General features: G+C 40.3%; 2 pseudogenes; both read left to right on the plus strand.

Annotated features, from left to right (window-relative positions):
• Positions 1-85,416: 85,416 nt before the first annotated feature.
• LOC111911560 (5S ribosomal RNA) lies at positions 85,417-85,534 on the plus strand (annotated as a pseudogene).
• A 195-nt stretch (positions 85,535-85,729) lies between these two features.
• On the plus strand, positions 85,730-85,847 carry LOC128131211 (5S ribosomal RNA; annotated as a pseudogene).
• The last annotated feature ends 58,332 nt before the right edge of the window (positions 85,848-144,179 follow it).

Below are 144,179 nucleotides of genomic sequence, written 5' to 3' on the forward strand. Positions count from 1 at the left end.
TTATGAAGTTCCATCTCTGGGGTTGGGGACCGAGGTGGTGTGTTGCCTCGTTGAGGAGATTCGTCTCCTTGAGAGCCATCAGAACCCGAACTCTCACCCTCAGAGTCACTGGAAGAAGAGGGAATTACAAGCTTTCGCTTCTGTTGAGTCTTCCTCCTCTTCGGCTGTGGGGACTGTGCAGCCTTCGGTTGTTTCCTCTTTTTGGGAGAAGGTCCCTTTGGAGCTTTGGACGCTTGCTTCCCTTTTTCAGCCTTTTTGCCCCTGCTCACCGGTTTGTCTGCATCGTGAATCGACCTGAGCATATCCGGTGTCAGTTCCCTAAGACCAGTTGGCCTAAACTCGTTGATCGTCCGAATCAATCTGCTGTCAAAGGGCACGTCTGCATACATTGTTTCCGGGATGGAGCCAATGAAAGAAAATTTCGATGCATCTGAGACGATGATCTTCTTGGTTAGAAACGTACCAACAGAAGACATCGATGCACCAGCAGCAGTTGGGATTTCAAACTTGTCCATCTCCCATTTTGTAATCAATATCCAGAACCGGGCCAACGACACCTCAGAGTGTCGGGATGATGAAGAGAGGCTCTGGATGAGCTGTTGCCATAGGACCAACCCATAGTCCAGGTTAATCCCGTTGTAGACCACGTACATTATTGACAGGAAGAGGCGACTAGCACCGTCGTATCCTGAGCTCCGTTTTGACAGGCCTTTGAAAAGAACTGTAAATAAGCTGTTCCACTATGGCGGCAGGCAAGACTTTTTGAACTTAGCTACGGAGGTAAGAACCTCCGTGTACCCCATGTTGTAAAACATGTTATACAGAAACCCAACCGGAATCGTCTCCGGGTTTATTCTTGAAGGGTCAACAGCCAACCCTAGCATTGTGCAGAACCGTTGTCGAGAAACGGATGTTTTGTGTTCAGCAATTTCAAAGAACACCCGTTCGACTGCCTTGTCGTAATAAGCAATCGCGTAAACCTGCGATAGGGCTACCATAGGCACTGATTCAATTCTTGAGAGTGCTGGAGCAAGTTGGGAGTACTTCAAACATTCTATGACCGGCGACATGTAGGAGTCGTACGCCAGTGGGTTGAGATCAATCACCAGACATTGCTGAGGACGGATGGGGAGGATCTGTGAAGTAGCATGAACGGAAGAGGATTCAGCCATTTTAGCAGGTATGAAGAAGATGATGAACAGGAAACGGTTTGGGAGTATTTGCTCTTTGGAAATTTTGGAGGCAGTAAAGAGGTAAAAGGTGGTGTAGACGGCCTTTTATAGTGGGTGATAGGAGAGAGAAAAATCGTTTCAAATCTCTTATGGAAATATGAAACGGGTTCTTGAGTGACAGATGGATGACAGTTGAGGCGTGCGATGATCACGTAGGAGAGAGAGTGTCAGTTTGCTAGGATCACGCCGCCCAACAAGCGCCGTTTCAGAGAGAAAATCGTTTCCATTTCCACACGCGCCTTTTGTGCCAGAGTGATGACGCTTGGATTTCGCACACGCGTCCACAAGTGTCAGTAAAAGCACGGCCATTTCAAATTCACACGCGCCCATTTTTTTACCGTCGTTTGAATTTCAATCCTTTTAACTCCTGCCGAGTCAGCAACCTTTCGTCTTATCCCTTTTAAACGGCATTTTTGAATTAATGACCCACGTGGATTGTTTTTGACCACAGCTCCATAATGAACCACCAAGTAATAATACAGCCTGTAAATAATTAGTAACGGAATTTTGGAAAATCAAGGATTTTCGTGCAAAGAGTGTAAAAGAAAAAGAAATAAAGCAACTCTTTTAGGGATTTTCTGTGATGTCAATAATGACACGAAACTGATGATCCCGGGCACGAATCTCTTCCTTCAAGGTCAAGAGAGACCTTAAACTGTTAATGTGGATTCCCGTTGAATTACGATCAAACACTTATTAATAAATGTTGAAAGGCTTCTTTTAATTAGGCTAAATAAGGGTGACTTTCGCTTTGATTCAGCTATTCTAATCTTGAAATAAGAAAGAAAGTGAACAAAGTACTTGTGAGACCGGTGTAGTCTTTTGAACAAGTAGGTAGGAATTTTTATTTTAAATTGGCTTGGAAAAATATAAAATCTCAGAAAAAAATTTAAAACTGGATCCCAACGGAAGAAATGTTATGGTGTTTAACAATTTCATAGGAATCACGCAAAAGAGAATTGAGATGTCATGAAGGTACATTCGTTAATTCTTTGGTGAAAGCTTGAGCAAATTAATTGTTCACCGTCAATTCTTTGGTGTTGAATTTTGGGTTTCACTCAGCTCGTAGTGACACGAAACTAAGATCATAAACACAGATGTTTTGTAACCATAAACCTCAGTGGTAATTTCTGAGAGTCTCAAGGGGTACAATGATGAACCGAATGTAATGGAGAAGTGTAATGGGGATGGTGTAAGAAAACATAGTACCTCTGCTGCGAAAATAAGGACCAAGTAGGAAACTCTTAACTCATGTGAGACGAGAGTTAGGAAGCTCACAATTAGAATAAATGTGTTAGCCTTATTGGGAAGACAAGGTTTGTGTATACCAGGTCATGAAGGCTATTATTCAAGATCTTATGAGGCTAGGGATGCATACAGCAGCATGCTTCTAGGGACACTTAAGTAATTCATCAATTATATCCCCATAAACAAACAAACACACAAGAAAAAGTAAAAGAGAAAAATATTTTTGGGGTTTTTGATATTTATAAAAGAAATTAAAAAAAAATAAAAGAAGCTAAAAAAAATAAGTAGAAAGAAAATAAGACTTAAAAAAAACTTTGGAAAGAATATGAAGAACCGAACCCGAACGTTCGGTTGGTTTCGCTTCTTACGTTTGAGGTGGAGAGGTAGTGTGAGGTACTGACTCTGATTCCATCATACCTAGCCCTTGCAATATTTTATTGAATGATGCTTCAGGAAGAGCTTTGGTAAAGACGTCAGCCAGTTGATCAGTGGTTCTTACGAAGTGAACTTCGACGTTTCCATCTTCCACGTGATCTTTGATGAAGTGATACCTCAGTGCTATGTGTTTGGTTTTAGAGTGTTGCATTGGGTTATGACAGATCCTAATTGCACTTTCAGAGTCACAATATAGTGGGATCTTCTTCATATTGAGTCCATAGTCTCGAAGTTGACTCTGGATCCAAATCACTTGTGATGTGCAGGATGCAGCGGCAATGTATTCCGCTTCGGCAGTAGACAACGACACACACATTTGTTTCTTGGATTGCCAGCTAACCAACTTCCCGTCAAGGAATTGACAGCCACCAGTTGTGCTTTTACGGTCGAGTCCACATCCTCCAAGGTCAGCATCAGAATAGGCTTGAACGAAGAAGCCTGAGTTGGATGCATACCATAGACCTAAGGAGGTGGTTCGCTTGAGATAGCGTAAGATGTTCTTCACTGCAAGCATGTGAGGTTCGCGTGGGTTTGCCTGAAATCGAGCACAATAACACACAGAAAACATGATATCAGGTCTGCTAGCAGTTAGATACATCAGTGAACCTATCATTTGACGATAGAGCGTGATATCGACAGCCGGTTTGTCTAGAGAAGGGGTAAGCTTGGTGCCGAATGCCATTGGGACTTTGACTTTTGAGTCTCCCATCATGCCAAACTTTGCTAGGAGAGTCTTTGTGTAAGCTTCCTGATTAATAAAGATGCCTTTGGGTCCCTGTCTTATGTTTAAACCAAGGAAAAAGTTAATAGGACCCATTGAGCTCATTTCAAACTTAGTCTCCATCAACTTTCTGAATTCAGCTGTTAAGCTGGGATTCGTGGAGCCAAAGATGATGTCATCGACATAAATTTGAACTATCATAAGGTGGTTACCTTCCTTTTTGCGAAAGAAGGTTGGGTCAACCGAACCTTGTTTAAATTTAGACATCTTTAAAAATTTTGTAAGCGTTTCATACCAGGCTCTCGGAGCTTGTTTGAGGCCGTACACAGCTTTATCCAGAATATAGCAATGATTTGGATACTTTTCGTTCACGAACCCAGGAGGTTGCTCCACATACACAGTTTCTTCGAGTTCTCCATTGAGAAATGCACACTTGACGTCCATTTGGAAAACCTCAAAGTTTTTGTGAGCAGCATAAGCCATAAATATTCTAACAGATTCTAGCCTAGCTACTGGAGCGAAAGTCTCTTCATAGTCTATCCCTTCCTCCTGACAGTATCCCTTTACCACTAGACGAGCCTTGTTCCTTATAACATTACCTTCCTTGTCCATTTTGTTCCTAAAAACCCATTTGAGACCAACAACCGAAGCATCTAGAGGAGTTGGAATGAGGCGCCAGACTTTGTTCCTTTCAAATTCGTTCAGTTCGTCTTGCATTGCTTGAACCCAATCAGAGTGATCGAGGGCAGTGTTAACTGTCTTCGGTTCAACTTTTGATACGAATGAGTTAAACATGCAAAACTCAACCTTTGAAAATAGGGATGTCTGTTTTGGCTTCAGTTATGATCGGGTCAGAACCTTTTCAGATACATCACCAACTACTTGAGAGATAGGATGATCTCTGGTCCATTTGGTAAGAGGAGGGTAATTCGGATCAAAGGTTGGGTCTAGTTCAGCATTGATCATTTCTTCTGGCTCAGATTGGCTATCGTAATCAAGCGTCATATCATCATGCTCCCCCTCAATTGATGAGCTTTGAGAAACATGAGGTTCAGGGGTTTCTTGTGGTGCTGAGCTTCCAGGCGTTGAAGCACCTTCGGTTGGAGAGGTATCTTCGGTTGGAGAAGCACCTTCGGTTGGTGAAGGACCTTCGGTTGAAGTTGTGGAACTTGGCTCCCCCTGGACCTGTGAGCTTGACTCCCCCTCGTCATGAGAACTTGGCTCCCCCTCGACTGAAGCATTGTTGGATGGAGAGTCATCAGTGGGCGATTCTCCTTCATGCATTCTTCTTGCAGCATCTTCGACAATCCGCTTCATATGATCAACTTTGTTGTCAGCTGCACCTGCTTCTGAGAGAGAAGCTTTTTACGGTTCATCAAAGAGTTCCAGAAATTTTTCGTATAAATTGGCGATAGAGACTGTGACTTGGCCAGTTTGAGGAAAGATTTCCCCAGCGGTGTCTTCTTTGGCCTGTAGCTTTTTGACATAGCTATCGTCAAAGGTCACGTAGTATGTCTCTTCAATCCTTCTCGAACGCTTGTTTAGGACTCTGTATGCCTTGGATGTGAGTGAGTATCCCAGAAAAATTCCCTCGTCGGATTTGACGTCGAACTTGTTGCGGTGTTCTTTAGAATTAAAGATGAAACACCTTGAGCCGAACACGTGGAAAAATTTCACATTAGGCTTTCTGTTATTGAGAATCTCGTATGGTGTGAGCGTGAATCGTTTGTTGAGATAAGACCTGTTCTGTGTAAAGCAAGCAGCAGAAATAGCATCAGCCCAAAAATAAAGAGGTAAGGAAGCGAAACTTAGCATAGTTCGGGCAGCTTCCCACAGAGATCGGTTTCGTCTTTCGACAATTCCGTTCTGCTGTGGTGTGTAAGGAGCTGAGAAGTTGTGACTAATTCCCTTTTCTGCAAGAAACTCTTCAAACTCCCTGTTCTTGAATTCGAGACCATTGTCGCTCCTGATATTGCGAACAACCTTCTTGAGCTGTACTTCAATTTGCTTGATAAACACTTTCAGCTTTTGAGTCGCTTCGGATTTGAGCTTTAGAAAGAACACCCATGTAAATCGTGAAAAGTCATCAATAATAACAAGAATATACTTGCTACCACCGATGCTTTCGATAGATGAAGGACCACACAAATCGATATGAAGTAATTCGAGTGGTTCAACAACTTTTGTGTTGATTACAGATGGTGACTTTGACGACTCTGCTTCCCCATTTCGCATGCAGCACACAAATGCTCTCTGTCGAACTTGAGCAATGGAAGACCCCTAACATGACCTCCAGTGACAAGTCGGTTGATATCTTTAAAGTTGAGATGAGAGAGTCTTCGGTGCCACAACCAGCTTTCGTCGGATTGAGCTTTTGATAACAGGCATATGGCTGGGTTTCCTTTGATGGGTTTCATGTTTAGAGGAAACATTTCACCCTTTCGCTCTGACTTGAGAATCACTTTCTTTGTCTTTTTCTCTATGATTTCTGAACCTTCATCATCGAATGAGACTTTGAGACCTGTACCTCCAACAAGCTGAGATACACTGATGAGGTTGTGTTGGAGTCCTTCCACATAAGCCACCTTCCTTATAGTAAAGTCCCCATTTGTTATCATTCCGTATCCCTTTATGGTGCCGAAAGAGTTATTTCCAAACTTGACGTTGCCACCATTTGCAAGAGATCTGTATTCCCTAAGCTCATCTTTCCTTCCTGTCATGTGACGCGAGCAGCCACTATCGATGTACCATTCTTCGTCAAACTGCTCGTCACTTATAACCTGCAAAAATTAAGCAGATTTAGGAACCCAAAGTTTCTTGGGTTGTTGGGCTGTAGATAGTTTTGATGTTGCGTCTTTTGGGCTCGTTAGTTTAGCCTTGTATTCTCCGGTTTGGGCCTGTCCAACCGTGAGCCTTTTATGTATTGTATATAAGTTAAATGCTTGCATGCATATTAGGTTAAGATTGCTGAGATTATTGATATAGCGATTCATCCAGAGTACAATATTTTTCTTTAATCGTTCTTGTAATCTTCTAATCCTCTACAGTTGATGTTCTTAATCGAGCTCTTCTGAGGATTTTATTTAATCATTCGACACGTTTGATTCAAGTTGTTTTGTTCTTATCATTGCGTTCTTGTTGTTTTTATATTCATATACTTGTTCAAGATCTAATCGATCTTCATAGATTAAAAGTTGTTTTAATTCCATCAATTGGTATCAGAGCAGGAGGCTGTGTAATCGATACACATCTTTTCTGTGAAAAAGATTTCCATTAGGGTTTTCCGCAATCATCGATATTTATTGAGCCGTCATCTTAATTGACGTATCTTAATATTTATTGTTTTGCCCTAATCTGCTTTATTACAAGTCTGATCTTTGAACAGGTCTTTACGATCATAATGGACGCGACGCAATCAAACCCAATTAATATTTCCAACAGCATCGGTTCGACGACAAAGATTCCAATCTTATACACCCATGACTATGAAGTATGGGCGCATCATTTTGAAGATTACGTGATTGGATCGGAGGACAATGGTTATCTCATATGGGAAGCCATCATCAATGGACCGTTTTCTCATTCTGCTACATCCAGAATCATCAAGAAACAAAAAGAGTACAGCGATCTGCTTAAGGACGTGAAGGATATTGCACAAGACGAGAAAGACAAATTCCAGTGTAACATTAAGGCGTTAAGGTTGATCAGATTCGCCCTTCAGTCAGACACATTCAGACTGGTCAGCTCATGTACTATGGCGAAGGAAGTATGGGATAGACTTCATGAACTGTATTCCACAGACGAAGATCTTGAACATTCTATCCAAACCTTGCTTCTATCTGAGTTTGGAGAATTCAGGCAAGGGGCCGAAGAAACGGTGACCCAGACGTTTGATCACTTCAATCATCTTCTCAGCAAGATGATCAAACACGACATTGAAAGAAAGCTTATCGAACAGAAGGTTACTTTCTTGAATGGACTAAGGTCTGAGTGGAGAGCAGTGGTTTCCACAGTCAAAGCCCATGAGCAGTTTAAATCATACTCTTTGGCGAAACTGGTGGGTATTCTAAAGTCCCAAGAAAAGATTGTGGTTCAAGAGAAGAACGTTGTTTCTAGTCTTGGTTCGTTGGCCCTCCTATCTAAAAGTAAAGCTGTGATGGAGGATGAAGAGCTTAACTTGGAGGAATATGACCTCACGTCTGAGGATTATGCCATGATGGTGTCCAATCCTAAGAGGTTTATAAAGAAGAGATTCCCCAGCAACAAAAACCGAAACTGGCAGGGGAGTTACAGCTCTGAAAAGGTGAACAACGAACCGAAGGCTGAGGAGCCCAAGAAGGAACCGAAGGCAGATGGCGATTCTGGAGTAAGTTGTTTCTACTGTGGTGGCAAGAACCACTATGCTAAGGACTGTGTTCTTAAGAAGATGGCTGAAAAGGAAGATGGAAATGATGAGGAAGCCGTACTGCAGAAGAGATTGGATGAGTTGAGAAAGAAGAAGTCTACAGCTAACCCTTCTATTAATGCTCTTATTGTGCAGGGTTCGGTTAATGACGATGAGTTCGGTAGCACAGAAGTTTGGTCTACTGACTCAGAAGACGAAGAAGTGAGGAAGCCTACCCATGGAAAGGCTTATGTGGCTAAGGAGGAAAGCAGTGGTGGAAAATGCCTCATGGTGACTGACGTATCTCAAATGAGGGGATACAATACCGATGGAGGAAGCGATGGACCGAAGGTTCAGGAGGATATGTGCTTTACGGCCAAACCACTCAGCCAGCAGTTCAATGAGCTCGATGAACTGATAAAGAAGGTACAATCTGTTTTTATTTCATCTAAAGTACCACCATCCTCATATGAGGAAGAACTAAAAAATGTTAATACAAGAATTTCTCATTTAGATAATAGCTTAACTCAAACTCGAGTCACCAATTCTAACCTGACTGATCAATTAAGCAGGGTGGCATCGAAGAGTGAGGAGCGGCGAATGTGGATTGAGTTAAAAGAGTCGGAATTAGATAAAGTTAAAGACGAAAACATTTATTTGCAAAGAGACAATTTGAAATTGTTAAAACAACGAAATGTTTTTTGTTTAATAGTTAAAGGTTTATATTCCAATATTACTCAACTTCACTTGGATTGTGAGATAGGCCAAAAGATCCATCGCATGATTTTGCCCTTCCTAGAATTTAAGGAGGATGAAATCGATGCCGAAGCCTACAATTGTGAGAGTGTGATATCGTCTAATGATGTCAATCCGACCTACATGTATGGACTGGACAAAACTGAGTCCTTCATTAAATCCAAAGACCACAAGGACATGCTCAAAAATCTTTTGGATGAAAATGACAGACTTAAACTGAGAACCGAAACCATGCAAAAATTTGACTCTCTAAACGCCAACGTAAGATCAGAAAACAAAATCGATGTTGAAAATGCATCTGAGCTTAACGAGGACGAAAACATGAGTGAAATTTCTGTAGAGGATACGGTTGACTGCTCAGAATTTGTTAAAAGCGAAACTGAAAACCACAAAAATCTAATTTCTGAAAATTTTGTGGAGTTCGCTAGATTGTCCAAACAAAAGTCCCCGAAATTGGTAGAAAAAGTTGTTGTGTATCAAAAGGTCAGGACCACTCCGAATCAAGTATATAAAGTGACTGGAGTAACCGAACATCAAACAGCTGAGCTCACAGATATTGTAAACGAAGACAATGCAGATGGCTGTGATGAGTACTTCTGGGAAGCTCCAATAGATAATGGAAACGAAACCGTTGGCCTATCTGAAAGAACCTCCTGGATGAGAAAAGGTAGATACATACCTGAACCATTGAATAAGCCCGATAATTTCAGTGAGCCAAGCACCAGTGGTACGAAAGATATTTCTCAGGAGGATGGGAGATCAGCAAAAGAAGACATTCCTTCCACTCCCTCAACTCAAAGTGAAACCTCTTCAGATATTCCTTCCACTTCCTCAATGCAAACTGATTCTTCTTCGGATATTCCCTCTGCTCCCTCGGCTCAAAGTAAATCTTCTGAAGTTCAAAAGGAACCAGCCAAGGAGACCACAAAAATGAAAGCGAACGTTCATCATCAACCTAAGCAGATGAGGGATAAGAAGATAGAAAGGAACCAAAGATACAGGAAAAACCTTTCTGAAAGGAAACAATTCTGGCACTCCCAGAATGCATACTACTCACACCAAGACAAGAATCTGAAGTATGAAAACAATCCTGTAAGAAAGCCTGAAAGTTCTAACAACCGAAAGCCAAGGTTCGGTTCGCAAGAAAATACCAACCGAAAGCAAAGGTTCGGTTCTGAAAAGGATTCCAGCCGAAACCAAAGGTTCGGTTCCAAGAACAACTCCAACCGAACACAGAGGTTCGTCTCTGAAGTCAAAAGAGAACAAGACTCGAAGGTCAGCCCCTCCAATGATCAAAAGCAAAAGGGTCACCTAGAGTCACTAGCCAGGAAGTCCTCTCCATCCAAAACCTCTCATTCTAACTCTTCTCGTTCGTCTAATTCTTCTACTTCCACCAATTCATCTCCATCTTGCTCTAAAGCTAATTCCATTTGCTCTCAAAAACCTCATTCATCAGCTGAACAGAAGGGAAAGCAGAAGGTCGATGAATCCAAACCAGAGTTCAAAGCGAACACACCCAATCCTAACAAAATAAAAGTCTTTACCATTAAAAAGAAAGATGAAACAACTCTAATAAAACGAACATATCTAGTTGACATCTCTCTTACTATTCCCGTTCCCATGAAAAGCTCACATGGACCCAAGAAACTTTGGGTTCCTAAATCTGTTTAATTTTTGCAGGTTATAAGTGACGAGCAGTTTGACGAAGAATGGTACATCGATAGTGGCTGCTCGCGTCACATGACAGGGAGGAAAGAGGAGCTCAGGGAATACAGATCTCTTGCAAATGGTGGCAACGTTAAGTTTGGAAATAACTCTTTCGGCACCATAAAGGGATACGGGATGATAACGAATGGTGACTTTACAATAAGGAAGGTGGCTTATGTGGAAGGACTCCAACACAACCTCATCAGTGTATCTCAGCTTGTTGGAGGTACAGGTCTCAAAGTCTCGTTCGATGATGAAGGTTCTGAAATCATAGAGAAAAAGACAAAGAAAGTGACTCTAAAGTCAGAGCGAAAGGGTGAAATGTTTCCTCTAAACATGAAACCCATCAAAGGAAACCCAACCATATGCTTGCTATCAAAAGCTCAATCCGACGAAAGCTGGTTGTGGCACCGAAGACTCTCTCATCTCAATTTCAAAGATATCAACCGACTTGTCACTGGAGGTCATGTTAGGGGTCTTCCATTGCTCAAGTTCGACAGAGAACATTTGTGTGCTGCATGCGAAATGGGAAAGCAGAGTCGTCAAAGTCACTCATCCGTAATCAACACAAAAGTTGTTGAACCACTCGAATTGCTTCATATCGATTTGTGTGGTCCTTCATCTATCGAAAGCATCGGTGGTAGCAAGTATATTCTTGTTATCGTTGATGACTTTTCAAGATTTACATGGGTGTTCTTTCTAAAGCTCAAATCTGAAGCGACTCAAAAGCTGAAAGTGTTTATCAAGCAAATTGAAGTCCAGCTCAAGAAGGTCATTCGCAACATCAGGAGCGACAATGGTCTCGAATTCAAGAACAGGGAGTTTGAAGAGTTTCTTGCAGAAAAGGGAATTAGTCACAATTTCTTAGCTCCCTACACACCACAACAGAACGGAATAGTCGAAAGACGAAACCGATCCTTGTGTGAAGCTGCCCGAACTATGCTAAGTTTCGCTTCCTTACCTCTTTATTTTTGGACTGACGCTATTTCTGCTGCTTGTTTTACACAGAACAGGTCCTATCTCAACAAGTGATTCACGCTCACACCATATGAGATAATAAATAACAGAAAACCCAATGTGAAATTTTTCCTTGTGTTTGGCTCAAGGTGTTTCATCTTTAACTCTAAAGAACACCGCAACAAGTTTGATGTCAAAGCCGACGAGGGAATCTTTTTGGGTTACTCACTCACATCCAAGGCGTACAGGGTCCTAAACAAACGTTCAAGAAGAATTGAAGAGACATACTATGTGACCTTTGACGATAGCTATGTCAAGAAGCTACAGGCCATAGAAGACACTGCCGGGGAAATCTTTCCTCAAACTGGCCAAGTCATAGTCTCGATCGCCAATTTATACGAGAAATTTATGGAACTCTTTGACAAACCGGAAAAAGCTTCTCTCTCAGAAGCAGGTGCAGCTGACAACAAAGTTGATCATATGAAGCAGATTGTCAAAGATGCTGCAAGAAGAATGCATGAAGGAGAATCGCCCACTGATGAATCTCCATCCAACAATGCTTCAGTCGAGGGGGAGCCAAGTTCTCATGTCGAGGAGGAGCCAAGCTCACAAGTCCAGGGGGAGCCAAACTCTACATCTTCAACCGAAGGTCCTTCACCAACCGAAGGTGCCTCTCCAACCGAAGATGCCCCTCCAAACGAAGGTGCTTCAACGTCTGAATGTCCAGCACCACAAGAAACCCCTGAAGCTCATGTTTCTCAAGACTCATCAATTGAGGGGGAGCATGATGATATGACGCTTGATTACGATAGCCAATCTGAGCCAGAAGAGATGATCAACGCTGAACTAGATCCAACCTTCGATCCGAATTACCCTCCTCTTACCAAATGGACCAGAGATCATCCTATCTCTCAAGTAGTTGGTGATGTATCTGAAAAAGTTCTAACCCGATCTCAACTGAAGGCAAAACAGACATCCTTATTTTCAAAGGTTGAGTTTTGCATGTTTAACTCATTCGTATCAAAAGTTGAACCGAAGACAGTGAACACTGCCCTCGATCACTCTGATTGGGTTCAAGCAATGCAAGACGAACTGAACGAGTTTGAAAGGAACAAAGTCTGGCGCCTCATTCCAACTCCTCCAGATGCTTCGGTTGTTGGTCTCAAATGGGTTTTTAGGATCAAAATGGACAAGGAAGGTAATGTCATAAGGAACAAGGCTCATCTGGTGGTCAAGGGATACTGTCAGGAGGAAGGGATAGATTACGAAGAGACGTTCGCTCCAGTAGCTAGGCTAGAATATGTTAGAATATTTCTGGCCTATGCTGCTCACAAAAACATTGAGGTTTTCCAAATGGACGTCAAGTGTGCATTTCTCAATGGAGAACTCGAAGAAACTGTGTATGTGGAGCAACCTCCTGGGTTCGTGAACGAAAAGTATCCAAATCATTGCTATATTCTGGATAAAGCTGTGTACGGCCTCAAACAAGCTCCGAGAGCCTGGTATGAAACGCTTACAAAATTTTTAAAGATGTCTAAATTTAAACAAGGTTCGGTTGACCCAACCTTCTTTCGCAAAAAGGAAGTTAACCACCTTATGATAGTTCAAATTTATGTCGATGACATCATCTTTGGCTCCACGAATCCCAGCTTAACAGCTGAATTCAGAAAGTTGATGGAGACTAAGTTTGAAATGAGCTCAATGGGTCCTATTAATTTTTTCCTTGGTTTAAATATAAGACAGGGACCCGAAGGCATCTTTATCAATCAGGAAGCTTACACGAAGACTCTCCTAGCGAAGTTTGGAATGATGGGCAAATCAAAAGTCAAAGTCCCAATGGCATTCGGCACCAAGCTTACCCTTTCACTAGATAAGCCGGATGTCGATATCACGCTCTATCGTCAAATGATTGGCTCACTGATGTATCTAACCGCTAGCAGGCCTGATATCATGTTCTCTGTGTGTTATTATGCTCGATTTCAGGCTAACCCACGCGAACCTCACATGCTGGCAATAAAGAACATCTTACGCTATCTCAAGCGAACCACCTCCTTAGGTCTATGGTATCCATCCAATTCAGGCTTCTGCGTTCAAGCCTATTCTGATGCTGACCTTGGAGGATGTGGACTCGACCGTAAAAGCACAACTGGTGGCTGTCAATTCCTTGACGGGAAGTTGGTCAGCTGGCAATCCAAGAAACAAATGTGTGTGTCGTTGTCTACTGCCGAAGCGGAATACATTGCCGCTGCATCCTGCACATCACAAGTGATTTGGATCCAGAGTCAACTTCGAGACTATGGACTCAATATGAAGAAGATCCCACTATATTGTGACTCTGAAAGTGCAATTAGGATTTGTCATAACCTAGTGCAACATTCTAAAACCAAACACATAGCACTGAGGTATCACTTCATCAAAGATCATGTGGAAGATGGAAATGTCGAAGTTCACTTCGTAAGAACCACTGATCAACTGGCTGACGTCTTTACCAAAGCTCTTCCAGAAGCATCATTCAATAAAATATTGCAAGGGCTAGGAATGATGGAATCAGAGTCAGTACCTCACACTACCTCTCAACCTCAAACGTAAGAAGTGAAACCAACCGAACGTTCGGGTTCGGTTCAACCATCTGACTTGCTCATTTCTTCAAAGGTAGTTTTTCTGTGTTGTATATTTCTTGTACAATTTTGTTTTTCTTTCTGTTAACAGTATTTATTTCTTGTATATCTAAATTCCTTCGTTTCTCAAAATTTTCCAAAACCAAAACCTACCGAAGGTTCGGGTTCGGTTTTTCAAAATTCTGTGGAACCGAAACCAACCGAAGGTTCGGGTTCGGTTTTCCAAAATTTTCTAGAACCGAAACCAACTGAACGCTCGGGTTCGGTTTTTCAACTTTTTCTCAACCGAAACCAACTGAACGTTCGGGTTCGGTTTTTCAATTTTCAATTTTTTCCAAAGTTTTTTTCTTTTAACTCTTTTATAATTTTTTAAGTCTTATTTTTTTAATTTTATTTTTAGTTTTATTTTTTTTATATATATCAAAACTCCAAAAATAATTTTTTTTTTTTGTGTATGCTCATTTGTTTATGGGGATATATTTGATGACTTACTTAAGTGTCCCTAGAAGCATGCTGCTGTATGTGTCCCAAGCCTCATAAGATTTTGAATAATAGCCTTCATGACCTGGTATACACAAACCTTGTCTTCCCAATAAGGCTAACATATTTATTCTAATCGTGAGCTACCTCACTCTTTTCTCACATGAGTTAAGAGTTTCCTGCTTGGTCCTTATGTTCGCAGCAGAGGTACTATGTTTTCTTACACCATCCCCATTACCCTTCTCCATTACATTCGTTTCATCAACGTAACCCTTGAGACTCTCAGAAACTACCACTGAGGTTTATGGTTACACAACATCTGTGTTTATGATCTTAGTTTCGTGCCACTACGAGCTGAGTGAAACCCAAAATTCAACACCAACGATTTGACGGTGACCAATTAATTTGATCAAGATTTCACCAATGAATTAACGAATGTACCCTCATGAAATCTCAATTTTTTCTTTTGAGTGATTCCCATGAAATTGTTACACACCATAACATTTCTTCCCAAGGGATCCAGTTTTAAATATTCATATGAGATTTCATATTAATCAAAGCCAAAACAAAATCAACTCCAACCTACTTGTTCAACAGACTACACCGGTCTCACAATTACTTTGTTCACTTTCTTTCTTATATCAAGAATAGAATTGATGAATCAAAGCGAAACCACCTTTAATTAGCCTTATTAAAAGAAGCCTTTCAACATTTATTAATAAATGTTTGATCGTAATTCAACGGGATTCCAAACTAACACTTTGAGGTCTCTCTTGACCTTGAAGGAAGAGATTCGTGCCCGGGATCATCACTTTCGTGTCATTATTGACATCACAGATTATCCTAAAAAGAGTTGCTTTACTTCTTTTTCTTTTACACTCTTTGCACGAAAATCCTAGATTTTCAAAAATTCCGTTACTAATTATTTTATAGGCTGGATTATTACTGGATGGTTACTAATGAAGTTGTGGTCAAAAACTAGCCACGTGGGTCATTAATTCAAAACAGCCGTTTAAAAGGGGAAAAGACAAAAAGTTGCTGACGCGGCGGGAGTTAAAAGGATAGAAATTCAAACGACGGTAAAAAGGAGGGCGTGTGAATTTGAAACGGCCGCGCTTTTTCTGACACTTAAAGGACGCGTGTGCGATATTGAAGCATCATCAATCTGGCATTAGAGGCGCGTGTGGAAATGGAAACGGTTCCTCTCTCTAAACCGGCGCTTATTGGGCGGCGTAATCCTAGGAATCTGACAATCTCTCTCCTACGTGATCATCGCACGCCCCAACTGTTACCAATCAGTCACTCAAAAAAACCCGCTTCGTATTTCCATAAGAGATTTGAAACGATTTTTCTCTCTCCTATCACCCACTATAAAAAGCCATCAACACCACCTTTTACCTCTTTACTGCCTCCATAATTTCCAAAGCAAAAACACTCCCAAACACTCTCCCGTTCAACTTCTTCTCCAAACCTGCAACAATGGCCGAATCTTCTTCTGTTCATGCAACTTCTCAGATTCTTCCCATCCGACCTCAACAATGCCTAGTCATTGATCTGAACCCACTGGCGTATGATTCCTATATGTCGCCGGTCATAGAATGCCTCAAGTACTCTCAGCTTGCTCCTGCACTGTCACGGATCGAAACGGTGCCAATGGTGGCCTTATCTCAGGTCTATGCGACGGCTTACTACGACAAGGCCGTCGACAGGGTATTCTTTGAAGTGGCAGAACACAAGACCTCGATTTCTCGCCCCCGTTTCAGCCCTATGTTAGGGTTTGCTGCTGACCCATCGCGAGTTCACCCGGAGACGATTCCGGTTGGGATGTTGTACAGCATGTTTTACAACATGGGCTACACAGAGGTTCTCACCTCCGTCGCCAAGTTTAAGAAGTCCTGCCTACCGCCCCAGTGGAATGGGTTATTTACAGTTCTCTTCAAGGGACTGTCAGAGAGGAGCTCAGGATCTGACGGTGCAAGTCGTCTTTTCCTTTCGATAATGTATGGGGTGTACAATGGGATAAACCTGGACTGTGGGTTTGTCCTTTGGTACCAGCTGATTCAGAGCCTCTCTTCCTCTTCCCAACACTCTGAGGTGTCGTTGGCCCAGTTCTGGATCTTGATCACAAGATGGGCCATGGACAAGTTCAATGTTCCAACAGCCGATGGTGCATCGATGTCTTCTATTGGTACGTTTCATACCAAGAAGATCATCGTATCCGATGCATCAAAATTCTCATTCATTGGCTCTATCCCGGAGTCGATGTATGCCGATGTGCCCGCCGATAGCAGACTGATCAGGACGATCAAGGAGTTTAGGCCAACTGGTCTGAGGGAACTGACACCAGACATGCTGCGATCGATTCATGATGCCGATAAACCGGTGGCCAGGGGCAAAAAGGCAGAGAAGGGGAAGCAAGTGTCTAAAGCTCCAAAGGGACCTTCTCCCAAGAAGTGAAAACAACCGAAGGCTGCTTCATCCCCACAGCCGAAAAGGAGGAAGACCCAACAGAAGCGAAAGCTCGTTATTCCCTCCTCTTCCAGCGAATCCGAAGGTGGGAGTTCGGACTCTGAAGGATCACAAGGAGACAAATCTCCTCAACGAGGCAACACACCACCTCGGTCCCCAACCCCAGAGATGGAACTTCATCAATCCCCAGTTCCTTCACCTCCACCCACAATTCCTATTTCCATTCCCACCATAAACCCCACTATTCCCCCAACCTCATTCCCTATACCTCCACCCATATTCACCACATCAACCAAAACACCACCAGTTACCGAAACCCCTCCTGTAACCGAACCACCACAAACTCAAACACATACAACCGACCCTACCCATACACAACCACCACCCGAAACTAACCCCCCACCCACTCAACCTGAACCTACCAAACCAATAACACCCCCAGCTTCACCACCACCTCAATCTCCAGAAGACGCCTCCGATGGCGGTGATCAATACCTTGGTGGTGATCACATGAACTTCGATTCGGTCTACTATAGTCCGTTTCAAGTCCAGAGTGATGAGGAGGATGATGCTCCAGTGACACGGAAGCATCTTCGCGAGCTTAACGAGAAGGTTGATCAACTTCTCGCCTCCTCTTCAAACCAGCAGTCATCTTTGTCTGAAGCTGCCCTTCAGAAGATCGTTGACGCCTTCTCCAGGGCTCAACATGATTCTGTGGCCTCAGCAACTGCTGCTATCGACGCCTCCACCCGAGCCTGTGAGGCAGCGACCGAAAAAGTCGATAAACTATTCAATGACGCTTCTGTCCTGCTGCAGTCCTTGCAGGGGAGCGTCGAAGCCACTAAGACAACTCTGGAACCAGTTGTTCAACAATTGGCCAAGTTTGTCTCGACGGAGCTGTCTTCGTTCGCTACTCTCAGACAACATATTAGCGACGACAACTCGGCACTTCGTGCCTCCATCGATGCCCGCCTGGCAAAGCTACAAGAGGATCTTGCAGCTGAAAATTCTCTGATGGACGTCTTGGCGAGTAAGACTACCGCCCTTAAGGTCAACAGCACGCAGCTTTCCAACTCCCAGCAACAATTGGAAGCTCTTCGATCCGAGAGGGAGGTAATAAAGACGTGTGTTTCGGATGTCCATGCAGCATTATCAAACATCCTGGAAGCACACGACCCCATCCTTAACCATTCGGTTAGGCGCACCCTCGCTGAAAAACTCTCTCCGGCCATGGACCTTTTAAGCAAACTTGAAGGCCTACCGAGTTTCGTGTCCATTCCGAAACAAGGGGGAGATGAGAAGAAAGGATCGAAACCACCTCCTTCCTCCAAAGCGACTCACACAACCGAACCACCCCCAACTGGTCATGCCTCGGGTTCGGGTGTGAAGAACAAAGGCAAAAACATAGCAGAGGGAGGAGATGAAGATGAAGATGAAGACAAGGAGACCATTGCGGACATGTTAAAAAGAAAGAACAGTCACAATGCTGAAGACGATGCCAGTCGTGTGGCGCGTGAGGCTGAAGAAGCCGAGCGAAAGCAAAAAGAAGCCCACCATCTCCTTGAGAGCCGAAAATTGCTCTTCCTTGCCTGGACCAGGGATCGTTTGATAAAAGAGGCCATAGAAACTCCAAGCATACTATGGCTCGAGCCGGTGATATCATTCGACTGCAACAACTCTATCGATTCGCAGTTTGATATGCCGCTGACTCGAAAGGCGTTCATCTTCCACGCCTTCTCTAACATTTTTGAAGTTCCGCATCTGAACGATGAGCTTGACAGGGAGCGCCCAGAAGATTGTTAATGTTCGGGTGCTGAAGCCTTATGCCGTGGGGAGATTCACAAACGTTAAGTTCAAGCTCATCCGAGGATCTGCAAGAACTGCCCACATCATCTCCCTGGCGGATCTGCCGAATCTGAATCCTCATGACTGGATAGTCTTGTAAAATATCCTGCTGACAGATGAATCTGAATATGGTCCCATCATAGACCATGTCAAAAGGATGTTGGCTTGCTACATCATGGAGGTTGCCCTAATGGATCAGGAGGTCGCCACAGTTTTTAAGAAGAAACCGAAAGTCGCACCTGTGGGATCGGCCAGTGATCTAAATCAAATGCAAATGGGTAAGATTGATCCGAGGCGAAACTCAGTGATGCTCACTAGAGCCGAAGGACAGAAATGTCTCTTCGCTTTAGCTGACAAACACCTTTACACCACAGCTTGCTTGGAGCACGTCTTATCAATTATCAAGCGGTGTAAAGACAATTCCGCTGATGACATCAAGTACTTCAATGATATGATCAATTGGTACATCCGGTTTAGATAGACCATCCTCTCCATAACCAAGTGTCTGTTTAGCACCGTGAAGAAGAAGGTACCAGCTTCAGCTGCCGGCCCAAGTAAGAAGTGAAGGTCTCACTCCAAATTGACGCAAAGGGGGAGATTGTTGGGGTGTAGATAGTTTTGATGTTGCGTCTTTTGGGCTCGTTAGTTTAGCCTTGTATTCTCCGGTTTGGGCCTGTCCAACCGTGAGCCTTTTATGTATTGTATATAAGTTAAATGCTTGCATGCATATTAGGTTAAGATTGCTGAGATTATCGATATAGCGATTCATCCAGAGTACAATATTTTTCTTTAATCGTTCTTGTAATCTTCTAATCCTCTACAATTGATGTTCTTAATCGAGCTCTTCTGAGGATTTTATTTCATCATTCAACACGTTTGATTCAAGCTGCTTTGTTCTTATTATTGCGTTCTTGTTGTTTTATATTCATATACTTGTTCAAGATCTAATCGATCTTCATAGATTAAAAGTTGTTTTAATCCCATCATGGGTCCACGTGAGCTTTTCATGGGAACGGGAACAGTAAGAGAGATATCAACTAGATATGTTCGTTTTATAAGAGTTGTTTCATCCTTCTTTTTAATGGTAAAAACTTTTATTTTGTTAGGATTGGGTGTTTTCGGTTTGGACTCTGGTTTGGATTCATTGACCTTCTACTTTCCCTTTTGTTCAGCTGACGAATGAGATTTTTGAGAACAAACAGAATTATCTTTAGAGCAAGATGGAAATGAATTGGTGGAAGTAGAAGAATTAGAAGAAGTAGAAGAAGTTGGTTCAGTAGAAGAATTGGAAGTAGTGGAAGAAGTGGGTTTAGATGGAGAGAAGTTCTTGGCTGCAGACTCTAGGTGATCCTTTTGCTTTTGATCATTTGAAGGACAGACCTTAGAGTTTTGATCTCTTTTAACTTTAGAACCGAACCTTTGCTTTCGGTTGAACTTGTCTTGTGAACCGAACCTTGGCTTTTGGTTGAAGTCTTTCTCACAACCGAACGTTCGCTTTCGGTTGATGTTTTCTTGTGAACCGAACCTTGGCTTTCGGTTATTGTGACTCTCAGGCTTTCCAACAGGACTGTTTTCATACTTCAGATTCTTATCTTGATGTGAGAAGTATGCATTCTGGGATTGCCAGAATTGTCTCCTTTCAGAGAGATTCTTCCTGTATCTTTGGTTCCTTTCTCTCTTCTTATTCCTCATCTGCTTTGGTTGATGATGAACATTAGCTTTCGTTTTCGGTGTCTCCTTGGTTGGTTCCTTTTGAACTGTAGGAGTTTTACTTTGAGCTGAGGGACCGTCTTCTTTTGCTGATCTTTCATCCTCCCGAGGAATATCTTTCGTACCACTGGTGCTTGGCTCATTGAAATTATCCGGCTTGTTCAAGGGTTCAGGTATGTATCTTCCTTTACTCATCCAGGAGGTTCTTTCAGATAAGCCAACGGTTTCGTTTGCATTATCTATTGGAGCTTCCCAGAAGTACTCATCGCAGCCATCAGCATTGTCTTCGTTTACAATAGCTGTGAGTTCAGCTGTTTGATGTTCGGTTACTCCAGTCACCTTGTATACATGATTCGGAGTGGTCCTGACCTTTTGATACACAACAACTTTTTCTACCAATTTCGGGGACTTTTGTTTGGACAATCTAGCGAACTCCACAGAATTTTCAGAAATAAGATTCTTGTGGTTTTCAGGTTCGCTTTTAATAAATTCTGAGCAGTGAACCGTGTCCTCTACAGAAATTTCACTCATGTTTTCGTCCTCGTTAAGCTCAGATGCATTTTCAACATCAATTTTGTTTTCTGAGCTTACGTTGGCGTTTAAAGAGTCAAATTTTTGCATGGTTTTGGTTCACAGTTTAAGTCTGTCATTTTCATCCAAAAGATTTTTAAGCATGTCCTTGTGGTCCTTGGATTTAATGAAGGACTCAATTTTGTCCAGTCCATACATGTAGGTCGGATTGACATCATCATACGATATCACACTCTCACAATTGTAGACTTCGGCATCGATTTCATCCTCCTTAAACTCTAGGAAGGGCAAAATCATGCAATGGATCTTTTGGCCTATTTCACAATCCAAGTGAAGCTGAGTAATATTAGAATATAAACGTTTAGCAATTAAACAAAAAACATTCCGCTGTTTTAACAATTTTAAATTGTCTCTTTGCAAATAAATGTTTTTGTCTTTAACTTTAACTAATTCCGACTCCTTTAACTCGATCCACATTCTCCGCTCCTCACTCTTCGACGCCACCCTGCTTAATTAATCAGTTAGGTTAGAATTGGTGACTCGAGTTTGAGTTAAGCTACTATCTAGATGAGAAATTCTTGTATTAACGTTTTTTAGTTCTTTCTCATATGAGGATGGTGGTACTTTAGATGAAATAAAAACATATTGTACCTTCTTTATCAGTTCATCGAGCTCATTGAACTGTTGGCTGAGTGGTTTGGCCGTAAAGCACATGTCCTCCTGCACCTTCGGTCCATCGCTTCCACCATCGGTGTTGTATCCCCTCATTTGAGATACGTCAGTCACCATGAAGCATCTTCCTCCACTGCTTTCCTCCTTAGCCACATAAGCCTTTCCATGGGTAGGCTTCCTCACTTCATCGTCTTCTGAGTCGGTAGACCAAACTTCCGTGCTACCGAACTCGTCATCATTAACCGAACCCTGCACAATAAGAGCATTAATAGAAGGGTTAGCGGTAGACTTCTTCTTTCTCAACTCATCCAGTCTCTTCTGCAACACAGCTTCCTCATCATTTCCATCATCCTTTTGAGCCATCTTCTTAAGAACACAGTCCTTAGCATAGTGGTTTTTCCCACCATAGTAGAAACAGCTTACTCCGGAATCACCATCCACCTTCGGTTCCTTCTTGGGCTCCTCATGGGCTTTGACTGTGGAAACCACTGCTCTCCATTCAGACCTTAGTCCATTCAAGAAAGTAACCTTCTGTTCGATAAGCTTCCTTTCAATATCATGTTTGATCATCTTGCTGAGAAGATGATTGAAGCGATCAAACTTCTGGGTCACTGTTTCTTCGGCCCCTTGCCGGAATTCTCCAAACTCAGATAAAAGCAAAGTTTGGATAGAATGTTCAAGATCCTCATCTGTAGAATACAGTTCACGAAGTCTATCCCAAACTTCCTTTGCCGTCGTGCATGAGCTGACCAACCTAAAGGTGTCGGATTGAAGGGCGAATCTGATCAACCTTAACGCCTTGATATTGCACTGGAATTTGTCCTTCTCGTCTTGTGCAATATCCTTAACATCCTTCAGCAGATCATTGTACTCCTTTTGTGTCTTAATAATCCTGGACGTTGCAGAATGTGAAAACGGTCCATTAATGATGGCTTCCCATATGAGGTATCCATTATCCTCAGATCCGATCACGTAGTCTTCGAAGTGATGCGCCCATACTTCATAGTCATGGGTGTATAAGATTGGAATCTTTGTCGTCGAACCGATGCTGTTGGAAATATTAATAGGGTTTGATTGCGTCGCGTCCATTATGATAGTAAAAACCTGTTCAAAGATCAGACTTGTAATAAAGCAGATTAGGGCAAAACAATAAATATCAAGATACATCAATAAAGAGATGACGGCTCAATAAATATCGATAGTTGCGGAAAAACCCTAAGGGAAATCTTTTTCACAGAAAAGATGTGTATCGATTACACAGCCTCCTGCTCTGATACCAATTGATGAGATTAAAACAACCTTTAATCTATGAAGATCGATTAGATCTTGAACAAGTATGTAAATATAAAACTGTAAGAACGCAATAATAAGAACAAGACAAGATAGAATCAAACGAGTCGAATGATTAAACAAAATCCTCAGAAGAGCTCGATTAAGAACATCAACTGTAGAGGATTGGTAGTTTACAAGAACGATTAAAGAAACCTCTTATGCTCTAGATGAATCGCTATTTTGTTAATCTCTAAATCGTTTACCTAATATGCATGCAAGCATCAACTTATATACAAAACATAAAAGGCTCTCGGTTGGACAGGCCCAAACCGGAATACAAAATAACTTATACTATCGAGCCCAAAAGACGCAACATCAAAATAATCTTCAGCCCAACATTCTCTTTCCTTGAAGGTTTTATAATCAACTTTCGATTATAAAAAGGAGGAGAAATTTATATGGAAATTTGAACTTGAATTTTTCATATTATGCAGATTTGAAGACCGAAGTCACCTTGAATTTTTGAAGCTTACAAAATGATGCAATTGGAAGTTCGGAAGTGATTTATTTTCAAATTGGGTTTGGTTTTATTGAAGATTTTCGGGGTGTGTTTTGATGCTCAACTTTTGGTGATCAATTTGGAGTTTGAGAAGCTCGTGATCATTCGTTGATGTTCGGTTTGTATGGTTTCACATCCTAGAGTCCAAATTGAAGAATCGTGGAATAATCGAAGATTAAAGTTTGTTTCGACATGTGTCACCCTTGAGGCTGGGATCGTGTAGTTGCTCGATTTTGGAAGATTTAAAGTGGGTCATCCATTCCTAACTTTGAGGGGGAGAATGTAGGGGTGCAAAGTTATTCATGTTAGACTTTGTAACGTGTTCACGTTTGTAAAACCCACTTCCATTTCGTGTATTAGCCTTATGACTCATGAGATAGAGAGTGAGAGAGAGACATCTAAACACCTCTATATAAGGTGGGTGTAGTCCACTTGTAGAGGTGTGCTTTAGAGATGTAAAAGTTGAGTGTATCAGTGTGTGTTATTTATGTAGATGTAGATCTATGTCCCTTTTTTGTAACACAATACATATTCAATACATCTATTAAACACCGAAATCACCGTGTTCATTGTGCAATCTTTAATTTCGCATGGGAAACCATGTTCTTAAGTCACTACAATTAACAGAATAAAATAACAACTTCCTTAGCAACTTCCTTCGTCATCTCAGAAATTACCTGTTTGACCAGTGTAGTCAGGGACAAGTATGCTTTGAATGATCAATAAAATAACATCCTTATTCAAGAAAATAACATCCTTAATAAAGAGAGTACAATGCTAAGGTTGTAACATAAATGACCTGTTTGACCAGTGTAGTCAGGGACATGTATGCTTTGAATGATTTTTCATGTGACTTAGAAAGAAAATGAAACTGACACAAAAATCATATTGAAGAAAATAAAATTTGTGTGCTGGATCTTGTTGGGTAACAAATACCGTGGGTTTCGAATATTCTGAATAGAGCACGTTCTCTTTCCTTGAAGGTTTTATAATCAACTTTCGATTATAAATCGGGGAGAAATATATATGGAAATTTGAATTTGAATTTGTCATATTATGCAGATTTGAAGACCTAAGTCACCTTGAATTTTTGAAGCTTACGAAATGATGCAATTGGAAGTTCGGAAGTGATTTATTTTCGAAATGGGTTTGGTTTTATTGAAGATTTTCGGGGTGTGTTTTTATGCTCAACTTTTGGTGATCAATTTGGAGTTTGAGAAGCTCATTATCATTCGTTGATGCTAGGTTTGTATGGTTTCACATCCTAGAGCCCAAATTAAAGAATCGTGGAAGAATCGAAGTTTAAAGTTTGTTTCGACATGTGTCACCCTTGAGGATGGGATCGTGTAGTTGCTCGATTTTGGAAAATTTAAAGTGGGTCATCCATTCCTAACTTTCTGGGGGAGAATGTAGGGGTGCAAAGTTATTCATGTTAGACTTTGTAACGTGTTCACTTTTGTAAAACCCAGTTGCATTTGGTGTATTAGCCTTATGACTCATGAGATAGAGAGTGAGAGAGAGACATCTACACACCTCTATATAAGGTGGGTTTCGTCCCCTTGTAGAGGTGTGCTTTAGAGATGTAAAAGTTGAGTGTATGAGTGTGTGTTGTTTTTGTAGATGTAGATCTATGTCTCTTTTTGTAACACAATACATATTCAATGCATCTCTTAAACACCGAAATCACCGTGTTCATTGTGCAATCTTTAATTCTGCATGCCAAACCATGTTCTTAAGTCACTACAATTAACAAAATAAAATAACAACTTCCTTAGCAACTTCCTTCGTCATCTCAGAAATTACCTGTTTGACCAGTCTAGTAAGGGACAAGTATGCTTTGAATGATCAACAAAATAACATCCTTATTCAAGAAAATAACATCCTTAATAAAGAGAGTACAATGCTAAGGTTGTAACATAAATGACCTGTTTGACCAGTGTAGTCAGGGACATGTATGCTTTGAATGATTTTTCATGTGACTTAGAAAGCAAATGAAGCTCACACGAAAATCATATTGAAGAAAATAAAATTTGTGTGCTGGATCTTGTTGGGTAACAGATATCGTGGGTTTCGAATATTCTGAATAGAGCACGTTCTCTTTCCTTGAAGGTTTTATAATCAACTTTCGATTATAAATAGGGGGAGAAATTTATATGGAAATTTGAACTTGAATTTGTCATATTATGCAGATTTGAAGACCTAAGTCAGCTTGAATTTTTGAAGCTTACGAAATGATGCAATTGGAATTTCGGAGGTGATTTATTTTTGAAATGGATTGGTTTTATTGAAGATTTTCGGGGGGTGTTATTATGCTCAACTTTTGGTGATCAATTTGAAGTTTGAGAAGCTCGTGATCATTCGTTGATGCTCGGTTTGGGTGACAAAGTAAATGGTCGATGATTTTGGAAGAAATGTGTTGATGTACGAAGATTTGGAATCGAGTTGCTTGGGTTAACAATCTAATGGTTCGCTATTGGAGAATTAGTCGTTTGGGTTGATGTACGGAAGGTTCCTGAATGATTATTGATTTGGGATCGATGGTCGATAGATGGGTTTAAGGAAATCGATTTTGGAGTCAGATTGTTTGGAATTGATAATAGTCGATGTTTTTGGAGACGATAGTTTGGACTGGAGAACGAAGGAGTGATATTGGAGAACGAAGGTTAATCAAAGATTAATCGAAGGCCCTGTTGATTGAAATCAATAATCGATGACTTGATTTTGGAATCCTTTTGGTAATGTTGATGATGCAAAGTCATTGATTTTTGATTTTGAATGATTGAAGAGTTGGTAATGGAGTTTTTTTTGGGGTCAATGTAACAAAACGTGAAGTTACAAATCATGGGTAGTCATCTGGGTTTTAATTGGATGAATGACAAACGAAGAATGAAGGCTATATTAACGAAATGTCAATTCAGTGGATAAATGCGAATGATTCAGACGAGATTCAGAGGCTTTGAATGCCATTGTTTTCGTTAAAAATGGACTGAAATTTTTCATTAATTTGGTGCTTTGATTGAATCTAACGAAGGGGAGAGAGAAAATTTTTGTGCTGTGAAATCGTACGAAGGGTGTTACAGATTTCTAACGAAGGGAAGTGAGAAAATGGGCAAATGAAATTTCGTATGAAGGATGCTCAAAAGTTTCGTTCAAATGTGCCCTGTGAAATCTTCTTTATCAGATGAATTGGAAAGAAGAAACTCAGATTTTTCGAAAATGACCCCTGAACTTACGAAAGTTTGTGATCTTTTACAAAACTCTTCGTATGATTTGGTACAACTTCGTTAGTTTTGTAAAGAAAAAGGATAAAGTTTCAAAAACAGCCCCTAACCTTTCGAATGTTTAGCAAGTTTGACAATTTGGGCTATTCTTCGAATGTTCCGAAGACAATAGGCATAACTTTCGAAATCAGCCCCTGAAGTTTCAAAAATTTGGCGGTTCATACGAAAATTCGAAAAAGGACTGTTTTTGCTGAGAATTTGAAGAAAATGCTTTTCAGGCCCCAATAATTTAAGCAAATTGACAGTTTCTACCCAGTTTCGGAAAAGGGGGATAGTTTTGCATTTTTGGTTGTTTTGGGCACACCGGGTCACTGCAGAATTTTAAAATTGACAATTTCTAACCATTTTTGAGAAATTTTGTCGAAGGCGGTCCGTGAACGAAGCTAAAATTTGAAGATTTTTTGGATTTTCCGGATTGAAGCAAAATATTTCTGCCACATGCTAAGGGGGAGTTTTGACACGAAAAATTCTTAATAGAGCGCGTTCTCTTTCCTTGAAGGTTTTATAATCAACTTTCGATTATAAAAAGGGGGAGAAATTTATATGGAAATTTGAACTTGAATTTTTCATATTATGCAGATTTGAAGACCGAAGTCACCTTGAATTTTTGAAGCTTACGAAATGATGCAATTGGAAGGTGGAAGAATCGAAGATTAAAGTTTGTGTCACACCCCGAAAACCAAAGGCGGAAACATTTCCGGGGTTGACTCCATGTTGAGTATCAAATCCAATGCACATAGTAAGTAAAGTAGAACAACCATTACATTACATATAGAAAAGCTTACATTTGTTTCAAAAGTAAGTTGTACAGTTGTGATACATAGTATATATAAACAAAACGAGACAAGTCTTCTGCGTACTCCGACCTGGAACAAAATGATCTTCGGGTACCTGTTCTAACGCTGACCTGAGAACACAAGCGGTTTGAAAATCAGCATAACGCTGGTGAGTTCATAAGCGGTTTTTGTTTTGTGAAAGTGTTCAAGTTTCCTTTCTGTTTCTGAAAATGTTACACACACCAAGAAAATCCCATATTTTCTTAAAAAGATTGGTTTTTGTTCTCAACATGTAAAGTATAGTTGTACACTGAAAATACGTTTACTCTTGTGAAAATGTACAGTTATGTTATCTGGTTTGTTATACTGTTCTGGTTATGTACCAATGTATCCCCAGGAAAGTCCCATACTTTCCTGATTATGTTTTTACCAATTGTAACAGATGTAAAGTTATCCGTTTTGTTACACTTTTCTAGTTATGTAAACGTTTCCCAGGAAAGCCCCATACTTTCCTGAATGTTGGTTATCAATGTAAAAGATGTATTCTGAAACCTGGTTATCTTGTAAAATGTATTAAGTTATTCATTATTACTATGAAGTAAATCACTGTTATCCTAATTGCGAGTTCCATAACCATACGATAGACTAGATATGGCAATAAGTAGTTCACATCACCTTATCACTTTCGTCACCCTTGAACCATTTCGGTTCGGCTATAGCTAGCAATCAGGTGTGGGGTAGTCAGCCCCGTATAGATCTATACACTCAAGTCATGCTCTCTAAACCCAGAGATTCTGGTTACGGGTGTAGTCCTCCACTCGCGTATCTCTGTGGAGTGTTCACCGAGGACGTGTCTCCAATCATATAGGACTAACAAATTTACTAGTAATAATATGCTAATCCTCCACTCGCGTATCTCTGTGGAGTGTTACCGAGGACAAAACAATATACAAGTTCTATGCTCAAAGGTTCAATGTCATGCTTTTAACTGATAAAATGTGGAAAATAATTTGTGAAATATATGTAAAACATCACAGTTTAAATTCCATTTCACAAACATATGCTTACTTGATCTGCATGTTCAAACAGTTATCAGTTGTATCAATTAGTGTTAAAAGCATATAATATGTGAAACACACACACGAAAACAAGTTTTAAGTACAAGTAAGCCCTTATACTTTGCTTGTGTTCCCCCCCCCCTAAAAACAGTGAAAAACAGTGAAAAAGGGTAGGGGTATGAACTCACCGCTCAATGTAGAGATCGAGTGTCAACGGATGCCCTGAACCCCTATGGCCCCTATTTTTTCATGTGATGACACATAAATGAGTTAGAACTAAGGTTTTCCATGACTAAACATGATAGGAAAACATCCTTAGGGCTTGGAATTACTAAGAATAAGTGTCAAATGATCCAAACATAATGATTTATGCAAGTTTAGGGCCAAAAATGGGTATTAGAGAGGGTGTATGGTCTTGAAAATGAGTGTGCGGCTAGGGAGTGCGGCCAGGAGTGTGTGTGAGGCAGCACATAAGAGTGTGCGGCCGTACAGAGGGTGTGTGCGGCTGTACACAGGAGTGTGCGGCCGTACACTCCTCATTTGAGTCCATATGTTAATTTTTGAAGTGTATGCTCTTCATACTTGGGAGTTTTGAATGTGTGCTGCCCCCATATGAAGGTGTGCGGCCATACACCTTCATGGGATGATGAATATGATGAACATAATGAGTTTTAAGCTTGGGATTCAAGTGTTTACCACTATACTTAGCTTGAAGATGAAGTAGATCACGATTATGAAGCCTTCTAAGTGTTCTTGATTGATGATTTAGAGAGAGAAAGTAGAGAGAGGGAAGAGAACATCTAAATGATTGAATGAAGTGGTATTCATCCATAAATTGAATTGGGTGTGAGGCTGAGGGTGTTTGCGGTTGGGTGTGTGGCCGTACACACAGGTGTGTGGCCGCACACACCTTATTTGGTGAGTTTTGGCCCGATTTTGTGATACTAAACACTCTCCAACCCTTCCTAAGACTCATATCTAAATTATACTAAGTCTAAAGCACCCATATGGAATCACAAGATTTAATAAAAGACAATGAACTCGAGTTTTAGTGCTGAAACACAGATCAATTTCATGGGTTAGAAGTTTCGGGTTGTCTCATTATCCCCTTGTTAGAGGGAATTTCGTCCCGAAATTCAAAATTAAGATACAAGTCGAGATACAAATCATGGATTTGGAAAGAGATGTGGATATTTCTGTTTCATCGAGTCTTCACGCTCCCAAGTGAATTCCGGTCCCCGCTTGGCATTCCAGCGGACCTTCACTAACGGAATGCGGCTTTGCTTTGTACGTTTGACTTCTCGATCCATGATTTCAATCGGTTCCTCCACGAAGTTGAGGTTTTCATTGATCTCGATCTCGTCTAAAGGAATTACTAAGGTTTCATCGGATAAACACTTCTTGAGATTTGAAACATGGAAGACGGGATGGATGTTACTGAGCTCATGGGGTAAACGAAGTTTATAGGCTACCGGACCGATTCTGGCGAGGATCTTGAAGGGTCCAATGTACCTAGGGTTAAGTTTCCCACGCTTTCCAAAGCGTATCGTACCTTTCCAGGGCGAGACCTTCAACAGGACACAGTCTCCAACCTGGAAATCCAGAGGTTTCCGGCGGTTATCAGCGTAACTCTTTTGGCGATCTCGTGAAGCTTTCAATCGTTCTCGGATTTGGATGATCTTCTCAGTGGTTTCGCGGACGATTTCAGGACCAGTGAGAGCACTGTCGGGGATTCGACTCTTGGCTAGTTGTGTGTCCCCCAACTTGGCCCAGCACAGAGGGGATCTGCACTTCTAACCGTAGAGGGCCTCAAATGGAGCAGCCTTGATGCTGGTGTGGTAACTGTTGTTGTACGAGAACTTGATCAAAGGTAGATGTGTGTCCCATGACTTTTCAAAATCAATGACACATGCTCTAAGCATGTCCTCTAGGGTTTGGATAGTTCTCTCACTTTGTCCATCGGTCTGAGGATGATACGCTGTGCTCATGTCTAGTTTGGTACCAAGAGCCTTTTGGAGTGACTGCCAAAATCTAGAGGTAAACCTACTATCTCGATCAGAGATAATGGACGTAGGTACACCGTGTAGTCGGACTACCTCTTGGATATAAATTCTTGCGAGTCTTTCCATCTTGAATGATTCTTTGTTCGGAATGAAGTGAGCGGACTTTGTCAGACGATCGACAATTACCCAAATGGTATCGTACCCACTCGGAAACTTGGGTAACTTGGTGATAAAATCCATGGTAATCATTTCCCATTTCCATTCAGGTATCTCAGGCTGCTGGAGCAGACCCGAGGGTTTCTGATATTCAACTTTCACCTTGGCGCAAGTCAAGCACTTGCCCACGAATATAGCTATCTCAGCTTTCATGTTTGGCCACCAGTATTGTTTCTTGAGATCTAGGTACATCTTGTCCAAACACGGGTGAACAGAGTATCTGGTCTTGTGTGCTTCCTCCATAACAATCTCCCTGAATCCTCCGGACTTTGGAATCCAGATCCGATCCATGAAGCAGTAGACTCCGTCGCCCCTGATCTCAAGTTTCTTTTCCATTCCTCTTAAGGCTTCGATCGACACATTCTCAGGTTTCAGGGCTTCTAACTAGGCTTCTCGGATTTGCATGGGTAAGTTGGAATGGATGGTCATCGTCTGGCTCTTCACTTTGCGGACCGAAGCTTCCTTTCGGCTAAGGGAATCTGCTACCACATTGGCCTTACCGGGATGGTAACGGATTTCACACTCATAGTCACTTAGTAGTTCTACCCATCGTCGTTGTCTCATGTTCAAGTCTTTCTGATCAAAGATGTGCTCTTGTGGTCAGTGAAGATCGTGCACTTGGTTCCGTAGAGGTAATGGCTCCAAATCTTCAATGCGAAGACTACGGCTCCTAGTTCCAAGTCATGCGTGGTATAGTTGGCCTCGTGTGCTTTCAGTTGTCTAGAGGCATAAGCAATTACTTTTCCTCTTTGCATAAGCACACAGCCTAAGCCTTGATTGGACGCATCGCAGAAGACAATGAAGTCCTCTGTCCCTTCGGGTAGGGACAGAACAGGCGCGCTGCACAAGGCTTTCTTCAAATTCTGGAACGCGGTTTCTTGCTTATCACTCCAACAAAAGGGTACACCTTTCTGTGTTAGAGTGGTTAATGGTTTGGCGATTCTGGAAAAGTTCTGGATAAATCGCTGATAATAGCCGGCGAGACCCAAGAATTGTCGAATTTCTGTGGGTGTCTTCGTTGCCAACCAATTCTCTATTGCTTTAATCTTGGAAGGATCTACATGAATACCCTCCTCGCTTACCACGTGACCGAGGAAAGTTACCTTCCGAATCCAGAACTCACACTTGGAAAATTTTGCGTACAACTTCTCGGGTCTAAGGGTTTCCAACACTAGCCTCAAGTACTGTTTGTGATCTTCTTTGCTTCTGGAGTAGACAAGTATGCATCAATGAATACAATGACGAACTTGTCCAGATAGGGACGACACACCCGGTTCATCAGGTCCATGAACACTGCTGGTGCGTTAGTTAGACCGAAGGGCATCACTACGAACTCGTAGTGTCCATATCGAGTTCTAAAAGCTGTTTTGGACACATCACTCTCATGAACTCGTAGCTGATGGTACCCTGACCGAAGGTCTATCTTGGAGAAGTAACTGGCTCCCGAGAGTTGATCGAAGAGGTCATCTATTCGCGGAAGAGGATATCGGTTTTTGACGGTCAACTTGTTCAGCTCGCGATAATCAATACACATCCGAAAGGATCCATCTTTCTTCTTGACAAACAATACCGGAGCTCCCCAAGGTGAGGAACTCGGTCTAATGAACCCTTTACTGAGCAACTCATTGAGTTGGCTGGATAACTCCTGCATTTCTGCTGGAGCTAAGCGATACGGAGACTTCGCTACGGGAGTAGCTCCAGGAACTAGGTCAATACGGAACTCAACCTGATGCTCGGGAGGAATTCCTGGAAGCTCTTCGGGAAACACATCAGGAAAGTTACAGACTTTGGGGATGCTCGCGAGGTCTTTAACTTCCTGTTTCTCGTTGATTACATGGGCCAAGAATGCAATGCACTCCTTTCGTAGGAGCTTTTGAGCTTTGATGCAGGAGATGATACGAAGATTGGAACTGAGTTTATCACCATAGATTATGAGAGTTTGATCCAAAGGAAGGTTGAGATGGATGGCTTTTTCGAAGCAGAAGATATCAGCATGATTGGGACTCAACCAATCCATGCCAATGATGACATCAAAGCTCTTTATGGAAACCGGCATGAGATCGATAGGAAATGAATGGTCGTTTAGGGTAAGGGTACAACCTACGAATATCTCGTTAGCGCTTTCTTTCTCACCATTAGCCATCTCGATGGTAAACGTTTCGGTTAAAGGTTGGGGATTATGTTTTAGGTTATGTTTGAACGAATGACTAACAAAGCTTCTTTCAGCACCCGAATCGAAAAGAATACTAGCATATGAGTTGTCGAGAAGGAACGTACCCGAGACAACAGTGGGATCGGCGACCCCTTCCTCCCGTCCTATGGCTAGGACTCTCCCGGTGTTATCAGTTGTAGACTTCTTGGGGCAGTCCCTTTTAAAGTGCCCAACCTCTCCACAGTGATAGCAGGCTTGACCAACGCCTGCTCCAAATGATTGATTGGCCGATTGGGCCAGAGCTTTACAGAATTGGACCGTGTGCCCCTTCTTACCACAATTGGTACATGATAATTCTCGGCAGGGGCCGGAGTTGTGATGGTATTTGCACTTGTCACAGAGGGGAAGATTACCAGCATACCGGCCGGTAGGAGTTGGACCTGTGGATCCCACAACAGAAACAACAGCAACGGGGGTAGTAGCAGCATGGACTGCTGCTGTTTGCTGTCTTTTGGAGGACCCTTGGGAAGATTGACCCTTCTTCTTCTTCTAGAATTTTCTTTTCTCACCACTACTCTTGGTCGGCTCAGGAGTGGTAGTGGTTTCTTCGACATCATCACCGTGATCAATTAGGGTTTGGGCTAAAGTCTTGGCACTATCATAGGTATCCGTACGAGCAGCTAAGACATGACCCTTTGTTGGTTGAGTTAACCCCCAAATGAACCTCTCGATCTTTTTACTTTCAGGAGTGACTAGTCCCGGGCAGAGAAGTGTGAGATCATCGAATCGGGAAGTGTATGCAGCAATGTCGGAACCTTTCATCTTCAGGTTCCAGAGTTTGTGCTCTAGTTTCTGCATTTCACCACGGGGGAAGTATTCGGTTATCAAGAGTTCTTTCATGGCTTCCCAGACCATGCCGTTGGCTACGGGTAGGGTCAGAGATTTGACTCGGCCATTCCACCAAGTCAAGGCTTTGTTGAGAAAGGTACAGGCTGCGAATTTGACCTTATCAGATTCGCACAGGCACTGATTTCGAAAATGGATTCGATTTTCTCGAACCATCGGGATAAGGAAATGACACCTCCAGTGCCATCGAAGGATGTTGGCTTCGCATTCATGAAGTCCTTATAGGAACCCTCCTTTCGGTGTCCCTGATTGCTTTCTTGGTCCTGAGTTTGAGTACCACCTCCTGAACCACCAGAACCACGGGTGTTTAATTGAGACATACCAGCTGCCACCGCGGCGGTAACAGCTGCCTGAAATACTACGGGGTCAATTTCAGGAGGAGGTGGTGGCGGAGGGTTGTTGGTCTTGGAGCTGGATCTCTTTCTGGGAGGCTTCTTGATCTAATAAGATCAAGAAAGAGAGGATGATAAGTCCTCTGAATCGAATCGAGTGATATGCCAGATATATATTTTGAATAAGCGATAAAGCAGGAAAGAGTTATTAAAGCAGGTAAACTATCGCTAATGGAATGATCAAGGATCTATACGTGAACGAGGATTTCTACGAAGGATTGGCTCGAGAAATACTCCCATAGTATTTCATGATTTGTTACGACACTGGCTCAATGTTTGTGGTATTAGGGTAAGCTTTAGGCATGCCGCATACCACAGTCACTCCCAAGCACATGTTGGCCGTGCCTCGAATGAATATAGTTGGCCAGGCTATATTGATCCTAGACACGACTACATAACTGCCCAGGTTTAACCGTAGTACACAACACCCATTTAGTTATATTTTGTTCTACTTGTAGTTACGGATCTCAACGGTTCGGTATACTTGTATACTTTTGAAAATACTTATAGTTTGAAGATACTTTTATTTCAGAGCTCTTAGGCCCTTTAGTGTTTATAGTTTTATAACATGTAAGGTTTGGTATACTTTATTCACTATAAACAAGGGCTCTGATACCAATCTGTCACACCCCGAAAACCGAAGGCGGAAACATTTACGGGGTTGACTCCATGTTGAGTATCAAATCCAATGCACATAGTAAGTAAAGTAGAACAACCATTACATTACATATAGAAAAGCTTACATTTGTTTCAAAAGTAAGTTGTACAATTGTGATACATAGTATATATAAACAAAACGAGACAAGTCTTCTGCGTACTCCGACCTGGAACAAAATTATCTGGTTTGTTATACAGTTCTGGTTACGTACCAATGTATCCCCAGGAAGGTCCCATACTTTCCTGATTGTGTTTCTACCAATTGTAACAGATGTAAAGTTATCCGTTTTGTTACACTTTTCTAGTTATGTAAACGCTTCCCAGGAAAGCCCCATACTTTCCTGAATGTTGGTTATCAATGTAAAAGATGTATTCTGAAACCTGGTTATCTTGTAAAATGTATTAAGTTATTCATTATTACTATGAAGTAAATCACTGTTATCCTAATTGCGAGTTCCATAACCATACGATAGACTAGATATGGCAATAAGTAGTTCACATCACCTTATCACTTTCGTCACCCTTGAACCATTTCGGTTCGGCTATAGCTAGCAATCAGGTGTGGGGTAGTCAGCCCCGTATAGATCTATACACTCAAGTCATGCTCTCTAAACCCAGAGATTCTGGTTACGGGTGTAGTCCTCCACTCGCGTATCTCTGTGGAGTGTTCACCGAGGACGTGTCTCCAATCATATAGGACTAACAAATTTACTAGTAATAATATGCTAATCCTCCACTCGCGTATCTCTGTGGAGTGTTACCGAGGACAAAACAGTATACAAGTTCTATGCTCAAAGGTTCAATGTCATGCTTTTAACTGATAAAATGTGGAAAATAATTTGTGAAATATATGTAAAACATCACAGTTTAAATTCCATTTCACAAACATATGCTTACTTGATCTGCATGTTCAAACAGTTATCAGTTGTATCAATTAGTGTTAAAAGCATATAATATGTGAAACACACACACGAAAACAAGTTTTAAGTACAAGTAAGCCCTTATACTTTGCTTGTGTTTCCCCCCCCCCCCCCCCTAAAAACAGTGAAAAACAGTGAAAAAGGGTAGGGGTATGAACTCACCGCTCAATGTAGAGATCGAGTGTCAACGGATGCCCTGAACCCCTATGGCCCCTATTTTTCATGTGATGACACATAAATGAGTTAGAACTAAGGTTTTCCATGACTAAACATGATAGAAAAACATCCTTAGGGCTTGGAATTACTAGAATAAGTGTCCTATGATCCAAACTTAATGATTTATGTAAGTTTAGGGGCCAAAAATGGGTATTAGAGTGGGTGTATGGTCTTGAAAATGAGTGTGCGGCTAGGGAGTGCGGCCAGGAGTGTGTATGAGGCAGCACACAAGAGTGTGCGGCAGTACAGAGGGTGTGTGCGGCCGTACACTCCTCATTTGAGTCCATATGTTGATTTTTGAAGTGTATGCTCTTCATACTTGGGAGTTTTGAATGTGTGCTGCCCCCATATGAAGGTGTGCGGCCGTACACCTTCATGGGATGATGAATATGATGAACATAATGAGTTTTAAGCTTGGGATTCAAGTGTTTACCACTATACTTAATTTGAAGATGAAGTAGATCACGATTATGAAGCCTTCCAAGTGTTCTTGATTGATGATTAAGAGACAGAAAGTAGAGAGAGGGAAGAGAACATCTAAATGATTGAATGAAGAGGTATCCATCCATAAATTGAATTGGGTGTGAGGCTGAGGGTGTTTGCGGTTGGGTGTGTGGCCGTACACACAGGTGTGTGGCCGCACACACCTTATTTGGTGAGTTTTGGCCCGATTTTGTGATACTAAACACTCTCCAACCCTTCCTAAGACTCATATCTAAATTATATTAAGTCTAAAGCACGCATATGGAATTTACAAGATTTAATAAAAGACAATGAAATCAAGTTTTAGTGCTGAAACACAGATCAATTTCATGGGTTAGAAGTTTCGGGTTGTCACAGTTTGTTTCGACATGTGTCACCCTTGAGGCTAGGATCGTGTAGTTGCTCGATTTTGGAAGATTTAAAGTGGGTCATCCATTCCTAACTTTGAGGGGGAGAATGTAGGGGTGCAAAGTTATTCATGTTAGACTTTGTAACGTGTTCACTTTTGTGAAACCCACTTGCATTTGGTGTATTAGCCTTATGACTCATGAGATAGAGAGTGAGAGAGAGACATCTAAACACCTCTATATAAGGTGGGTTTCGTCCCTTTGTAAAGGTGTGCTTTAGAGATGTAAAAGTTGAGTGTATGAGTGTGTGTTATTTTTGTAGAAGTAGATCTATGTCCCTTTTTTGTAACACAATGCATATTCAATACATCTCTTAAACACCGAAATCACCGTGTTCATTGTGCAATCTTTAATTCTGCATGCCAAACCATGTTCTTAAGTCACTACAATTAACAGAATAAAATAACAACTTCCTTAGCAACTTCCTTCGTCATCTCAGAAATTACCTGTTTGACCAGTGTAGTCAGGGACAAGTATGCTTTGAATGATCAACAAAATAACATCCTTATTCAAGAAAATAACATCCTTAATAAAGAGAGTACAATGCTAAGGTTGTAACATAATTGACCTGTTTGACCAGTGTAGTCAGGGACATGTATGCTTTGAATGATTTTTCATGTGACTTAGAAAGCAAATGAAGCTCAGACGAAAATCATATTGAAGAAAATAAAATTTGTGTGATGGATCTTGTTGGGTAACAAATACCGTAGGTTTCGAATATTCTGAATAGAGCACGTTCTCTTTCCTTGAAGGTTTTATAATCAACTTTCGATTATAAATAGGGGGAGAAATTTATATGGAAATTTGAACTTGAATTTGTCATATTATGTAGATTTGAAGACCTAAGTCACCTTGAATTTTTGTAGCTTACGAAATGATGCAATTGGAAGTTCGGAAGTGATTTATTTTTTAAATGGGTTGGTTTTATTGAAGATTTTCGGGGTGTGTTTTTATGCTCAACTTTTGGTGATCAATTTGGAGTTTGAGAAGCTCATGATCATTCGTTGATGCTCAGTTTGGGTTACAAAATAAATGGTCGATGATTTTGGAAGAAATGTGTTGATGTACGAAGATTTGGAATCGAGTTGCTTGGGTTAACAATCTAATGGTTCGCTATTGGAGAATTAGTCGATTGGGTTGATGTACGGAAGGTTCCAGAATGATTATTGATTTGGGATCGATGGTCGATATATGGGTTTAAGGAAATCGATTTTGGAGTCGGATTGTTTGGAATTGATAATAGTCGATGTTTTTGGAGACGGTAGTTTGGACTGGAGAACGAAGGAGTGATATTGGAGAACGAAAGTTAATCAAAGATTAATCGAAGGCCCTGTTGATTGAAATCAATAATCGATGACTTGATTTTGGAATCCTTTTGGTAATGTTGATGATGCAAAGTCATTGATTTTCAATTTTGAATGATTGAAGAGTTGGTAATGGAGTTTTTTTTGGGGTCAATGTAACAAAACGTGAAGTTACAAATCTTGGGTAGTCATCTGGGTTTTATTTGAATGAATGACAAACGAAGAAAGAAGGCTATATTAACGAAATGTCGATTCAGTGGATAAATGCGAATGATTCAGACGAGATTCAGAGGCTTCGAATGTCATCGTTTTCGTTAAAAATGGACAGAAAATTTTCGTTAATTTGGTGCTTTGATTGAATCTAACGAAGGGGAGAGAGAAAATTTTTGTGCTGTGAATGCGTACGAAGGGTGTTACAGATTTCTAACGAAGGGAAGTTAGATAACGGGCAAATAAAATTTCGTATGAAGGATGCTCAAAAGTTTCGTTCAAATGTGCCCTGTGAAATCTTCTTTATCAGATGAATTGGAAAGAAGAAACTCAGATTTTTCGAAAATGAACCCCAAACTTACGAAAGTTTGTGATCTTTTACAAAACTCTTCGTATGATTTGGTACAACTTCGTTAGTTTTGTAAAGAAATAGGATAAATTTCAAAAACAACCCCTAACCTTTCGAATGTTTAGCAAGTTTGACAATTTGGGTTATTCTTCGAATGTTCCCAAGACAAAAGGCATAACTCTCGAAATCAGCCCCTGAAGTTTCAAAAATTTGGCGGTTCATACAAAAATTCGGAAAAGGACTGTTTTTGCTGAGAATTTGAAGAAAATGCATTTCAGGCCCCTGTAATTTAAGCAAATTGACAGTTTCTACCCAATTTCTGAAAAGGGGGATAATTTTGCATTTTTGGCTGTTTTGGGCACACCGGGTCACTTCAAAATATTGAAATTGACAATTTCTAACCATTTTTGAGAAATTTTGTCAAAGGCGGTCCGTGAACGATGCTAAAATTTGAAGATTTTTTGGATTTTGCGGATTGAAGCACAAATTTTATGCCACATGTCAAGGGGGAGTTTTGACACGAAAAATTCTGAATAGAGCACGTTCTCTTTCCTTGAAGGTTTTATAATCAACTTTCGATTATAAAAAGGGGGAGAAATTTATATGGAAATTTGAACTTGAATTTTTCATATTATGCAGATTTGAAGACCCAAGTCACCTTGAATTTTTGAAGCTTACGAAATGATGCAATTGGAAGTTCGAAAGTGATTTATTTTTGAAATGGGTTTGGTTTTATTGAAGATTTACGGGGTGTGTTTTTATGCTCAACTTTTGGTGATAAATTTGGAGTTTGAGAAGCTCGTGATCATTCGTTGATGCTCGGTTTGTATGGTTTCTCATCCTAGAGCCCAAATTGAAGAATCGTGGAAGAATCGAAGATTAAAGTTTGTTTCGACATGTGTCACCCTTGAGGCTCGGATCGTGTAGTTGCTCAATTTTGGCAGATTTATAGTGGGTCATCCATTCCTAACTTTGAGGGGGAGAATGTTGGGGTGCAAAGTTATTCATGTTAGACTTTGTAACGTGTTGACTTTTGTAAAACCCACTTGCATGTGGTGTATTAGCCTTATGATTCATGAGATAGAGAGTGAGAGAGAGACATGTAAACACCTCTATATAAGGTGGGTTTAGTCCACTTGTAGAGGTGTGCTTTAGAGATGAAAAAGTTGAGTGTTTGAGTGTGTGTTATTTATGTAGATGTAGATCTATGTCCCTTGTTTGTAACACAATACATATTCAATACATCTCTTAAACACCGAAATCACCGTGTTCATTGTGCAATCTTTAATTCCGCATGCCAAACCATGTTCTTAAGTCACTACAATTAACATAATAAAATAAGAACTTCCTTAGCAACTTCCTTCGTCATCTCAGAAATTACCTGTTTGACCAGTGTAGTCCGGGACAAGTATGCTTTGAATGATCAACAAAATAACATCCTTATTCAAGAAAATAACATCCTTAATAAAGAGAGTACAATGCTAAGGTTGTAACAGAAATTACCTGTTTGACCAGTCTAGTCAGGGACACGTATGCTTTGAATGATTTTTCATGTGACTTAGAAAGCAAATGAAACTCACACGAAAATCATATTCAAGAAAATAAAATTTGTGTGTTGGATCTTGTTGGGTAACAAATACCGTGGGTTTTGAATATTCTGAATAGAGCACGTTATGTTTCCTTGAAGGTTTTATAATCAACTTTTGATTACAAATAGGGGGACAAATTTATATGGAAATTTGAACTTGAATTTTTCATATTATGCAGATTTGAAGACCGAAGTTACCTTGAATTTTTGAAGCTTACGAAATGATGCAATTGGAAGTTCGGAAGTGATTTATTTTTGAAATGGGTTTGGTTTTATTGAAGATTTTCGGGGTGTGTTTTATGCTCAACTTTTGGTGATCAATTTGGAGTTTGAGAAGCTCGTGGTCATTCGTTGATTCTCGGTTTGGGTTACAAAGTAAATTGTCAATGATTTTGGAAGAGCTGTGTTGATGTACGAAGATTTGGAATTGAGGTGCTTGGGTTAACAATCTAACGGTTCGCTATTGGAGAATTAGTCGATTGGGCTGATGTACGAAGGGTTCCTGATTGATTATTGCTTTAGGATCGATGGACGATCGATAGGTTTAAGGAAATCAATTTTTGAGTCGGATTGTTTGGAAATGAGAATTGTCGATGTTTTTGGAGACGATAGTTTGGACTGGAGAACGGAGTGATATTGAGGAACGAAGGTTAATCAAAGATTTGAAATCGATGGCCTTGTTGATTGAAATCAATAATCGGTGACTTGATTTTGGAATCGTTTTCGTAATGTTTATGATGCGAAGTCATTGATTTTTGATTTTGAATGATTGAAGAGTGGGTAATGGAGGTTTTTTTTCGGTCAATGTAACAAAACGTGAAGTTACAAATCTTGGGTGGTGATCTGGGTTTTATTTGGATGAATGACAAACGAAGAATGAAGGCTATATTAACGAAATGTCGATTCAGTGGATAAATGCGAATGATTCAGACGAGATTCAGAGGCTTCGAATGCCATCGTTTTCGTTAAACATGGACTGAAAATTTTCGTTAAATTGGTGCTTTGATTGAATCTAACGAAGGGGAGAGAGAAAATTTTGGTGCTGTGAATTCGTACAAAGGGTGTTACAGATTTCTAACGAAGGGAAGTGAGAAAACGGGCAAATGAAATTTTGTATGAAGTATGCTCAGAAGTTTCGTTCAAATGTGCCCTGTGAAATCTTCATTATCAGATGAATTGGAAAGAAGAAACTCAGATTTTTTGAAAATGACCCCTGAACTTACGAAAGTTTGCGATCTTTTACAAAACTCTTCGTATGATTTGGTACAACTTCGTTAGTTTTGTAAAGAAAAAGGATAAATTTCAAAAACAGCCCCTAACCTTTTGAATGTTTAGCAAGTTTGACAAATTCGGTTATTCTTCGAATGTTTCGAAGACAAAAGGCATAACTCTCGAAATCTGCCCTTGAAGTTTTGAATGTTTGGCGGTTCAGACCAAAATTCGAAAAAGGACTGTTTTTGCTGAGAATATGCATTTCAGGCCCCTGTAATTTAAGCAAATTGACAGTTTCTACCTTGCTTCGGAAAAGGGGGAGAGTTTTTCGTTTTTGGCTGTTTTGGGCACACTGGTTCACTGCAGAATTTTGAAATTGACAATTTCTACCCATTTTTGAGAAATTTTGTCAAAGGCGGTCCGTGAACGAAGCTAAAAATTGAAGATTTATTGGATTTTCCGGATTGAAACACAAATTTTATGCCACATGTTAAGGGGGAGTTTTGACACAAAAAATTCTAAATAGAGCACGTTCTCTTTCCTTGAAGGTTTTATAATCAACTTTCGATTATAAAAAGGGGGAGAAATTTATATGGAAATTTGAACTTGAATTTTTCATATTATGCAGATTTGAAGACCAAGTCACCTTGAATTTTTGAAGCTTACGAAATGATCCAATTGGAAGTTCGGAAGTAATTTATTTTCGAAATGGGTTTTGGTTTTATTGGAGATTTTTTCGGGATGTGTTTTTATGCGCAACTTTTGGTGATCAATTTGGAGTTTGAGAAGCTTCTGATCATTCGTTGATGCTCGGTTTGTATGGTTTCACAGCTTAGAGCCCAAATTAAAGAATCGTGGAAGAATCAAAGATTAAAGTTTGTTTCGACATGTGTCACCCTTGAGGCTCGGATCGTGTAGTTGCTCCATTTTGGAAGATTTAAAGTGGGTCATCCATTCCAAACTTTGAGGGGGAGAAAGTTGGGGTGCGATGTTATTCATGTTAGACTTTGTAACGTGTTGACTTTTGTAAAACCCACTTGCATGTGGTGTATTAGCCTTATGATTCATGAGATAGAGAGTGAGAGAGAGACATGTAAACACCTCTATATAAGGTGGGTTTAGTCCACTTGTAGAGGTGTGCTTTAGAGATGAAAAAGTTGAGTGTTTGAGTGTGTGTTATTTATGTAGATGTAGATCTATGTCCCTTGTTTGTAACACAATACATATTCAATGCATCTCTTAAACACCGAAATCACCGTGTTCATTGTGCAATCTTTAATTCCGCATGCCAAACCATGTTCTTAAGTCACTACAATTAACAGAATAAAATAAGAACTTCCTTAGCAACTTCCTTCGTCATCTTAGAAATTACCTGTTTGACCAGTGTAGTCAGGGACAAGTATGCTTTGAATGATCAACAAAATAACATCCTTATTCAAGAAAATAACATCCTTAATAAAGAGAGTACAATGCTAAGGTTGTAACAGAAATGACCTGTTTGACCAGTGTAGTCAGGGACATGTATGCTTTGAATGATTTTTCATGTGACTTAGAAAGCAAATGAAACTCACACGAAAATCATATTGAAGAAAAAAAAATTTGTGTGATGGATCTCGTTGGGTAACAAATACCGTGGGTTTCGAATATTCTGAATAGAGCACGTTCTCTTTCCTTGAAGGTTTTATAATCAACTTTTCATTTTAAATAGGGGGAGAAATTTATATGGAAATTTGAACTTGAATTTGTCATATTATGCAGATTTGAAGACCTAAGTCACCTTGAATTTTTGAAGCTTACGAAATGATGCAATTGGAAGTTCGGAAGTGATTTATTTTTGAAATAGGTTGGTTTTATTGTAGATTTTCGAGGGGTGTTTTTATGCTCAACTTTTGGTGATCAATTTGGAGTTTGAGAAGCTCGTGATCATTCATTGATGCTCGGTTCGGGTTTTAAACTAAATGGTCGATGATTTTGGAAGAAATGTGTTGATGTACGAAGATTTGGAATCGAGTTGGTCGGGTTAACAATCTAATGGTTCGCTATTGGATAATTAGTCGATTGGGTTGATGTACGAAAGGTTCCTGAATGATTATTGATTTGGGATCGATGGTCGATAGATGGGTTTAAGGAAATTGATTTTGGAGTCGGATTGTTTGTAATTGATAATAGTCGATGTTTTTGGAGATGATAGTTTGGACTGGAGAACGAAGGAGTGATATTGGAGAACGAAGGTTAATCAAAGATTTGAAATCGAAGGACCTGTTGATTGAAATCAATAATCGGTGACTTGATTTTCGAATCGTTTTGGTAATGTTGATGATGCGAAGTCATTGATTTTCGATTTTGAAAGATTGAAGAATTGGTAATGGAGTTTTTTTTTGGAGTCAATGTAACAAAACGTGATGTTACAAATATTGGGTAGTCATCTGGGTTTTGTTTGGATGAACGATAAATAAAGAATGAAGGCTATATTAACGAAATGTCGATTCAGTGGATAAATGCGAATGATTCAGACGAGATTCAGAAGCTTCGAATGCCATCATTTTCGTTAAAAATGGACTGAAAAATTTCGTTAATTTGGTGCTTTGATTGAATCTAACGAAGGGGAGAGAGAAAATTTTGGTGCTGTGAATTCGTACAAAGGATGTTACAAATTTCTAACGAAGGGAAGTGAGAAAATGGGCAAATGAAATTTCGTACGAAGGATGCTCAAAAGTTTCGTTCACATGTGCCCTGTGAAATCTTCGTTATCAGATGAATTGGAAAGAAGAAAATCAGATTTTTCGAAAATGACCCCTGAACTTACGAAAGTTTGCGATCTTTTACAAAACTCTTCGTATGATTTGGTACAAATTCAATAGTTTTGTAAAGAAAAAGGATAAAATTTCGAAAGCAGCCCCTAACCTTTCGAATGTTTGGCATGTTTGACAATTCGGGTTATTCTTCGAATGTTCCGAAGACAAAAGGCATAACTTTCGAAATCAGCCCCTGAAGTTACGAAAATTTTATGGTTTATACCAATATTCGAAAAAGGACTGTTTTTGCTGAGAATTTGAAGAAAATGCATTTCAGGCCCCTGTAATTTAAGCAAATTGACAATTTCCACCCAGCTTCGGAAAAGGGGGAAAGTTTAGCATTTTTGGCTGTTTTGGGCGCACCGGGTCACTGTAGAATTTTTGAAATTGACAATTTCTACCCATTTTTGAGAAATTTTGTCAAAGGGAGTCCGTCAACGAAGCTAAAAATTGAAGATTTATTGGATTTTCGTGATTGAAGCACAAACTTTATGCCACATGTTAAGGGGGAGTTTTGACACGAAAAATTCTGAATAGAGCACATTCTCTTTCCTTGAAGATTTTATAATCAACTTTCGATTATAAAAAGGGGGAGAAATTTATATGGAAATTTGAACTTGAATTTTTCATATTATGCAGATTTGAAGACCCAAGTCACCTTGAATTTTTGAAGCTTACAAAATGATGCAATTGGAAGTTCGGAAGTGATTTATTTTCGAAATGGGTTTGGTTTTATAGAAGATTTTCGGGGTGTCTTCTTATGCGCAACTTTTGGTGATCAATTTGGAGTTTGAGAAGCTCGTGATCATTCGTTGATGCTCGGTTTGTATGGTTTCACATCCTAGAGCCCAAATTGAAGAATCATGGAAGAATCGAAGATTAAAGTTTGTTTCGACATGCGTCACCCTTGAGGCTCGGATCGTGTAGTTGCTCGATTTTGGAAGATTTAAAGTGGGTCAACCATTCCTAGCTTTTAGGGGGAGAATGTTGGGGTGCAAAGTTATTCATGTTAGACTTTGTAACATGTTGACCTTTGTAAAACCCGCTTGCATGTGGTGTATTAGCCTTATGACTCATGAGATAGAGAGATTGAGAGAGACATGTAAACACCTCTATATAAGGTGGGTTTAGTCCACTTGTAGAGGTGTGCTTTAGAGATGTAAAAGTTGAGTGTATGAGTGTGTTTTATTTATGTAGATGTAGATCTATGTTCCTTTTTTGTAACACAATACATATTTAATACATCTCTTGAACACCGAAATCACCGTGTTCATTGTGCAATCTTTAATTCCGCATGCCAAACCATGTTCTAAAGTCACTACAATTAACAGAATAAAATTACAACTTCCTTAGCAAATTCCTTCTTCATCTCATAAATTACGTGTTTGACCGGTGTAGTCAGGGACAAGTATGCTTTGAATGATCAACAAAATAACATCCTTATTCAAGAAAATAACATCCTTAATAAAGAGAGTATGATGCTAAGGTTGTAACAAAAATGACCTGTTTGACCAGTGTAGTCACAGACACGTATGCTTTGAATGATTTTTCATGTGACTTAGAAAGCAAATGAAACTCACACAAAAATCATATTCAAGAAAATAAAATTTGTGTGCTAGATCTTGTTGGGTAACAAATACTGTGGGTTTCGAATATGATGAATAGAGCATATGCTCTTTCCTTTAAGGTTTTCTAATCAACTTTCGATTATAAATAGGGGAGAAATTTATATGTAAAATTTGAACTTGAATTTGTAATATTATGCAGATTTGAAGACCGAAGTCACCTTGAATTTTTGAAGATTACAAAATGATGCAATTCGAAGTTCGGAAGTGATTTATTTTTGAAATGGGGTTTTTTTTTAAGATTATCGGGGTGTGTTTTTTTGCACAACTTTTGGTGATCAATTTGGAGTTTGAGAAGCTCGTGATCATTCATTGATGCTCGGTTTGGGTTACAAAGTAAATGGTCGATGATTTTGGAAGAACTGTGTTGATGTACGAAGATTTGGAATCTAGGTGCTTAGGTTAACAATCTAATGGTTCGCTATTGGAGAATTAGTCGATTGGGTTGCTGTACGAAGGGTTCCTGAATGATTATTGATTTGGGATCGATGGTCGATAGATGGGTTTAAGGAAATCGATTTTGGAGTCGGATTTTTTGGAATTGATGATAGTCAATGTTTTTGGAGATGATAGTTTGGACTGGAGAACGAAGGTTAATCAAAGATTTGAAATCGAAGGTCCTGTTGATTGAAATCAATAATCGATGACTTGATTTTGGAATCGTTTTCGTAATGTTGATGATGTGAAGTCTGAAGAGAATTGTTATCAAGATTAAGAAAGTAATTATGATTGAATGATTGAAAAGTAAGAACACAACGAGTAAATATTAATCAGATCTTATATTGATTAAAGACTGATTATAAAGCTTTTAAGCAGAAAGAATACTCGAGAGAAAAGTCCTTTCTACTTCTATCCTCAGTCCCTATTTATAGGAAACCTGAGTGTACAAAAAATATACTAAGTCTATTAGAATACGCTTCGCATAAAACTGTGACTTACTAAAATAACTAAAAATGTGAAACTAAAGAAACAAACATTTCGACTTTTAGAATTCATAACCTTACAATCTCTCATTTGTAAACAGTGGAAGCTATTCAGTCCATAAGCCTCTGAACAGTTGAGTGAATTCTCTTTCGCACTTCTCCATACCAAGAAATCACTTTCTTAAGATCCCTATTGTCTCCTTCATTATTCTTCTTGCAGTTGTTCATACGAACAATAAAGTTCGTATATTGCGAAGAAGTATATCTTTCAACCTCCAAGACCTTGAAGAAAAATTTATTGGCCTTCCCCTTCGTATCCCTTCCTGAAAATATTTCCCCAACAACATACATAGATAATGCTGACTGGGTCAAGGTATCTTCCCAAGGAACATTCACTTCTCTTCCCAAAGTAGTTGCAAGTTCTTCATCAGTTAATGCCAAACAATCGAAGTAATTATCGATAAAAGTCTTGACATGTGCAAACCTGATTCTAAACACTTCAGTTTCAGATCCTTTGAGCTTATTTTCTTCCATATGTTTCAAAATAAGAGCCACATGAATAAAATCATTGCAATTCATCAGAGGGAAGTCATCTATTGTGAAATCATACTGCTTGTTATCAGCTCGAATAACAAAATAATGAAAATTCTGAAGCATGTCTTCAAACATCGTATCCTTCTTGATCGTCAATACCTTTTTGATCTTCATTAAAGACCATACTTCATCTGGATTCTTTCCCAATACAACATGAAATCTGATTTTCATGTGTATGTAGTCATCAGTATTATCAAACTTCTCACTAATCTTGTACTGGGCTGTTATGAAAAGCATTTCATTTATTGGAAAATCCAACTGACATTTGTCCGAATTCGCAATAGCATAGCTTCTCTTTGGCTTTTTCTCAAATTCATACATCTCCCTTCCCACTAATTTCGACTCTATAGTTTCATAAGAGTATAACTTCACAGGATCTCCTTTATTCATTGTGGGAGTATCACTTGCCCTTTGCCTCATTATGCTTTGAACTTGCCTCATCCTTTCCAACTCAGCCTCTTCTTCAGCTTTCTTCTCCTCCTTCGACTTCATGTATCGTATCAACACTTTGTGAGTGGATGATACTTTGCAAAGCATCACATCTGGAATGCGAGCAACATGAGTAAAAATGTTTTCATCATCCTCCACCTCCTTCGGAAATTGATAAAATGAAAATTCCACAACCTCAACACCCTCTGGAACTTGAATTCCCTCTTTTTCATACACCTTTTCCAGAATAAGGCTCCAATACCTTGCACATGAAATACCTTTCTCAGGATTAGTGTTTTCCAAACTTTTTACGAACTCCTTCCACAACTAAGTTCCATAATCAACACTAATATCATAATATAAGCCCATCACCATCACGTAGACTTCCATACGCCCCCTGTCAAGACCTACTGTTCTTCCTGTCAAAAATCTGAGGAAAATTCCAAATAGAAAATTCCACATATATGGTAATCCAGACTTTTTGAAATCACTAATCTTCTCAAGTGTTGGCTGATGACCCATCTCATTGAACATAAAGATTATTTGGGAATTGAGAGGTTTGAAAAAAGGAGGGTTGTTGGGAATGTTCAAGAATTCGATGAACAGTTTCTTGGTGAGTTTAACCCTTTTGTTGTTCATCAGATTGAAGGTAATAACATCAGTGGCATAGTTGTATGAAGCTGATGATGCTGCCAATGACAACCAAGTCATCGGAATTGAGAAATAATTGAACATGGCACTAGACAGAGGAGATCTTTTCAAGGCAACTATTAACATCTTCAATCCTTCTGGGTATGATGAGACATTTGGATCAACCAGATAGTTGGTGCTTTGGATCTTCATGAGTGATTGTGAGAGAACTTCATCAGCGTTTGATTGAGTACCGGCCATTGTTAGGGTTTGAACAAGATGAAGTTGAAGAAGTTTGAAGAACTTTAGGATTGTGAGAGTTTTGTTCGCGTAACCGTATACAATTATCTTGAACCCCCTTTTATAGGTAACCCAAATCGATTTGAAATTAAAGAGGGATATATTTAATGTTATCTGATGTGGCACCTTGATAATCGGACCATGACAGTAAAAGGTAACCATGTTGTAAAAAGTAACTGTCACATCTCCTAAAAAACCGGACAGAATACCAACCATCTTGAGTACACAGCCTGTCAATTTTCCCGTTATAGAATTTGAACTGTTAAAACCCTTTGCATAGAGGCAAGGCTCTTTCACTTTTGGGATATAAAGTGAAGTCATATGCCAGATTTGCGAAATCATCTGCCTGAGTTGGTATTACTCAGAACCTCAAGGATTTCGTGAGTGTAGTGTTCCAAAGAAATAAGATGAGAAACAACAACAACAAAAAATTTGGAATTCTGTGATGTCAAAAATTCAAGTTGACACGAAGGTAGTTAAACCCCAGGTAAAGGTTGTTTCATTATTCATCAAGAGAGATGATCAACAGCTTGTGTATGTTTCCGTGAATTACAATGGAATACTTTTTGATAAGTATCAAAGGGCTTCTTTTGAAAGATACTTTTGGTTTGGTTTCAAATTTCATTACATATCAACCTTAACATAAGGTGAGAAATTGTAACTGAAATTACTTGTATGACCAGTGTAGTCAGTGACAAGTTGGCTTTTGAAAATATTTATCATGGCTAGGATTTGCGAATGAAATTCACACAGAAATCATATTCATAAATTTTTTTTTATACTGGATCATGTTGGGTAACAAACATCGAGGGGTTGCGAATGTTTGATCAAGACCACTCATGCGAATTCAATATGATTTGGAGTTTCGAAATTTTGGTACTGAAACGAAAATTTCGTTAATATCTGGAACAAAGTTCCCCGTCAATTCCTCAAAGTTTATGATGTTTGGGTTTCACTTTCATCACGGACTCATGATGTCAGATCATAAACACATAATTTTTGTATATCTAAGTCTCGATGGGTTTGATCAGAGACCTCTTGGACATACGTCTTTGTGTGTGATTTGTGTGAAGAATTTTGATATGAAAAAGATTGGTTATAAGATCGAATGTACCTCTGTTATTTGTGGACCAAACAGAAAACTCTTAACTCATATGAGAAGAGTAAGGTAGCTCTTTTGACTTATGCGAATACAAGCCTTTTTGGGATAAAATTTTCATGTGATAATTTCATTAAGGCTTTCTTTTCTCACACATAGAGTCATATGAGGCTTGAGTCAACATGCTGCAGCATGCTTCTTGGAACATCCTAACTAGTAAAAAAAAAGTTATACCTTCCCATAGAAACATATAAGCATGACCTCTTCGCATTAAGCCCTGGACTAAACTCAAAACACACTAAAAAAATATTTTTGTGATTTTTAAATTTTTCAAAAATAAAAACATAACAAAATAAAATCATTTTGGATTTTTGATTTTTCAATAACAAAAATGAATAAAAAGAAAATCTTTTTGGATTTTTCAAGTTTTTCAAAAATTTTAAAAAAAATACAAAATGAATCTTAAACCTAACCTTAGTTGTCATGTGTACAAATGCGAATAAATGTGAACGCGATGCCATGCGAATCCTCTAGATAAACAGTAACTTCTGAACGATTCTGACTCATAACTGCTGAATGGACTTTTCATTCTTGATATTTTGAAATTGAAATCGCATCAATCATCCCCAAACCTACCAAAATTCTAACAAATGATTTTTCATCAAGAGGTTTAGTAAAAATATCAGCAAGTTGTTCAATGGTTTTAACAAAATGAATTTCAATACTCCCATCTTCCACATGATCTTTGATAAAATAATATCTAAGAGCAATGTGTTTTGTCTTTGAATGTTGTACTGGATTATGACACATGAAAATTGCACTTTGTGAATCACAATACAAGGGAATCTTTTTCATGTTAATTGCATAGTCACGAAGTTCACTCTGAATCCAAATAATTTGCAAAGTGCAAGCAACAGCTGCAATGTATTCAGCCTCAGCAGTTGATATAGCAACACAAGTTTGCTTCTTCGATTGCCAACTTACCAACTTCGCATCCAATAGTTGACATCCACCACTTGTACTTTTCCTATCCAAAGTACATCCTCCTAGATCAGAATCTGAAAAAGCTTGAATGAAAAATCCCGATTTCGAAGGATACCAAAGTCCTAACGAAACTGTTCCCTTAAGATAGCGAAAAATATTTTTCACTGCAGCCAAATGAGGTTCTCTGGAATTAGCTTGATATCTAGCACAATTACATACCGAAAACATAATATCAGGTCTACTTGTAGTTAAGTACAATAAAGACCCTATCATGCTTCAATAATGTGTTAAGTCAACAGCAGGAGCATCTAACGAAGGAATTAGTCTTGTTCCTACTGCCATTGGTACTCTCAATTTCGTGCTGTTGGTCATTCCAAACTTTTCAAGCATGTTCTTCGTGTATTTTTCTTGATTGATTAAAATACCATCCATGTTCTATCTTATGTTCAATCCAAGAAAATTATTAATTTTTCCCATCATACTCATTTCAAATTGACTCTTCATTAGATTTTCAAATTCAATTGACAATGTTGGGTCAGTTGAGCCAAAAATAATATCATCAACATAAATTTGAACAAGCATAAGATGATTCCCAACTTTCTTGAGAAATAATGTGGGGTCAACTGATCCTTGTTTAAATTTAGATTGTTTCAAAAAATTTGTAAGTGTTGCGTACCAGGCTCTTGGTGCTTGTTTTAATCCATACACTGCCTTGTCTAGAATGTAGACATGATGAGGATGTTCATCATTTATAAATCCTGGTGGTTGTTCAACATAGACTGTTTCTTCAAGTTCTCCATTTAAGAATGCACATTTAACATCCATTTGAAAAACATCAAAGTCTTTGTGAGCTGCATAAGCTAAAAATATGCGAACTGCTTCGAGCCTTGCAACAGGAGCAAATGTTTCTTCATAGTCTATTCCTTCTTGTTGCGAATATCCTTTAACAACTAGTCTAGCTTTATTGCGAATAATATTGTCATCTTTGTCGGTTTTATTTTTAAAAATCCATTTTAGTATGACAATTGAAACATCAGAAGGTTTAGGAATTAATCTCCAAACCTTGTTTCGTTCAAATTCAGCCGGTTCAGATTGCATAGCAACAACCCAATCTGAGTGTTCCATAGCATCCTTTACTATCTTTGGCTCTATTTTCGAAATAAAGACATTAAACATACATAGTTCTTGGTTCGCATTCAGTACCTCATTTTTCGCACGAATTTGAGCTCTTGTCAACACACCATCTTGTGGATTGCCAATTACCTGTTCTTTGGGATGATTTCTTGTCCATTTCTCAAGTGGTGGAAAATCAGGATTAAATTCCAATGATGCATCTTCATACATATCTTCATTCTCAGATCCTGCAACAGAAAAATTATCATTTAGTTCATGAAACTCATCATTTTCATCATGATTAATTGTCTCAGTTTCATCATGCTCCCCCTCAACATGATGTTCATCTTGATGCTCCCCCTCAAAATGATGATCTTGTTGAATTTGCGAATGCTCCCCCTCAACTTGATGATTCAAATTTTCATTCTCCCCCTCGAAAGTTTGCTTTCTGTGTTCATTGTTAATTGTATGCTCCCCTCCATACGAACTTCATACACACTTTCGCAAGTTATTGAACTTGTAGTGATTGTTGAATCATCAGTATGTTTTGAGGATTCTGATGATTGATTATCAGGAGCATTGTTTTCCGCATTAATTGCCCTGTCAGGAATTCCAAAAATTAAGTCATAATCAAAATCATTTATTTCAGAATTATCAATTTGTGTATCTGAATTAACAAGAATTGATTTATTTTCAAATTTACTATCCGTTTGTTTAAGATAGTAATCATCAAAAGTTAAGTTGAAAGTTTCTTCAACTTTTCTTGTTCGCTTGTTTAGCACCCTGTATGCTACTGAATTTTGCGAATATCCTAAGAATATGCCTTCATCATCTTTAGCTTGGAACTTTGTCAAATTATCTTTGAGATTCATTAAGAAACACCTACAACCAAAAACATGAAAAAATTTGACATTAGGTTTTCGATTGTTGAGTATTTCATATAGAGTGATATTGAATCTACGATGAATGAATGATTGATTCTGAGTAGAGCACGCAGTTAAAACTGCTTCAGCCCAAGGATATTGAGGTAGATTCACATATGTTAACATGGTTCTGGCTGCTTCGCATAGAGATCGATTTCTTCTTTCAACAACACCATTTTGTTGTGGAGTATATGGTGATGAGAAATTATGCGAAATTCCTTTGCCTATGAGAAATGAATCAAGAGTTTGGTTTTTAAACTCAGAACCATTATCACTTTTAATTTTGCGAACATTCTTTTTAAGGCTAATCTCAATCATTTTGATAAAATCAATCATCGTCTGAGAAACTTCAGATTTTAACTTGAGAAAAAATACCCATGTGAATCAAGAAAAATCATCAACAATAACTAAAATGTACCGCTTTTTATTGATTGTAGCAACAGTCGACGATCCACGTAAGTCAATGTGAAGAAGTTCCAATGGTTCTACGATTTTTGAATCTATCACAATCGGATGACCTTTTCTATGTTGTTTTCCTTGTTCGCAAGCTGCACACAGAGAATCATTGTCAAATTTTAGTACAGGTAAACCTCGAACTAAATCTTCAATGACAAGTTTGTTAATATTGCGAAAGTTCAAATGTGACAATCATCTATGCCAAAGCCAACTAACATTATTAGATGCCTTTGATAGTAAACACACAGCAGGTTTGCCCATGATTGGTTTGATGTCCAGTGTAAACATATCACCATATCTTTTGGATTTGAGAAGTACTTCATTTGTCTTCGTATTTGAAATGATACTTCCTTCTTCATTAAACACAACCTGGTTTCCAGTACCCATAACAAGTTGCGAAACACTAATCAAGTTATGTTGAAGACCTTCAACATAAGCAACCCTGTTAACAATGAATTGTCCATTTGTTACTTTCCCATAGCCTTTCACTTGACATTTGTGATTATTTCTGAATTTGACTACTCCTACGTTTTCCAAGCTTCGATAATCTCGCAAGTTTTCCTTTCTTCCAATCATGTGACGAGAGCAACCACTATCAATATACCATTTCACATCATATTGCTCGTCACACATCACCTGCATTTATTGAAAAATTTTATGAACCCAAGACTTATTGGGTCCTCCATTAGTATTTTTGAACAAATGCTTTGAATTTAAAAACCATGTTTTCACTTTGTCTGTAACACTATCAATTATATCAACATCATCAGATCGAGATATTGAAATATAGTTGTTCAACATTTTTGGATTTTCATTGAGTTTCATCTCATCTTTCACAACATTCGCAACTTTGATAACTGGTTTCCATTTTTGTACTGGAACTTGTGAATTATAAGATGATGAACTACCAGTGGAAGAGTTATTTGCAAACTTATCAAATGCATTTTTTATTTGTTGCTCTGAAAACTTCCCATTTTGATATTGTCTTCCTTTCCCTTCAAGCCAACGATTGATCATACCTACATAAGATTTTCCTTTTGTATACGAAACTTTGGTCGGTTTTGAGACTGAAGGATTTGGAAAATTTGGTTGTTTAGCAGAAAACTTCATTTGTAACACCGTAAATTTCAAGACAAAATTTTCATTTTAAATAATCATTTTATTCTTAGAACACTTGTTTAAAATCTCATTCATAATCGAATTACAAAACATAGCTCCATTTTCACTTGCATAGAAAACCAGGATCCTCCAAAATATGACTCTTGCTCTGGTGTGTACAATCAAGCCGGTGCTGTACCGTGATACTGAAAGAAACCTGAAAACAACATAACACAAAACACTGTAAGCACGAAGCTTAGTGAGTTCCCCAAAATACCACACACATAACACATATAAGCCACTCGAGGCTATAACTCTATGGGTCCGTGCACCCAAACTCTGTGAACCCTCAGGTTCTAACTCTGTGAACCTTCCGGTTCTAACTCTAGGAACCCTTCGGTTCCAACTCTGCAAACATGCACAACATAAATCACATAGAAATAATGCAGTACAACACATAACATACATAGCATACAAATACTCTGTCACATAACTCTGGTTACCTACTCAAGGTAAAGTATAGTGAGAAGACTCACCTGGCAAGCAGAAAGCAGATATCTCCATACTCGGATCTCGAACTCGCCACCGCCTAACACGTAAGGCAAAACTCTCATGACTATAACTCTCGAGACTAGAATCAATCCTCTCAATGCACCCTCTTAAGGGTAAAAGACTATTTTACCCCTCTCTTGGCCCAAAGGCCACATCGCTGACCAAACCCTAAAAGTCAACGGTCAACCCTTGGTCAAAATCAAAGTCCTCAGTCAAAGTCAACCCCTGACTGACCCTACTCGCCGAGTTTCTATAATCAAAACTTCACTCAATCCGCGATCTAACTCGCCGAGTCACTCCGAGACTCGCCGAGTCCAACAACTCTGAGTCCACTCGCACACAACTCACCGAGTCATCCCTTGACTCACCGATTCTCGACTCAACCAGGGAATATCGGGACTCTTCGACAAGACTCGCCGAGTCCAAGAACAGACTCGCCGAGTCCAAGACTATCATCAACCTACTCGCCGAGTTGTTCATACAACTCGCCGAGTTCCAGGCCATCTTCATCCAACTCGTCGAGTACACCCATGTGACTCGCCGAGTACCACCGGTGTGAATCCATTCAGAAGCATTCCAGGCCATGCAATTGCTCCAAAACATAGATCTAGCCTCCTACCACTCATCCATCACGTAAAGTGGCAAACTTTACGTGAATCCAAAGAGATCTAGGCCATTTGCACATTGGGCTAGGGTTTGGGACATGAAAGCTTCACTAAACACTCCAACACAGGGACTTTCATGCTCTCGGATTCTTCTCCCTTCCAGATCTGAGGTAGCAACCTCAGATCTAACCTCTAGACTTCCCATTACATCCATAGACAAGTTCCCACAAACCCCAAAATGAAGAAACACATAATAACAGCCCAAGAACGAGATATTACCTCCAAGAGATGCCCCAACTGCAATGTAATTCGAATCCAAGCAAAGCCCCTTGCTCCAAGCCTTCAATCTCCCAAAATTCCTTCAACAATTACTTCTCCAAGCTCCAATCCACTCAACAATGGTGCTTCTCCGCGATTTAGGGTTTTCTGGGGCTCAAGGGGTGATAAGGAGACTGGGAGGAAAACATAATGTTCTTTATATAGGGCTCAACCCCGAGAATTAGGGTTTTCTCCAATAGCGCCTACTCGCCGAGTCCTCCTCACTGACTCGCCGAGTCGGCTACTTAGCACGCGACCCAGTCGCAACTCTGCTCGCCGAGTCACTCTTTCACAACTTACTCTTTTAGCCCTTCGACTCTACTCTTGATATTTCGGGATGTTACAATTCTCCCCCACTTAAATTTGGCTTCGTCCTCGAAGCCTATGGCAACTCAATTCCAAAATACTCCCACGACGCGCCACCTGGCCCTAACTGGACCAGGTTCCTCAAAGCATAACCATCGAACTCAAACTCACTTCCTCTTTCCTTGCGGTGTCCTGACCACCGTCTCAAACCGGGCACCGGCTGTACCCTCTGATAATCACACTCAACAATCGAGAATTACCCGAGATGCATCACTGCTCCAAATCTCAACAATCGCTTCACCCATAAGGGCTAGAAAGCCATGAACCATCGGATCCCCGATCCGAATCCCACTTTATCCATTCTGTGCTGACAGAAAGACCCACTCTTCAATCTCAGAGCAACTCCCACGAGTTCTCCTCTTGTATTCATATACGCATGCTGAACTTGCCCAGTACCCTCGGGTTGGGAAAAACCCGATGCACTGATGATATCCTCCAACATCTCCCCAGGATGAACCACTAGTACATATCCAATACCCTGATCAGAATCAAGCAGGGAGTCCCCGACTCCCTCCCTGCATTCATCCTGAGACTCTTAGCCCTACTCCCGCTGAACCCCTTCCGCGTCCTCAGCAGACATCCCAACATGATGTCATTCCATACCACTGTCACAGACACAATGTTCAACCACCATACTCCAAATCATCCACTCTCACTACTACTTTCACTTCCGTGAACCAACACTCCCCCCGGGGGGGTTACATACCTTTCTCTTCCCTTGCCCAGGGAAACCACTAGCCAACCTTGCCACTACTCCATGTATCACACATGCTCTGGATCTGCTCGCAAGGGCCCTCGGGTCCATGCGCTACCTCTCCCCAACAAATGAGGGTTTGACACCTCCTCCCATACAACAGCTCAAAGGGTGGCATACAAATGCACTAATGATGGTTGTTGATATAGGATAACTCAACCAAAGATAAATACGTGCCGCAACTCCCTCCAAGATCTAATACACATGCCCGAAGCATGTCTTCGAGCGTCTGAATCGCTCGTTCGCTCAGAAGTGTCCTCAGACATCATCATGATCCAAATAACCCACTAACTTCCTCCCCGTGACCACTATCCCGGCCCAGGGACGCGCAAGTCACAAAATTCTCTTTTCCTCATGCGAGAAAATACAATCCAACCGAGGATCGCCTCAACTCTGATCTCTAGTTTCTGCTACGCATATCCCTTGCGCATCTCACCGCATCTCCTGACAGAGACGGTGACCCCAGTCTCGCCCCCAGTTCAACACCCAGGCTCCAGAACTCAATACTAGGGATACTCAAGCCCAAAACTTTTCCACATCATACACTGATCGGAGATCATTCCATCATCACATTCTCTTGCCATCTAGTGAGTACTACAGCTCCCCACAGTATCACAACATCCTCTGACTAGTGAGTACTACGGCTCCCCACAGTATCACAACACTCTCTGACTAGTGAGTACTACGGCTCCCCGCGGTATCACAACACACTCTGACTAGTGAGTACTACGGCTCCCCGCAGTATCACAACACACTCTGACTAGTGAGTACTACGGCTCCCCGCAGTATCACAACACCCTCTGACTCCACTAGCTCATGCTCTGCAGACTATCACAGGCAGCTACCCATACTCGACTTGAATACACATTCTAGACTCTGGAAGCAATCAACATATCAAAATGCCCACCCTTGCGAAGTTCCATTCTCTTAATAATCTCCCTGGATGCCCATACTCGAAGGGCTCCCACTAGATCCGTAGATACCTGATACACCACAAATCGATTCAACTCAAGATTTACGAGTAACTCCGAAATAAAGGTATCATACCCGGATACCTTGGAATATCCCAACAGAACATCACAAGATCCTGCCACAACCACTGATTCCCTTACTCCCAATACCATACACTCACGACAATACATTTCCTCTGAATCCCATAATAATTTCTGATATCACACGATGCGCAACTTCAGTGCATCCAAACACTCAATTGGAATACAAGGAAGGCACTAACCCTTCAGAACACACCGATGATCCTCCGAAACCCTTTCCACTACCGCTCAAAATTCAAGAAAGAATACACATCCTAGCCCAGGAATTGGCTACTCGATAATCGGCTACCCATATCTCAACCCAGAAGTTCTCAATTGCCCATACCATCATTACGAGCCTTCCACTCGAGACGACTCTGACCACCATCAGATTCCTGATCATTGACCACCCGCCGTGGAGACACCCATCCTTCTCTTAGACATATATCACATGCATTATATCGCCCTGCACCTTCCTTAATCACCCATGACCCTGATCTCATGAATTCAAGCCGCAGGCTCTGCATCCAACCCCTAACCGCTCTTGCACCAATCTCTGGTTCTCTCAATAAACCACCCGGTTCTCCCCCACTTAGGGTTCGAACCATCACTATCTTACACATCAACAACCTCACGAACTATTTCCACCAGCAATAACGCACCTGCCGCTGGAAAGTGCTACGCAACACCCGATAATCCCCTTTAAGGAAATTAATCGATCTCATAACTCTGATCCTCAGATGAACTCCTCAAGAACTTCTCGCCACGACTGCCTCTAGTCGTTCCAAATCTCGTACCAATCAAGTACCAAACAACTCAACTGCTCAATGACATCCCTGGCTCATAGACCGAACCACAAAATCATCGTACCCCTCACCTCAACTCATCAAACATCGCTCCAACACCGAGATCATCCCAAGAACAAGGACCCACTCCCATATTCAACACCCAACATAGATAGAAAACTCTCTGCACTGCTAAAATCGACTGAACTCCCCACTGATACCACTATAATACATCCTACTATACTCAAATAGGTGTAGTGTGGTCCTCGACTATCTCAGTCCCAACTGACTATCTGCTCATGACAAATCACTGCCTCACGGCACACATGCTACCTGATACTCTGGAAGAAATCATCATCAATAACGACCTACAGGGTTTACCCCCAAACCCAAAACTAAAACATCAGGCCTTTCATGTTCCGCATACGAACATAAATAGCACCACTCACATAGAAGGTGACCTCTCCTCTATCGACTGATTGCTCAACTCAGACCGAAATTCTCCTCTCCCTCTAACTCCTTACCAAAATACTCTGATAGGCTCTCGACTTCCCTCTCGAGGGACAGCTCTCCAAACTCAATCATGGCCTACAAGCCTAAAACCCATAGCGTCCAATCTCTACCTCATCAATCGTGACCGGATAACCAAAGAATCACAAGCATCATTCACTACGAACCATGGTACTCATCCCATGACATCTCTTCTCAATATGCTTCGGTGTATGGTACCCGAACTATAGCACCACTCCTCCATCTGCTCCGATGTATGATACCCGAACCATAACATCACTCCTCAATCTGCTCCGATGTATGGTACTCAACCATATCATCACTCCTCAATCTGCTTCGATGTATGGTACTCAACCATAACATCACTCCTCAATCTGCTCCGATGTATGGTACTCAACCATAACATCACTCCTCAATCCGCTCCAATGTATGGTACTCGAACCATAACATCACTCCTCAATCTGCTCTGATGTATGCTACTCGAACCATACATTACTCCTTAATACGCTCATTAGAATCTTCAGAATACTCCCTGTATCAAGTATGGGTCCTCTGCTTTCAGTAGTACGGGCCCATACTACCTGCCACATCTACCCATACTTTCCACACGGACTATCTCGGAGCTCCTAAGTAGCTGCTCGACCTTCTCGTTCAGCAATTCCATCACGCGCTCACTCCCCAGCGAAATTCTCTACCCTGCCAGTGCACTCATCTGGCTAAGGTTACTCCCTAGGCTCTTCTCAGATTCCCACACTTCTCTGCCATCAGCTGCTGAAGAGCTCCTAATGATGCCAGCCATCTACCTCCTGAATATCGTCATATTCGCTTGGTAGCTGACACCCATCATCGAGAGTTCCACAAAGCACGAAGCAAGCAGCATTCGAGCATCGAAGAATATATATGACTCACTCTGGGTGATAACTCCGCTTGCTCTGCTCATCCTCGGAAGTACCACCGAACTCTGCAACTCTTCCCCTCGCGGGCTCTAACTATTTTTTCTCCAAGAACCACAGTACTCATCTAGGTATCTTCCCTAGATTACTCCTCTACTCAAATCCCCTAAAGGATTCCAATCAAATATTCTCACTCATCACATACTCAAAAGCACAACGCATATCACAGCAATTCCTAGGCTAAGGCATCACAAATCAGGCCACTCTAGTCCTAATATATGGAATACCTAGCCTGTCTCTAGCATGCAATAATATCTCATAAAGTGCATCATAAATATCTCATAACACAAAAGTAAGGCTATTTTGGGAAATCACCGTTCGGGCTCTGGCTGATTGTACACACTACTCTTTCTCGTTTTCTCTTTGAACTCTTATTCGCTTTAGAAAATTATTCCTTTGAAAACTTTTCTTACTTCCTCAGTTTGAGTCCAGAATTACCCGAAGGCGCATCCGAATCCATCAAACCAAGGTTCTGATACCAACTTGAAACACCGTAAATTTCAAGACAAAATTTTCATTTTAAATAATCATTTTATTCTTAGAACACTTGTTTAAAATCTCATTCATAATTGAATTACAAAACATAGCTCCATTTTCACTTGCATAGAAAACCAGGATCCTCCAAAATATGACTCTTGCTCTAGTGTGTACAATCAAGCCGGTGCTGTACCGTGATACTGAAAGAAACCTGAAAACAACATAACACAAAACACTGTAAGCACGAAGCTTAGTGAGTTCCCCAAAATACCACACACATAACACATATAATCCACTTGAGGCTATAACTCTATGGGTCCGTGCACCCAAACTCTGTGAACCCTCAGGTTCTAACTCTGTGAACCTTCCAGTTCTAACTCTAGGAACCCTTCGGTTCCAACTCTGCAAACATGCACAGCATAAATCACATAGAAATAATGCAGTACAACACATAACATACATAGCATACAAATACTCTGTCACATAACTCTGGTTACCTACTCAAGGTAAAGTATAGTGAGAAGACTCACCTGGCAAGCAGAAAGCAGATATCTCCATACTCGGATCTCGAACTCGCCACCGCCTAACACGTAAGGCAAAACTCTCATGACTATAACTCTCGAGACTAGAATCAATCCTCTCAATGCACCTTCTTAAGGGTAAAAGACTATTTTACCCCTCTCTTGGCCCAAAGGCCACATCGCTGACCAAACCCTAAAAGTCAACGGTCAACCCTTGGTCAAAATCAAAGTCCTCAGTCAAAGTCAACCCCTGACTGACCCTACTCGCCGAGTTTCTATAATCAGAACTTCACTCAATCCGCGACCTAACTCGCCGAGTCACTCCGAGACTCGCCGAGTCCAACAACTCTGAGTCCACTCGCACACAACTCACCGAGTCATCCCTTGACTCACCGATTCTCGACTCAACCAGGGAATATCGGGACTCTTCGACAAGACTCGCCGAGTCCAAGAACAGACTCGCCGAGTCCAAGACTATCATCAACCTACTCGCCGAGTTGTTCATACAACTCGCCGAGTTCCAGGCCATCTTCATCCAACTCGTCGACTACACCCATGTGACTCGCCGAGTACCACCGGTCTGAATCCATTCAGAAGCATTCCAGGCCATGCAATTGCTCCAAAACATAGATCTAGCCTCCTACCACTCTTCCATCACGTAAAGTGGCAAACTTTACGTGAATCCAAAGAGATCTAGGCCATTTGCACATTGGGCTAGGGTTTGGGACATGAAAGCTTCACTAAACACTCCAACACAGGGACTTTCATGCTCTCGGATTCTTCTCCCTTCCAGATCTGAGGTAGCAACCTCAGATCTAACCTCTAGACTTCCCATTACATCCATAGACAAGTTCCCACAAACCCCAAAATGAAGAAAAACATAATAACATCCCAAGAACGAGATATTACCTCCAAGAGATGCCCCAACTGCAATGTAATTCGAATCCAAGCAAAGCCCCTTGCTCCAAGCCTTCAATCTCCCAAAATTCCTTCAACAATTACTTCTCCAAGCTCCAATCCACTCAACAATGGTGCTTCTCTGCGATTTAGGGTTTTCTGGGGCTCAAGGGGTGATAAGGAGACTGGGAGGAAAACATAATGTTCTTTATATAGGGCTCAACCCCGAGAATTAGGGTTTTCTCCAATCAGCGCCTACTCGCCGAGTCCTCCTCACTGACTCGCCGAGTCGGCTACTTAGCACGCGACCCAGTCGCGACTCTACTCGCCGAGTCCATCCATGGACTCGCCGAGTCACTCTTTCACAACTTACTCTTTTAGCCCTTCAACTCTACTCTTGATATTTCGGGATGTTACATCATTTTTGTTTGAGTTGTGAGATTCAAAGATGATGAATCATTCGTGAATTTGCCAACTTTTTGAAACTTTGGATTTTTCACAAATTTTTGCGAATTCTCAAATTTTCGATTATTGTCATATTTGCGAACAAGTTTATCATTGTCAACAGAATATATTGGTTTATGAAAGCTTGTATCCTTTTGTTTATTTATGCTTTGAAATTTTGACGATTTTGACTTTGAAATTTGTTCTTTTTCAACTTTTGATTTATCATTGGACACAACTTGCCAAAAAATTGCTTTTCTTGCTTTTCTTTTTGAAACATTATTTTCTGTTGAATAATTTCCAACCATCAATTTAAATTCGTGAGAATTTAATTTCACTTCAACCTTTGGTTTTTCAACTTTTTCAAAAACTTTGTTTGCTTTTTCACCTTTAACCACCCATTTTTGTGATGATTTTTGTTTTTGAAAAAAAATAAGGATTTTGAGTTAAATTGTTTTCTTCTGTGTTTTGATTTGCGAAAAAACCTTCAGTAGCTGACCTTTGATTATCTTTTTCAACCATTTTATTGAATTCAGGGTGATTTTTCTCAGCATTCCTAGTAGTGACGAAAATTTGATTTGGAAAAATGGTGTTATCAGTGCATACAAAATTTGGATATACCACAGTGTTGGTTTCAAATAACGTGCACCTTTGTCATTTAAAATTTTGTCAAATTCTTTTGTATTTTCAAACACTTGATCAACCACAACTCATGGAGGTATTTCATATAAATCCTTCACATCTTCTTTGTTTTCATCAGTTTCATCAGATTTCCAGCTTTCAACTTCCACATTATCAAAATTACAATGTTGTGAAGTAGAGGGTTTTTGAATGTCATCTTTGACTATCGAATCAACTATAATTTCTTTACCTTTGATATTAGATGTGATATTAATGATTGACAATTGAGAACAATCAAACTCTTCTTCCTCTTCAATCTCACTGATTTCACTCACATTATCTGAATTGTCATCAATATCAGCATAATTGAGTTGGGAATCAAGATTTGAGGTTTCAGTTTTCTTTAAGATTTTCACTTGTTCATTCTTTGTCAAACTTTCATTGACAATACTAACCAACTCATCAGAATTCAAAAATTCATCAATTTTGACAATACCATATGCAAATCTATCATCAGGTATTTTGTCAAATTGAGCAATTGTATTTTCGCAATCATAAGACACAACATCAACTTTTTCACGATCATATTCAAGAAAAGGTAAAAGTTTCCTATGTTGTTCTTTGCTAATATCAGATGAATGATGTAAAGTAGTTAATTTTGCATCCAAACGCTTAGCAGAGTTACAGTATATATTTCTTTGTGCTAGCAACAACCTAACTTCATTTCCAAGATTGTCCCTATCACAATTTACATTTTTGATTTGCAATTCAAGTTTGTCTACTCTGCTTCGTTTTATTTCTAACTCTCTTCGTGTCTCAACTAGTTGCATATTTAAATTTTGAGCTTCAATACTAGCAGACACAATAACATAATCAAAATAAGCAACAGTATCATCAAAAGAAGTAATTTCAGTATCATAAGCAGATAAAGGAATATTGAAAGATTCAAGAATAGCACGTACCTTGGTGGACATTGGTGATTTGTCTGTGGATTTGGATATGAAGCACCTACCTGAAACATTCTCTTCTTAATTTTCTTCAAAGCTTGCGAACATTGCTCCATGAGTTAGATGCCTTATTTCTTCGTCATCGGATCCTGAAGACCATATCTGATATGTTCCACTTTCTTCCTCATCAGACTCACCCTTCGCAACAAGTGACATTCCTTTTGTCTTTGCATGCAACTCTTCAATCTTTTCCGAATAGTAAGCTTAATCTTTCACTTTGTTCTTTTTCTCCTCTTTCTTTCGTAACATGCAATCAGTTGCGAAGTGATTCGCACCATTGCAGTAGTAACAATAGATTCCAGAATCACCTTTTAGTTTCTTCACATCTTTATCATCTTTTTTCTTTTCATCAACTTTTTTCATTTTCTTCTTCTCCTCTCCTCCAGCTTTTGAGACTCCACTCTTCGTATCATTTGCCTTTCCTTTTGGATTAAAAGGCTTTTTGAAAAATTTCTTAACTCTGTTGTTTGTGTAGAATGCTACAACTTCATCATCTGAGTTCATTAAGAAGCCTTCATTTTCTGAACCATCTGTTTCATTAATTTCGACTTCTGATACCTTTGAAAACAGAGCCAATGGTCCTCCTATACTTTGTTTTGATTCTTCATACATTTCTGAAACTTCACTTTCGTGTGTTTTCAGCTGATTGTAGAGATCATTCAAGCTGGTTGTTAAGGGGGAGTTTTGACACGAAAAATTCTGAATAGAGCACATACTCTTTCCTTGAAGGTTTTATAATCAACTTTCGATTTTAAAAAGGGGGAGAAATTTATATGGAAATTTGAACTTGATTTTTTTATATTATGAAGATTTGAAGACCGAAGTGACCTTGAATTTTTGAAGCTTACGAAATGATGCAGTTGGAAGTTCGGTAGTGATTTATTTTTGAAATGGGTTTGGTTTTATTGAATATTTTCGGGGTGTGTTTTTATGCTCAACTTTTGGTGATCAATTTAGAGTTTGAGAAGCTCGTGATCATTCGTTGATGCTCGGTTTTTATGGTTTCACATCCTAGAGCCCAAATTGAACAATCATGGAAGAATCAAAGATTAAGGTTTGTTTCGACATGTGTCACCCTTGAGGCTCAGATCGTGTAGTTGCTCGATTTTGGATGATTTAAAGTGGGTCATCCATTCCTAAAAATGAGCGGGAGAATGTTGGTGTGCAAAGTTATTAATGTTAGACTTTGTAACGTGTTGACTTTTGTAAAACCCACTTACAGGTGGTGTATTAGCCTTATGACTCATCAGATAGAGAGTGAGAGAGAGACATGTAAACACCTCTATATAAGGTGAGTTTAGTCCACTTGTAGAGGTGTGCTTTAGAGATGTAAAAGTTGAGTGTATGAGTGTGTGTTATTTATGTGGATGTAGATCTATGTCCCTTTTTCGTAACACAATACATATTCATTACATCTCTTAAACACCGAAATCACCGTGTTCATTGTGCAATCTTTAATTCCGCATGCCAAACCATGTTCTTAAGTCACTACAATTAACAGAATAAAATAACAACTTCCTTAGCAACTTCCTTTGTCATCTCAGAAATTACCTGTTTGACCAGTGTAGTCAGGGACAAGTATGCTTTGAATGATCAACAAAATAACATCCTTATTCAAGAAAATAACATCTTTAATAAAGAGAGTACAATGCTAAGGTTGTAACAGAAATGACATGTTTGACCAGTGTAGTTAGGGACACGTATGCTTTGAATGATTTTTCATGTGACTTAGAAAGCAAATGAAACTCACACGAAAATCATATTCAAGAAAATAAAATTTGTGTGCTGGATCTTGTTGGGTAACAAATACCGTGGGTTTCGAATATTCTAAATAGAGCACGTTCTCTTTCCTTTAAGGTTTTATAAACAACTTTTAATTATTAATAGGGGAGAAATTTATATGGAAATTTGAACTTGAATTTGTCATATTATGCAGATTTGAAGACCGAAGTCACCTTGAATTTTTGAAGCTTAAGAAATGATGCAATTGGAAGTTCGGAAGTGATTTATTTTCGAAATGGGTTTGGTTTTATTGAAGATTTTCGGGGTGTCTTTTTAAGCTCAACTTTTGGTGATCAATTTGGAGTTTGAGAAGCTCGTGATCATTTGTTGATGCTCGGTTTGGGTTACAAAGTACATGGTCAATGATTTTGGAAGAACTATGCTGACGTGTGAAGATTTGGAATCGAGGTGCTTGGGTTAAAAATCTAATGGTTCGCTATTGGAGAATTAGTCGATTGGGTTGATGTACTAAGGGTTCCTGAATGATTATTGATTTGGGATCGATCGTCGATAGATGGGTTTAAGGAAATCGATTTTGGAGTCGGATTGTTTGGAACTTAGAATAGTTGATGTTTTGGAGACGATAGTTTGGACTGGAGAACGAAGGAGTGATACTAGAGAACGAAGGTTAATCAAAGATTTTAAATCGAAGGCCCTGTTGATTGAAATCAATAATCGATGACTTGATTTTGGAATCGTTTTGGTAATGTTGATGATGCGAAGTCATTGATTTTCGATTTAGAATGATTGTAGAGTTGGTAATGGAGTTTTTTTGGGGTCAACGTAACAAAACGTGAAGTTACAAATCTTGGGTAGTCATCTGGGTTTTATTTGGATGAATGACAAACGAAGAATGAAGGCTATATTAACGAAATGTCGATTCAGTGGATAAATGCGAATGATTCAGACGAGATTCAGAGGCTTCGATTGCCATCATTTTCGTTAAAAATGGACTGAAAAATTTCGTTAATTTGGTGCTTTGATTGAATCTAACGAAGGGGAGAGAGAAAATTTGGTCCTGTGAATTCGTACAAAGGGTGTTACAGATTTCTAACGAAGGGAAGTGAGAAAATGGGCAAATGAAATTTTGTACGAAGGATGCTCAAAAGTTTCGTTCACATGTGCCCTGTGAAATCTTTGTTATCAGATGAATTGGAAAGAAGAAGCTTAGATTTTTCGAAAATGACCCCTGAACTTACAAAAGTTTGCAATCTTTTACAAAACTCTTCGTATGATTTGGTACAACTTCTTTAGTTTTGTAAAGGAAAGGGATAAAGTTTTGAAAACAGCCCCTAACCTTTTGAATGTTTGGCAAGTTTGACAATTTGGGTTATCCTTTGAATGTTCCGAAGACAAAAGGCATAGCTTTCGAAATCAGCCCCTGAAGTTTCGAAAATTTGGTGGTTCATACCAAAATTCAAAAAAGGACTGTTTTTGCTGAGAATTTGAAGAAAATGCATTTCAGGCCCCTGTAATTTAAGCAAATTGACAGTTTCTACCCAGCTTCGGAAAAGGGAGAGAGTTTTGCATTTTTGGTTGTTTTGGGCGCACTGGGTCACTGCAGTATTTTGAAATTGACAATTTCTACCCATTTTTGAGAAATGTTGTCAAAGGCGATTCGTGAACGAAGCTAAAAATTGAAGATTTATTGGATTTTTTGGATTGAAGCACAAATTTTATGCCACATGTTAAGGGGAGTTTTGACACGAAAAATTATGAATAGAGCACGTTCTCTTTCCTTGAAGATTTTATTATCAACTTTCGATTATAAAAAGGGGGAGAAATTTATATGGAAATTTGAACTTGAATTTTTCATATTATGCAGATTTGAAGAGCCAAGTCACCTTGAATTTTTGAAGCTTACGAAATGATGCAATTGGATGTTCGGAAGTAATTTATTTTCGAAATGGGTTTGGTTTTATTGGAGATTTTCGGGATGTGTTTTTATGCGCAACTTTTGGTGATCAATTTGGAGTTTGAGAAGCTCGTGATCATTCGTTAATGCTCGGTTTGTATGGTTTCACAACTTAGAGCCCAAATTGAAGAATCTTGGAAGAATCGAAGATTAAAGTTTGTTTCGACATGTGTCACCCTTGAGGCTCGGATCGTGTAGTTGCACTATTTTGGAAGATTTAAAGTGGGTCATCCATTAAAGTTTGTTTCGACATGTGTCACCCTTGCGAAGTTATTCATGTTAGACTTTGTAACGTGTGGACTATTGTAAAACCCACTTGCATGTGGTGTATTAGCCTTATGACTCATGAGATAGAGAGTGAGAGAGAGACATGTAAACACCTCTATATAAGGTGGGTTTAGTCCACTTGTAGAGGTGTGCTTTAGAGATGTAAAAGTTGAGTGTATGAGTGTGTGTTATTTATGTAGATGTAGATCTATGTCCCTTGTTTGTAACACAATACATATTCAATACATCTCTTAAACACCGAAATCACCGTGTTCATTGTGCAATCTTTAATTCCGCATGCCAAACCATGTTCTTAAGTTACTACAATTAACAGAATAAAATAACAACTTCCTTAGCAACTTCCTTCATCATCTCAGAAATTACCTGTTTGACCAGTGTAGTCAGGGACAAGTATGCTTTGAATGATCAACAAAATAACATCCTTATTCAAAAAAATTACATCTTTAATAAAAGAGAGTACATTTCTAAGGTTGTAACAGAAATGACCTGTTTGACCAGTGTAGTCAGGGACACGTATAATGATTTTTCATGTGACTTAGAAGGCAAATGAAACTCACATGAAAATCATATTCAAGAAAATAAAATTTGTGTGCTGGATCTTATTGGGTAACAAATACCGTGGGTTTCGAATATTCTGAATAGAGCACATTCTCTTTCCTTGGAGGTTTTATAATCAACTTTCGATTATAAATAGGGGAGAAATTTATATGGAAATTTGAACATGAATTTTTCATATTATGCAGATTTGAAGACTGAAGTCACCTTGAATTTTTGAAGCTTACGAAATAATACCTTTGGAAGTTCGAAACTGATTTATTTCCGAAAAGGGTTTGGCTTTATTAAAGATTTTCGGGGTGTGTTTTTATGCTCAACTTTTGGTGATCAATTTGGAGTTTGAGAAGCTCGTGTTCATTCCTTGATGCTCGGTTTGGGTTACAAAGTAAACGGTCGATGATTTTGGAAGAACTGTGTTGATGTACGAAGATTTAGAATCGAGGTGCTTGGTTTAACAATCTAATGGTTCGCTATTGGAGAATTAGTCGATTTGGTTGATGTACTAAGGGTTCCTGAATGATTATTGATTTGGGATCGATGGTCGATAGATGGGTTTAAGGAAATCGATTTTGGAGTCGGATTGTTTGGAACTGAGAATAGTTGATGTTTTTGGACTGGAGAACGAAGGAGTGATACTGGAGAACGAAGGTTAATCAAAGATTTGAAATAGAAGGCCCTATTGATTGAAATCAATAATCGATGACTTGATTTTGGAATCGTTTTGGTAGTGTTGACGATGCGAAGTCATTGATTTTCGATTTTGAATGATTGAAGAGTTGGTAATGGAGTTTTTTTTGGGGTCAATGTAACAAAACGTGAAGTTACAAATCTTGGGTACTCATCTAGGTTTTATTTGGATGAATGACAAACGAAGAATGAAGGCTATATTAACGAAATGTCGATTCAGTGGATAAATGCGAATGATTCAGACGAGATTCAGAGGCTTCGAATGCCATCGTTTTCGTTAAAAATGGACTGAAAATTTTCGTTAATTTGGTGCTTTGATTGAATCTAACGAAGGGGAGAGAGAAAATTTTGGTGCTTTGAATTCGTACAAAGGGTGTTACAGATTTCTAACGAAGGGAAGTGAGAAAATGGGAAAATGAAATTTCGTACGAAGGATGCTCAAAAGTTTTGTTCAAATGTGCCCTGTGAAATCTTCGTTATCAGATGAATTGGAAAGAAGAAACTCAGATTTTTCGAAGATGACCCCTGAACTTACGAAAGTTAGCGATCTTTTACAAAACTCTTCGTATGATTTGGTACAACTTCGTACAAAGGGTGTTACAGATTTCTAACGAAGGGAAGTGAGAAAATGGGCAAATGAAATTTCGTACGAAGGATGCTCAAAAGTTTCGTTCAAATGTGCCCTGTTAAATCTTCGTTATCAGATGAATTGGAAAGAAGAAACTCAGATTTTTCGAAAATGACCCCTGTACTTAGGAATTTACGATCTTTTAAAAAACTCTTTGTATGATTTGGTACAACTTCGTTAGTTTTGTAAAGGAAAAGGATAAACTTTCGAAAACAACCCCTAACCTTTCGAATGTTTGGCAAGTTTGACAATTTGGGTTATTCTTTGAATGTTCCGAAGACAAAAGGCATAACTTTCAAAATCAGCCCCTGAAGTTTTGAAAATTTGGCAATTCATACCAAAATTCGAAAAAGGACTGTTTTTGCTGAGAATTTGAAGAAAATGCATTTCAGGCCCCTGTAATTTAAGTAAATTGACAGTTTCTACCCAGCTTCGGAAAAGGGGGAGAGTTTTCCATTTTTGGCTGTTTTGGGCGCACCGGGTCACTGCAGAATTTTGAAATTGACAATTTCTACCCATTTTTGAGAAATTTTGTCAAAGGCGGTCCGTGAACGAAGCTAAAAATTGAAGATTTATTGGATTTTACAGATTGAAGCACAAATTTTATGCCACATGTTAAGGGGGAGATTTGACACAAAAAATTCTATATAGAGCACGTTCTCTTTCCTTGAAGGTTTTATAATCAACTTTCGATTATAAAAAGGGGAGAAATTTATATGGAAATTTGAACTTGAATTTTTCATATTGTGCATATTTGAAGACCGAAGTCACCTTGAATTTTTGAAGCTTACGAAATGATGCAATTGGAAGTTCGGAAGTGATTTATTTTCGAAATGGGTTTGGTTTTATTGAAGTTTTTCAAGGTGTGTTGTTATGCGCAACTTTTGGTGTTCAATTTGGAGTTTGAGAAGCTCATGATCATTTGTTGGTGCTCGGTTTGTACGGTTTCACATCCTAGAGCCCAAATTGAAGAGTCATGGAAGAATCGTAGAATAAAGTTTGTTTAAACATGTGTCACCCTTGAGGCTCGGATCGTGTAATTTCTCGATTTTGGAGGATTTAAAGTGGGTCATCCACTCCTAACTTTGAGGGGGAGAATGTTGGGGTGCAAAGTTATTCATGTTAGACTTTGTAACGTGTTGACTTTTGTAAAACCCACTTGCATGTGGTGTATTAGCCTTATGACTCATGAGATAGAGAGTGTGAGAGAGAAATGAAAACACCTCTATATAAGGTGGGTTTAGTCCACTTGTAGATGTGTGCTTTAGAGACGTAAAAGTTGAGTGTATGAGTGTGTGTTATTTATGTAGATGTAGATCTATATCCCTTTTTTGTAACACAAAACATATTCAATACATCTCTTAAATACCGAAATCACCGTGTTCATTGTGCAATCTTTAATTCTGCATGCCAAACCATGTTCTAAAGTCACTACAATTAACAGAATTAAATAACAACTTCCTTAGCAACTTCCTTCGTCATCTCAAAAATTACCTGTTTGACCGGTGTTGTCAGGGACATGTATGCTATGAATGATCAACAAAATAACATCCTTATTCAGGAAAATAACATCCTTAATAAAGAGACTACAATGCTAGGGTTGTAACATAAATGACCTGTTTGACCAGTGTAGTCAGGGACACGTATGCTTTGAATGATTTTTCATGTGACTTAGAAAGCAAATGAAACTCACAAGAAAATCTTATTCAAGAAAATAAAATTTGTGTGCTGGATCTTGTTGCGTAACAAATACCATGGGTTTCGAATATTCTGAATAGAGCACGTTCTCTTTCCTTGAAGGTTTTATAATCAACTTTCGATTATAAATAGGGGGAGAAATTTATATGGAAATTTGAACTTGAATTTATCATATTATGCAGATTTGAAGACCGAAGTCACCTTGAATTTTTGAAGCTTACGAAATGATGCCATTGGAAGTTCGAAAGTGATTTATTTTTGAAATGGGTTTGGCTTTATTGAAGATTTTCGGGGTGTGTTTTTATGCTCAACTTTTGGTGATCAATTTGGAGTTTGAGAGGCTCGTGTTCATTCCTTGATGCTCGGTTTGGGTTACAAAGTAAATGGTCGATGATTTTGGAAGAATTATGTTGATGTACGAAGATTTGGAATTGAGGTGCTTGGGCTAACAATCTAATGGTTCGCTATTGGAGAATTAGTCGATTGGGTTGATGTACTAAGGGTTCCTAAATGATTATTGATTTGGGATCGATGGTCGATAGATGGGTCTAAGGAAATCGATTTTGGAGTCGGATTGTTTGGAACTTAGAATAGTCGATGTTTTGGAGACGATAGTTTGGACTGGAGAACGAAGGAGTGATACTGGAGAACGAAGGTTAATCAAAGATTTTAAATCGAAGGCCCTGTTGATTGAAATCAATATTCGATGACTTGATTTTGGAATCATTTTGGTAATGTTGATGATGCGAAGTCATTGATTTTCGATTTTGAATGATTGTAGAGTTGGTAATGGAGTTTTTTTTGGGGTCAATGTAACAAAACATGAAGTTACAAATCTTGGGTAGTCATCTGGGTTTTATTTGGATGAATGATAAACGAAGACTGAAGGCTATATTAATGAAATGTCGATTCAGTGGATAAATGCGAATGATTCAGACGAGATTCAGAGGCTTCGATTGCCATCATTTTTGTGACAACCCTATATTTTTTCAAAAGCAATGTAACACTCAAAAGTCAAATACAACGAAAACTATTTGGAATCAACAAAATAAACCTAAAAAATAAAGTGTTCAAATATCTAAATTGGGATGCATCAAATGTCAGATATCGTGCCAAGGTTTCCAAAAACATAAGGAACATTCATAACCGGGTTATATTGAAGAAACTATAACCACTCATGTATTGCGACACACCCGGCAAAACACTATTTAACGTAAAAAGTGAAATTACAATAAAATGCATTTTAGCCTTAAGTATCTAAACAAAAGTTGTAGAGTTCGTTAAACTGTAAAAGTAGATAAAAAGATCGCCCAAATTGGACCTCGTATGAAGAAGTTACGAATTTTCTAAGTTTCGTAACAGTAGTAGAGGGCTAAAAACTCGAATTGAAGATCGAGTGCTATTTAGGTATCGCAACCTAAACGAAAGTTGAAGGTCTCCACAATAGGAGTAAAATGATAAAAAGCCAAACGAAAACCGATGTCGAATAAAGAAACTATGGATTTTTGACGGACTTTAGCAGTCCCGGCCTATTAAAAACATATCATTGATAATAAAGTCAAAATTAGCCGACGAAGTCTAAATCAAAGTCGTAGAGCATAATCTCACCTACGCGTGGATATAAAGAACGCGAAAAACGGAGTCCGTACGCGAACGTTACGGAATTTAGAAGACGGAAGCCAGGATTACGCCCAGCATACTCAGGTGCAGGGTCGAGTCCCATCAGCTGCAGCTCTAGGCCTAGCTACACTCGAGTCATAAGCCATGACGCAAAGTGACGCCCAACGTAACCGAAGTACGCCCCGTGTAACGCGTACGCCCAGCATACTCCGGTGGTACGCCCAGCATACTCGCATTTCCAGCACTATAAATAGAAGGCATAAGCTACGGGTTTTTGGCACACATTCTCAAACTTCCACTCACTCTCACACACTTGCAAGCACCAGAAGCAGTCCCGACACCCTCGATTTCCGCACCCCAGCCCTGACGAAGGTTCTACGCTACCGAGATCCCCGAAGAGCTCGAAGACGCAGCTTTCCGCGGTTGAAGTTCTGCTCGACCCTAGTCCCACTCTCTTCAAACCAAACAAGTGAGTTCATACCCCTACTTTTCAAGTCTTCTCATGTTTTAGGGGGGGGGGGGGGGAATACAAGTACAATACAAGTAAACGTATCGTTTTATAAACATGAATGCAACATCTATCTTATTATTCATCGATACCAACATCTTACTTTACATATAAAGTTTAGTATATCATCAAGTTATTTTCACCAACTGGAAAATACTTTCTGAAAAACTATAATGGGTATAGTTAGCAAGTTATTTATATATTCTTACGTATACATCTTGAAAAATGAAATACTTTCAACAAAAATGAAGTAAAGTCTTTCTTATCGTAAATCTATTTATACTAAGTGATGTGAGATATTCAAACTTCAACGTACTCTTATGTATGCATTTCAGGTCCTATGTTATATACCATAATCTCTTGGAGGAGGAAGAGCATGATACTTGTGTATAGATCTATATGGGATTGACAACCCCGCACCTAAACTGTTAGCTATAGTTAAACCGGCAGGTCTGGGGTGACAAATGTCATAACACTGCAACACCTGAAGAATGTTGTTACATGCAGTCTGTGTCAATAGTATGGTTATAAGACTCACATGAAAGTATAAAAACAAGTTTGATTTACGAGATTCATATATGCATTCAGTTTTTACATTATTTTGAGCACAAAGTTTATCTTTATCATTCAAGTACGAAAAAGACTAACGCACTCCAACTTTGGGAGCTTTTCAAACTATATATAGAAAATATTGGATTTTATGAAAACCAAGTTCATCGATTTTCTACCAAAAGGACATACTTTTCAGGACAAAACACTTATAAACTCACCAACTTAATTGTTGATACTTTTTTGAAACCACTTGTATTTCTCAGGGAATCAGTAATACAGGTAACCACCAGCTTTTGAAGAAGGAACGCTAAGGACGTTTATTATTAATCATTTACATCATCATATTGTAATATTATTTTGGAAATATGTATAACGCAACAATATACGTTTTTATTATATATATGATGGTTGTGTTATTTCTTTACAATATTCAATTGTTATGGTACTACGTGAAGTCATCCACCCCCGAATGTTTCCGCCATTCTGGTTTGGGGGTGTGACAGATTTGTATCAGAGCATTGTTTATAGTGAACTAAGTATATTGAACCACATAAGATATACAAACTATAAATACAAAGGGGACCAAAAACCCTCTGACAAAACGTTTTGATAAACAATATATTTTCTTTTAAAAATATACATTTTACTCGCATGTATCAGTCTCGTATCATGACAAAGTTTTCTAAAATGTATTAAGGCAAGTTGCGACACTACGATTGGGCCTCGGGTTATGTAATCAAAACAAGAATAAATATAGCCTGATCAACTGTATGTATCTGGGATTTGACCAACGTACGTCGAGGAATGGTCGTAGTGGACAACAAGCCAAAAACTTACCAAATAAAATTCTTTTAGATTGGCCAATTTGAAATACTATAGGTGTATTGTTAAAAAATTGATAGTACAATGAAAAACTAGCACACCATAAAATATTGTTAAACATAGGATGCCGTTAAATAGAAATTCCGTTTTTATAAAATTCTCATACCTATATCCTAGTACAGACAAATGGCCGGATTCCATTTACCGGGAGATCCCTACTACCCAAACCAAGGCAACGGCGGATCGATAGAAGAAGACCCGGAGGAAATCGAAGAGGAAGTCGAAGTCGGAGAGGAATTCGAAGTCGACGAGGAGGTCGAGGAGGAAGAAGAAGTTACTAGTGGGACAGACTCCGAGCCGGAAGTAATCGACCCTCCCGCTCCTCATCCTCCCGAAGTCAGACCATATCAACCAGGACCCATCCCCATCTGGGGAAGCCATCTCTACTACTGGAGCCACCAACTAGGTGTACGCCCTCCTTTCAGCATGTGTCGAGATTTTTACAATGTCAGTGGGGGAGGCTCAGCTGATCGAGCGCTTCCCGTTATTATGGGCACTATAACTACCCAGAACTACCATGCGGACAAGAAAGCAGCCAGAGTTTGCGAGATCAATGCTGCTACTCAGGGTAACGCCGCAGACATCCGTCGTCTGGAAGGACTACACAAAAATACCCAACTCTACACAGGGACGCTTTAGAATCAAATGGTGACAACACTAGCAGAAATAAGAGAGATGAAGGAACAACAAGCAGTTCTTGAAAGGCGCCTAATGGGAGTCAAACAGTCAGATGCTGAGTCTAGCTCCAAACGTACAACACGCCGCAAGTAGAACTTGATCAACTCCAACAATTTTGATATAGAATAGGACCTCGGATAAAGTTTTTTTTTCTCTTTTTTCCTTTGTATTTGTAATCAGAGACCTCTAGATAGGTCAAGTTTTCCTAAACATGAAGCATAATGTAACACACCTAATGTGTGACATATATATAAATATGAAGTACTTCTTTACATACCTCTCGAAACTGATGGGATTAACTAAATTGTTATACCTACTTTGAAACCATAAACTAAAGTCAAAACAAATTACAAGATACAACTAACCCTCTAGTACGTGATTGTCAAAACATTAGAAACTTATAGTGTTCATTTTTATTTCTCTACCAGAACATGCCTCCTTGTAGATCAGCACGCAGAAAATCAACTCCAGCACCACCTCCACCGCCCCCTCCAGCTATGGATGCAGCTATGTTCCAAACTGCTGTAACAGCCGTTGTAATTGCAGCAATGGCTCAAATGAGCAACAACGGGTCAGGAAGAAGAATAAACAGCTTTACAAATGGCCAAAGCCAAGGCCGTTCCGGGGTATGTACTTACAAGGACTTCACCAACGGAAAACCTATTCCCTTTTATGGGACTGGGGGAGTGTTGGCTCTATCCCAATTGATAGAGAAAATGGAAGTTGTATTCGAAATTTGCGCATGCCCTGAAGAAAGCAATGTAAAATTTGCTGCTTTTACTTTCTCTGAACGAGCCCTGGAATGGTGGAACGGCCACGTCAAGACACTAACCCTAGTGGTGGCGAACTCCATGGGTTGGGAAAACCTGAAAAGAATGCTTCTACGAGAGTACCGCCCAAGAGGCGAGATTCAGAAGCTCGAACAGGAACTGTAGGGCCTCACGATGGTAGGCTCGGACATCGCAAGCTATACCAACAGATTCAGTGACTTGATAACACTTTGCCCAGGGATGTTGATCCTGGAAAGCCAAAAGGTGGAGAGGTACATCTGGGGACTATCATCCCAACTTCGAGGAAGTGTGTTAGCCTCCAAACCCATGACCTTCGACAGCACCAAGGAACTGGAGCAATCTCTCGTTGATCATGGTGTCTGTCAAGGAGTCATGACTATCGTCGCTGAACCAACCAAAGGGAACAACAACAACGATAACAATGCCACCAACAACAGCAAGAAGAAATTCTGGAACAAGAGAAAGGGGCAAACTTCGCAAGAACCTTCAAAGAAGCAAATGGTGGCGGTTAATGCTGCTACTGCTCCCACTACAACTCTTGCTACCCCTGCGCCAATAAAACAATATGCTGGGAACCTGCCAAAGTGCAGCAAATGCAACTACCATCACCATGGTAATTGCCTTGAGATGCACTGTAAAAAATGCGATAGGAAAGGGCACACTGCCCGTTTCTGTAAGGCACCAGCGCGACCAATCACTCAAGTTCCTGGTACTGGGATAAGCCAGACATGTTATGGGTGTGGAGAAACTGGGCACTTCAAGAGGGACTGCCCCAAGGCAAAGAATATTGGCGGTGTTGGGAGAGTGCTGGCGATAGGTCAAAATGAGGCAATAGCTGACCCACGGTGGTTACGGGTACGTTTCTCCTCGACAACATTTATTCATGCATACTCTTTGACTGCGGTGTGGAGAGAGGTTCTGTGAGTCATAAATTCAAACACCTACTTAATCAAAAACCCCAACCACTCAATAAAATATTCACTGTAGAAATAGCTAACGGTAAAACGGAAAGCACAGGCGATATGTACGTAGGGTGCACATTAAATTTAAACGAGCACTTATTTCAAATCGACCTTATGCCCATTTCGATAAGAAGTTTTGATGTAATCATCGGTATGGACTGGTTAAGTCTTCACCATGCCGATATACTTTGTCACGAAAAGGTCGTTCGTCTCAATCTGCCAAACGGCGAAACTCTTGTCATATATGGAGACAAACGTAGTTCAAATTTACAAATCATCTCCTGTGTTAAAGCACAAAAATATCTTCGCAAGGAATATCATGCCTTTCTAGCCCACATAATAGACCAGAAACAAGAACCGAAGAACATTAAAGACATTCCAGAAGTCTGCAACTTCCCAGACATCTTCCCAGAAGATCTCCCAGGAATCCCACTAGAACGCCAAGTCGAATTTAGAATCGACTTAATCCCCAGAGCTACTCCAGTAGCAAAGTCGCCCTACCGACTAGCCCCAGCCGAGATGCAGGAACTGTCTAGTCAATTAAACGAGTTGCTGAGCAAGGGCTTCATCAGACCGAGCTTCTCACCATGGGGAGCACCGGTCTTATTCGTGAAGAAGAAGGACAGATCTTTTCGCATGTGCATCGATTACCGGGACCTAAACAAACTCACGATCAAGAACCGATATCCCCTACCGCGCATAGACGATTTGTTCGACCAACTACAGGGAGCAAGCTACTTCTCAAAGATCGATCTAAGATCTGGTTATCACCAGCTGCGAGTGCTGGAAGGAGACAACCCCAAAACGGCATTCCGAACATGCTATGGTCACTACGAGTTTGTAGTGATGCCCTTTGGATTGACAAATGCACCAGTGGTGTTCATGGAATTGATGAACCGAGTATGTCGTCCCTTCCTGGATAAATTCGTAATCGTGTTCATAGATGATATACTCATCTATTCTAGAAGCAAGGAAGAACATAGCCAGCACCTCTGCCAAGTCTTGGAAACATTGAGGGTAGAGAAGCTATACGCAAAATTTTCAAAGTGTGAATTTTGTATTCGGGAAGTAGATTTCCTAGGTCATGTAGTAAGCGAAGAAGGGATACACGTGGATCCTTCTAAGATCAAGGCAATAGAGAGTTGGATGACTCCAAGAACCCCTACAGAAATCCGGCAACTTTTGCGACTCGTCGGGTATTACCGAAGGTTCATACAGAACTTTTCAAAGATTGCCAAGCCACTCACCAACCTAACTCAGAAGAGTGTGACCTTCGACTGGGGAGAAAAACAAGACACCGCGTTTCAGACACTAAAGCGAGCCTTATGTAGTGCGCCCGTCCTAACCTTGCCAGAAGGAACAGAGGACTTCGTGATCTATTGCAATGCATCAAACCAAGGACTCGGGTGTGTCCTGATGCAACGAGGGAAGGTCATCGCCTATGCCTCAAGGCAACTAAAGACGCACGAAGTAAACTACACGATGCACGATCTTGAGCTAGAAGCAGTCGTCTTCGCTCTAAAGATATGGAGGCACTATCTCTACGACACGAAATGTACAATCTTCACCGATCATAAAAGCCTCCAGCATATCCTCAACCAGAAAGAACTCAACGTGAGACAAAGACGGTGGGTAGAACTACTAAATGATTATGAATGCGAAATTCGATATCATCCTGGAAAGGCTAACGTGGTGGCCGATGGACTCAGCCGGAAGGAATACTCGGGACGCAGAGTGAAGTCTTTAACTATGACAATCCATTCACACCTGTCCACGCAAATCAAGGAAGCCCAAATAGAAGCATTAACATCTGAAAATGTGACAGGGGAAGCCTTAGGGGAATGGATAAGAAGCTTGAAGTCAAGAATGATGGAGTTCATTACTTCATGGATCGGATCTGGACGCCGATGTTTGGCGGATTCAGAGAAGTCGTCATGAACGAAGCCCATAAGACCCGATACTCCATACATCCCGGCTCCGATAAGATGTATCTCGACATCAAGAAACTGTACTGGTGGCCGAACATGAAAGCCGAAATTGCTACCTACGTGAATAAATGTCTGACGTGCACCAAAGTCAAGGTAGAATACCAAAAGCCCTCAGGATTGTTGCAACAACCAGAAATACCCGAATGGAAGTGGGAACGGATAACCATGGATTTCATAACCAAACTACCCAAGACGACAAGCAGACTCGACACCATCTGGGTGATCGTTGACAGGTTAACTAAATCAGCGCACTTCCTACCGATCAAAGAGACGGATAAATTGGAGAAACTAACTAGAACGTACCTTAGAGAAATTGTACAACTGCATGGTGTGCCCATATCCATTATCTAAGACCGAGATAGTAGATTCACCTCAAGGTTCTGGCAGTCGCTACAAAAATCTCTAGAACAAGACTAGACATGAGTACTGCTTATCACCCACAAACTGACGGCCAGAGTGAGAGAACCATACAAACCCTAGAAGATATGTTGAGATCTTACGTAATCAATTTTGGCAAAGTATGGGACACCCATCTACCCTTGGTTGAGTTCTCATACAACAATAGCTACCACACTAGTATCAAGGCTGCCCCGTTCGAAGCCCTCTACGGCCGTAAATGCAGGTCACCTCTGTGCTGGGCCGAAGTGGGGGACACACAACTAGCAAAAGGACAAGCAATAGACAACACGCTCACTGGACCAGAAATCATTAGGGAAACTACGGAGAACATTGTTCAGATTTGCGAACGTCTGAAAGCATCAAGGGACAGACAAAAGAGTTACGCGGATAAAAGACGGAAACCCTTGGAATTCCAGGTTGGAGATCGAGTCCTACTAAAAGTCTCGCCCTGGAAGGGGTTAATACGCTTCGGAAAGCGTGGGAAACTAAACCCAAGATACATTGGACGATTCGAGATCCTTGCCAGGATCGGTCCAGTAGCTTACAAACTTTGATTACCCTAGGAAGTCCACAACGTACACCCTACCTTTCACGTATCAAACCTAAAGAAGTGCTTGTCCGATGAGACCCTTGTCATCCCTCTAGACGAAATTGCAATAAATGAGAATCTCCAATTTGCAGAAGAACCAGTAGAGATCATGGATCGGGAAATAAAAAGGACTAAACAAAGCCGCATACCTATTGTAAAGGTCCGTTGGAACTCCAAGCGAGGACCTGAATACACCTGGGAACGCGAGGATCAGATGAAACAAAAGTACCCGCATCTTTTTCCTAACCAGTAAACTCTATCTTAGATTAAATTTTGGGACGAAATTCCCCTAATGAGGGGATGATGTGACAACCCTATATTTTTCCAAAAGCAATGTAACACTCAAATGTCAAATACAACGAAAACTATTTGGAATCAACGAAATTGACCTCAAAAACAAAGTGTTCAAATATCTAAATTAGGATGCATCAAATGTTAGATATCGTGCCAAGGTTTCCAAAAACATAAGGAACATTCGAAACCGGGTTATATTGAAGAAACTATAACCACTCAAATATTTGCGACACACCCGGTAAAACACTATTTAACGTAAAAGGTGAAATTACAATAAAATGCATTTTAGCCTTAAGTATCTAAACAAAAGTTGTAGAGTTCGTTAAACTGTAAATGTACATAAAAAGATCGCCCAAATTGGACCTCGTATGTAGAAGTTACGAATTTTCTAAGTTTCGTAACAGTAGTAGAGGGCTAAAAACTCGAATTGAAGATTGAGCCCTATTTAGCTATCGCAACCTAAACGAAAGTTGAAGGTCTCCACAATAGGAGTAAAATGATAAAAAGACAAACGAAAACCGATGTCGAATAAAGAAACTATGGATTTTTAACGGACTTTAGCAGTCCCAGCCTATTAAAAACATATCATTAAAAATTAAGTCAAAATTAGCCGACGAAGTCTAAATGAAAGTTGTAGAGTAGAATCTCTATCCTACGCGTGGATATAAAGAACGCGAAAAACGAAGTCCGTACGCGAAAGTTACGGAATTTAGAAGATAGAAGCCAGGATTACGCCCATCGTAATGTTGGAGTACGCCCATCGTACTCAGGTGCAGGGTCGAGTCCCATCGGCTGCAGCTCTACACCTAGCTAGACTTGAGTCGTAAGCCATGACGCAAAGTTACGCCCAGCGTAACCGAAGTACGCCCCGCGTAACGCGTACGCCCATAATACTCCAGTGGTACGCCCAGCATACTCGCATTTCCAGCACTATAAATAGAAGGCATAAGCTACGGATTTTTGGCACACATTCTCAAACTTCCACTCACTCTCACACACTTGCAAGCACCAGAAGCCGTCCCGACACCCTCGATTTCCGCACCCGAGCCCCTGACGAAGGTTCTATGCTACCGAGATCCCCGAAGAGCTCGAAGACGCAACTTTCCGCGGTTGATGTTCTGCTCGACCCTAGTCCCACTCTCTTCAAACCAAACAAGTGAGTTCATACCCCTACTTTTCAAGTCTTCTCTTGTTTTAGGGGGGGGGGATACAAGTACAATACAAGTAAACGTATCGTTTTATAAACATAAATGCAACATCTATCTTATTATTCATCGATACCAACATCTTACTTTACATATAAAGTTTAGTATATCATCAAGTTATTTTCACCAACTGGAAAATACTTTCTGAAAAACTATAATGGGTATAGTTAGCAAGTTATTCATACATTCATAAATATACATCTTGAAAAACGAAATACTTTCAACAAAAATGAAGTAAAGTCTTTCTTATCGTAAATCTGTTTATACTAAGTGATGTGAGATATTCAAACTTCAACGTACTCTTATGTATGCATTTCAAGTCCTATATTATATACCATAATCTCTTGGAGGGAGAGCGTGATACTTGTGTATAGATCTATAACGCCCGTAGATCAGGGCTAGTCAATTTAAAGACGATAAGTGTCAAAAATGAGTTTCTGATAGAAGATTATTTAGAATCAATAATCTTAACTAGGTTATAGTATATGTTACAAGGATTCCGTACATATAAAGAACATCGAAATCCGAATTATAACGAAGAAGTTATGACTTGTCGAAGTTTCGCGACAAAACCGGCACGACGCTGAATGACGTAAAAATTGAATTTATGTTAGAGCGATATTTAGCCTTAGCGATCTAAACGAAAGTCGTAGATTTCGTTAAACCGAGAGCGTGCATAAAAGGAACGCCCAAATCTGACTTCGTATGAGGAAGTTATGATTTTTCTAAGTTTCAACTTAGCGGTATGCAGCCCGAATACTCGATTTGAGATCGAGCGGTTTTTAGCCGAAACAATCTAAATGAGAATCGAAGATCTCGTTGTTAGTAGCGAAACGATGAAAAGTTAGGCGAGAACGGACGTCAAACGAAGAAGTTATGAATTTATAACGAAGTTTTTCTGTCCCAGCCTTCTAAAAATAAATAATAAATATAAAAGTCAAAATTAGCCGACGGAGTCTAAATGAAAGTTATAGAGTATGGTCTGACCTTCGCGTGGATATAAAGAACGTCGAAAACGGAGCTCGTATGCGAAAGTTACGCAATTTAGAAGTTCGACGAGTCAATTACGCCCCGCGTACTCAGGCGGATGCAAGTTGCCTGACCGATACTCGAGTGCCACAGATCGACGCATGCAGTGACGTCAAAGTATGCCCCGCATAACCGAGTACGCCCCGCGTACTGAGTACGCCCTGCGTAATTTGAGATTACGCCCCGCGTAATCCCAGACCCTCAGCCTATAAATAGAACTCGAAATCAGCCATTTTCTCTTGTTCAAACTCTTCCCTCTCTCTAAGTTTTGCCTCGATTTGCGTGCCAATCATATCCCGAAGCCCCGGTATCATTCTCGAGCCCCGAAGCGAGATCCGAAGCCCCGAGAATCCCGAAGAGCGTTATTCCCGAGCCGAAGCCCTGCCCGCGAGGAGCCGGTTTTTGTGAAGATCTTCCAGATCTACGAAGAGACACTACTTCTGCAAGACGTAGTGCTGTCAGATCATCTTCTGATCAAGTGAGTGTATAGTCACTTTCATCTTACACATAAATATGAAGTATTTTATAAAATACGTGTTATGTGTATATTTATATATATTGTTGTTTATATGTGTGAGTGCATAGTTACTTTCTTCTAATACATAAATATAAAGTATTAGCTATGAAATACGTGCTATGTGTTGTATATTAATTATCTATTTGAGATGGATTTGGAATTGATGTTTTTATACGGGTGTTAAATGATTTAAATTGTGTTTGTATTTATATCTACAAAAATGTTGGGTAGAACATGGGTAGATGGAATAGTTGGTGACGATGAGACTTCGTGCCTATTGAGTAAGCCCAGGTGACTATGAGACGTGGTGCCTATTGTGTAAACCCTGGTGACTATGAGACGTAGTGCCAATTGTATGAACCCAGGTGACTATGAGACGTAGTGCCTATTGTGTAAACCCTGGTGACTATGAGACGTAGTGCCCATTTGTATGAACCCAGGTGACTATGAGACGTAGTGCCTATTGTGTAAACCCTGGTGACTATGAGACGTAGTGCCAATTGTATGAACCCTGGTGACTATGCGACGTAGTGCCTATTGTATAAACCGTGGTAGCAAATGGACTGTGTGCCAGTTCCTTAGGTAAACCCTTAGGAATGAATGAAGAAAGTATAATCGATTCTTAGGGTAAAACCTTAATAAATAAAGAAGATAATGGGGATGGGTATTTGGGTTGATTGTTGATAATTGAATATAATAAATGTATTATTGTGGGTTGAAAACCCTATATGCTCACCAGGCTCCCAAGCCTGACCCACTCAGTTTTCTTTGTATCACAGGTATCAATACGAAGACATAATTCACTGAGAGAATAAAGGAGATGTAAATCATTAGTGTAAATAAATGTAAGTTCTGTTTATGCTTATGTTCCTGTATTGACGATGACATCCCAAACGTTTTAAAATGAATAAAATACGTTTCTTCAAAAATGTTTTAATAACGTATTTATCATGTTTTTCTGGGGACAAATTCCGCAACACTTTTATAATAAAGTGGGTTAGATCTGATCCCACATCGGCTTGGAAGGAGAACTAAGCATTCCTTATAAGGGGTGTGGATACCTTCCCTATCACAACGCGCTTTAAAGTCGTGAGGGCAGCAGATCCCATAAGAACTCTGCAGTTAAGCGTGCTCGGGCGGGAGTAGTACCAGGATGGGTGACCCCCTGGGAAGTCCTCGTGCCGAGTGGCCCAAAGCGGACAATATTGTGATACGTGCCAGAGGGGGATGTTACAAAATTAGATCTGATCCCACATCGGCTGGGAAGGAGAACTAAGCATTCCTTATAAGGGGTGTGGATACCTTCCCTATCACAACGCGTTTTAAAGCCGTGAGGGCAGCAGATCCCATAAGAACTCTGCAGTTAAGCGTGCTTGGGCGGGAGTAGTACCAGGATGGGTGACCCCCTGGGAAGTCCTCGTGCCGAGTGGCCCAAAGCGGACAATATTGTGATACATGCCAGAGGGGATGTTACAAATGGTATCAGAGCCAGGGCACGGGTCGATGTGTTCGACAGGGACGTCGAACCCTATAATGGGGGGTGAAAGTGGGTTAGATCTGATCCCACATCGGCTGGGAATGAGAACTAAGCATTCCTTATAAGGGGTGTGGATACCTTCCCTATCACAACGCGTTTTAAAGCCGTGAGGGCAGCAGATCCCATAAGAACTCTGCAGTTAAGCATGCTCGGGCGGGAGTAGTACCAGGATGGGTGACCCCCTGGGAAGTCCTCGTGCCGAGTGGCCCAAAGCGGACAATATTGTGATACGTGCCAGAGGGGGATGTTACAATATCTATATGGGATTGACAACCCCGCACCGAAACTGTTAGCTACAGTTAGACTAGCAGGTCTGGAGTGACAAATGTCATAACACTGCAACACCTGAAGAATGTTGTTACAGGCAGTCTGTGTCAATAGTATGGTTATAAGACTCACATGAAAGTATAAAAACAAGTTTGATTTATGAGATTGATATATGTTGTTAGGGGCAAAGTTTATCTTTATCATTCAAGTACGAAAAATACTAACGCACTCCAACTTTGGGAACTTTTCAAACTATATATAGAAAATATTGGATTTTCTGAAAACCACGTTCATCGATTTTCTACCAAAAGGACATACTTTACAATACAAAACACTTTTGAACTCACCAACTTAACTGTTGACACTTTTTTGAAACCACTTGTATTTCTCAGGGAATCATTAACACAGGTAACCACCAACTTTTGAAGCAGGAACGCTAAGGACGTTTAATATTAAACATTTACATCATCATATTGTAATACTATTTTGGAAATATGTATAACACAACAATATATGTTTTTATTATATATATGATGGTTGTGTTACTTTCTTTACAATATTAAATTGTTATGGTACTACGTGAAGTCATCCACCCCCGAATGTTTCCGCCATTCTGGTTTGGGGGTGTGACAGTTTTCGTTAAAAATGGACTGAAATTTTTTGTTAATTTGGTGCTTTGATTGAGAGAGAAAATTTTGGTGCTGTGAATTCGTACAAAGGGTGTTACAGATTTCTAACGAAGGGAAGTGTGAAAATGGGAAAATGAAATTTCGTACGAAGGATGCTCAAAAGTTTCGTTCAAATGTACCCTGTGAAATCTTCGTTATCAGATCAATTGGAAAGAAGAAACTCAGATTTTTCGAAAATGACCCCTGAACTTACGAATGTTTGCGATCTTTTACAAAACTCTTCGTATCATTTAGTACAACTTCGTACAAAGGGTGTTACAGATTTCTAACGAAGGGAAGTGAGAAAATGGGCAAATGAAATTTCGTACGAAGGATGCTCAAAAGTTTCGTTCAAATGTGCCCTGTGAAATCTTCGTTATCAGATGAATTGGAAAGAAGAAACTCAGATTTTTCGAAAATGACCCCTGAACTTAGGAAACTTTGCGATCTTTTACAAGACTCTTCGTATGATTTTGGTACAACTTCGTTAGTTTTGTAAAGGAAAAGGATAAACTTTCGAAAATAGCCCCTAACCTTTCAAATGTTTGGCAAGTTTGACAATTTGGGTTATTCTTTGAATAGTCCGAAGACAAAAGGCATAACTTCCGAAATCAGCCCTTGAAGTTTCGAAAATTTGGTGGTTCATACCAAAATTCGAAAAAGGACTGTCTTTGCTGAGAATTTGAAGAAAATGCATTTCAGGCCCCTGTAATTTAAGCAAATTGACAAATTCTACCCAGCTTCGGAAAAGGGGGAGAGTTTTGCATTTTTGGCTATTTTGGGCGCACCGGGTCACTGCAGAATTTTGAAATTGACAATTTCTACCTATTTCTGAGAAATTTTATCAAAGGCGGTCCGTGAACGAAGCTAAAAATTGAAGATTTATTGGATTTTCCGGATTGAAGCACAAATTTTATGCCACATGTTAAGGGGGAGTTTTGACATGAAAAATTCTGAATAGAGCACATTCTCTTCCCTTGAAGGTTTTATAATGAACTTTCGATTATAAAAAGGGGAGAAATTTATATGGAAATTTGAACTTGAATTTATCATATTATGCATATTTCAAGACCGAAGTCACCTTGAATTTTTGAAGCTTACGAAATGATGCAATTGGAAGTTCGGAAGTGATTTATTTTTGAAATGGGTTTGATTTTATTGAAGATTTTCGGGGTGTGTTTTTATGCGCAACTTTTGGTGATCAAATTGGAGTTTGAGAAGCTCGTGATCATTCGTTGATGCTCGGTTTGTATGGTGTCACATCCTAGAGTCCAAATTGAAGAATCATGGAAGAATCGAAGATTAAAGTTTGTTTCGACATGTGTCAACCTTGAGGCTCGGATCGTGTAGTTGCTCGATTTTGGAAGATTTAAAGTGGGTCATCCAATCCTAACTTTGAGGGGAAGAATGTTGGGGTGCAAAGTTATTCATGTTAGAGTTTGTAACGTGTTGACTTTTGTAAAACCCATTTGCATGTGGTGTATTAGCCTTATGACTCATGAGATAGAGAGTGAGAGAGAGAGACATGTAAACACCGCTATATAAGGTGGGTTTAGTCCACTTGTAGAGGTGTGATTTAGATATGTAAAAGTTAAGTGTATGAGTGTGTGTTATTTATGTAGATGTAGATCTATGTCCCTTTTTTGTAACACAATACATATTCAATACATCTCTTAAACACCGAAATCACCGTGTTCATTGTGCAATCTTTAATTCCGCATGCCAAACCATATTCTTAAGTCACTACAATTAACAGAATAAAATAACAACTTCCTTAGCAACTTCCTTCGTCATCTCAGAAATTACCTGTTTGACCGGTGTAGTCAGGGACAAGTATGCTTTGAATGATCAAAAAAATAACATCCTTATTCAAGAAAATAACATCCTTAATAAAGAGAGTACAATGCTAATGCTGCAACAGAAATGACCAGTTTGTCCAGTGTAGCCAGGGACACGTATGCTTTGAATGATTTTTCATGTGACTTAGAAAGCAAATGAAACTCAAACGAAAATCATATTCAAGAAAATAAAATTTGTGTGCTGGATCTTGTTGGGTAACAAATACCGTGGGTTTCGAATATTCGATCAAGACCACTCAAACGAGTTGAATATGATTTGGAGTTTTGAAAACTGGTACTGAAACACATGTTTCATTAAAACTAGAACTTGGTTCGCCATCAATTACTTAAATGAGTTCGTAAGATTGAGTTTCACTTTCATCACGGTCTCATGATGTTAGATCATTAACACATAAGTTTGATATGCCTACATCATGATTGATTTGATTAATGACCTCTTGGACATATGTCATTGTGTGTGATATGTGTTAGAATTTTGGGATGAAAAAGATTGATTTTGAGAAACGAATTGTACCTTTGTTATATTCGGACCAAATAGAAAACTCTTAACTTAGTTGAGAAGAGTAAGGTTGCTCATTTGACTAATGTGAATATAAGCCTGACTTGGGAATAAATTTTCGTATAAAAAATTTCATTAAGGCTTTTGTAAACACACATTGAGTCTATGGAGGCTTGGGTCGACATGTTGCAGCATGCTTCTAGGGACAGTCTAACTAGTACATAGTTGTCGAAATTATACCTTCCCATAGAAACGCAAGCATGACCCTTGGAAAACGTTCATGTAATCTGCACAAAGGAAAGACAAAGAAAAAAATAACAAAAATCTTTTTGATATTTTTGATTTTTCGAACAGAAAGAAAATATTTTTTTTCTGTTTTTGCATGTTTTTCGAAAAAGAAAACAATACACAAAAGAAAATCTTTTTGGAAATTTTTATTTTTCGAAAATAAAATGACAAAACAAAAATAAAATCTTTTTGTATTTTTTTTTTGATTTTTTGAAAATAAAATGACAAAACAAAAATAAAATCTTTTTGTAATTTTTGATTTTTCGAAAATAAAGCTAAGATACAAACTAACAAAAGACATTTTTACAAACATAGGAAAAATTTGTAAGCTAACGAAAATTTGATAAACTAACGAAAGGTTGTACCACAAAACCAACATGCACATTTTGTCGAATTCGAAGCATGTCAAAGCGTTGACTATGAACAGTAACCTCTGAATGAAGTATAATTGCCTCTGAATTGACACATTTGTATAACACTCCTTTGTTATACATTCGAAATAATTCCTGGAACTGAACTTCCTTTGATCATTTCCAAACCTGTCAAAATTCGAACAAATGATTTTTCGTCCAAAGCTTTTGTAAAAATATCAGCAAGCTGATAAGTTGTTTTTACAAAATGGACTTCAATGTTGCCATCTTCCACATGATATTTGACAAAATGATAACGAAGAGCAATATGTTTTGTTTTCGAATGTTGTACTAGATTATGACAAATGCGTATAACACTCTGTGAATCACAGTACAATGGAATCTTTTTCATTTTAATCGCAATATCTCGCAACTGACTCTGGATCCAAATGATTTGTGAAGTACAAGCAGCAACTGCAACATATTCAGCTTCAGTAGTAGAAATCGAAACACACGCCTGCTTCTTCGATTGCCTACTAACCAACTTTCCATCCAAAAATTGACAGCCACCACTTGTGCTTTTTTTTATCCAAAGTACACCCTCCTAGACCTGCATCTGAAAATGCCTGAATGAAAAATCCTGTTTTCGAAGGATACCACTCCTAACGAAATTGTTCCTTTAAAGATAACGAAAGATATTCTTCACAGCAGTTAAATGTGGTTCTACTAGATTTGCTTGATACCTAGCACAATTACACGTAAAAAACATGATATCAGGTCTACTTGCAGTAAGATAAAACAATGAACCTATCATGCTCCTATATAATGTAAGATCAACCGCATGCTTTTCTAACGAAGGTGATAGCCTTGTGCCAACTGCCATTGGTACTCTTAGCTTCGTGCTATTTGTCATTCCAAATTTTTCGAGCAGATTCCTTGTATATTTTCCTGATTGATGAAAATGCCTACTCTGCTTTGATAAATGTTTAAGCCAAGAAAATTATTGATTTACACATCATGCTCATTTCAAATCGGCTTTTCATCAAAATTTCAAATTTACTAGATAAAGTAGGGTTAGTAGAGCCAAAAATACTATTGTCAACATAAATTTGAACAAGCATTAGATGATTCCCAACTTTCCTTCGAAATAATGTAGGATCACCTGATCCTTGTTTAAATTTCGACTATTTTATGAAACTAGTAAGAGTTGCATACCATGCTCTTGGTTCTTGTTTTAACCCATATACAGCTTTATCTAAAATGTACACATGATCAGGATGCATTTCATTTACGAAACCTGGAGGTTGTTCAACGTAAACAGTTTCTTCGAGTTCACCATTGAGAAAAGCACATTTCACATCCATTTGATAGACATCAAAATCCTTATGAGCGGCATAAGCTAAAAATATTCAAACAGCATCGAATGTTGCAACAGGGGCAAAGGTTTCTTTATAATCAATACCTTCTTGTTGCGAATATCCTTTTACGACTAATCGTGCTTTATTTCGTACAATATTTCCATCTTTTTCGGTTTTATTTTTGAAAATCCATTTTAACCCGACAATCGAAACATTTTTAGGTTTAGGAATTGATCTCCAAACCTTTATTCTTTCGAATTCAGCCAGTTCAGATTGCATTGCAACAACCCAATCTGAGTGTTCCATTGCAACCTTAACTGTTTTTGGTTCAATTTTCAAGACAAAAACATTGAACATGCAAAATTATTGATGAGTATTTAATACCTCATTCTTTGCACGAATCTAAGATCTTGTTAATACTCCATCATGAGGATTTCCAATGACTTGATCTTTCAGATGAGTCCTTGTCCATTTCTCTAACAGTGGATATGCAGGATCAAATTCCAAAGGTGCATCTTCGTACATCACTTCATTTTCAGATCCTGCATAGAAAGATTATCATTTATTTCATGAAATTCATCATTTTGATCAAGACTTATCATCTCATCATCATTATGACTACTTTTGACAAAATTATCATTCTGATGATCCCCCTCAACAAGATGCTCCCCCTCAACATCTTCAACAATTCTCCCATTCCCCACTCGAAAGAATGCTCCCCCTCAATCAGAGTATTCGAATCCAAGTGTTCCCCATCCACTGGATTATTATGCATACTTTCTCCAACTTCTGGAGAATTCGTTGTTGAAATCCTATTAACAATAGTTTGCATTGAGTCATCAAGATGCTTCGAAGATTCAGAGTATTGGTTATCATTCGCACAAACTTCAGCATCCACAACCCTGTCATGAACACCTAAAATTAAATCATAATCAAAATCAAATGAATTTACAATTTCAGATTCATTTGTTGATTTATTAATAATCGGCTTTTGTCCGAAATGTTTTTCAACTTGTTTGACATAATAGTCATCAAAAGTAAGAATAAATGTCTCTTTGACTTTGCGTGTGCGTTTCTTCAACACTTGGTATGCCACTGAGTTGTGCGCATATCTCAAAAAGATTCCTTCGTCAGCCTTTGTTTGAAATTTCAAAAGATTATCCTTGAGATTCATGATAAAGCACCTACATCCAAACACATGAAAGAATTTAACATTTGGTTTTCAGTTATTGATAATTTCATACGGAGTGATGTTAAAACGTTGATGAATAAAAGAACTATTCTGAGTGAAACATGTTGTTGACACTGCTTCGGCCCATAGGTATTGAGGAAGATTCACATATGTTAACATTATTCTGGCTACTGCACAAAGTGATCTATTTCTTTGTTCAACTACACCATTTTGTTGTGGTGTATATGGAGACGAAAAGTTATGAAAATGCCTTTCTCAATTAAGTATGAATCAAGCATATTGTTTTTGAACTCAGAGCCATTATCACTTTTGATTTTTCGAACATTCTTTTTCAAACTCATCTAAATTTTCTTGATAAAATCAATCATTGTTTAAGCGACTTTAGATTTTAACCTGAGAAAATACACCCAAGTGAATCGAGACAAATCATCAACTATAACCAAAATTTACCGTTTCTTGTTGAGAGTTCCAACAATTGATGGTCCACAAAGGTCAATTTGAAGATGTTCCAAAGGTTCCACAATTTTCGAATCTATCACAATTGGATGTTCATTCCTATGTTGTTTCCCTTGTTTACAAGCTGCACATAAGGTATCATTGTCAAATTTTAAAACCGAGAAGCCTCTAACAAGATCATCAAGTACCAACTTATTTAAATTGTGAAAATTTAAATGTGATAAATGACGATGCCATAAAAAGCTAACATCAGATGTGGCTTTTGAAAGTAAACAAACTAAAGGTTTCCCAACAATCGGTTTCAGATCAAGAGTAAACATATCACCATAACATTTCGACTTCAACAACACTTCATTCATTTCAACCTTTGAGATAATACTCCATTCTTCGTTAAATACAACTTGATTGCCAGTGCCCACAACAAGTTGTGAAACACTTATCAAATTATGTTTTAGACCTTCAACATAAGCAACGTAATTTACAGTAAACTGTCCATTCGTTACTTTCCCATAGCCTTTCACTTGACATTTATGATTGTTTCCAAACTTCACAACACCTGCATTTTCCAAGCTTCAAAAATCTCTCAAATTTTCTTTTCGTCCAGTCATGTGACGTAAGCACCCACTATCGATATACAATTTCTCATCATATTGCTCGTCACATAGCACCTGCGATCATTGAAATAATTTAGGTACCTAAGGTTGTTTGGGTCCTTGGAAATTAGTTTTAAAAACAGAATGAAATGCAGAACCTTTAACCCAATCATAAAATTTAGTTTTGAGACTATCAATTAAGTCCACATCACTAGGTAAAGGAACATAAACATAAGTTTTTGTAGTTTGGGATTGTCACTGACACAAGCCTTCCTCTTTTTAGATTGAGTATGAAGACAATTTTCTTTCAAAACCGGTTGCCAAGTTTTTATCGAAACATTTGAATCTTTTGAAGATGAGCTTTCAGTTGACGAATTAATTATTCACATATTTCTCATAAGCTTCTTGAATTTGTTGTTGATAGTATTTCCTTGATTGATAAATTCGTCCTTTTTCTTCAAGCCAACGATCAATGTTTTTGTCACGAGACAACCCTTTTGTGTACGAAACTTTATAGATTTGTTTTCCTGAAGGATTTAAAAAATTCGGTTTTTGTGGGACGAAATCGACATTTGATTTAGGATGAAATGTCATTGCATATCGACTTCCATCATTGTTTCCAACGCTTGTATTTTGAGAAAATCGATTGTGAAATTTTTATTTTTGAGAAAATCATGATTGTTGATTAGAAGAAAATCATTGTGTTGAGTGTTGATTTTGAAAGCTCTTTGAGGTATTTTTGATATTTGTGGAAAACTTTGTATTTTGATATTTTGAATAATTTGTTTTTGGATAAAATTCAGATTTTGTTTTGTTTGATTGAGCAAGATTTTTCTTTTGATCTGAATAAGATGTTAAATTTGAAGACTTGTTCTCAACAGATTTAGTCTTTGTAATTTCAGATGTTTGCAATGTCAAACCATTTTTTTTCTTTCGAGACTCCATGGTTTGCCAAAAAAATCTTCTTTCGAGCTTGTGTTTTTGAAATTTCATTTTCTTTTGAAAACTTGTCAATTTGTTCTTTAAATTCTTTTGAATTTAATTTGACAACAATTTCATTTTCCACAAAAACCTATTTTGTAACTTCTCTCACAACATTAGATTTTTGAACCCATTTGCATTTTGGTTTTTGTCTTTGAAAAACATAAGAATTCCTTGTTAGATTATTTTTGACAATGCTCTGATTTGAAAGAATCCTTCGTCTATTATTTTCTTATTGTCATCTTTGACCAGTGTAGTCAGGGACAAGTATGATTTGAAACGAATCCTTCATCTGTTGGACTACAATGGTCAAACATGTAATTATTTTATGAAGATTGGAATAGTTATGATCAACCTTAGCAACTTCCTTCGTCATCTCAGAATGAAGTTCTTCAATCTTTAAATTAACATCCTCATGTACTCTCTTCAAAGCTTCGACAAAAGAGAAGATGTCGTTCCTTAGCAAAAACCCTCAAATCTTTAACCTCATGAATAAAAGAATCAGATTGGCGCTTCAAACGTTCTTCATTTTTTGTATCAATCTGTTCCATGATGGTTTTCAAACGATGTTCCAGTCACCTCGAGATTCGAATTGACAGGAGAATCCCTCTGGGGGTGATACGGAGCCCATGTCATCTATTCGAATTGGAGATGAGGTGCCCTCGTCTTCAAGATCAGTCTTAACCACCACTCCATCAAGAGACTCTTACAATTTCTTTTGATTTTTCTTGATCTTCTTTACTAAATCCTGAGCTCTTCTTTTCTTTGAAGCCGGAGAAACTGGAGGAGGGATTTCATGAATAATCACCCCCTTTCGATTGATATGAGGTTTTTGAATCTTTTGTAACTTGGAAGCAAAAGATCCCTTGGGTGAAAAAACAATTTGCTCAGGAACATCTATAATAATAGGTCTCGGATATGGTGAATGGAGAGGTCTATGGGCATGTTTCTTCGTACGTTTTAAAATACCAGTCTTCGAAGGCACCACCTCCATTTCAACATCATTTATAATTGGTTCTAGAACAGGCTTAGTACCACGCTTTGTAACAACGTCAGGAACAACTTTAGGTTTGTCAACCTTTGAAGATTTCTTAGGACTCTTGCAACGTTTGGAAGATGCTGCAATTCCTTTGGGTAGTAAAACACCAATTTTGACAGAAGGATTGACTGATTGAAGATAAGCCACAAGAATTGGGTTTGTGGGATCAACCTTGCGAAGCATAGCATCTGGTATCCTTGCAACAGTAGGAAACACCTCCAAATCATCTGCAAGATTATTTGGATGTTGATAAACCCCAAACTCAACAGTAGGAATATCAGCAGGAACCAAAATACCCTCCTTCTCATACACATATTGGAGAATCTGACTTTAATATCTTTCACACGAAACACCATTAGCCACATGCGTGTGTGAAATACTAACACCAAATTCCTCCCGTAGATGAGTTTCATAATCCATGTGCAGATCATAATAAAGACCAACAACCATGACATAAATCTCAAGTCTGCCTTTATCCAGACCCACACTCCTTCCTGTCAAGAATCAAAGAAAGATTCCAAAAAGGAAGTTCCACACACATGGTAAAAAATATTTGTTGAACTGACTGAGTTTAGTGAGTAGAGTTTGATGACCCATCTCATTAAACATACGAAACACTTGTTCATTGGTAACCTCATATAAAGGACCACCATTGGGAATGTTCAAGATTTAAGCAAACTTGTTTATCGTGAGCTTGTATTTCTTATCATTGGTTAACTGAAACGTAATTACCTTATATGTTTTGTTGAAAATGGTAGTAGAACCGGCAAACGATAACCATGTCATTGGAACTGAGAAGGAAGCCATCGTCACAGTAGATAGAAAAGAGTGATTAAGAGACACAATCAACATTTGTAGTTCATTAGGGTATTTTGAGAAATTAGGTTGAACCCGATACTTGGATCCTTGAATCTTCAATAATGGTTGATATGAAGCTTCATCTATGGTTTGAAAAGGATCAATTGGAACATTTGTGGCTGCCACTGTTAGGGTTTGAAGGTTGAAGAAAACAGAGAAGTATAGGTAAAGAGGATTTAGGGAAAATATTTAGCCTGATCGTGTAAAGGTTGAACAAGATACCCCAAAATCCTTTTATACTGTAACCCAAGGTTTGAATTTGAAGTGGTTAGCAATAAATGCATGCCACGTGTAGCCTTGAAAAAACATGCATGTAGCCATAAAGACAGCAACGTCTAAAAAGTAGTGAGCACTTTTCCTGGAAAATTGTGAAATAACCCAACCGTCATATCAATCAATCGTTTCACTTTCCCTAATAGGATAAGAACCGTCACTAGACCCTTTGTTTCGAGGCTAGGCTCATTCGCTTTTGGGTTTAGAAACGAAATCATAGCCAGACGTTCGAAATCTAGGTTTCGATTGGTAATACCCATGACCTCAAGGATATTTGTGCTATTGTGTGCCAACAAAATAGAGGGAACCAAAATAACAAAAATATGCGAATAGTGACATCAAATAATCTTTTAATGGAAAAGCAAATGGATCCCGGGCAACGATCACTTCATTCGACATCAAGAGAGATGTCAAACAGCTTGCGTGGTATCCCGTGATATACAATCTAATACTCATAGAGGAGTATCAAAGGGCATCTTTTAATAAGCTTCGAAGGTAGGAAAAATTTTGGTTCATGATCACAACTTAACATAAGTGTGAATTCGATGATCAAAATTACTTGTATGACCAGTGTAGTTAGTGACAAGTGAAAGGTAGATAAATGGTTTAAATGACGAAGAACCAATTGATATTCAAACGGAAATCATATTTCAACAACAAATAAGGACTGGATCTTGTTGGGAAAAAATGTCTTGGGATAAGATTATTTTATCAAGACCACGCAAATCAAAAGAAATATGAGTTTAAATGTCGAATAAGGGTACATAAACAATTATTTTGTTGAAATCTTGAACATGATGTTCACCGTCAATTCTTTTAATGGTTAGAAATGTTGGGTCTCACCACCATCACAGTCTCATGAATCAGGATCATGAACATAGACTTGTGTGATATCCACATTCTGGTTGGTTTCTACCAGAGATGTCGAGGATATGCAAGTGAAGTGTGTGAATTGTGAAGAGTTAAGTTGATAAAAATCATTTTTCAAGAAACATGTTGTGCCTCTGCGAATAATAAGGACCAAAAAGAAATATCTTAACTCAAGATGAGAAGAGAAAGGTAGCTTGTCGACTAATGCGAATATAGCTTTATTGGGAAGGAACTCTCATAGTGAGTGATCCATTAAGGCTTCAACACACATTGAGCCTATGAGACTTAGGTCGACATACAACAACATGCTTCTAGGGATGCCTAATGAGTGCAAAGTGCATAAATGATACATGTCCCTTATAGTAACGAAGCAATGACCACCATGCGATGTCGATTGAGATCTAATCCTTAAAATCATGAAACTCACAAAAGAAAAAAAAAATGGATTTTTGGTTTTGAAGAGTAAAAGAACAAAAATAAGAAAAACTTTTTGGAATTTTTGTTTTTGAAAGATAAAGACAAAAGAAAAATAATATAATTTTGGATTTTAATTTTGTGAAGATTAAAAGAATGAAAATAAGAAAATCTTTTTGGTCGTTTTGATTTAGAAAAACAAAATTAAATAAAAACTAGACAATGTTACCCGACGAACGAAGTAGGATAAATCGATATTGAGAGTTGATGAATCGAGAGAACAATTGTCCTGGTAAAACGAAGTGAAATCTGAATCGTTTAGAGGATTTTTGAAATCGAAGCATGTCGAACGTTGAACTGTGAATAGTAACGTCTGATTCACTCAGCGAAAAGTCGACTCCTCGTGAGTTTATGATGAAGATTCATTAGGAACAACAGTTGCATCAAGCATTCCTAATAGACTAGATCTTGAGAAAAGATTTTTCTTCAAAGTCTTAGTAAAGATATCCGCAAGTTGATCTGTTGTTTTCAGAAAGTGAACTTCTATGTTTCCATCCTCAACATGACTGCGTAGTCACGAAGCTGACTTTGAATCCAAATGATATGAGAAGTGCAAGATGTAACAACAACATACTTTGCTTCTGCTGTGGAAATCGAAACACATGTCTGCTTCTTCGATTGCTAGCTTACAAGCATCCCATCCAATAATTGACATCCACCAGTGGTGTTTTTCTGTCAAGTTGACAACCATCAATTGTGTTTTTCCTATCAAGTTGACAACCACCAATATCGGCATCCGAAAATGCTTGAATTAAGAAACCAGTCTTCGAAGGGTACCACAAACCCAAAAAAATTATCCCTTTGAGATAACGAATGATATTCTTTACATCAGTTAGATGAGGTTCCTGGGATTTGACTAATACCTAGCACAATTGCAAACAACAAACATAATATCAGGTCGACTAGTAGTTAAGTATAGTAACGAACCAATCATGCTTCTGTACACTGTGAGATCGACAACATGCTTGTCCTACGAAGGTCCAAGACAAGTGCCAACTGCCATAGGTACACGAAATTTCGAACTATTCGTCATTCCAAAATTCTCTAGCAGATTGTGAGAATACTTCTCTTGATTGATAAAGATTCCTTCTTTGCTTTGACAAATGTTTAATCCCAGAAAATTGTTTTTTGGGAATAAATATGAGATGACGAATGTGGAATATCAAGAACAATCAAGAATCAATCACCATAATATGCAAGTAATCTGATAAAGGTTTTCGTGTATATTGATTATGACATTAACGTACAGAGAAAAACCCTAATCTGGACAAAGCTTACCTCAAAATCTAACCTAGTGATTATTTATAGGGAACAATAAATATATATCGTAAATATAAAATCAATGCCTTAATTTAAAACCAATGCCTTAGGGAATAAATCCGAGATGCGAATGCAGAATATCAAGAACAATCAAGAATCAATCACCATAATATGCAAGTAATTAGATAAAGGTTTTTGTGTATATTGATAATGACATGAGCATACTGAGAAAACCCTAATCTGGAAAAAGCTTACCTCAAAATCTAACCTTGTGATTATTTATAGGGAACAACAAATATATACCATAAATATAAAATCAATACCTTAATATAAAACAATGTAAAGGCACTGTAGGAAATTATAAAATGATTAACCGTAAAAAGGCTTCGCTAAATAACCAAATACGTCAAATCAGTTTTAATATCTCAAATACTCAACAATCTCCCTAGATGTTGAAACTAATGAAGATCACGATTTTCGATCTTCTTGGCATTTCTCCCCCTAAATTGTGAGACTCATCTGCACATGGGGTCTTCAAAGCGAGAGAAATAAAAATAATCTTCCAAATACGAACTCCCCCTTGAATAATCATCACCCCCTTGAATCTTCAACAAATACCATGGAGAGAATCCGGAAAGTTAAGAAGAATCACCAACAATCTTCAAAACCCGTCAGATTTGATGAAATGAATCCCTTTTAGAATAAACCCAATCTTCAAATATTAAAACCAGAAAAATAACAAAATTAATTTTGTATATTTTGAATTTTAAATTTAAACAAAAGAATAGAAAAAGAAACAATAATTTAGAAGGGTTATAAAAGAATAAGACCAAAGAAAAGGATTATGAATGAAAATACTTTGGAAAGAAGGGGTAAAAATGGTAAAATCCCAAGAAATTGAAAAGAATTTTGGATATGGGGTAAAATTTCTGAAAGTCATGGAGTATTGGATGTTGAATGAGCATCATCATTTTCCTGAGTCAAAGTCAAATCATAAGAATGTTTTGAAGCTTCAGGAATCTGATTATCCTCAGCATGAATCTCTGCATCTATGACCCTGTCAGGAATACCAAAAATTAAGTCTTAATCAAAATCGAAAGAATTATTAATTTCTGACTCAATATTTGCTTCTGAAATGATAGGATTTTGATCAAATGGTTTTTTGATTTGTTTCACATGATAGTCATCAAAAGTTAGATTAAAAGTTTCTTTAATCTTCTAGGTTCGTTTATTCAACACTCTATATGCCACCGAATTGTGTGAATATCGCAAGAATATTCCTTCATCAGCTTTGGACTAAAATTTTAAAAGATTATCTTTGAGATTCATTATTAAGCACCTGTAACCAGAAACATGAAAAAAATTTCACATTCGGTTTTCGATTATTGATAATCTTATATGGAGTAATATTAAAACGTCTATGAATGAAAGATCGATTTTGTGTGAAACATGCTGTTGAAACTGTAACATCCCGAAATAGCAAGAGTAGCGTTGAAGGGCTAAAAGTGCTAATTGGGAAAGAGTGACTCGGCGAGTCCATGGATGGACTCGGCGAGTAGAGTCGTGACTTGGTCGCGTGTTAAGTAGCCGACTCGGCGAGTCAATGAGATGGACTCGGCGAGTAGGCGCTGAGTGGAGAAAACCCTAATTCTTGGAGTTGAGCCCTATATAAAGAGTATTATGTTTCCTCCCCAGCCTCTTTATTCCCCCCTTGAGTCCCAGAAACCCTAAATCACGGAGAGGCACCATTGTTGAGTGGATTGGAGCTTGGAGAAGTATTTGTTGAAGAAAGTTTGGGAGTTTGAAGGTGTGGAGCAAGGGGCTTTGCTTGGATTCGAGTTTCCTTGCAATTGGGGCGTTCTTCTGAGCTAATATCTCGTTCTTAGGTTGTTGTTATCTTGTTTCTTCATTTTGGGGTTTGAGGGAAGCTTATCTTGGGCTATATTGGAGTCTAGAGGTTAGATCTGAGGTTGCTACCTCAGATCTAAGATGGAGAAGAATCAGAGAGCACGAAAGTCCCTGTGTTGGAGTGTTTAGTGAAGCCTTCATGTCCCAAACCCTAACCCAAAGTGCAAAAAGCCTAGATCTCGTAGGATTCACGTAAAGTTTTCCACTTTACGTGATGAATGGGTTGTAAAAAGCTAGATCTATGTTTTGGATCAATTGCATGGCCTGGAGTGCTTCTGTATGGATTCAGACCGGTGGTACTCGGCGAGTCACATGGGTGTACTCGACGAGTTGGTTGAAGATGAGCTGGGACTCGACGTGTTGGAAGAACTACTCGGCGAGTCGGATGTAGATGGCCTAGAACTCGGCGAGTTGTATGAACAACTCGGCGAGTAGGTTAAAGATAGCCTTAGACTCGACGAGTCTGTTCTTGGACTCGGCGAGTCTTGTCGAAGAGTCCCGATGTTCTCTGGTTGAGTCGAGAATCGGTGAGTCAAGGGATGACTCGGTGAGTTGTGTGCGAGTGGACTCAGAGTTGTTGGACTTGGCGAGTCTCGGGGTGACTCGGTGAGGTAGGTCGCGGATTTAGGGAAGTTCTGAGTATGTGGACTCGGCGAGTCATCGGGTTGACTCGGCGAGTAGAGTTAGCCAGGGGTTGACTTTGACCTTGTCTTTGACCAAGGGTTGGCCTGTGGTTTCCAGGGGCATTTTGGTAATTGTTGATTATTGTTTTGAGTTCAGTGCTTTGGTGGTTGTACAGTGGTGGACATCGTATCAGTGATCGGAGCAGCTTGGGTTATCTGTTCATTCGACAGTTTCGAGGTGAGTTATCCTCACTATATCAACAGGGTCTACGGCACCAAGGCCGGCCCTTATCGGATTGAGATCCGGGTAGTTGTTATGTTGTTGCTATGATATGTTCGCATCCTGAGAGCTAGGGTGGTATATGTTAGAGACCTGATTGAGATCGGTATCCTGAGAGATAGGGAGATGATATGCTAGTGATCTGTTAGGTCGGTATCCTGGTTAGGATGATGATATGCTATGTGATCTGTTTGATCTCCTTGTTGACTGTGAATTGCTATATGATTGTATCTATATGTGCACATGGTTGTTTGGACTGGAGTTGGGTTGAGGCGGGTCCTGCTGTGTGTTGTAGGCCAAGATACCCAGGGCGGACCGGTTGTCCCGAAGGCCCAGCGAGCGGACCGGATAGGCTGTAGGCCCGGAAGGGCGGAGTAGACGTGCCGAAGGCTCGGAGAGTGGACCAGATAGACTAAAGGCCCGGTGCGGGCGGACCAGTCATACTGAAGACTCAGAGAGTGGACCAGGTGGATTGAAGGCCCGGGAGAGGGCGTACCAATCACACTGCAGACTCGATGTATGTGGATAGACTCAGAGGGTGGACCAGGTGGACTGTAGGCCGGTGCGGCGAACCAGTCACACAGTAGACCCGAAGTGCATGGCTGTTCTGTGATCGGATATGTTATGGCATGTTATGCGTGTATGGTATTTGTGTTTGGTATTTTGGGGGTATCTCACTAAGCTTTCGGGCTTACAGTTGTGGCTTTATGTTTTTCAGGTTCTTCAGGAGACCGTGGCAAGGCGAAGGCGTGATCGTACCGCTCCTCATGTTTTTGGTCGTGATGTGATTCTGGGAATACTTTAAATAATTTGTAATGAAAACCTTTTTGTAGTGATTTTAATGAAATCAGATTGTTTTTGAAAAATTTAAAATTGGTTGTATTTTTCGGTCGTTACAAGTTGGTATCAGAGCCTTGGTTTGAGTGAATTGGAGGAACATTCGTGTGACTCCAGTCTCAAATCGAGGAGAGTTTTCAAAAGAGTATTTAAAATGGTTTTCAAAATGAGTAAGGGAGGACGCGGAGGTACGATAAGCCGGAGCCAGTAAGTAACCCCAAAATACCATACATGTTACTTGTTTTTGAGCTTTGATAGAACAACATGCTAGAGTTAGGCTAGGGATCTTCAGGAATTCATGATAATGTTGCCTGATTTGTGATGCCTGTAGCCTAGGGTTCCTTATGGGAGATTCTCAGTGTTCCTCTAATGGTGAGGGTTGAGCGTCGTTATGCATGTTTCTCTAGGGTGTTGTGGTAGTACTTCATACAAATATGGGTAGGTGTGGAAGGTAGTATGGGCATGTACTACTGAAAGCACAGGACCCATACGTGTATCAGGGAAACCATGATCTCTAGGGTTGGATTGAGAGAGTTGGATCCCAGGTTTGTGGGAAGAGTCTGAGATTTCGTGTGGTGTTTTTTTTTAGTATGGAGAGTCCGAGGCATGATGAGAGTGGATCCGGGTCAAGATCGGGAGCTGGAGAGAGAGTTCCGGGCGGATCGGTGCCGCCCGAGGTTATCGGTCAGATGAGCACGAGCGAGTTGGATGCGAGGATTCGTGAGATCCTGCGTGATGAGATTGCTGAGTTGTTTCGGGCTGAGTTGCCAGAGTTATTTGGGTCGATCAAGACCGCCATGGTTGAGTATTTTCATGAGTGCTATGCAGCTCTCACTGAGACGGCTGCCGCGGCGGCTACAGCGGCTGTAGCAGCGGCAGGGGGAGGAGCTGGTCGGGGCTTTCAGTATCGGGACTTCGCTAATACGAAGCCTCCCACCTTCGATGGAGTTCAGGACCCGATCGTCGCTATGAGATGGTTATCAGACGTGGAGTCGTGTTTCTTCACGTGTTCATGCCCTGCTGATCAAAGGGTGAGGTGTGCTCTGAACCTGTTGAGGCTCGGGGCGAAGGATTGGTGGAGATTGACCACGGGGTCATATTCAGATACGCAGAGGGCTGCGGTTTCATGGGATCAGTTTAGGGAAATGTTCATCACTCGTTATGTTCCGCAGGTTGAGAGGGAGAGATTGGCTCAGGAGTTCCTTGAGCTGAAGCAAGATTCGGAGTCGGTGACTGAGATCACCAGGATGTTCACTGAGAGGGCGATGTTTTGCCCTAAGTTCGCTTTGGAGCAGGCTCAGATGTCCCAATATCTGAGTATGCTCAAGAGGGACATCAGGCAGTTTGTGGTTGCGCAGAGGTGCGGGACATTGTTGGAGTTGCAGGAGGCTGCTAGGCGGCGTGAGTTAGAGATTGAGTTGCAGTTACGTGAGCTGAGGCAGGCTCCGGTGCAGTCGCAGCCGGCGCCGAAACGGTCCAAGATCGTTGATGTTAGAGTGGGGGACCTGAGCAGACACACTTGTGGAAAGTGTGGGAGGAGTCACACCGGAGTTTGTAGGTCCGGTGGTGCATGCCGCAAGTGCGGAAAGGAGGGGCATTATGCGAAGGATTGTCGGCAGTCAGCACTAGTTCGGGATTTGAGGATCTGCTATCATTGTCATCAGGTTGGATATTTGAGGGTCAACTGTCCACAGTTTGTTGCAGGATCGGTGCAGGCTCCAGCACCGGCCACTTTGAGGATCACAGGTGGAGGTCAGGGTGGAGCGGAGCCCCCAAGGGCTCAGGGTCGTGCTTATCAGCTGGCGGCAAAGGAGGTCAGAGCAGTGGCGGATGCAGCTGCGGGTATGTTTCTTTCTTGATGTCTTGTTATCTTGTGATTATTGTGGTGTGTTGTTTATATGTGCTGGTATATTCATGTGGTTTTCGATGCGGTATTCAACGTTTTGCGGGTTGTGGTTTTGGTTATGGGTTATTGTTTTGGGAATTCGTCGGTTATCTTCCATGAGAGTTTTAGTGGAAACCTGGCATGGGTTTGAAGGTCGGGTAGCATCGGCTTTCCGAGGAGTGGTTAGATGCAGTCTGAGTTTTCTTTCGAGCGGGCTGATCGGTGTTGATGTGAGATCTCGATAAGGTTGTTTATACTTGTGAGAAGTCGTCCGCGTGTAAGTGTTTTCCTTGTGCAGAGATGTTCTGGGAGGTCGGTGATGGCGACCGGTGGTTGTTAATCAGTGCTTCAAGTGGGGGAGAATTGGAGAATTCTCCGGGAGATCGATGGGTATTTGAGGGTGCTTAGCTGTTGGGATTCAGCAAGTGTTCTGTCAGCCCAGAGTATAGGCTGATAGAAGCAAGTGTCGGGCATGCGGGGCGGGATACAGACCTAGGGCATTTGATTGTGGAGGGCCTGGGAGCGGACCAGGATCGAGCATGTGCAATTGAAATAGAGTTTGGAACCCTTAAAGGGCTAGAACAGTACGCATGAGAGGACTTCCGAGAGTGATAGCTCGGAATGATGAATGCTAGTTGAGCGGTCCGGATAGACTAAAGGCCGGTAGGCGTACCAGTCAGGCCGAAGGCTCGGAGAACGGTCCAGTCAAACTGAAGGCACTAAGAACGGTCCAGATTGGCTGAAGGTTCTGAGAGTGGTCCAGATGGGCTGAAGGCCTGGTGAGACGGTCCAGTCATGCTGAAGACTCTGCAGGTATGGTTGGATCAGTGTGAGGATATGGATTGTGTATGTGGCAATGTGATTGCATTGGAAGGTCTGGCCCCGGGTAGTGATCTTGATTGGTGGAGATAATGCAGGAACTTGAGAGTCCCTGCGATGAGAGTCAGAGTATGTGAGCTGGATGGATAGCGGATACGGTAAAACAGTGGTGTAGCGTTGGGCGAGCACCGTGGCACTTGTTGGAGTGACAATGTGGCCAAGTGGATTCCTTGGAAAAGGAAGAGAGAAAGGTGTGTAACTCTGGGAGGGAGTGCAAGTTCATGGAAGTAAAAGCGGCAGAGCAAAGTTATGATTAGAGTAATTCGAGGATGATTATCGAGCAGCAGGCTTGCGGCAGTGAGTTAGAAGCTCATTCGGTTTGGGATGTCTGTTGAGGTCGCGGAAGGAATTCTGCAGGTGTAGAGCCAAGAGGCTCGGAAGGGATGCTGGGAGAGAGTCTTGGGCTCTCAGTGTGATTCTGATCAGGGTGTTGGGTATGTATTAGTGGTCCATCCTGGTGGATGTTTGTGAATATCATCAATATAGCGGGTTTTCCCAACCTGAGGGTGCTAGAGCTAGTTTAGCATGTGTATGTGATTGCAAGAGGAGAACTCGTGGGAGTTGCTCTGAGATTGAGAACGGATCTTTCCGTCGTCATGGAATGGATAGAGTGGGATTCAGATCGGGGATCCGATGGTTCATAGTTTCCTAACCCATGTGAGTCGAGTGATGGTTGTGATTTGGAGCAGTGTTGTATCATGAGTAGTACTCAGTTGTTAAGTGGAGTTATCAGAGGGTGAAACCGGTGCCCGGTTTGAGGCAGTGGTCAGGACGCCGTAAGGGAAGGGAGAGTGTGTTCGAGTTTCGATGGGTATGCCTTAAGGGACCTGGTCCGGTTAAGGCCAAGTGGCGCGTTGTGGGAGTATCTTTGGAGTTGAATTGCTGTAAGCTTCGAGGACGAAGCCTAATTTAAGTGGGGGAGAATTGTAACATCCCGAAATAGCAAGAGTAGGGCTGAAGGGCTAAAAGTGCTAATTGGGAAAGAGTAACTCGGCGAGTCCATGGATGGACTCGGCGAGTAGTGTCGTGACTTGGTCGCGTGTTAAGTAGCCGACTCGGCGAGTCAATGAGATGGACTCGGCGAGTAGGCGCTGAGTGGAGAAAACCCTAATTCTCGGAGTTGAGCCCTATATAAAGAGTATTATGTTTCCTCCCCAGCCTCTGTATTCCCCCCCTTGAGTCCCAGAAACCCTAAATCACGGAGAGGCACCATTGTTGAGTGGATTGGAGCTTGGAGAAGTATTTGTTGAAGAAAGTTTGGGAGTTTGAAGGTGTGGAGCAAGGGGCTTTGCTTGGATTCGAGTTTCCTTGCAATTAGGGCGTTCTTCTGAGGTAATATCTCGTTCTTAGGCTGTTGTTATCTTGTTTCTTCATTTTGGGGTTTGAGGGAAGCTTATCTTGGACTATATTGGAGTCTAGAGGTTAGATCTGAGGTTGCTACCTCAGATCTGAGATGGAGAAGAATCAGAGAGCATTAAAGTCCCTATGTTGGAGTGTTTAGTGAAGCCTTCATGTCCCAAACCCTAACCCAAAGTGCAAAAAGCCTAGATCTTGTAGGATTCACGTAAAGTTTGCCACTTTACGTGATGAATGGGTTGTAGGAAGCTAGATCTATGTTGTGGATCAATTGCATGGCCTGGAGTGCTTCTGTATGGATTCAGACCGGTGGTACCCGGCGAGTCACATGGGTGTACTCGACGAGTTGGTTGAAGATGAGCTGGGACTCGACGTGTTGGAAGAACAACTCGGCGAGTAGGTTGAAGAGTCCCGATGTTCTCTGGTTGAGTCGAGAATCGGTGAGTCAAGGGATGACTCGGTGAGTTGTGTGCGAGTGGACTCAAAGTTGTTGGACTCGGCGAGTAGAGTCAGCCTGGGGTTGACTTTGACCTTGTCTTTGACCAAGGGTTGGCCTGTGGTTTCCAAGGGCATTTTGGTAATTGTTGATTATTATTTTGAGTTCAGTGCTTTGGTGGTTGTCCAGTGGTGGAGATCGTACCAGTGATCAGAGAAGCTTGGGTTATCTGTTCATTCGGCAGTTTCGAGGTGAGTTATCCTCACTATATCAACAGGATCTACGACACCAAGGTCGGCCCTTATCGGATTGAGATCCGGGTAGTTGTTATGTTGTTGCTATGATATGTTTGCATCCTGAGAGCTAGGGTGGTATATGTTAGAGACCTGATTGAGATCGGTATCCTGAGAGATAGGGAGATGCTATGCTAGTGACCTGTTAGGTCGGTATCCTGGTAAAGATGATGATATGCTATGTGATCTGTTTGATCTACTTGTTAACTGTGATGTGCTATATGATTGTATGTATATGTGCACATGGTTGTTTGGACTGGAGTTGGGTTGAGGTGGGTCCTGCTGTGTGTTGTAGGCCAAGATACCCAGGGCAGACCGGTTGTCCCGAAGGCCCAGCGAGCGGACCGGATAGGTTGTAGGCCCGGAAGGGCGGACCAGACGTGCCGAAGGCTCGGAGAGTGGCCCAGATAGACTGAAGTCCCGGTGTGGGCGGACCAGTCATATTGAAGACTCAGAGAGTGGACCAGGTGGATTGAAGGCCCGGGAGCGGGCGGACCAATCACACTGCAGACTCGATGTATGTGGATAGACTCAGAGGGTGGACCAGGTGGACTGTTGGCCGATGCGGCAGACCAGTCACACAGTAGACCCGAAGTGCATGGCTGTTCTGTGATCGGATATGTTATGCGTGTATGGTATTTGTGGTTGGTATTTTGGGGGTATCTCACTAAGCTTTCGGGCTTACAGTTGTGGTTTTATGTTTTTCAGGTTCTTTAGGAGACCGTGGCAAGGCGAAGGCGTGATCGTACCGCTCCTCATATTTTTGGTCGTGATGTGATTCTGGGAATACTTTAAATAATTTGTAATGAAAACCTTTTTGTAGTGATTTTAATGAAATTGGATTGTTTTTGAAAAATTTAAAATTGGTTGTATTTTTCGGTCGTTACAGAAACAACTTCGATCCATAGATATTAAGGTAAATTGGCATATGTAAGCATCGTTCTAGCTGCTTCGCACAGTGATCTGTTCCTTCGTTCAACAACTCCATTTTGTTGTGGTGTGTAAGGAGATGAAAAATTGTGTGCAATTCCAAGATCTATCAAAAATGAATCGAGAACTTGATTCTTGAATTTTATGCCATTATCAATTTTGATCTTTCTCACTTTCTTGCGCAAACGGAGTTTAATATGCTTAATGAAGTCAATCATTACTTGAGTAGTTTCAAACTTCTATCAATGAAAGAAAACCAAAGTGAACCTTGAAAAGTCATAAAACTGAACAATATGTAACTCATTTTGTTGAGAGTCTCAACAGTCGAAGGGCCACACAGATCAATGTGAAGTAATTCGAGAGGTTCAATGATCTTCGAATCGATAGTAATTAGATGAGCCCGTCGATGTTGCTTGCCCTGTTCACATGCTACACATAACAAATCGTTATCAAATTTTAAAATAGGTAAGCCTTGAACAAGATCATTTACCACCAATTTGTTGAGATTTTTGAAATTCAAATGAGACAATCTTCTATGTCACAACCAACTTAGATCAAATGAAGCCTTTGAAAGTAGACACATAGAGGGAACACCAACAACCGGCTTGATATCTAGAGTGAACATATCTCCTTTTCTTTTTGACTTGAGCAAAATCTCTTTGGTTTCTTTATTCGAAATAACACTTCATTCTTCATCGAAGAATAGTTGATTACCAGTGCCCACAACAAGTTGTGAAACACTTATCAAGTTGTGCTGAAGACCTTCAACATATGCCACTCAATTAACCGTGAATTTTCCATGTGTTACTTTGCCATATCCGTTAGCTTTGCATTTATTGTTATTCCTAAACATCACCACTCCAACATTTTCTAAACTTCGATAATCACGTAGATTTTCCTTTCTACCTGTCATGTGACGAGAGTAACCACTATCAATATACCATTGTTCATCGTATTGCTTGTCACTTAACACCTATAATCAATTAAAGAACCTAGATCCACAATGTATTTTGGGTCCTTGGTTATTAGAGTTGAATGCATTATGAAATGAAGATCCTACAACCCATTTACGAACTTTATATTTCAAACCATCGATTAAGTCGATTTCCACAGACTTATGTATCGAAATAAAATCATGCAATGGTTTAGAGTCGATACTGACTTTCCCTTTACCATCGACAGTTCGTTGTGACTCAGCTTTTGCATTAGGAATAACTTTCCACTTTCGAACAGAGGGATTTGATTCCATTGACGAAGAACTACCAGTTAGGGATTCATTTAATTAGCTGTCATAAGCATACCGAATTTCATGTTGAGAAAACTTCCGAGATTGATAAGGCTTTCCTTTTCCTTCGAGCCAGTGATTAATATTCTTCACATCAGATTTCCCTTTGGCAAACGAAGCTTTAACTTGTTGCTTCAAAACAGGGTTGGAAAAGTAAGATTATGTGGGTTTGAAAGGTTCATTTTTCTTCCCATTGACTTCTAGCTTATCAAATTGTCGTTTTGGAAACATTGGTTTTGCATGTGGTTGATAACGGTTTTGAAAAAGTTTATTATAACTGACATTTGTTTGATTAAAAACTTGTTGTCCATTTAAAAATCTTCTTTGATTTTGATCTTGATAAAAATATCTTTGTTTATTTTGTTGAAAACCCTTTTTTGAATATTATTTTGTGAAAACCTTGCATTTTGTTGATTAGGAACAAAAGTCCTTTGTTGTTGGTTTTTAACAAAATTCTCATTTCTTGGTTTTTGAAAACCGGTTTTTGATTTGGCTTTTGAACTATGGAATGAATTTTTTATATTTCATTTTGTTTTTGAGTGGGTTTGTTCTGAACAAAACACTTATTTTGAGAGGAAGTCTTAAGTTGTTCAACCTTTTTCTATTCAAATGATTTTGTTAACAAAAGTTTTTGTTTCTTACGAGACTCGACATTTTGCCAATATACCTTTTTCGTTGCTTTACACATTGAAATTCCTTCATCTTTTGAAATTGTTCATAAAACATTTGAGCTTTTGTGTTTTGAGAAACTGATTCATTTGAAGATTTGTCATCAATTACTTTTTCTTTATTTACTTCCCAAACCTTTCTTTCGAAACTTCTTTGTTGTCCTCAACAACAATTTTGTTGACCTCCAGTTTCACTTTGTCACCATTTGCCGAGGTAACAAGCACTTGATTAGGAAAAACAACATCATTTGTGCATTTGAAGTTTAGATAAACGACGGAGTTCAATTCGAGATAATGAGGAACTTTATCCTTCATTACCTTATCAAACTTTTCTTTTTCCTCATACACCTGATCGACAACCACTCTAGGAATTGTTATTTCATTCGAAATGTCTTCATCATCATCACTTGCAGTTTGACTATCTTCGACAATCACATGATCACTATCACGAACTTTCGTTGTTGAGGGTTGGTGAGAGTCAACTTTAAGCAAAGAATCATCGCAAATTTCTTTACCATTAGCCATCGAAGTGACATTAATGACAGAAAGTTGAGAACAATCAACAACTTCCTCCTCCTAAAGTTCACTGACATTGTCAGAATCATCTTCGACATCAACAAAATTGTTTTGAGAGTTGGATGTCGAATGCTTAGTCTTTTGCAAAAATTTCAATTGTTTGTTTTTGGTCAAGGTCTTATTCACAATATTAAGTAGATCATTTGCATCTAAACATTCATCTATTTTAACAATCCCATATGCATATGACTCTTTCGGGACCTTGTCAAATTCAGAAATCTTTTTCTCAGAGTCATAGGTAGTCGGATCTATTTTTCTCTTTCGAAAGTCAAGAAAGGTAAAAGTTTTCTATGTTGTTCTTTACTTATATCCGGCGAATGATGTTAAGCAATCAAATTAGCAAAAAGTCTCTTAGCTGAATTACAATATATGTTTCTTTGTTTAAGCAGAATACAATTATCTATTCTTAAATCTTTCCTATCACAAATAACATTTTTAAGCTCCAATTCTAAATGATCTACTCTACTACACTTCGACTCCAATCTTTTATGAGATTGTAGCAGTAAAGATTTTGTTTGCTCAGCATTACTACTAATAGAAATAAGCATGTCATTAATGCAAGATAAAGTATTATCAAAGTCAGACAAGGTATCATCATATGAATTAATAGGAATTTCAATGGATTCAAGAAGAGTACGTACCTTCGAAGTCATTGGAGACTTGTCAGCCCCAGTAGTAACGAAGAATTTGTCAGTTACCTTCTCTTCTTCCTTGCTTTCCTCCTCATACTCAGCAAACATAATACAATCGCATCTCCTCATCATCTGATCCAGATGACTAGATTTGATACGTTCCATCCCCTTTGAAATTTCCTCTTGCTACCAAAGACATCCCTTCGTCTTAGCTCCCGCTTCTTTTAGCCTCTCTTCATAATACGCCTTGCCCTTAAGTCTTTCTTTTTTATCTTCTCTCTTCCTTAACATGCGGTCACTTGCCATATGGTTTGCACCATTACAGTAATTGCAATCGAAACCAGAGTCACCTTTCAATTTCTTCTCTGGCTTCGCAACCTCAGACTTGTTATCTTTTATCTCCACGTTCGTCTCTTCTCTCATACCCTTCGCATTTGATGAGATTCCCTTAAAATCACCTTTTTCTTTGAACTTTGAATTGAATGGGTAACAAACTCCATATCTAGGCCATACACCTCCTTAGATGCAACCCGAACCACTCCTAACACTTGAATTGAAGTGTTTTCGCGCTGCAGGGTGTATATTCTTATTTATTTAGTAGTTCAAGGACTAATTAGATACAATTATGTATCTCTTCATATTACATAGGAACCTCATGTGTGTTCAAGCCCTGAACTGACACTTAGCATCCTAGCCGACACATTTCTCATCTGGTGAGTTCATACCCCTACACCCTTTTCCGTGTTTTCAATGTTTTCAGGGGGAATACAAGAAAAAGTACAAGGAAATCTTGTACTAAAACTTATTATTTCATTTGAAATGTTTCATATTCCATATGCTTTTTTAACACTAGAAACCTTTTTAACTAACCGTTTAACTTGTAGAGTTAGTTTTCAAACTGTTTGTGAAACTCGTTATAAAATGTTATATTTTATATTTCACAAATGATTTTTCCACATCATTACTGTTAAAAGCATTAGCTTAGTACTTTTGATTCGTCCTCGGTAACACTCCACAGAGATACCCGAGTGGAGGACCACCTTTGTAACAGGATTTTTCCGCATTATTACTTGTAAATTTGTTATTCTTAAAAATTGGAGACACGTCCTTTGAAACACTCCACAGAGATACGCAAGTGGAGGACCGCCCCTGTAACCAGAATCTCCTGGACGGAGAGTGTGACTTGAGTGCATAGATCTATACGGGGCTGACTACCCCGCACCTCGCTGCTAGCTACAGTGGGACCGGCAGGTCTACGGGTGACAAAATCCATAAAATGATATTGGACTTCTTATTGCCATATCTAGTCTATCGTATGGTTATGGAACTCGCAATTTAGATAACAGAGATTTACTTGTTAGTAATAATGAACCTAGTAACTAGTTTACTTCCTAGTTATGAGTTTTATATACGTGTTAAAACTAATGCACTTTACAAGGATAACCAGGCTTTCAGAATACTTCTCTTAACGCTACAAGTATGGTAGATACTTGTACACTTCATTCCAGATCGATAACCAACCACTAACTTTTAGGAAAATAAGGGTTTTTCTTGGGATCACTTTACTTTTCTTAACCAGGTTGTATGATCAATGGATAACTAGACTTTTCTTATAAGAAAATATGGGATTTTCTTGGATAGCACAACTTTTTCAGAAAACCAAAGGAAACTTGTTCTTTTACAGAAACCACCCGCTTATGAACTCACTAGCTTTATGTTGATATTTCTAAAACTGCTTGTATTCTCAGGTCAACGTTAGACAGGTACCCCACAATCTTTTGGAGAAGATGGAGCGTATAGAAGTCTCGTCTTTACTTTTGTTATATTATTGTATAGATAAAATATGTATTACCTTGCTTTTCAAACAAATGTAAATTTCCTATGTAATGTAATGGTTATGTTTACTATGCTTACTATGTACATGGATTGTGATACTTTACATGACGTCCTCCGCCCCAGAATGTTTCCGCCATTGGTTTCGGGGTGTGACACCGATGCTCTGAGCCACAAAGCGGAGAGTGCCCCGATTCGATATATATGCATGAGGATGATGTTGATGACTCCGGTATTAGATATCATCCGAGAGGCCCATGTAGAGGCAGTTAGACCAGAGAACCGCAAAAGGGAGCGGGTGATTAGGCAAGTATCTGAGTTTGTTACTGATAGCCGAGGGCTTATGACCTTTCATGGTCGGATTTGGGTGCCGTTTATGGGCGAAGCACGTAGCATTTTGATGGAGGAGGCGCATAGATCGAGATTCTCGATCCATCCCGGGGCCACTAAGATGTATTTCAAGCTGAAGAGAGATTATTGGTGGCCCTGTATGAAGAGGGATGTCACATGGGTAGTGGAGAGGTGCTTCACTTGTCGTCGGGTTAAGGCCGAGCACCAGCATCTGCATGGTAAGCTGCAGCCACTGGAGGTTCCCCAGTGGAAGTGGGAATAGATTTCTATGGATTTTATCACCAAATTCTCAAAGACCGCGAGGGGTGTTCACACAATTTGGGTGATTGTGGATCGGCTGACCAAGAGCGCTCACTTCCTTACTATCAGTGAGAGCTCTTCTATAGAGAGGATAGCAGAGATATATGTGAGAGAGGTGGTGTCGCGACATGGAGTGTCGATCTTGATCGTGTCAGATCGAGATATACATTTCACTTCCAGGGTCTGGAAGAAGTTCCATGAGGAGTTAGGTACGAGATTGCACTTCAGTACTGCTTATGACCCGCAGACGGATGGACAGAGTGAGCGGATGATTCAGATGCTCGAGGACATGCTTCGAGCATGTGTTTTGGACTTCGGTGGAAGTTGGGATACATACCTACCCTTGGCTGAGTTTTCCTACAACAACAGCCACCATTCGAGTATTGGTATGCCTCCCTTTGAGTTGTTGTATGGGAGGACGTGTAGGACCCCCATCTATTGGGGAGAGGTAGGGCAGCGAGTAATAGGTAGCACAGAGATAGTGCATCAGACGACTGAGCAGATACATCAGGTCAGACAGAGGTTACTAACAGCCCAGAGTCGCCAAAAGAGTTACGCAGATAGGCGACGATCCGAGCTTGAATTGTAGGTAGGAGACTTCGTACTCCTGAAGGTATCTCCTTGGAATGGAGTGATCCAATTCAGGAAGAGGGGCAAGCTGGGGCCCTGGTACATTGGTCCTTTCAGGGTGACCGCGAGGGTGGGAAAGGTAGCATATCGTTTGGAGCTACCTGCGGAGTTGAGCCAGATACATGTTACCTTCCACGTCTCGCAGTTGAGGAAGTGTATAGTTGACGAGATGGTAGTAGTACCGCTAGAGGATATTCAGGTGGATGAAAGCCTGAATTATGTTGAGAGGTCAATCGCGATCGTGGATCGGAAGATCAAGGTTCTGAGGAACAAGGAGGTGCCCCTGGTTCAGGTCCAATTGCAACATCGGAGAGGGTCCCAGCTGACTTGGAAGCTGGAGATGGAGATATGGAAGCAACATCCAGAGTTGTTTGCAGAGCGAGACTTCGAGGGTGAAGTCTAATTATAGTGGAGGAGAACTGTAATATCCGAATTTCTAGGTATCATATTTTAATTATTTATTTTGATTTAAGAGGAGGGACTCGACGAGTTAATGCCTTGACTCGTCAAGTAGGATCGTGATTTGCTAACTGGATTTAATGAATGGACTCGATGAGTCGGTGGGTCGACTTGTTGAGTCTGCGCAGAGGAAAGAAACCCTAAATCTTTGGGTCTGTGCCCTATTTAAGGGTCCTGATGGCCTTCTTTGGCGGCCACTGTCACCCTTGAGAGAACCAGAGAACCTAAGAGCATAGTGAGTGAGAGAGGAAGCCATTTTCATCATCTCTAGCGTGATTTTTGCAATAAAAGAAGGAAGGAGGGAAAGCTAGGCAGGTTAAGGAGCTCTGATTTGCTTCCATTCAATCAGAAGGTGCTACTAGAGGTACAAATCTATAATCATTCTCGTGTATATGGTGGACTACTTGGATCTAGGGTTTTCTTATCCCTTGTATAGCTTGGATTGGAAGCATATAAGGTTCCAAGGTGGAATGAGTTTTAGATGTGGACCTTAAGAGGTCCAGAGAGTCCCAACCATTCTGCTTTATTCTGTTCCCTTGAAGATATGAGCCTAGGTTGCCATTTTAGAAGCTATTTCACCAAAAAAAAAAGCCTTATATGTATTGCATGAATGTAAACATTGGACCTTTATGTGATAATTGAGCATTGGGAAGTCAGACTATAGGTTAGAGAAACAAATATGACCACATAAGGTCATATGAGTATTGCCAGGAAGGAACTCACCGACTCCATGAGCGGACTTGACGAGTCGAGTCGGGTTGCCCCACGATTCGTGTCCAGTGGTAAACCGTCGAGTGAAAGGTTAACTCGACGAGTCGAGTGAGGCTTTATGAGGATTCAGAGGACACGCAGGGACTCGCTGAGTCACGCGAGTGCACTTGACGAGTTTGGTCAAAGTTTGACCGTTGACTGGAGTTGACTTTAGTTGACCTCAGGGATTGGTCAACAATTCGACATTGGAATATTATAGGGGTAAGATGGTCTTTTCCCCTTCTGAGAGAACATAGGGAGGAACTAGTCTAGTCTTTGAGAGTCGTATTAGTTAGAGATAAGTGCTTATGTGATTAGGCGGAGGCTAGATCAGTGATTCGAGTTAGAGACTTTCCAACATTACCTGAGGTGAGTCTTCTCACTATACATTACCTAGAGTGGTATATATGTGCAGACCAGAGGGTCTTATGTGTTATCTGTATGATTGAGATTATGTGCATTGTCTTACGTGTATGTTGTGTGTTATATAGACCGGACCGGAGTGTCCAATGACTTACGAGGCCAGAGGGTCCTCGATTAGACCAGACTAGAGGGTCCAACAATCTAGACTAGACTGAAGGGTCCAACGAGCTAAACCCGACTGGAGGGTCCAATGAGCTACGGGACTGGAGGGTCCCGCTGAGACACATCGACCGGAGGGTTGTATCGACTTATAGCCTTGAGTAGCGTATGCGTTGTATGTGGTATTTTGGGGAATTCACTAAGCATTTATGCTTATCGTGTTATGTGATATGTGTTTCAGGTACTAGCGAGGATCGCGGGAAGGCGCCAGCATGATTTGTACACACTGATGGAGTTTTATGTATTCGAGATCCTGGGATATGTTTTATTGTGATAACATGTGATACATTTTTAATTTTGAGATTACTTTATGAGACATGTTGTCTTTGAAAAATGAAAAATTGTTTTGAAAATTTACGTCGTTACATATTAAACCCAAAGACTGTAAGTTGATGTTTGTATAGAATTGTGATTGTTGAATCGTTTATGTATTCCATAAATTTTTAGAGTGGAGTTAATTTCTTTGTGAGTCGTTATAACCATGCTTGATATGTCAGATCTGCCTGTAATGGCGTTTTTCAGACGTCGACTTGTTTAAGATAAGACATTTGTCACCCTAGACTGGCCTAGTCTTGCTATAGCGAACAACTCAGGTGTGGGGCTGTCAACCCCGTATAGATCTATACACAAACTCTCGCTCTGCCTCTAGGAGACTCTGGTTATAACTACAGGAGTAAATGTTGTACACTAGATAGATACGAATGAAAGAACGTGTCTCACAAGAACCTTAACTATGTTTACACGAATATTGTATCACACTGTTTAGTGTACTAATTGATGTTTGCGATATTGTTTTAAGGTTACAAGGCCCAACGAGTACGTAAACGGACCAAAAAGTCCCAAATAAACATGTAGTGCATATTCCAAGCCCAATAAGCATGTAAATGGACCATTAAGGCCCAATAAACATGTAAAGTATATTCCAGGCCTAACAAGCATGTAAATGGACTACAAAGGCCCAATCAACATGTAATGTATATTCCAGGCCCCAAAAGCATGTAAATGGACTACAAAGGCCCAATAAACATGTAATGTATATTACAGGCCCAACAAGCATGTAAATGGACTAAAAAGGCCAAAAACACATGTAACGTATATTCTAGGCCCGATTAAAAGTGTAAATGACGTATTTAGTCCATTGGTTATTACGTTGGTTGTTTAAGCTCAATTGTTTACCAAAATGGCGCAAAAGACACATTTTTGTAAGAATGACATTTTTGGTCCATAAAACCAAAATTTTACAATTTAGACGCATTTTTGGTAAAAATGACACTTTAGGTCCCTTAAGACCCAAAACTTTACAGTTAAGGGCTTATTTGAAGTAAAATGACATTTTTAGCCCACTTTTATTAGAAATAACACTTTCGGCCCAATTTTTATGAAAATTGAAATTTTCGGCCCAATTGTGTATAAATTACCTTTTCGGCCCAAGTTAATAAAATTGGCATTTCTAGCCCTTTTAACCGAAAATTAACATTTTTGGCTCAAATTTGTTTAAACTTACAACTAAATCCACAAGAGTCAAAAAGTTACAAATTTAGCTTATGAAACCGTGAAGGCCCAATTTGAGTCCCATTTTGTGAAAATGTACACTTTTGGTCCTTTTAAAACTATGAACTTCACAAAAGTCCATTTTTATTTAAAAATGACCCGTTTTGGCCCTCTTAAAATCGTGAGGTACATAAGAACCTCATTTTTTGTTTACTTTCTCAATTTTTGTCCCTTTACATGATTTTACTTTGTTTCAAATATCCTTAACATGTTTTTAATCCTTTCGTTTTCATAATAAGTTGCATGGAGTGTTTTAGTTTACCAATATCACCATATTTTAGTAGATCTATCGAAATCTATGAAGTTCCAACACATAAGCAATTGTATCCTCCCCCAAAACATAGTAAAAACCCGAAAATAAGGGGCTGAACATAGTAATTATGCTTAAGAAAGTCGGGCATGGAATCACCGAGTCTCTGCGGGGATTCCCCTGAGTCCCTTCTGACTCACCGAGTCACTCACCCAACTCGGTTACTCAGCCCCTGGTTCGAAATCCCTAAACAACCCGCACCAACTCGTCGAGTCTGCCAATGGACTCGGTGAGTGCATTCCATGCAGAACCCCAAACGACCTTCTAAGGTCAGATCTGTTCCACTAACTCGTAGATCCAATCCTTCCAAGCTTATTTATCACGTAAAGTTCATGTCTTGGTGCTCATATCACACCTAATGACTCTAAAATGGTGTTTTACCCTTAAGCACAAAGATCCCAAACCAAAACCTGCATGGATTCATAAAAAGTTTCAACAAAGGGACACTCTGGACCTCCAAGGGACCAGATCCAGAACCTAACTTGCTTAAGGGACCAAGGGAGCACTAGATCTAGCCACAAAAGGACTCAATAAGCCCTAAATCAACATGAACACCACCTCAACAGAAAAGGGTTCGAAAATAGTACCTCAAACGTGATGTTCTGGACCTCAAATCTTCAGGAAGCTAATCCTCATGCTCCCTCTTGGCTGTAGCTTCCTTTCCCTTGCTAGACAACACTTCCAAGGTCAATAGTGGCTCTTTCTCTCACTCCAAACGCTCAAGCTTACTAGGGTTTCGCTCTGGGGACTGGTGAGCACAAATGACGGCCATAAGGCCCTTTAAATAGGCCCTAACCTAAGAAATTAGGGTTTCATTAAACAGCGCGGACTCGCCGAGTCCACCAATGCGACTTGTCGAGTCCAGTCATTAATCCGGATGAGAAATCACGTCTCTACTCGGCGAGTCTACGCACCAATTCGCCGAGTCTTCAACAAAACTCAAAATAAAAATGAATGAATATAATACCTGAAATTCCGGATGTTACAATTCTCCCCCACTGGAATCTGACTTCGCCCTCGAAGTCTCCTTCCTGAAATAGCTCCGGATGCTGCTCCCACATCTCACGCTCTGGCTCCCAGGTCAACTCGGATCCCTTCCGATGTTGCCTCTGAACCTGTACCAGAGGCACCTCCTTGTTCCTCTGAACCTTGATCTTCCGATCCACAATCGCAACTGGTCTCTCTGCGTAGTTCAGGCTCGCATCAAACTGAATGTCCTCTGACGGCACTACCGCCGACTCGTCGACTATACACTTCCTCAACTGAGACACATGGAAGGTATTATGAATCCGCTCCAATTCTGCAGGTAGCTCCAAGCGATACGCTACCTTGCCCACCCTCGCGATCACTCTGAACGGCCCAATATACCGGGGCCCTAGCTTGCCCCTCTTCCTAAATCGAATCACTCCTTTCCAAGGAGATACCTTCAGGAGAACATAATCACCAACTTGGAACTCGAGCTTGGATCGTCGTCTATCTGCATAACTCTTCTGGCGGCTCTGAGCGGTCAACAATCTCTGCCTGACCCGCTGTATCTGCTCTGTCATCTGTAACACAATCTCCGTATTACCCATAACACGCTGCCCGACACCTCCTCCTATACAACAGCTCAAAGGGTGGCATACCAATGCTCGAATGATGGCTGCTGTTGTAGGAAAACTCTGCCAAGGGCAAATACGTGACCCAACTCCCCCGGAAGTCCAACACACATGCCCGGAGCATGTCCTCGAGCGTCTGAATAGTCCGCTCACTCTGTCCGTCAGTCTGGGGGTGATATGTGGTACTAAAATGCAGCCTAGTACCCAACTCCTCGTGAAACTTCTTCCAGAATCTGGAAGTGAAACACACATCTCGATCTGAAACAATCGAGATCGGCACTCCATGCCGTGATACCACTTCCCTCACGTACATCTCTGCTAATTTCTCTGCGGAAGAGCTCTCACTTATAGCAAGGAAGTGGGCGCTCTTTGTCAACCTGTCCACAATCACCCAAATTGCATCGACTCCCGGAGCAATCCTTGGCAATTTGGTGATAAAATCCATGGTAATTTGTTCTGAATTCCATTCGGGAACCTCCAACGGCTGCAACTTACCATGCGGTCTCTGGTGCTCGGCCTTAACCCTACGGCAGGTTAAGCACCTCTCAACAAACCACGCAATATCCCTCTTCATACAGGGCCACCAATACTCTCTCCTCAGGTCTAAATACATCTTAGTGGCCCCAGGATGGGTCGAGAATTTCGACCGATGAGCCTCTTACATCAAAATGGTATGCGTCCCTCCCACAAACGGTACCCATATACGCCACTGAAATGTCATAAGCCCCCGACCATCGGTAACGAATTTCGATACCAACCCAACAACTCGCTCTCTCTTCTGGTTCTCCGACCTCACGACCTCAGCCTATGCTCCATGAATGGTGTCCAACACCGGAGCCATCACGGTCAATCGCAAACATACATCTCACAATGGGGCGCTCTCCGCCCTGCACTCAGTGCATCGGCTACGACATTAGCCTTGCCCGGATGGTACATGATCTCACAATCATAATCCTTGACCACATCCAACCACCTCCTCTGTCGCATATTTAGATTAGGCTGATCCATCAAATACTTCAGGCTCTTATGGTCCGTGTATATCGTACACCAAACCCCATACAGATAGTGACGCCAAATTTTGAGGGCGAACACCACTACCCCCAACTCTAGATCATGGGTGGGATACCTCGCCTCATGAGGCTTCAGCTACCTCGATGCGTATGCTATCACATGCCCTCTCCGCATTAGCACCGCTCCCAACCCCAAGATCGACACATCACCGTATACCACAAAGTTCTCCATTCCATCCGGGAGGGCTAGCACCGGGGCTTTGCATAACCTTTGGCGAAGCGTCTCAAAGGAGGCCTGCTGCTCGGGGACCCATGAAAAAGCGACACCCTTCCGGGTCAACCTGGTGAGTGGCACTGCGATCTTAGAGAAATCCGTGATAAATCTTCGACAATAACCTGCCAATCCTAAGAAACTCCTGATCTCGGAGGGTGACCTCGGCACCTCCCAACTCATCACTGTCTCAACTTTGGCCGGGTCAACCAACATCCCTTTCTGGTTAACGAGATACCCTAGGAACTGGACCTCTCGCAACCAGAAATCACACTTGGAGAATTTGGCATAAAGCCTCTCCAATCTCAGAACTCCGAGGATCTCCCTCAAATGCTCCTCATGCTGCTCTCTAGATCTCGAATATACCAAAATGTCGTCGATGAATACGATCACCGACCGATCCAACATCGACCTGCACACTCGGTTCATGAGTTCCATGAACACTGTCGGGGCATTGGTGAGCCTGAAAGGCATAACCACAAACTCGTAATTCCCATAACGCGTCCTGAACGCTGTCTTATGGATGTCCTCATCTCACACCCTCACCTGATGATATCCAGACCTCAAATCGATCTTGGAGAACCAAGATGCTCCCTGTAACTGATCGAACAAATCGTCGATCCTCGGCAACGGGTAACAGTTCTTGACCGTCAGCTTGTTCAACTCCCGGTAATCAATGCACATCCGGTGTGAACCATCCATCTCTTTGACAAAAAGGATAGGCGCTCCCCACGGCGAGCTGCTCGGCTGAATAAACCCCTTCCCCAGCAGCGCCCAAAGCTGTGAGGATAACTCTTGCATCTCTGGAGGTGCAAGGAGATAGGGCACCTTGGCGATAGGCGTGGCCCCTGGACCCAAATCGATACTGAACTCCACTTGCCTCACAGGAGGCACACCCGGCAACTCCTCAGGAAATACATCCGGGAACTCTCGCACTATCGGATCCTCCTCAACTGACCTCGGCCTCTCTGAATCAACCCGCGTATCCATCACATACGCCACAAAACCCTTACATCCTTGCTGTAGACACTGCCTCACTCTAGTGGACGAACAAAACGCTGACCCAGAATGTGTACCCTTGCCATACACCATAAGAATTCCCCCGCTAGGGTCTCGTATGGTCACCTGCTTCCGCTCGCAGTCGATAACCGCGCGGAATCTGCTCAACCAGTCCATGCCCACAATGACACAGACATCACCCATCGCAATAGGAACCAAATCAATCGGGAACTCAACACCGAAAATCTCGAATACGCACCCACGGATCACCTCTGTGGCATATATCACCCTCTCGTCAGCTATGGAAACTCTTAGAGGCCGACTCAATGCCTCACGACTAACACTAATATGCTGACTAAAAGCCAAAGATACAAAAAACCGACTCGCACCTGAGTCAAATAACACCAAGGTAGGTATAAAATTCACAAGAAAAGTACCTACGCATAACATGATATAAGCATAATATCTCAACATCAAAATAAATACACGAAAGAATACATACCAGCCACGACATCGGGTGCTGCGCGGACCTCCTCCGCGGTCAACTGAAAAGCTCTCCCTCGTGCCCTCGGCGCCTCGGCCTTCACTGGCCGACTCTCGGTAGCTCTGATGGCGGCAGGGGCAGATCCCTGAGGTGCTCCGTGAGCTGATCCCAGCAACTGCGGACACTCTGCCTTCCGGTGTCCGGTCTAGTTGTAGTGAAAACACACTGCAAACCCCTTGGGGCAGTCCTTGGCCATATGCCCCTCCTTGTCACACTTGTAGCAAGATCAAGCTCTACAAACTCCATCATGACCCTTGCCGCACTTTCCACAAGTACGACCCTTCTGGCTCCCTGCTCTGGGATCAGCGAGCTTGACCCGCTTGGCTGCCGGCTGGGACTGTGTCGGTCGCCGATCCCTCCCCTGAGACTCCGCCTCCTCCCTAGCCTGAGTCTCCATCTCAATGTCCCTCTTCTGGGCATTTGCCTGAAGCTCGGCAAATGCCCGGTATGAGGAGTTCGCCACAAACTCCCGAATATCTCTCTGCAAAATACTCAAATAACGACTCATACGTGCCTGCTCAGAAGACACGTGCTCAGGGCAGAACACCGCCCTCTCAGGAAACATCCTGGTGATAACCGTAACGGACTCTGTACCCTGCTTGAGGGTCAAAAACTCCTGTGCCAACCGATCCCGTTCCACCGGAGGAACGTACTCATCATGAAACATGGTGGTGAACCTCTCCTAGGTCACCGCAGCAAGCTCTGCTGGAGAATAGTGTGCTATCGTGAACTTCCACCAGTCCTTCGCCCCCAGGCGAAGCTGGTTCAGCGTAAACCGAACCCTCAAGTGCTCCGGGCATGAGCATGTGTAAAAACAACCCTCAATTTCAGACACCAACCTCATCGCTGCAATCGGATCTTATGTCCCATCAAACTCTGGTGGCTTCGTGTTGCTGAACTCTCGGAACAGCAACGCATCATCACCCTACGGCCTCGCAGCAGCAACAGCTGCGGTGGCCGCTGCAACAGCAGCCTCAGAAAGAGCAGCATAATGCTCGTCAAAAGTCTCAATCAACGTGGTCTTAATAGACCCGAACATCTCTGGTATCTCTGCCCTGATGGCCACAGCCACATCCTTATGAACGATCCAACGAATCTCCTCATCACTAGTCCCACTGCTCTCTGGCATAAGACGTGTCCTCACCATGATCTACCTCTGAAATACAACATATGATACATTAGAAATTCATTCGAGTATACTCGCACTCGATAACTCATCCCTCCTTGATCCCTGGCATCCCGAAGATTCTTACATGGACTGTACACCGCCCCGGTGTTTTCAGTAGTACGGGCCCAATACTACTGTCCGCACCGTATCAGTATACACCCCAAGTCCTCCTCTTCGGATCCCAAATCCCAAGTACTATTATGCATAATCCACTCTCTAAAAAAAATCTTTCATAAGCTCCTCGCTGCTACCTACTCACCCTCAAGCATCTCATAGCAGCTCACCACTCCCTAGGCTAAGGCATAACAAATCAGGCCACTCTAGTCCTAATAGGAGTACCTAGCCCACTCTAGCATGAGAATACATCATATAATATCACAACATATAATATAAAGGTATCTTGGGAAATCACCGTTCGGGCACTGACTGATCGTACACACGACTCTACTCTGCATTTTCAAAAAATCTTTTACTCTTTTTGAAAATATTTCTCAAATGCTCAGTTTGAGTTCAAATACGCCCGAATGTGTACTCGAATCCCTCAAACCAAGGCTCTGATACCAACTTGTAACACCGTAAATTTCAAAACAATTTTCGCATTTTATACAAAACACAATTCATTCATTATTCATAAAAACATCATTGTTTGAAACTCAACTTCATAGCATATGAAAATCCCAAGATCTCATGACATAAAAATCCCGTGTGTGTACTAATCAGGCCGGTGCCTTCCCGCGATCCTCACTAGTACCTGAAACAAATAACACCAAACACTATAAGCACAAAGCTTAGTGAGTTCCCCAAAATACCACACATAACACATATTAGCCACTCGAGGCTATAACTCTGTGGGTCCGTGGACCCTACTCTGTGAACCCTCTGGTTTTAACTCTGTGAACCTTCCGGTTCTAACTCTATAAACATGCACGACATAAATCACATAGAAATAATGTTGTACAACACATATATATAGCATACAAATACTCTGGCACATAACTCTGATTTCCTACTCAAGGTAAAGTATAGTGAGAAGACTCACCTTGTGTATCTCGATAACTCGTAAATCCCTGAAATCACTAGTGCTCGATCTCCTGAGCTATAGTCCTCCTATAACACAATACATCTCTAATTAACACTTTCCCAACTAAGGTTGACTAACCCTATCAAGTCAACATCAGTCAACTCTGGTCAACGGTCAACGGTCAGACCAACTCACCAAGTCTGGCATGGACTCGCCGAGTCTCTATGGGGACTCGATTCCCCTAAGTCCCTTCCGACTCACCGAGTCACTCACCCAAATCGTTTACTTAAACCCTGGTTCGAAATCCCTGAACAACCCGCAGCAACTCGTCGAGTCTGCCAATGGACTTGGCGAGTGCATTCCATGCACAACCCCAAACGACCTTCTGAGGTCAAATCTGTTCCACTAACTCATAGATCCAGTCCTTCTAAGCTTATTTATCACGTAAAGTTCATGTCTTGGTGCTCATATCACACCTAATAACTCATAAATGGTGTTTTATCCTTAAGCACAAAGATCCCAAACCAAAACCTCCATGGATTCATAAAAAGTTTTGACAAAGGGACACTCTGGACCTCCAAGGGTCCAGATCCAGAACCTAACTCGCTTAAGGGACCAAGGGAGCACTAGATTTAGCCACAAAAGGACACAATAAGCCCTAAATCAACATGAACACCACCTCAATAGAAAAGGGTTCGAAAATAGTACCTCAGACATGATGTTCTGGACCTCAAATCTTCAGGAAGCTAATCCTCATGCTCCCTCTTGGCTATAGCTTCCTTTCCCTTGCTAGACAACACTTCCAAGGTCAATAATGGCTCCTTCTCTCACTCCAAACGCTCAAGCTTACTAGGGTTTCACTCTGGGGACTGGTGAGCACAAATGACGACCATAAGGCCCTTTAAATAGGCCCTAAACCTAAGAAATTAGGGTTTCATTAAATAGCGCGGACTCGCCGAGTCCACCAATGCGACTCGTCGAGTCCAGTCATTAATCCGGATGAGAAATCGTGTCTCTACTCGGTGAGTCTATGCACCAACTCGCCGAGTCTTCCACAAAACTCAAAATAAAAATGAATAAATATAATACCTGAAATTTCGGATGTTACAGCGGCTTTGTTTTGTACGCTTCACCTCTGTGTCCATTATCTCAACCGGCTCTTCGACAAACAGGAGATTCTCGTTTACCTTGAACTCATCCAGGGGAACAACGAGGGTTTCATCTGATAAGCACTTTTTTAGATTTGACACGTGGAACATGGGGTGTACGCTGCTGAGCTCTACAAGTTGCTGCAGCCTATAAGCGGCCGGACCAATCCAGGAAAGAATCTCAAATGCCCCGATGTATCGCAGATTTAGTTTTCCTTGCTTCCCAAAATCGATCATCCCCTTCTAGGGAGAGACCTTCAATAGCACCAGATCTCCGATTTGAATTCCAGAGGCTTTCGTCTTTTATCACAATAACTCTTTTGTCGGTCTTGGGATGCTTGGAGTTGTGCCTTTGTTTGATTTATTTTCTCTGTCGTTTCCTGAATGATCTCGGGTCCTATAAGAGTGCTATTTGGTGTTTGTCCCTTTGCCAACTGGGTGTCTCTCACCCCAGTCCAGCAAAGAGGCGATCTACACTTGCGACCATACAAAGCCTCAAAAGGAGCAACCTTATTGCTCGTGTGATAGTTGTTATTGTATGAGAACTCAATTAAGGGCAAGTGCGTATCCCATACCCTGCCAAAATAAATCACACAGGCTCGGAGCATATCTTCAAGCATTTTAATGGTTCGCTCGCTTTGGCCATCAGTTTGAGGATGGTAAGCAATGCTCACGTCTAGTTGTGTTCCCATTGCCTTCTGGAGCGACTGCCAAAATCGTGAAGTAAATCTACAATCTCGATCCGAGATAATAGATATAGGTACTCCATGGAGTCTGACAGTGTCTTTTATATAGATTCGAGTTAACCACTCCATCTTCTACGTCTCTTTTATTCGTAGGAAATGGTCGGATTTAGTCAACCTATCAAATATTACCCCGATAGCATCCAATTCGTCCACTGTCTAAGGTACTTTGGTTATCAAATCCATGGTGATCCTTTCCCATTTCCACTCGGGTATTACTGGTTGTTTTAACAATCCCAAGGGCTTTTGATATTCCACTTTAACCTTGGCACAAGTGAGACACTTTCCTAAGTAAGTGGCAAATTTTGCTTTTATGTTGGGCCACCAATAATGTTGTTTAATGTCCAGGTACATCTTATCGGAACCTGGATGGACAGAGTTTCGTGTTTTGTGCGCTTCATTCTTGATCGTATCCCTGAATCCTCCAAATTTTGCAAACCATATACGTTCCGTGAAGTAGTAGGCTCCGTCTCCTTTGACTTCCAGATTCCTATTCATTCCATGCAGTCTTTCATTAGCGTCATTATCTGGCTTCAATGCCTCTAATTGAGCATCCTTAATTTGTGAAGTTAGGGGAGAGTGGATAGTTATCGATAATGTTTTCACCCGAAGACCTGAGCATTATTTCTTGCATAGGGCATCGGCTAGCACGTTAGCCTTGAATGGGTGGTACTTGATCTCACATTCATAATCATTTAGAAGCTCAACCACCTTCGCTGCCTCATGTTTAGCTCCTATTGATTTAGAATGTGCTGGAGGCTTTTGTGGTCCGTGAAGATGGTGCACTTTATAACATAGGGGTAGTGCCTCCAAATCTTTAGGGCAAAGACCATGGCTCCCAGCTCGAGATCATGGGTGGTTTAATTTACTTCATGTGTCTTCAATTGCCTAGACGCATAAGCTATCACTTTTCCACACTGGATAAGGACACAACCTAACCCTTGATTAGAAGCGTCGCAATATACTACGAAGTCTTCGGTTCCCTCTGGTAAGGATAGCACTAGAGCACTACAGAGGGCTTGCTTCAAGGTTTGGAAAGCAGCTTCTTGTTTGTCATTCTAGTTGAAGTGTACACCTTTTGTGTTAGCGTGGTGAAGGGCTTGGCTATCTTGGAAAAGTTCTGGATAAACCTTCGGGAGTAGCCTGCGAGACCCAAGAATTTCCGGATTTCTGTTGGTGTTTTCAGAATCGGCCAGCCTTCAATAGCTTTGATCTGTTGCGTTTTGAGCATTCTAACACTCCTAAGTTTACATGCAACCGCAAATCCCATGGATCTATGTTTTCTCTATTATACATGCAAAAATGAATATTCCAAGGTATTACCTAATCTAACTGTAGTGTCCATTATGTGTTGCGTCTTGGGCTCGGTCCTTAGTCCAATTTTGTATCCGGAATGGGCCTGTCCATCCGTGATTTATTTATTAGGGTTTAGTATTTATAGATGCTTGCATGCATCTTTATACGTAAGATTTTGGAGTCAATCATTAATAGCGAATACCTTTTATCAATTGTAACCCTAAAAAGCCTCTACATCGGAAGTTCTTTATCGAGCTCTGCTGAGGCGTGAATCTATTGAATCATTCAACTTATTTTCATTCATTCTCGTGTTTGATATTTCTATTTGCATTATTCTGATTAACCTATATAAGGTCTAAACGATCAAAGAGTTTTTCAACTCATCAATTGGTATCAGAGCAGGAGACTGTGTAATTCATACACATCTCTTCTGTGAAAGAAGTGATTAGGGTTCATTCCGCATTCATTGATATTTATTGAGCCGTCACTCCATAATTGACGTATCTCATTAATTATTCATCTTGCCCTAATATTACGTATTACAAAGTCTGATCTTATAACAGGTTAAACGATCAAGCATGGACGATTCTCAATCCAATCCCATCAACATCTCTAACAGCATCGGATCAACAACCAAGATTCCAATCCTCTACACTCAAGACTATGCAGTGTGGACGCACCACTTTGAATATTACATTATTGGATCGGAAGATAATGGGTATCTGATATGGGAAGCTATCACAACTGGCCCCTTCACTCACTCAAGCACTTCAAGAATCATTAAAACTCAAAAGGAGTATAATGATCTATTAAAAGATGTGAAGGATGTCGCTCAGGACGAAAAGGAGAAATTCCAATGCAACGTTAAGGCATTGAGACTAATTCGATTCGCTCTTCAATCCGACACATTTCGATTAGTATGTTCTTGTGGTACAGCAAAGGAAATATGGGATCGGCTACGAGAGTTGTACTCCACAGATGAAGATCTGGAGCACTCAATTCAGACCCTACTTCTCTCTGAATTTGGAGAGTTCAAGCAGAAGCCAGAGGAGGTTGTTACACAAACATTTGATCGGTTCAATCATCTTCTCAGCAAGATGATCAAACATGACATAGAAAGAAAGCTCATCGAACAGAAGGTCACTTTCTTAAATGGCCTAAGACCTGAATAGAGGGCGGTTGTGTCAACGGTTAAAGCGCATGAGCAGTTCAAATCATATTCTTTGGCGAAACTGGTGGTGATTCTGAAATCCCAGGAAAAGATTGTGCTACAAGAGAAGAGTGTGGTTTCAAACTTGGGGTCTTTGGCTCTTCTGTCTAAAGGTAAGAATGCAGCAGAAGAAGAAAAAGATTTGAATCTGGGAGACTACAATTTAACATCTGAAGACTATGCAATGATGGTGTCAAATCTCAGAAGGTTCATCAAGAAGAAGTTCCCTACCAACAAGAACCGAAACTGGCAGGCAAGCTACAGCTCTGAAAAAGTGAAAGAGGAGCCGAAGGATGAAGAATCAAAGAAAGGAGCAAAGGGTGAAGCTGATTCTGGTGTTAGTTGTTTTTACTGTGGTGGGAAAAATCACTACGCAAAAGATTGCGTGTTAAAGAAAATGGCAGAGAAAGATGAGGAGATGGATGAAGAAGCAAGTCTCCTAAAAAGACTGGAGGAGATTAAAAGGATGAAAGCTACTACTAATCTCTCTATGAATGCTCTTGTTGTGCAGGAATCAGTAGATGATGATGAGTTCGGTGGTGTACAGGTGTGGTCAACCGACTCAAAAGATGATGAAGTAAGAAAGCCTTCTCATGGAAAGGCTTATGTGGCGAAGAGTGATGATGCTGGTGGAAGATGTCTGATGGTGACAGATATATCCTAGATGAGAGGATACAACACTGATGATGGAAACGAAGTGGCTAAGGAGCGAGAGGACGTGTGCTTTACAGCGAAGCCTCTCAGTGTGCAGATAAGTGAACTAGATGAACTGATCAAGAAGGTACAATCCATTTTTGTTTCATTTAAAATTCCACAAATATCATATGAAAAAGAATTACATAACTTGAATTCAAGAATTTCAAATCTAGATAGTTGTTTAACTCAAACACGTGTCACGAATTCTAATCTAACTGACCAAATAAGCAGGGTATCATCCAAGAGTGAGGAGAGAAGAATGTGGATTGAGCAGAAGGAGTTGGAGCTGGTTAAATCTAGGGATGAAAATATCTATTTGCAAAGAGACAATCTTAAATTGTTAAAACAGAGGAATGTTTTTTGTTTAATTGCAAAAATACTTTATACTAACATTACTCAGCTGCATTTAGACTGTGAAATAGGCCAGAAGATACATAGCATGATTTTGCCCTTCCTTGAGCTAAAGGAGGATGAAATCGATGCTGAAGCATACAACTGTGAAAGTGTTGTATCTTTAGATGATGTAAATCCCACTTATATGTATGGTCTGGACAAAATTCAATCATTTATAATGTCCAAAGACCATAAAGACATGCTTAAGAATCTTTTGGATGAAAATGATAAGTTGAAACTTAGAGCCGAAACTATACAAAAATTTGACTCATTGAGTACCAAGTTAAGTTCAGAAAATAAAATTGATGTTGAAAATGCATCTGAACTTAATGAGGACGATGACATGAGTGAAATCACTGTAGAGGATGAGGTTGATTGTTCAGAGTTTATTAGGAGCGAACCTGAAAACCACAAAAACCTAATTTCTAAAAATTCTATGGAATTTGCTCGTCTGTCCAAAAATAAGTCCGTCCTTAAAGAAAAGGCTATTGTATACCAAAAGGTTAGAACCACTCCCAATCAGGTTTATAAGGTCACAGGAGTAACCGAACATCAGAGAGCCGAACTCACTGCCATGGTGAATGAAGATAATGCAAATGGCTATGATGAGTTTTTCTGGTCTGCACCGATAGACAACGCAAAGGAAACAGTTGGTTTGTCGGAGCGAACATCATGGAAGGCCAAATGTAGATATGTGGCAGAACCATTAAATAAACCTACCAACTTTGACATGCCCAGTTCCAATGGCACAAAAGAGGTTCCGGTAAAATGCGTCTCCTCAACAAGCGAAACCTCTTCCATGGAAAGTGAACCAGTTGGTCAGAAGCCGAAACAGAAAGCAAATATTCACAGGCAACCGAAACAGGTGAAAAATCAAAAGCAGCAAAGAAATCTGAGGTACAAGAAAAATCTCTCAGAGCGAAAGCAATTCTGGCGCTCCCAAAATCCTCACTATACTCACTTTGATAAAAACTCCAATCCAAAAGTAGAAGAAAATAAGAGTAAAAGAAGCTTCAGTCCATTGGATCAAAAGAACCAGAAGAAGAATTTCAGGCCATAGGAAGAACAAACCCGGAAGGACAGGTTCGGTCCCGAAAGTAACAACAACCAAAAGCCTAGTTTCGGTCCACCAAACAACAACAGACAAAGACCGGAGTTTAGTCCATCAAGCTTTTACAGCAGAAGACCCAGTTTCGGCCCAGCAACCTACAACAACCGAAAAGCCAGTTTCGGTCCATCAGCGAACAACAACCGAAGGTCTAGGTTCGGTGCCTCAAATGGTGACAACCGAAAGGGTCATTTCAAACATCAAGTTAGGAAAGATTCTTATTCTAACTTCTATTCTTCTAATTCTCCTTCTAGGCCTAATTCTCGTCCTACACCAAGCTCACACTCGAAGAAGGATTTGAAAGGAAAAAGTAAGATTTCCTCAGAAAATGAAGACCGAAAACAAGCAAAAGTCCAAACTCCCGAACCTGAATCCAAAATACCTGCATCTAACTCCAATAAAATCAAAGTGTTTACTATTAAGAGGAAAGATAAAACAACCTTAATAAAACGAACATATCTTGTTGATGTTTCTCTTACTATTCCTGTTTCTGTAAAAGGCTCACGAGGACCCAAGAAACTTTGGGTTCCTAAATCTGCTTAATTTTTGCAGGTTATAAGTGACGAGCAGTTTGACGAAGAATGGTACATAGACAGTGGCTGCTCACGTCACATGACAAGAAGGAAGGAAGAGCTATGGGAGTTTCGGTCACTTCAAAATGGTGGCAATGTCATGTTTGGTAACAACTCTTATGGAACGATAAAGGGTTATGGGATGATAACCAATGGAGACTTTACAATCAGGAAGGTGGCGTATGTAGGGGGATTGCAGCATAACCTCATCAGTGTGTCTCAACTGGTGGGAGGTATAGGTCTCAAAGTCTTGTTCGATGACGAAGGTTCAGAGATAATAGAGAAGAAATCCAACAAAGTTATTCTCAAGTCTGAACAAAAAGGTGAAATGTTCCCTCTGAATCTCAGACCAATCAAAGGGAATCCAACCATATGTCTTTTGTCCAAAGTCCATTCAGACGAAAGTTGGTTTTGGCACAGAAGGCTCTCACACCTCAACTTCAAAGACATCAACAAGCTAGTCACCAGTGGTCATGTTCGGGGACTTCCACTGCTTCAGTTCGATCGAGAACACTTATGTGCTGCATATGAAATGGGGAAACAAAGTCGCCAAAGTCACCCAACAATCATAAACACCAAAGTTGTTGAACCACTTGAGTTGCTTCACATCGACTTATGTGGTCCATCATCAATCGAGAGCATTGGCGGTAACAAGTACATCCTTGTTATTGTTGATGACTTCTCACGATTTACTTGGGTATTCTTTCTAAAGCACAAATCTAAGGCGACTCCCAAACTGAAGATCTTTATCAAGCAAGTCAAAGTGCAACTGAGAAAAGTTGTTCGAAACATCAGGAGCGACAATGGAATGGAATTCAGGAATAAAGAAATTGAAGATTTCTTAGCAGATGAAGGCACCAGTCATAATTTCTCAGCCCCCTATACACCTCAACAGAACGGAATTGTCGAAAGGCGAAACCAATCCCTGTGTGAGGCGGCCCGAACCTTGCTGAGTTTTGCTTCCCTTCCTCTATATTTCTGGGCTGATGCCATTGTTGCAGCTTGTTTTACTCAAAACAGATCTTATCTCAACAAGTGTTTCTCTCTCACCCCTTATGAGATTATTAACAACAAGAAGCCGAATATCAAGTTCTTTCACGTGTTCGGTTCAAGGTGCTTCATCTTCAACTCCAAAGAACATCGCAACAAGTTTGATGTCAAAGCTGATGAAGGTATGTTTCTGGGATATTCTCTTACTTCAAAGGCATACAAGGTTTTGAATAAGCGTTGTAAAAGAATTGAAGAAACCTATTATGTGACGTTCGATGACAATTACGTCAAGAAGTTGAAGTCTACCGAAGAAGTAATTGGAGAGATTTTCTCTCAAACAGGTCAAGTCACAGCCTCAATCGCCAATTTCTTTGACCAGTTCATGGATTTATTTGATGAACCTGAGAAAGCTAGTCATTCTGAAGCCACGGCAGCATACAACAAGATTGATCACCTTAAGAACCGAAGATACAACCAAACAAATGGGAGAAGAAGAACCAGTTCAAAACGAACCTCCCTAGAGCGGTACTTCGGTCGAGGGGGAGAATCAATTCTCTTTAAATCGACAAGGCTCACATATCCAGGGGGAGAATCCAATCTTTGATGCACCCGAAAGTCCTGTAGAACCCGAAAGCCCAGTTTCACCCGAAAGTCCTGTGGCGCCCGAAAGCCCAGTTGCACCCGCAAGTCCAGTGACAACCGAAAGTCCGGATCAGCCCTAAAGCCCAGTCGAAGAAAGACTTTTTGGTTCACATACATATGGTTCATCATCTGTCGAGGGGGAGAATTCCGATATGCACTATGAGGATGATGTTCAGTCAGAGTTGGAAGAAATGCTAAATGATGAACTGGATCCATCCTATGATCCAAATTATCCTCCTCTCGCCAAATGGACCAGAGATCATCTTGTATCTCAAATAGTGGGTGCTGCATCAGAAAAGGTTCTAACTCGATCACAACTGAAGGCGAATCAAACTGCTCTATTCTCCAAAGTAGAAATCTACACGTTTAATTCATTCATCTCCAAAGTAGGGCCGAAGACCGTCAATATTGCTCTCGATCATTCTGATTGGGTTTAGGCTATGCAAGACGAACTCAATGAGTTCAAAAGAAATAAGGTCTGGAGACTCATTCCAACACTAAAAAATGCCTCGGTTGTCGGTCTCAAATGGGTGTTCAAAAACAAAATGGACAAGGAGGGAAATGTGATTCGAAATAAGGTTCGACTAGTGGTGAAAGGATATTGCCAAGAAGAAGGAATTGATTACGAAGAGACATTTGCTCCAGTTGCAAGGTTGGAATCCGTTCGTATATTTCTTGCCTATGCTGCACTGTCACACCCCCGAACCAGACGACGGAAACGTCCGAGGGCTATTGTGACTCAATTGAATACCATCACAATGAATATACATGAATCATAACATCATTCATCACCATGCATTGAAATATTACAACCATCAGTGTTTACATTCAGTACATTGTTTTTACACATTACATCTCCAAAACATAGACTGTTCGATACTAATTAAACAAACATCATGACATTAATGGATACATTTTTCCTTTATTTACCTGTTACCTGAGAATACAAGTATTTTGGAAAACGTCAACATATGAAATGTTGGTGAGTTCATAAGTAATGTTTGAAAAGTAATGATTTGTATTGTTTTGAAATCCACCAGAAAATCCGATATTTTCTGAAAAGAGTATCGTATAAAAAAAGTGTGAAGATCCATAAGTATGCTTGTTGATTTCTATAAGCATGAATAATTGTTAGACTTGGTATGCATCACATAGGTGTAAGAGTTGAATTCCCTAGGAAAACCCGATGTTTTCCTAATACTTTAAATTACGTGTTTTGTATATTGTTATGTCGTTGCGACGTTTGTATTCGATAATTCCATGTGACATTGGATTAATTATGGGTTATGAGTTGTTATAATCACACATTAATGAAAATGACTAGCTTATAACTATACAAACGATCCCTTAGGCGTCATCCGTACTACTCACTTAATCCAACCACCCTAACTTCTCATAGCCCCACAACCTAGGAGAAAAGAGGGTGCGAAGCCCCCGTTATTTCCATAAGTCGTTCAAGGCTATCGTGAATGCGAAAGGCCCTTGGCCCGACTCGCATTTGACTTCTCGACTTTACTAGCAGTACCAAAGGACTCTTGGGGCCCAACAGCACAAAAGCTATTGAAAGTCCTTTTACACGGAATTAGGTCGTATAAGACCCAACAACATGTAAGCGCATTTCCTTCGGGCCTAAAGATCATGTCATTGGACTAGCTAGGCCCAACAAGCACGATTTGAAACTTTCGGGCCCAAAGATGGTGTATTGACTTCTTGTGAATTTCCGCGTGTGTATTGACTTCCCGTAAATTTCCGCGTGTGTATTGAAGTATCATTGTTTATTGATTTTTGATTCGTTATTAATTCGAGACCGAATCAATTCATTTGGTAACGATTTTGGTGTTGAAGGTGTATTACGTTTCGCCGGTAGTCGTGGTACTCGTATTTTATCTTAAAGGATTTATTGTTTTAAATATTTGAATTTTTCTTTTTGATGCCCCTTCTGGGATAAAATTTACACTTTTAACCCTTTATATAAAAGAATTTCCATTTTAGTCCTTAAACCATTTTTCTTGACACTTTAGTATCAAAACTTGTTGAAAAGATATTTTTCAGCCCAAATTTACTTGATAAACAGTTTTAGTTCCTCAAAATGAAATTTTCTCGGTTGAAACCTCCATTCTCGCAATTTTTACAATTTTGACCCAAAATGGAAAATTTTTGCATCTTTGGTCCCTTTTTAATTTGAAAAGCACTTTTGACCCTTGAAATAGATTTGGTACACTAGTAATCCTCTGTTTTACAGAAATGTGCAGTTTCAGCCCCTCCAAATCAAAATTTTCTCAATTTGGGGCTTTATTGGGCCGAAAAGTCCATTTTGGCCCATTATGCTTAAACTTCACATTTTTAACCCTTCAAAATTGTTAATTTTCAGAAAATACATATTAGAAACTGTTTAGACTCATCTCAAGCTTCAGAATTTGTATTTTGTCGTTTTGGGCTCCTTAATTTTGCATTTTTAGCATTTTGAGCCCAAAAATGTGTTTTAAGTCCAAACATGTTCATATTAACCAACTAAGTTATTTTTCTAGACTTGATTAGTGTGAAATGGTATAAATTATACTTATTTCATTCTTCATTTTGTAGATCTCGGTTTTTAGGTTCTTGTGGCTAGTATAAACATCATAATCACACAAGATCATACATATAAGCATAAAAATCACACAAGGCATACATATACTCATACATCTACACATTTGCTTGTATTCTCCCCCACAAAAACTTATAAAAATAGAAAAATATGGGGTATGAAGCTCACCTTGAGTTGGCTTTCGGTTTTGGAGAATATTAGAAGAAGTTTGATGTTGTTTTCGGCTCTAACAAGTGTTCCCTTGTTGATTTCGAACTTAGGGAGTTTCTAAGAGAGTGATCATGATTTTTGCATGGATTAGAAAGAGATTTTTGATAGAACAAAGAATCTAGATCATAGATCCAAGCATAATCTTACCTTAGATGAGGAATTTGTGGAAATATCTTCTTGAAAAACCTTCTAAAATTTGAGATCTTGATGAAGAGTGGAGGGAGTTTCCTTGAGAGATTTGTGAGAGAATTGTGTGTGTGTGTGTGTGTGTTTGGAATCAGACGAGAATGAGAGAGAGAGGGAGAAGAAGAGAAGTGCTTTCATGGGAAGATGAGATTGCATGGATGTTTGAAGTGCAAAAGCTTAGATATCCTCCATATAAAAATGAGGTGGCAAGCAAAGTCAACAGTTTCCTCTTGGGTTTGTAGTTTGGGCCGAGAGATAGAGAAGACAGATGGAGATTTGTGCCTTTTTTGTTTAAGTTCATAATATGGATTCCAAGTTAATGGTTTTCGCCCCATTGGCCCTTTTAGAGTAATTCACGGCCCAAATAAATATAAATATGATTCTTATGGCCCATTAGGGCTAATTAGGTTAGTTATGGCCCAATGAGGTCCATTAAAGTGTTTTATTTCATTCTAGGCCCAATATGGCCCAAAATGTTAAAATGAATGCGAGTGGGTCCAATTAGAGCCCATTTAAGAGTTCTAAGCCCAAGGTAGCCAAATTGGAAGCTTATTGGTCCTTTGGGCCCAATAAAGAAGTCCTAGTCTAAAAATGGACCTAAAGAAGAACTTCTAGGGTTTCCAATTGCTTAACGACTATTTGAATTCTTTGCATGGGGTGTTTGATTGAAATTTTGTTGTCATAGAGTAAGCATCATACATGCTCTTATGTTTTTGATTCATAATTTGACTTAAGTGTTGTGGTTACAAGGCACAAAATTCATGATTGTGACATGCACATAAGAACTTTGATGTCTACCAGATGGATGTAAAGTGCGCCTTTCTGAATGGGGAACTTGAAGAAACCGTGTACGTGGAGCAACCTCCTGGTTTTGTAAATGAAAAGCATCCAGATCACTGCTACATCTTAGATAAGGCTCTTTATGGTCTGAAACAAGCACCTAGGGCATGGTATGAAACATTAACTAAGTTTTTAAAGATGTCTAAATTCAAAAAAGGTTCGGTTGACCCAACCTTCTTTCGTAAATAGGAAGGTAACCACCTTATGATCATTCAAATCTATGTCGATGATATCATCTTTGGCTCAACGAATCCTAGCCTAACAGATGAATTCAGAAAGTTGATGGAGACTAAATTTGAAATGAGCTCAATGGGTCCGATTAACTTTTTCCTTGGTTTAAATATTAGACAGGGACCCGATGGCATCTTTATCAACCAGGAAGCATATACAAAGACTCTCCTTGCTAAATTCGGCATGATGGGAGACTCCAAGGTCAAAGTCCCTATGGCGTTCGGCACCAAGCTCACACCATCTTTGGAAAAACCGGTAGTCGACATAATGCTATATCGCCAAATGATTGGTTCCCTGATGTACCTCACAGCTAGCAAGCCCGATATAATGTTTTCAGTGTGCTATTGTGCCAGGTTTGAAGCAAATCCTCGTGAACCACACATGCTGGTAGTGAAGAATATATTCCGGTATTAGAAGCGAACCATCTATCTCGGTCTCTAGTATCCCTCAAACTTAGGTTTCTTCGTTCAAGCCTACTCAGATGCAGACCTAGGAGGATGTGGTCTAGACCGAAAAAGCACTACAGGAGGCTGTCAATTCCTCGACGGGAAGTTGGTGAGCTGGAAATCTAAGAAACAAACATATTGCAGCCGCCTCCTGCACATCTCAAGTGATTTGGATCCAAAGCCAACTCCGGGATTATGGACTCAATATGAAAAAGATCCCACTATATTGCGACTCAGAAAGTGCAATTAGGATCTGTCATAACCCAGTGCAACATTCCAAGACCAGGCATATAGCACTGAGGTATCACTTAATTAAGGATCATGTGGAAGATGGAAATGTAGAAATTTACTTTGTTCGAACCAATGATCAACTGGCCGACATCTTCACCAAAGCCCTTCCTGAAGCACGTTTCAATAAAATCCTACAAGGCCTAGGTATGATGGAATCGGAGTCTATTCCAAAAATGCCTTCTCAAAACTAAAAGTTGGAAGCGAAATGAACCGAACGCTCGGTCTATTTTGGGGTCGGTTCACACGGGAACCGAAATGAACCGAACTCTCAGTCTATTTCGGGTTCGGTCCCACTGCACTTGTTTTTGCTTATCTCAAAAAGGTGATATATTTGGTTGTATACTTTTGTACAATTGTTTTCTAAAAATAGAAAAATATTTTTTAAGGAACCGAAATGAACCGAGCGTTCGGTCCATTTCTGGTTCGGTTCGAAATTTGTTTTGTTTGGTTTGATTTATTTTTCTCTTTACAAAAATATCAAAAATTCCAAAAATATTTTCTTTCTTTTTGTCTCTACTTCTGTTTATGTTAACAGTTTATGGAATATCGATAGGGCTGGTATCATTCTCACACTTTTTACTAGCTAAGTGTCCCTAGAAGCATGCTGCTGGATGTTGTCCAAAGCCTCAACTAATTTTGAATAAAGCCTTATTGACTGGGTATATACAAACCTTGTCTTCCCAATTAGGTTGCTACATTTATTCTAATCATGAGCTACCTTACTCTTTTCTCATATGAGTTAATAGTTTTCTGCTTAGTCACTATTTTTATAGCAGAGGTACTTTAGTTTCTTTACACCACCTCAAACATTTTTTCTCCATCATATTCGGTTCATACATGTAACCCTTGAGACTCTCAGAAATTACCATTGAGGTTTATGGTTAGACAATCTCTGTGTTTGTGAACTTAGCTTCGTGTCACTACGTGCTAAGTGAAACCCACAATTCAATACCCACTATGCACTGACGGTGAACAATTAAATTTGCTCTAGATTTCACTCATGAATTAACGAATCCACCCAAGTGGTTGTACCATGAAATCTCTATTTTTCTTTTTGTGTGATTCTTATGAAATTGTTACATACCATAACATTTCTTCCCATAGAATCCAATTTCAAATTTTCTTGAGATTTCACACCAAGCATTTCCATCAAGTCACTAAAATACTATCCAAACCTACTTGTTCAACAGACCACATTGATCTCACAAGTACTTCATTCGGTTTCTATCTTATGTCAGGATCCGAAATTCTGAACTGAAGCGAAATCCACCCCTCTAAGCCTAATTAAAAGATGCCTTTCAACACTTCTTAACAAGTGCTTGATCATAATTCAACGGGAAACCACACAGACACTTTAAAGTCTCTCCTGACTTTGAAGGAAGAGATTCGTGCCCGGGATCCACTGTTTCGTGTCTATATTGACATCACAAGTTCCCACATATATTTTGCTTTATTTCTTCATCTTTGACACTCTATGCACAAAAATCTTTTTGATTTTCCAAAACTCTGGTTTGGTTAACTACAAGCTATTTTTTATGTAGCTCCGGTTTTTAATGCTATATTCCCAAAGGGATGTTGTGGTTTATCTACGTGTTTGTTTTTATTTAGTGAAGACAGCTCATTTTAAAGATAAGATGATGACTCAGCCGGGAGACTAAAGGTTTCAAGAATTTAAAAAGGTACTTGATGGGAAGACGTGCAAAATGGAAACATTTTTCTCTCTCATGCGTAATCATAGGGGTTGGTAACCGTCACGCGTCAATCGACTCAGGAACCACTTCACGTTTCAAGAAGATTTGGTGGCGATCTTTCTCTCACCTCTAGAGACGGTATAAAGGGTTAAACCCTAGGTGTTTTACCTCTTTACTGCACCCAAATTTCTGAGAGCAAGCAAAGACGCTTTTCTCCCACTGTTCATCTTCTTCTTCGAAGCACTCAAGAATGGCGGATTCCTCCTCTATTCATGAAACCTCCCACATTCTCCCAATCAGACCCCAGCAAAGCTTGGTCATTGATCTCACAGCAGTTTCCTATGATGCCTTCATGTACCCCATAGTGGAGTGTCTCAAATACTCTCCACTGGTTCTCGCACTGACCAAGGTCGAAACTGTACCTATGGAATGTCTATCCCAGATTTTCTCCACTACTCACTACGATAAGTCTATTGATCGCATCTACTTCGACATTCTTGATACCAAAACCTCCATCTCAAAACAGCGATTTTGCTCGCTTCTAGGGTTTGAACTCGATGAGTCGAGGGTTAACCTTGATTTGATTTTTGTGGGACAATTGTTCTCCATGTTTTACAACATGGGTTACACTGAAATCCTTACCATTATCACGAAGTTCAAGAAGTCGTCTCTTCCTCCTCAGTGGAATGGCTTTTTCACGATACTGTTCAAGGGTCTATAAGAGAGGAGTGCAGGTTCTGATGGGGGCTAGTCGTCTGTTCATGACGATTCTCTATGGGTTGTACAATGGTGTCAACCTCGACTATGGCTCAGTTCTATGGAAGCAATTAATCCAAAGCCTTGCCTCTACTTCTCGCCACTCTGAAATTTCCTATGCCAGGTTCTGGAAGCTCGTCACCAAATGGGCAATGGACAAGTATCATGTCCTCGTTGTGGCTACTTCTCCACTCTCCACGATTGGCGTCTTCCACACCACAAAGATCATCGTTACTGATCCTTCCAAGTTTCTATTTGTTGGCTCAATTCCTGAGTCAATGTATGCTTGTGTATCAGGGGAGAGCCGCATCATCAAGACCTACAAGGAGTTTCTTCCTTTGGTTCCCAGAGAGCTCACTCCAGAGATGCTTCAGTCTATCAATGACACCGACAAACCTGCTCCTAGGAGCAAGAAACCAGAAAAAGGGAAAGACAAGAAAGTGGTCAAAGGGGCGAAAGGCCCTTCTCCTAAAAAGAGAAAACCGACGAAGGCAGCCCAATCACCTCCACCAAAGAAGAGGAAAACCCATCCCAGGCGAAAACTCATTCTTGCCTCTTCCTCCAGTGAATCAGAAGATGAGAGTTCAGACTCAGAGGAGTCGTTTCGAGGCGACTCTCCTCCCTGTTCGCCTTCACATGAGGTACCAGTTACAACCAAACCTGTCTCTCCTCCCCCAATCACTATCTCTATTTCCATTCCCCCAATAAGCTCCACCACTCAAATTCCTTCTACTTCTATTCCTGTACCACCTCCCATTTTCTCAGACGCGACAACAACAACAACAACTGGAGTTCGAACCAACGTATCTGATACGGGGGCTCGTACTTCAGCACCCAAACACACATTTACAACCGAACATACTTCTACACCCGAACCTACTCCCACAACTGAACCTCCACCTTCGCCTTCATCTCACAATCACTCAGCCAATACCGAGAGTTTTCTTGGAGGGGAAGACATGAACTTTGATTCTGTTTACTACAGTCGCTACCAGGTTCAAAGCGATGATGACGATGATGCTCATGTCACCAAAAAGCACATCAAGGAACTTGATGAGAAAATTGATAGTCTCGTCGCTTCCTCCTCCTCCTCTAGGTCCAATATCTTAGAGGCCGCCATTCAGGGGATGGTTGATACTTTCACCAAGGCACATGAAGCCTCTATCAACTCTGCCACTGCTGCTATAGATGCATCCACAAAGGCCGGTGCTGCGGCGACCGAAAAAGTCGAAAAACTATTTCACGATGCTAACATTCTTTTACAGTCTTTACAGGGGGAAGCTGAATCTAATGCAGCAAAGGTTGATTCAGTTGTTGAGAAGCTGGCTACTTCATTTGCATCAGAAAAGCAAATCTTTGCCGGTCTTCGTCAAACCCTTGAAGCTGACAATAAATCTTTCCAGGCACTTGTTGAGGAGCGATTGACCAAGCTCCAAGAATACCTTGCTATGGAAAACTCTGTGATGGATGCGCTTGCACGCAAAACAACTGCTTTAAAAATCAAGAGTCTTCAACTTTGCCAATCATAAAAGGAGGTTAATTCTCTTCGATCTGAGTGAGCGGTCATTTCGAGTTGTGTTTCGGATGTCCACGGAGCCCTCTCCAACATTATTGAAGCGCACGACCCAATTCTCAACTACTCAGTGAGGCGAACTCTTGCTGAGAAGCTTGCTCCTGCCCTTGCCTTGCTCAGCAAAATTGAGGGGCTTCCTGAGTACATGGCCCATCCAAAACAAGGGGGAGAAGGAGCTTCAAAGGGCGATAATCAATCTCAACCGCCTCCTTCTTCTACATCAGCTTCAACTAAAGCAACCGAACCGCCAACAACTGGTCATGCTTCAGGTTCGGGTGCTCAAGACAAAGGGAAAAAGTCTCTTGATGATAGTGATGGTGATGATGACAAAGAAACCATTGCTGATCTCTTGAAGAAACAGGCCAGGGATAAGGATCCAGACATGAGTGTGCGGATCGCTAGAGAGGCAGAAGCAAACGAAAGGAATATGAAGGAGGCTCATGATCTCCTTGAAAGTCGAAATATCCTATTCCCTCCATGGACTCTCGAGAAGCTTATCGAAGAAGCTATCGAGATCCCCAACATCCTGTGGCTTGAACCTGTGATCGCCTTGGACAGGGTTAATTATGTCGACTCTCAGTTCGACATGCCCTTGACCCGAAAGGCCTTTATATTTCATGCATTTCCCCACATTGTTGAAGTCCCTCATCCTCACCCAAAGGTCAATAGGGAGCTTATTGAATTCTATCTAAGGTTTGCTCAACCTCAGTATCTGACGTGGAGTGCACAGAAGATCGTCAACGTTCGTGTCCTCAAACCCTTTCGGGAGGGTAACTTCACAAATGTCAGGTTCAAAGTATTGAGGGGTTTAGATAAAGTCGAACATGCCATTTCTCTCGCTGATCTTCCTAACCTGAATCCACATGATTGGATCATCCTGCATAACATCCTCCTCACCAGTGAAGCTGAATATGGGCCGATCATAGATCACTTTAAGAGGATGTTGGTTTGCTACATTATGGAGGTTGCTAAGATGGATCAGGAAATTGCTAGTGTATTCAATAAGAAGCCCACCATCTCCCCAGTTGATTCTGTAAGTGATTTGAATAAAATGCAGATAGGGAGGATCGATCCAAAGCGAAACTCAGTCATGTTCACCAGGAATGAAGGCCAAAAATGTATGTTTGCCTTGGCTGACAAGCATCTATATACCACTTCGTGTTTGGAGCATGTTCTGGGGATCATTAATCGGTGCAAGCAGAATTCTGAAGATGACAAGAAGTATTTCAATGATATCATCCACTGGTACATTCGTTTCAGACAAACCATTCTTTCCATCATTCCTTATCTGTTCGATACCACGAAGAAAGTTACTGCAGTAGGATCCAACAAGCCAAAGTAGAGTCTCGCTCCAATTGACGCAAAGGGGGAGATTGTAGGGTCCATTATGTGTTGCATCTTGGGCTCGATCCTTAGTCCAATTTTTTATCCAGATTGGCCCTGTCCATCCGTGATTTATTTATTATGGTTTAGTATTTATAGATGCTTGTATGCATCTTTATACGTAAGATTTTGGAGTCGATCATTAATAGCGAATACCTTTTATCAATTGTAACCCTAAAAAGCCTCTACAATGGACGTTCTTTATCGAGCTCTGCTAAGGCGTGAATCTATTGAATCATTCAACTTATTTTGATTCATTCTCGTGTTTGATATTTTTGTTTGCATTATTCTGATTAA

Source organism: Lactuca sativa, chromosome 1, assembly GCF_002870075.4.
Source record: "Lactuca sativa cultivar Salinas chromosome 1, Lsat_Salinas_v11, whole genome shotgun sequence".
Lineage (NCBI taxonomy): Eukaryota > Viridiplantae > Streptophyta > Magnoliopsida > Asterales > Asteraceae > Lactuca > Lactuca sativa.